This window comes from Danaus plexippus, chromosome 31 (assembly GCF_018135715.1).
Source record: "Danaus plexippus chromosome 31, MEX_DaPlex, whole genome shotgun sequence".
Lineage (NCBI taxonomy): Eukaryota > Metazoa > Arthropoda > Insecta > Lepidoptera > Nymphalidae > Danaus > Danaus plexippus.
This window is the reverse complement of record NC_083558.1, coordinates 376,484-502,605: the sequence shown is the minus strand read 5'-3', so window position 1 is coordinate 502,605 and position 126,122 is coordinate 376,484. Positions and strand designations below refer to the sequence as shown.

At 36.0% G+C, this 126,122-nt stretch overlaps 12 protein-coding genes across 20 annotated transcripts; 6 read left to right on the top strand and 6 right to left on the bottom strand.

Moving 5' to 3' along the window:
- Nucleotides 1-6,046: 6,046 nt before the first annotated feature.
- LOC116778557 (M-phase inducer phosphatase-like) lies at nt 6,047-22,170 on the top strand. 2 transcript variants are annotated; one of them, XM_032672592.2, is made up of 6 exons: nt 6,047-6,138; nt 18,475-18,928; nt 19,234-20,128; nt 20,278-20,429; nt 20,512-20,687; nt 21,039-22,170. In XM_032672592.2, exons 1-6 carry the CDS (start codon nt 6,101-6,103, stop codon nt 21,277-21,279), a joined length of 1,956 nt encoding a protein of 651 aa, XP_032528483.2. In that variant the 5' UTR covers nt 6,047-6,100; the 3' UTR covers nt 21,280-22,170. The 2 variants fall into 2 exon arrangements, with proteins under 2 accessions (XP_032528483.2, XP_032528484.2); XM_032672593.2 differs by lacking the exon at nt 6,047-6,138 and adding an exon at nt 17,906-18,043.
- Nucleotides 22,171-22,609: 439 nt separating this feature from the next.
- LOC116778558 (dentin sialophosphoprotein-like) lies at nt 22,610-33,893 on the bottom strand. Its single transcript, XM_061525759.1, has 7 exons — nt 33,760-33,893; nt 33,189-33,405; nt 32,771-32,921; nt 30,823-31,025; nt 29,140-29,265; nt 23,500-23,651; nt 22,610-23,323 (listed from the first exon to the last, which is right to left on the bottom strand). The coding sequence occupies exons 2-7, from the start codon at nt 33,398-33,400 to the stop codon at nt 22,839-22,841; spliced, it is 1,329 nt and encodes a 442-aa protein (XP_061381743.1). The 5' UTR covers nt 33,401-33,405; nt 33,760-33,893; the 3' UTR covers nt 22,610-22,838.
- LOC116778559 (SAP30-binding protein) lies at nt 31,274-32,533 on the bottom strand. Its single transcript, XM_032672596.2, has one exon. It carries the CDS (start codon nt 32,376-32,378, stop codon nt 31,515-31,517), a length of 864 nt encoding a protein of 287 aa, XP_032528487.1. The 5' UTR covers nt 32,379-32,533; the 3' UTR covers nt 31,274-31,514.
- A 7,030-nt stretch (nt 33,894-40,923) lies between the features above and the next one.
- LOC116778530 (atrophin-1-like) lies at nt 40,924-55,926 on the top strand. The gene is made up of 5 exons (XM_032672558.2): nt 40,924-41,268; nt 47,374-47,391; nt 51,510-51,609; nt 51,913-52,011; nt 52,560-55,926. Exons 1-5 carry the CDS (start codon nt 41,266-41,268, stop codon nt 55,538-55,540), a joined length of 3,201 nt encoding a protein of 1,066 aa, XP_032528449.2. The 5' UTR covers nt 40,924-41,265; the 3' UTR covers nt 55,541-55,926.
- Nucleotides 55,927-56,815: 889 nt separating this feature from the next.
- LOC116778295 (zinc finger protein 782-like) lies at nt 56,816-68,941 on the top strand. Its single transcript, XM_032672241.2, has 16 exons — nt 56,816-57,020; nt 57,163-57,270; nt 57,587-57,724; nt 57,958-58,078; nt 58,154-58,269; nt 58,641-58,769; nt 58,980-59,068; nt 59,170-59,292; nt 59,360-59,467; nt 59,666-59,786; nt 60,063-60,145; nt 60,360-60,477; nt 61,121-61,225; nt 61,454-61,588; nt 62,347-62,529; nt 68,806-68,941. Exons 1-15 carry the CDS (start codon nt 56,913-56,915, stop codon nt 62,404-62,406), a joined length of 1,662 nt encoding a protein of 553 aa, XP_032528132.2. The 5' UTR covers nt 56,816-56,912; the 3' UTR covers nt 62,407-62,529; nt 68,806-68,941.
- Nucleotides 62,874-69,429, bottom strand: LOC116778296 (zinc finger protein 57-like). Its single transcript, XM_032672243.2, has 11 exons — nt 69,194-69,429; nt 68,788-68,916; nt 66,448-66,654; nt 65,939-66,124; nt 65,756-65,859; nt 65,060-65,156; nt 64,688-64,803; nt 64,034-64,145; nt 63,712-63,813; nt 63,157-63,288; nt 62,874-63,076 (listed from the first exon to the last, which is right to left on the bottom strand). Exons 1-11 carry the CDS (start codon nt 69,296-69,298, stop codon nt 62,987-62,989), a joined length of 1,380 nt encoding a protein of 459 aa, XP_032528134.2. The 5' UTR covers nt 69,299-69,429; the 3' UTR covers nt 62,874-62,986.
- Nucleotides 69,430-69,851: 422 nt separating this feature from the next.
- LOC116778298 (U1 small nuclear ribonucleoprotein 70 kDa) lies at nt 69,852-75,609 on the top strand. Of its 2 annotated transcripts, XM_061525801.1 has the most exons (10): nt 69,852-70,006; nt 70,076-70,240; nt 70,797-70,979; nt 71,394-71,456; nt 72,098-72,179; nt 73,505-73,606; nt 73,919-74,059; nt 74,403-74,505; nt 74,786-74,964; nt 75,043-75,609. In XM_061525801.1, exons 2-10 carry the CDS (start codon nt 70,097-70,099, stop codon nt 75,150-75,152), a joined length of 1,107 nt encoding a protein of 368 aa, XP_061381785.1. In that variant the 5' UTR covers nt 69,852-70,006; nt 70,076-70,096; the 3' UTR covers nt 75,153-75,609. The 2 variants fall into 2 exon arrangements, with proteins under 2 accessions (XP_061381785.1, XP_032528135.1); XM_032672244.2 differs by having other exon boundaries at nt 69,862-70,240.
- Nucleotides 75,610-76,197: 588 nt separating this feature from the next.
- LOC116778396 (motile sperm domain-containing protein 2-like) lies at nt 76,198-79,079 on the top strand. Its single transcript, XM_032672389.2, has one exon. It carries the CDS (start codon nt 76,324-76,326, stop codon nt 77,689-77,691), a length of 1,368 nt encoding a protein of 455 aa, XP_032528280.2. The 5' UTR covers nt 76,198-76,323; the 3' UTR covers nt 77,692-79,079.
- Nucleotides 79,080-79,234: 155 nt separating this feature from the next.
- LOC116778516 (EEF1A lysine methyltransferase 2) lies at nt 79,235-81,454 on the bottom strand. Its single transcript, XM_032672541.2, has 4 exons — nt 81,075-81,454; nt 80,184-80,320; nt 79,776-79,932; nt 79,235-79,456 (listed from the first exon to the last, which is right to left on the bottom strand). The coding sequence occupies exons 1-4, from the start codon at nt 81,268-81,270 to the stop codon at nt 79,299-79,301; spliced, it is 648 nt and encodes a 215-aa protein (XP_032528432.1). The 5' UTR covers nt 81,271-81,454; the 3' UTR covers nt 79,235-79,298.
- A 193-nt stretch (nt 81,455-81,647) lies between these two features.
- LOC116778359 (alpha-1,6-mannosyl-glycoprotein 2-beta-N-acetylglucosaminyltransferase) lies at nt 81,648-109,171 on the top strand. 6 transcript variants are annotated; one of them, XM_032672346.2, is made up of 13 exons: nt 81,648-81,898; nt 93,383-93,563; nt 94,063-94,119; nt 95,925-96,023; nt 96,263-96,402; nt 103,237-103,380; nt 103,813-103,910; nt 104,098-104,243; nt 105,420-105,580; nt 105,841-105,963; nt 107,250-107,467; nt 107,705-107,884; nt 108,039-109,171. In XM_032672346.2, exons 2-13 carry the CDS (start codon nt 93,449-93,451, stop codon nt 108,103-108,105), a joined length of 1,548 nt encoding a protein of 515 aa, XP_032528237.2. In that variant the 5' UTR covers nt 81,648-81,898; nt 93,383-93,448; the 3' UTR covers nt 108,106-109,171. The 6 variants fall into 6 exon arrangements, with proteins under 6 accessions (XP_032528237.2, XP_061381912.1, XP_032528238.2 ...); XM_061525926.1 differs by lacking the exon at nt 81,648-81,898 and adding an exon at nt 84,773-84,793; XM_061525927.1 differs by lacking the exon at nt 81,648-81,898 and adding an exon at nt 88,541-88,558.
- On the bottom strand, nt 96,545-102,063 carry LOC116778360 (uncharacterized). 2 transcript variants are annotated; one of them, XM_032672348.2, is made up of 8 exons: nt 101,938-102,063; nt 101,328-101,503; nt 100,432-100,582; nt 99,480-99,581; nt 99,071-99,222; nt 98,409-98,480; nt 97,145-97,256; nt 96,545-96,783 (listed from the first exon to the last, which is right to left on the bottom strand). In XM_032672348.2, exons 1-8 carry the CDS (start codon nt 101,962-101,964, stop codon nt 96,568-96,570), a joined length of 1,008 nt encoding a protein of 335 aa, XP_032528239.2. In that variant the 5' UTR covers nt 101,965-102,063; the 3' UTR covers nt 96,545-96,567. The 2 variants fall into 2 exon arrangements, with proteins under 2 accessions (XP_032528239.2, XP_061381914.1); XM_061525930.1 differs by lacking the exon at nt 97,145-97,256 and having other exon boundaries at nt 96,554-96,783.
- A 1,362-nt stretch (nt 109,172-110,533) lies between the features above and the next one.
- On the bottom strand, nt 110,534-124,846 carry LOC116778472 (mucin-2-like). Its single transcript, XM_061525731.1, has 26 exons — nt 124,744-124,846; nt 124,282-124,315; nt 124,168-124,212; nt 123,848-124,060; nt 123,259-123,309; nt 122,840-122,887; nt 121,553-121,600; nt 121,058-121,153; nt 120,793-120,840; nt 120,083-120,178; nt 119,713-119,763; nt 119,231-119,326; nt 119,109-119,156; nt 118,387-118,482; nt 117,377-117,424; nt 117,202-117,297; nt 116,483-116,626; nt 115,986-116,084; nt 115,713-115,760; nt 115,459-115,599; nt 114,899-114,943; nt 113,960-114,007; nt 113,435-113,486; nt 113,285-113,346; nt 110,931-113,189; nt 110,534-110,810 (listed from the first exon to the last, which is right to left on the bottom strand). Exons 1-26 carry the CDS (start codon nt 124,780-124,782, stop codon nt 110,656-110,658), a joined length of 4,206 nt encoding a protein of 1,401 aa, XP_061381715.1. The 5' UTR covers nt 124,783-124,846; the 3' UTR covers nt 110,534-110,655.
- Between the last annotated feature and the right edge of the window lie 1,276 nt (nt 124,847-126,122).

Here is a 126,122-nt window from a genome sequence, read left to right as displayed (position 1 = left end):
GCTAGAATCAATGGAAATGACAGAAGCGAGCCTAACCATTAATGAAATATAGAACCTTATATGTCGATGAATACAACTCTTTTAAGAAAATCATTTTAATTGTAATAATAGTCTCAGAAAGTTCAATTTTATTAATTATAACGTTTTATTCGTCGAATGTTACTTACTTTTGATCTTATATGCTTGCCGCGTAAAATCGTCCGCCATTTTCAGATGTGTTCAAAATTATTTTGCGACAAAACACTTGTGCATGTCCTGTGCTGGATTCTCTAAGAAACCATGGTTTCATTTAAACTAAACTTCCCACGACATTTTCATTAAACCGTAAACATAACTTTAATTTTAATTCTCCTATAAACGAGATATATATTTTTTTTCATTATAAGTACTTCTTGTTGTATAGAAATTTTATAGAATTCAATCCATTAATCAGATAATTTCAGAATGTATCTTAAAACGTTTATTATAAATCATACATAAAAAAAAATATTAATAAACCTTTTTTTACACTTCAGATATGACGTAAAAAAATCTTTGCTCTTATAACAACGACCAAAAAAAAAAATACAGCAAAATGGAGGGAAAAATGACACAAAAAAAAAATATCTTTCATAATTACTTCTAATTTGTTCTCGTTATTACATATTACATAATATTCACTTGTCGTTCAACATACATATAATATTAAGACTTATTAACATAGAATAAAGTACAATTTCCTTTGCATTATATCAAGGTGTAGTTACGAAGAGGTCGTTGACGGTCAACAAACAAGTATTCCATATTCAAATTGTTCTAAAATAAACTTAATATCATAGAAATAAGGTTTATTTTACAAAATCATTATAATAATTCTCACGATCTATATTGTCAAACAAAATGTATAAGGAATTATATTAAAGTCAACCTTAAGCATAGTATTTAAGAGTTATTTCAGCTTGTATACATTTTCGCGCGCTCGCCAACACGTGGTGTATTGATTTATTTTTTTAATTCTGTAACAGCAACGGTAAAAATTATGACAGTATTTTAAAAGAAAGTTATTTTATTTAGCGGTTAGCGTTTCGTTTATGCACAGGCAGTATATATTACGACTTTTTTTTAAATTAAATAACATATATTTATATAAATTAGTTGTCTTAAAAAAAAATACGTTTTACCGTATTTGTAGGTAATTATTATGTATATCTTAATAGTTTTGTAGAAAACTAATAATAAAATCGTAAATTGAAAATATTTTGAGTATTTTTTTCTTTTCATTTTCTCTTAAGTTATTTATTTAATGTTTTATATTATTTATTTATATACAATATCAATTAAGGTACATTACAAAGTAACATCTACATGTACAGGTTGATCAAGTGCACCTGTATCCCCATATACGTTTTATTTCTTATATGACAACCCTTTGACAGGACTCGCCCAATAAATGTTTAATACGAAAACATTATTTTTGATACATAAATGTTTGTTTTCAAAACATATATGAACTTAGTAAATTTTATTCACACTACTGTATTTAAAAAAATATTATTTCAAAACTGACAGCATATAAATAATGATTAATTAAAAAATATATATTAATTGAACAAAAAAAATTCTAAGTTATTTCATAATAATATTCTCTTTATAAAAATAATCAAATCAAACAAAATGGCGTCCAGTCAGAGCGGGCGCTATCTTAAGGCATCAAGACGGGAAATATTAAGTGCTCTTTTAGCGTTGGTATGTGAATAATAAAAAAGCAAAGCTATTTACAATAAAACCTAAATAATACAGGTAACATAAATGAATTGAAAACAACGTATTTAAAACAAGAAATAAAAAAAAAAATTCAATACGTTTGATATAATCAGCTGTGAGTGTTAAAATGTATTGAAAATTAAAAAAAACTATTATAATATAAATATATGTGATGTTTTTTTTTATATACATTACTTGAAATAGTATGATCTGGTAGCCATTACGTAAAAAGTAGACTTTTTTTTCAAATTGTACGATGAATTTTTGAATAGATCACGTTTAAAAAAATTTGTTTTCAATCACTTTGCAGATCAGATTTTACGACTGTAATTCATTGTGATTACATTTATACACGAAATAAATGTTTAAAACGGCCATACTTTATTTTATTAGCTTAAAGCTTATACCGTGATTAAATTTCTTTATTTAAATATCTGCTTCCATATGAAAGAACGAGTCCCGTGTAACCCGTGGCGAGTGTTATATTAAATACACGTAATTATATTACCGTGTCTCTCGACGGACAGACGTATATTATAATTAAATTAATACATATGAAATAACAGATGAACCTCTTAAACAAAACGAATTATCTAGAGTTCATTGAACTTTATTATAAACTTTTAATATTAAAATAAATTAAATCTCGTACCTTCCTTTCAGCTGTGTAATTCAACTCGTACTGTGATGAATGTTATTTAAATTTAAAACACGTCACATCACATTGTAAATACGTTTTAAGAGTTAAAAGTATCTCTTACTACGTATTTATATTACATTAACATAGAAAAAGCGATAGATTACTTTATAACAACGTAATGTTTGTATAATTAAAATGTACGCTAAACAATAAGTAATTTTAGTTGTTGACGTTAGTAACAAATATGGCGTCGACAGGCGGATGTATGAACTATTTTAGCGGTCAGCTTTGATTTTAACTGAGTTATTAGTAAACTTTGTACTATTTATACTACGGTTTATATAACAAAGGATTTTCTATTTTAATTTTTATAACTCAACTGCCAAAGGATCGTAAAAAAATTTACTTAGCATTTAAATTGTCATTCAGTTGCTGTTTTGGCGTTTGTTAAATAGATAAGTCCTTTCCTGTGTATTTTATTGTTTTAGATGAAAGATTGTTTAATTTTTAAGCAACACGTGAAAATAACTAAATCACCGTGTTTATAATATCGAGTTATTTCCTGCAAGTGCTTTAAATAAATCGATTTAATCCAGAAAGTGTCGTACTCTTGCTTACAATATGACCCTTATTGTAACGCAATAAGACCGCCCACTGGCGACAACCAAAACAAACGGTAAAATAAACGCCGATGAAATTAAAATTACACAAATTAGTGCTCTATTACTATGTAATAAGGGTTACGGTGGTTTTAATGAACGTAATAATAATATGGCAGAATGAGCTGTAGTCAGGAATTTCAGATTTAAAAAAGTTAACGCCCGCAACGGTACTGTAACGGACGGTTTTGTTTCGCGCGCTTTTGATGTAATAATTAACAACTAATATTATATAATGTAAATATATATAGATATGTGTGTTTATACACATATATGTACATATATATATATTTTAAATGTTTTATTAATTTCATTAATAATTTTTATATTGGATTTACGACAAAAACATTTGCATTTTCTGTCATTTTGACGTAAAACAATTTGAAAATTATCTTATTGATTATTCTAATGTTCGTGTGTATAATTTAATGTATTTTATGTAGTTTGTTGATGAATTTCCTGTACTATGTTCCTATCTCCCGAATTCTACGTGTTGTAAGAGGTGAACCACACTTAGAGATAAGACTATCCATACATGATATAAGGCGCCGCGGGCTTGAAGCGGCGCGGCGGTATTACACTTAAAAACATTATTACGCCAATAAACTTGAATTTTAATGCATAACATATAAATGAATTAAAAAAAAAACAACCTTATGCATTCAGTTCGACAAATCTTACAGTCACTTATTTGAATTATATAAAAAAGACACTCATTTGACTCGACGGCGTTTCTAAAATTTTAAACTTTTTCTTCGTTAACATTGTTTATTGTTAAATTTATCCTTAAAATCATATAGCTATCAAGGCGCAGTTAAAAATATTTAATTTTGAAAATAAACTCACTAAAATTATAATTAACTAACATTTCCTATTAAATTATTTAAAATATTTAATAGAGAAATTGGAATTATATATATAGATACTATATTATTTAAAAAACATAGATAAATAACTCTAGAGTGATATATTAAGTTTTACATACGTTTTAAAATCAGATATATTAATGTCCTTAGTATAATTGACCAGTTATGACCTAAGGGGTTATGAATCTCTTACTCCTCAGGATATTTGAATTTATTACAAAAATTTATCAATATGATAAAAATAAATAAATACATAACTTTAAACTTTTAACCATACTATGCGAGAAGTTAGGAATGACAAACTGTTAACGCTGCGTATGTAGTGACGATAACACTTGGAGTAAGCGGACAGAATGACAGTTTATATATATATATATTTGATTTTAAAACCTTTTTTCGTAGTTTCATACTCGACACCTATAGTTAACTGTTACGTTTGTCTGTCGCGACATACAACGGGAACTATTCTCAGCTTTAAATTAACATTACTTTTTTAATTAATCAAACGTTACTGTAACTGGAATAAGGAAGCGGAAGTGTGAGGAAGTGACGTCATGTCAATGTTTTTAACAAGAGGTTCACTTGTGTTAGAATTCATAGCGTTAGTCTGTGTGAGGTCCGAAATTGAGATAACACATCTGTAATATTTTATTGGCAGTAAATTATAATCGTGATGTACCCGAGTTGAATTATTTGCTATAAATCGTAGGCTCGATACTTCATGCTTGTAGTTCAATACGATACTAACATTGTTAGAGTGTACACTTTTAACTGACGGTTTGTAGTCTTAAAATTCGAACCCGTAGTTATTTTTAAAATCAATACGTAATTACTAACCGTTTTACTATAAGTAACCGACACTTCGGGATTATGTCGTTCAAAATAAGAAAAAACGCGTAGTGTATTCGAAAATATGAGTTTTCTTTAAATATATTTTATTTTTTTAGAAAACTTCCGATCAATAGCAATCTTGTATTTATTTGAACTTTTCATTTACTCTCTTAACAGCATTGTGACTTTTTTACAAACAAAGTAATGTTTATGTTTGTGTTCTACTGCGGTAATTATTTCGAGGTCTGATCGACTTTGAATTGGACTTTTTAACTATACATGCGCAAAAGTTTGGTCCGAACACATTTAGACTTATATCAAAAACTAAATACAAAAAATGTTTATAATAATTTTAAAACAATTCCGATAAAATCCGTACACCAAAACATCTACGCCTTTTTATTTTCAATCAAAATTAAAAAAAAAAAAGCTACAACTAACAAAACATTTGAATATGGAATCGTTTCTGAAATGTCTGACAAAAATGCAGCGGTGTCCTTCACTTGGATCCTTGGACATATGGTTCTTGTTATCATCAATAAATAAATATAAACTTTATTCCATACAAATAAAGTCTATTTTTAAATGTACGGCTAATGAATGACCATATGATTTAACTTGAATTACATTTATGTGTGCGTGTGTGTTACTATATTATTAATGACGTCATAGTGAAATGGTTCTTATCTGATAGTAGATAAGGAAGAATTTTGTTTGTATGTATGTATGTGTGCGTTGAAACAGGATTCGTTTCCCATATGATTTTTGTATGGCATTCCTTCTTATATTAATACATATGATTTTAGATTTTATTCTGCAATTCATAAAGTTGAATTCTGTCTGATAAGCCTGTTATCGATCTAGTTAGGTCCTTTGTAGGGTCAGACGGGTTGGGCCTGCATGTTTACAGACTTATTATTTAAAAAAATACTATTTAAAAATTTAAAAACAAAATAGGTTTTATATTTTATTGTATATAACTAAATTGATTAACGGTTCACGATTTAATTCGTATTTTTATAATTAACGCTATTTACGGGATATTTATTAAAATATGCAATATTAAAGACGAAATGAAGAGAGAACAAATATATATATATATATTTTATACGAAATAGTTAAAAAAAAAATCGTTGTAAATGAACCATAAAATTACTACCAAAATGGTAGAAAATTTAATAGCGGCCACACCAGCTAGGGGTGGCGGGAGAATTCGTTACAGGAAACGGGATTGGGAGGGGCAAGGGGAGGGGAGAGTGGGGGGGGACGAGGGGGACACCGGCGAGGAGACCGCTGGGGAGGCAGTGGCTCGTCGACCGCGGCACTGGATAGACGTGATGTATGGTGTTGTGTTGTGAACCATGTGGGAACATTGTGAAGACGACTGCCAATGCTCCGGGTAGGTCCATTTATTATAGATAACACAACAGATTTAATGTTAGACATTGTTGTTAGTTTGCTATGAGTATTATAGATCGGAAATCGGTCGAGTTGAGGCTTTTAAGGCTCTGTAGGCTGTTTAAATACCAGCTGAACTTCCATAACAAATGAAATGCGAGATGTATGGCCTTAGGTCGATCGGTAATTAAGTAGATAAAGTTAATTTATAATAAGGATAATATTTTGGATACTGACGTCATACAACCTTGGGGTGTGGAGGTTTGATAACCTCCTTGTTTAGATCATCTGTATAACATGGGCTGAATGATGTGGACTTACACTTTTTATAACAGAACGCAAATAAAAAAAGTTATCCGCGAAAGTTTCAATTTCGTCTCGTTGAAAGTGAATGCTTGTGATATTTTGGGAAATATATCGCTCATTAGCAGTAAACAGATAAAATACAATGGCGGAATATAAAAAAAAACTTGTAAAATAGTCACGAAAGTTATCTTAAAAGCGTTGGCAATGTTATCGGATGATGGCTGATTTATGTTTATATTGCTGTCCTCATCTAACGTATACGACAGAAAGAGACGGAAGACACATTGGCGGGAAGTGATGTCACGGAATTCGTACACGTTTTAAGTTTTTTATGATTAAAATATTCATGTCTTGTAATTGATAGAAGTTAAGTCTCTATTCATATTTAGAAATTCAACAAGTTAATACAAAAGAATCATGTTCAAGTCAAGGGAATTGTTGTTAATGATTGTTTAGTATAAGAGCAACCTCAGGTCAATTCGAGTAACCTGTAACTGGTAACATAAACGATGTTGTTTATGTATATATATAATTTTCGATTTTCTTGTTTTTAAATTTTATTATTCATCTGTGTTAATATGATTTATATTTATATTATAGTAATTTAATTTAAGTATTGTGTATCCGCCATGACGTTGAATAACGTACTGTCAATTAAAACTGACGTATAACAAAATAGAATAAAAGAAGTATTTATATTATATGTACATATATATATGTTTATTTATACCTGGCTGTCTTGCGACTCCATTTTGTTTGACTTAAAAAATCTATTCAGGTTAAAAAAAATATTTACTAATATATACAAAGTTTTTAAGCACTTAAATTAATTGTAAATGCAGAATAGTTTGGGACGCAATATTTTTTTTGTTAAGTTTCGTTACAACAACTATCGTATCATTATAAATTGAAAAAAAAAATAGGTACTTATACAAAATCTTGTAAATTCTAATTTATCTTTTTCGATTACTTTATTTTCTTCTTTCCATAAAAGATATATGTATTTATCATTAAAGATAACTATGTTCAAATACTCCACCTTCCTATCTTATATTTTCATGTAATAGGTTATTCACCTCCAAAAACCTGTACGACCTTGAACCAAAAGCTAAACTGGTTCCACCAAGTTGAGCTCAGCGCTGAGATGAGATCTAATCTTGGTACCGCTGGCACTATTTGAATACACTAGCTTATCCCGCGACTTTCTCCACATTATGTTCATCTATTATAAATTTATATGAGAAAATAATAAAATAAAAAATCGTTTGTTACTTATCATCACGTCATCTGTCGACGGTTCGCCTGTGAGAGTCTCATGAAAATCTGTCCAGCCGTTTCGGAGTTTAGGCGGAACAAACAGATCAAGTAATATGTTTTAAATACCCTGTTTTGTATGTGAACACTATATATATATATATATATATATATATATATATACACACACACAGGAGGGTACACATATACAACACTCTTTACTCACAGCGGTAAAAAGCCTTGCTGTTAGAAATACGAATAAATAATGACGATAATGAAAGACAACGCTACGCTTCTGGCGGATGTATATATGTGTATGTTCGTTTGTTCGACCTGACCTCAGTAACTGCTGGTCCTATTTGAGTGATACTCTCAGTGTCGTGTAGCTCGCGTCAAGGAGGTATATGTCGTGTAACAGTAGAGGAGATAAAGCCGGATCAATAGCAGAATGTTGATATAAAACGCTTGGCAATACAAATATAGTATTAACGAGGCGATCACACGAGCTCCGGTGACGCCAAGAGACGAGCTGGCCTTCCGCTCTCACTTATAGTACAGTGATGAGTGACACGGCCGCAGCGGTCACAGAGCGCTGATATACAACGTGCACGGACGGAGCCGCGGGGATAGGGTAGTACGAATTAATTTGAATTATATCCCGCTAAATACAGACTGGAGAAATGAACTGAGTTCAACCTAATTGAGATGGGCTGATAACAAATCTTGAATTACTTATTATTTATAAGTTAAATAAATATCAGCTTAAAATACCAAAATCGTAATAGATTTGATATCAAGATAAAAATAACTTTCTAAAATCTCATAAGATTTCATCACTTCTATTACAATTCTGCCATAAGTAGCATCCGTACTCACTCACACGCGAAGATATCGTTTTTCATTAAATCTACGTTAAAACCATACAAAAGTTATGAATGAAAATTACACTAATATATATATATATATATATATATTAGTGTAATTTTCATTCAATTCAATATATATATATATATATATATATATATATATATATATGTCTAACCGACTTCGCCGATCGTTAGTAATGTTTCCGTTGCCACGTGACATGTGTTAGTACGTTAACGGCGCGTCACGCTCCGGCCGCTATGATCATACAGATGTATGTATGTCTCAGTACGGCGTTACTCCGTAACATATACGAGATCGTTTACGGATGGTTGGTACACTTTCGCTATAAAAATACTTGACCGATTTCTATGAAACTCTGCAGTGGTGTAGGTTATATAACAGAATAGGATTGAGCTATAATACATTGTAGTTATAACAGTTGTATTGTGTAAAGTCAGGTTAAGCACATTATATATATATATATATAAAGTAAAAAGTGTATGTCTTGTCAGATTTGATCATCACACTCCCGATTTGAATATAAATTCTACACATCAGTCTGCGTATTGTAAATGTTTGAAGTGAGACCAGATAAAGAAACTAGTTAAAAAAAAATTATATATATATATATAAAATTTCTCACATCATATATAGGAACTAGTGTTCCTCCTATTAAAATACATTTCAAACCACCAATAAAAAAGTTAATTGTAATTTTAATAAAAAAATATGTGTAAAAAAACGTTTTAATGAAGTAAAAAAGCTCTTCGTGTTGCTGCGACCGTTGAATCACCGACCGAGACGACATTTACAACTGGTTACTTCTACAGATATAAACTGTAGTATAGAATACTCAATATATATATTTAAAAAATATATATACAAACATTACACTTACTCCAAGTTTCAGTCGTAACTACACACGTAGCGTCAACAGTTTGCCATTCATAGTTCACAATATTAAAGCAGATTGAATGGGAGACGGGAGACGCTTCGTGTGTAGTGTGTTGCGAACTCGTGCTAAGCATAATGAACCCTCGTAATTCCGTCTACCCTCAACACTCACCCCTATAAAACTTGGATCAATGAACTCACCAGATGTCACGATATTATCTAAATATATATATATATATATACAAGAAAAACCTATCGAAAAATGCTTAAATAGTAACAAAAATTTTTTTTTATTAATTAATAGTTTTTCAACAAAAACTATTTTCGTGATAACTTTCCAATTAGCTTCGACATGCACGTCGTAAATTTCTGGTCACCAACAATAAAACTGTCAGACCCGAGGGTATGAAGGTGGCACCTGTCCCGGCCTGATAAGTGTATTGCAAATAAACAATAATTGAATTGTTTCTCTGTATACTTACTAATTAAGTCTGGACCGATTTTGATGAGACTGTCACTCCCGGATAGACGATGTCAAAACAAATAAGATTTTAGTAATTCAGACAATGTTGCTGTTCTTTATTATTTTGTCATTCATACTTATTACACCGTAAGTTTTTTAAAACAAAAAAAATATGAATTAATAACGTTTTAAATAACTTCGGCTCGCATGCTCTTCATCGTTTTTAATGCAGAGCGCTTAGAAGGCGTTTTTTTCATCGAACTCAATACTGACAGTCTGCAGTCTCATATAACCGTGATAAAATATGATATATTATATGAATGTTTAACGAGTAAACTGTCCGTGTGTAGTGTGATACACATAGTAAGGCATCAATGAATAATTATTATCACTCTCAACAAGCGTCCTCTGCTTCTCAAAACCACCGGAAGCGAGTCGTCTCGTTATCGTCACGTCCGAGTAAACAAACTTACGTTCAGTTTAACCGTTACAGTTTGTTAACCCGACGCCCGCGAAATAGACGATGCCGAACTGTCCATATTGCAACAGCTTCATCAGTGAAAGTCTCATCGAAATAGGTACAGGCAAAGTTTACCAGCAATATACAGATAGACAAACATAGTGAAAAAACATATTTTCATATGTGCTATATACATTAAACAACGTTATATTATTCGTCAAAGTTGTGGAGTGTACAAGTCATTTGAATTTAATTGATATTGTTTACTTCTAAAGACGGACAAACTGGCGTCTGTCGGCTGGTGTATATAAAGTTACGACATCGTCACTCACAGCACACGAGTATGCAGGCGAGTCCCGGGCGCACAATTAGTATAGTTTCAAATCTTCTTCATTCATAGACTCGAATATTAAGATTTCATAATATTTACGTTTTGTTAGCGTCCCTCAACTTCGAGCTTTCTATTTACCTTGTAGAATCCCGTTCCAAATTTGAATCCCAACTGACTCGGGTTGTATAATAAATAGATTCCAGCGCTTCGATTGCTTTCGTACATTTATTTTTTAAAGCGCTTTTTATTCAAAGTAAACGCTTAATTGAATTCCTAGATTTTTAAAGAAGTCGTAAGTGGAGTGCTAAGTTGCATAATAAATAGATCCCAGCGCTTGATTTTTATCGCAACGTAATTCGATTCGCAACGTATATTATTTTTAAAGCGCTTTTTAATTTCCAATGGGAATGTGATCCAGCGCTTTATAATTCCTAGGTTATTTTCAAGGCTTGATCAAGTTACGTCATACATAGACTAAAGCGCTTCCCATATTGTTTTTGGCGGTTCTTATAACATTACACAATAAATAGTTTCAAGCGCTCCAATTCAGCAAGTGGCCTCATTATAAGGAATGTGACAAGCGCTTTATTTCTGTGATATGAATATTTTCTAATCGGTATAATTACGTCATAAATGTCCGCTGGCGTCTTTTTATCAAATAATAGTTTGTATAAATGAGATTTCTATGCTCCGTGGAATCTAGATCTGTTAAGCCCTATAAGTAGAGGCGAGCCTTTTTACTTGTATCAATCATAGTGCGTGGGAGAACTTAGAAACGGCGGTTGGAGCCTGTTCTCTATGGTTTTAAACTTGTTTCTTTTTTTTTCCGTGTCTATGATAGGTATTCAAAGAGGTTTATTATTTTTTGTTACACCTCCACTGGACGCCGGCGGGATATCTTTAGAATGTATTTTTATACGACATAAGCATGTTTAGTGAGCGGAAGTTATTTGCTTGTGTAATCATAAGGAACTTATACTTTGACAATAAAATAAAATTATAACATATTGTACATAGATTGAATTTCTCTATACATCTGCTTGCAAAATTATTTATTGTCACTAAAATATTATATATATAATATGTGTATGTCCATCTGTCCATCGAACCCTTATCCTGGGAACTGTAACACCAACCTCCTTGGTACGGCATTATAAGATCACCCTCGATCTTGCGGAAGTTGGAGATAAAAAAAAAAATATAACAATAGACAATTAGATGATACAGATTCGCACGGGAATTGGCGCCGATTTGGAGTTAGGGAACTTTGACGTGAATTTAATATACAGGCTTGTTACGGCGGTTTTGTCCGCGTCGACGTTATTTGTGACGGCAAGAAATTCGTGATGTATGCCCAATATATTGTTGGTGAACACAATACAACTGTTATGCTTATCATAAAAAGTAATCATAGTTTCGGTGAACATTCCAATCAATGTCCTATCCTCATGTCTGACTTGCATCATCGCATAGTTTTACCAAAATCTGTGTAGTTTTTTTTTACATATTTTGAAATGTTTTGACATCACTGTTATTGTGTCGCTTTGATCTTCGTCCTTGAGCGATAACGCGACTGCAGTTTATCAGAACAAGAGTTCAGGAACGGAGATAAACTAACGGAAAACGGATATCGAATATGGCCGTTAAACAATAACATGATTAGGATTAATTAATAATTATGTTGTTTTTCCTGATTATATATATATATATGTATACGCAAAGATACACTCTCGAGACAACTTAGATCCGTGGGAAGAGGCTTCCTAATCAAAACAACCCTCGCGGAATAGTTGCACCAAAAAAATACAGGGGTATTCCTTTTTACAATTGCATCACTTTCTTTTAATAGCACGAGGTTTTTTTTTTTTTAATTTACATGTTGTTTTTTACATACCAAAGAAGTTTAAAACCATTAACTGACTTTCTTATTTACTAAAGTTTATACGGTGAAGGTGTTATGAATTTGTCTATTTATTTAATATGGAACTATTATGTAATAATCATATATTATAATATATAATCCTATATAACGTACAGCACACAGTTCGTATATATAACTCCGACCTCCTTGCTGTATTATTTCAGAGCGTTCCAATTTCAAAACAGGCGCGTATTGTCCGCGTGACGTCACCTTAACGGTTTTCTTGACGCGCCGCCCCTGTACACTCCACCACAACTTCAACCTTACGCGTATGGCAATAAAAAACAAATTCGTCTGTAATCAAAACGACTCGAAATGTCATAGGAAACGCCATTGTGCTAATTACATTTTCGTCAAATTAGCGCCAATTATTCATTGTTCTAAATCATAATCGGTGAAGTCCAGACGCTTTGTGCGATGAAAATAAAGAATGTTTCGCACAAATGAATTAAAATAAAGAAAAATTCGAAGCCGTATTGCTAAATAAAACCAATTTTAAAGTCCGTGAACAATAAACAACGCCTGTATCTAACTGGGTCATAGTAATCATTTTATGTGTCCCAATTTAAATATGGCCGCCTATATTGTTGTGATCTTTTATCTTATATGTGAGTTAAAACAGTATTCTCATTATTTAAAGAGTTTTTTTATAGGATTATTATGCAATTATTAGTTAAGCGATTCATTCTTCAACTGCCATTTGCTTCAGCGGTTATTTTCGACACTTTGAAGAAGTTAGTTTTTACGTAAAATTTTGTGATTTATGAGTTTTCACAAAAAAATGTTCTCTTAAACCTGAGCAGTTTATTTGAGACATGTGTTTTTTGAACTTATTTGCTTAGAAATACTACTAACTTATGATCGCGACTCCGTCTGCTGTTTGTCGTGTTTGATGTAAAAATTTCGTATGACAAATGAAAATAATTCTTAACACTATATATAGTTATATGTATATAAAGCGCGGGAAGTAATTTTATCAATAGTAACCTTCTCTCGTCCTCAAACTCCGTAACACGAGAGTGCTCTATACTGTAACGGCGCGGTGTCATATTCACAGTAGTAAGTCTAGAGGTGGGCGTTTATGAGATATCCGCATAATCGATTATGGAATTAGTAACTAATGTTTTCACAATCGAATGATATTAGTAACAAGAACTAATAATCGTGTTTTATGTGGTCTGTGATCTCAAAATTAGTTTTGTTAACTGCTATGCTATATTAATAATTTAAATTACGACCCATACAAGGTTCAAATATATATATATATATATATTATTACATAAATAATAAGTAAATATTGTTTCATTAAAAGAGTACATTGATTTGCTTATATTAAAAATATAAAATAGTTAGATTGACTTTCGACTTGTGACTAACTACTAACTGTTATAATCGAGACATTCGAGACATTTTCATAATCGAATGATTTCGTTAGTATCTCATAACCGCCCACCCCTAGTTAAGTCCGATATTCGTCGTGTTAGATTATTAATGATTTTACATTCGCATACTATACTATTCCACGCCATTTTAATTGATTTCTAAATAGATACTTACTATGTTATAATTAAATTATTGTGCAATATGTTTATATATTGTTGTGAGACCTCCCCGAATCCCTCCCGCGCGGACACATGTCGTCCGCCATATTGTCGCATGTGTTCAAAATATCTTGTAACACGTTTACCGATAGAACTATTGTTGATTTTATATAAATTTGGACATTTTTATTCAATGCTTTGTCTTATTTATTTGATACCTTATTTATTATATAGTCTTTGTATGACGTTTCGTTGACGTTGTTTTTTTTTTTTTTTTTAAAAACAGCCAATGTTTATTATCATACAGCCAATCCGTCATACGGCCAATGTCAATAAGAACATGTATAAAAAACGCAATATATAGTAAATAAAATTCAATATACTTATTGTTTCACAACCTTCATTCACCGGAAGCGGCCACCGGCGGATTTGAGGTCCACTTGAGTCCCTATCGTCTTACTGAGGCACTTGTGATTTAAAAAATAAAAGACAGGTCCCAAGGAGGTTTTCATTCTACAGAGGTCATATTGACGACAGAGTCATTCATAAAATATTATAGAAAGTTATTAATAACTAATTACATATATATCGAAATTAAGTTTCAACGAGAAAATTTATGTTTGTAAAAAAATTTGAGTTATGAATATTGCTTGGGTTTGTTGTGGTGTAAACGATCTTATCTATCGCTGCACGAGATTCCGATCAACAAAAGTTAAGTATTCGTGATACTTGTTGAGTATCAAGGAGGTTTTAAATTCCTTCGACGACTCTCATTATCCCATAACTATTACTTTATCCGCTGTACCACTGGGATGATGGTACCGCACGTGCTTCCTTATCCGGTTCAAACAAATCAAACATGTGTTCTTATATTATCAATTAGAAAGAGAAAAAAAACTCTTTAATTCGTAATGTTATCATCTTAAAAAAAATTAATGGATATTATCCGAAAAAAATTATAAATTGTTGAAATTATTTTAATCAATAATAATACATACAAACAAAAATATATCGATTAACACAGCCAAGCAAAGCATCTGCCTCAATACTTCCGTATTCAATTCTTGCAAAAAAAAAAAAGCTAACGCCTTCACCTCAAGCCATACAGCTGTTACATCTGGGATTTGATTCACTTGCAAGGAGTATTTATATATACTTTAATAAGCTGTATATCGTTGATATAAGTGTCAAAATCAAACAGAAATTTAAAAAAAAACTTGGCCAAAATATTCTATTGTTATTAAATACCTTATCCGTTTTGGAATAAGATCGTTTTTGGTTTGCATCTAAAACAGCTGCGTCCGCACGCGCCGAGACGTAATCCTTAACTTTGACCTGCCCTATAAGATGTTGCATTCATTGTTAGCGAGTAACGGTTTTAAAGATGAATTACAGCTGATACTTTAAAAGATTCCGCGCTATCAGTGGTCGTTGAAAATATTTTGCAGATAGCAACACTTATCAAATGTATTATGTTCTAGGAAAAGGTTTATTTAAATTATATTACACGTTGAAGATATTGAACAATACTTTTTAAGTGTTAAGTGTAATAGGCTCTAGGAAAACGTTTTAATGAAACAAATTTACATGTATTTATATATATAAATATTTTAAACAATTATTAAATTAAAAAAAGTCACGCTTTTTTTTTGTATGTATATATATGGGATATTTTTTTGTAACATAATATAGTTCAACAGATAATCAAAATCCAACAATAAATCACTAACGGAAGGGCACGTGCTATTAAACCGAGCATTGTACTCACCCACGTACAGCTGGCGCGTGCGCAAAGTGCAATTAAAAAAACCGAATATCGAATAATGGCTGTATGATACGGAACCTTTGACATTGTTAGAAAAAAAAACAATTCATGAATAAGATGACTTTGGCATAAGAAGTTGTCAAATAAATTGGAGCGAAATCATTTGACATTGACTTTTATATACAAATGTTTTTTTTTTTTTAAATATAACGACGAAAACCTAAATCAGAGTGATTCGTTAATGTTATTGTTTAATCAGCAGACAGGCCGGGGGACGACACCCTCTGTAACGGTTGCTCCATCGATTTTTAATTTCATGGAGGGTTGGTGCGATACCGTTCGGAAATGTGCGGTCAATGTCAACGCGGTATGCGTTATACATGAGGATATATAATTTCCTTTATAATTATTAATTGTATTAATAAAATGTCCCGATTATTCTTATTGTGTTGTCCTTATTTACAAACATATATACATGTGTAAACGTTATGTTTATTAATAGATCGATACTAACGGTTAAAATCGCGCCATGTGTCACCAATATCCTGTGGTTATTTTCGGTACGCCACATGCGACAACTAAACATCCCCGTTTCGATTTCGTTTTAACGCGATCGTTGCAAAATAACTTACACACGAAATTATTTATATCGACTTACAAACACATAAAAAAAAGATTAAACGTAACGTCTTTTAAACTCCACTCTCATGTATATCAACTTCTATAGATAAACGAACGAGTTGCATACAGAGGTTATCAACATGAACTGTCAAGTCACAAAATGGCGGGATTCGTTTAAAAACGGGAACAGGACAGGTAAAAAAAAAACCGTTGCATAAAGAATGAAAAAAAAAACCCGTTCTGCAACGAATATGCACTTGATTGATAACACAAAGGAATAAATAAAAACAAATAACCCCATTCACGGGTTAAACGATTTTCTTTTAACCCCTGTTACATACAAAAGTCGTGTCTTACAAAATTCAGGTTGAAATCTATTGTGGAAAATGTGATTATGTCTTTTATAATTTCGATTATTATAAATATTTAATTTAAGTTATAAATATTCGTGTTTAGATTACCAATTGCATATATTACGAAATAATTCATTCATATTTTGACTAGAAAGATCATTAATCGAATACATCTGAAGAAAATAAAATATATATTTATTATATTCTCGTCTACCCGTGATCACGGCTGTGACAAAGTAACCGAAACGTCGGAAGCGTGTAGTAAAAAATATTATAAACGCGTAGTGAATCTGAAAAATATTTTTATTTCTAGATATATATAATTAGACTGTTATATACAGAAATAAGACCTAATATATTATATACCTATATATATACAAAAATAATTTGCAAACGCCAAGCAAATGCGAGGTCGCAAGCTAGTTTTGATGTGTCGTCAAGGAATATCGGGGAGACCCTTCGAGTCGTAAAAACTCTCCCTCCTGATAAGAAACGGTAATGCAACTGCATTGTTAAGATGAAAGAAAGTCCCGAAATACGTTTGTAACGGTTAAAATTATTTTTAGCTAACTTAAATATATGTCTATATACTTTTTATGATAAAATTTTAATTTTGTTATATTATAGAGTGTAAATATTCGACGTTTAATATGTTTTTTTTTTTAGATTTGTCGTTGTTTTTGTTATAAACCAATAGATATTCCCACAATATAATAAATATTAATACGTCCGTCCTAACGGTCTTTACGGCCCCGACTTTAAATCTGTTGCATATTGATCGCTTAACCGATTTATGCATCTTTATCGAGCATTCATATGCTAATTAATGATATACGAAGTAAATTTTTCAATGAATTAACTATAAAAAAAAAATATTTTATTAAAATTTGCTTGCAATGAAAACTTTTTGGTCGAAAAACTCGTTTCCCATTTCCAGACGGAACATGTGAGTGACATAAGTCAAAACAAAAGCGCGCGCACCGGCGAATGCGAATTGTCATTTATCGCGATCCGACTCCGTAGTGTTAGTATAAAACAATCATGTGTTAAATGTAATCACAACAAATTGTGAGAATAGCGCCGCCATAATTTCACATAACCTTTAACGATGTGTGGCAAAGGGCAAGAAGGTAAACCGGTCTCGATGTTCCGATAGTTTGGTGATAAAAAAAATGTATTGTCACCCTTTCAGGGGATCGGTCATTGTTCACTCGGCTAAAGACGGCCGTGGGATTACTGGGCCTATCATTGAACTTAAACATATTGGTTTATAGTAAACATGTTGGCTATTGATTCCGTTGATATTGATTTATTATTAATAATAACAGCAAATATATAAATGTTCTGTGACGTACACGTAATGCCTGTCAGTACAAACAAGTGTAGAACCCCAGCTAGTAAGATGTAAAATATTAAACGAAAATTATTTAATATTTACTCTTTGATGAAATGCCGTAGATTAATAAGAAAACTACTTTCATATTATTAGAATTTCTGAAGTATGGTTCATTATGAACTCGCAAAATTTATTGTTTATGTAAATTTATAAATTTGATTACAGACTCATCACTGAGAGCTTCAAGATAAATTCCGGCAACAACGCCACAAAACGTAAACAGGACGAGGCTGTAACGAAAAACTACAGATTAAAAATGAATCCCCATTCCCTGGACTTCAAGAAGTCACCGTTGTCACCGATCAATACTCCGAAGAGACGGATCCTTGGACAGATTCAGAGTTCACCGCTTCTTAAACCCAAAGACTCTCCTACGATTGAGAGGCTGAAGAAAACGCCGATACAATCACCCAGACCGGATAGATCACCGCTGACGAGTAGATTCAATAGATCCAATAAAATAACTAGGATATTTGAGGAAAGGTCTAAGTTCAAGATGTCCAATAAAGAAAATTTTAGCGAGACCTTCATCAAAATTGATGTGGAGGAAGAAACGAGGTGTTCCTTTGAGAACTTCCCGTCCTGCTCGACGACCATGTCACATTGGTCGATGGCCAAGGTAAATATTGAGTAGCATTAACATACTTATTAGTTTGTGGGGATGTATGTATGGATTTTTGTTTAAAACAAGAACTACTGAGCAGAATTTGATTACGCTATCCAATTTTGTTAGCTTAGAAATTAGGATAATTTGCTGTAGGCTATGTCTTTCCATTCCAGTTGTGGTTACTATAACTTATTTAAGTGTACATTATTAATTTCTCCCTTAACTTAAATCCTAAGTCCATACTGACAATGTCACGGGCATGAGCTAGTTGGACATAAAATATCCCAGAAGCTAAAAACAATTAATTGAATTCACAGCTGGATTTCACGGATGCTCTGCAAAACGAGTTTGATACACCACAAAAAGAGAGTATATATGTGCCAGAGAAAGAAGTTGATTTGGACACCGATTTAGACACCTTACATGACCTGGAGGAGGAATTTGATTCCCAGAACTTCGACACCTGCACGAAATATGAGATAATATCTACAGAGAGCCCAGATATCATATCAAACGGACGGAGGAATACTAGGAAGATCACATCAAGAAACTTCTGCTTCGGTGCACCTCTCTCAGACAACGAGCAATCCACATCATTCAACAGACCAAACGAGAAAGCAACGAGAATGCTCAACTTTGAGGACGAGAGCTTCGAATTTACGTCACCAGCGGCCAAGAGGTCCAACATGTCCGTCAAGAAATCGTTGAAATTCAACGAAACACCAACAAAAAATTTATTAAGACATGAGAAAAGTGATTCGAGCATCGGGTCTATGTCATCTCCTGTATCCACTAAGTTGAGGATATACCCATCAGAATCCACTACATCCATGGAGAGTGGATTCATATCGGAGTTAGAGGAACCTTTCCTGGATATGGATGAGATATCAAACTCACCCAAGATGGCAAATTTCAACGAGCTATTATCCGGAACGATCAAAGAGAGCTTCCAAGTCGAAGAATTCAGTTTACGGAGACCGCTACAGAGAAGTTTGAGTTTCAATCCATCTAACAAAGCCAAGGTTTCCCTCTTTTCCATCGCTGAGAGTCCCAAGAAGAATAACAAGAGGTGCGAGAGGAGAGAAGAAGAGAATGTGTGTAACAAGAGGAGAAAATCTAATTGTGCTGATCCAGAAGAGAAGATTCAACGGCCCGTGTTACAGAGAGCTTTCTCGGAGAACAATGCATCCATCATGTCAGCGTTGGCCCGATGTAAGTTGTACTTAGTATTATTGTAAATAATATAGAATTCGCTGAAGATATTTCATGGATGGTGAAAAGTAAGATATTAAAAATAAATATATATATAACTCCTTTCTATAATATATTATAGGCATAACATATATTTATTTTCCTTCCAGCTGTGGTTGATCCAGATTTAATCGGAGACTTCTCCCAGCCCTTTGCGTTGCCACTCACAAGCGGCGACCACACTGACCTCAAATCCGTTTCCTGTGAAACACTGGCAGCTCTGCTGAGAGGAGAATATGATGACAGCATCGGAGAATTCAAGGTTAGCAACACCTTGAGCTATAATAGCAAAGCTAAGAGGTAGCTTTGATGAAAATATATTTATTTATATAATTTTTTTCTAGGTAATAGACTGCCGTTACCCATATGAGTACGAAGGAGGTCACATCCTTGGAGCCCTGAACCTATACACCCAGGAACAGATCCTGTCACTCATCAACGAGCCGTTGAAAGCCAAAGGCACCAAACGGAACATACTGGTGTTCCACTGTGAATTCTCCTTGGAGAGAGGACCCAAGTTGTGAGTATTATCACCTATTAACATAGATCAGCGTTTCTCAAAGTTGGTTAAAGCCTATGGGCCTTGCAGGCCTGGAGCGGGGGTAAAGAGACCCAGAATTTAATGGGGGTGATATCCTGGGGGTAATCTCATTCGGATAATATATGTCATAGTTGTTTTTCTGTAGCAAAAAAAAAATTTATTCTCAAAGTTTGGGAATCTCTGAGATAAAGCAGATGTAGCGTATATACTTGTTACCCACCTATTAATCAGTGAAAGTTCTATTGGAATGGTTCCAGCCGTATCGGTTATGTGATGAGGTAAGAAATATATCATTTTAGTTGTAATATAAATTTCTTTATGTTTTTTCAGATCCAGGTTTCTGCGTTCATCAGACAGAGCTAAGAACAAGGAACACTACCCCTCGCTGGACTATCCCGAGGTATATTTACTTCATGAGGGCTACAGAGCCTTCTACCAACGTTTCCCGGACATGTGCTCGCCGGCCGGATACACCGCCATGTTGGATCCGCAGCACAGGCATCTGTTGAGGAAGCACAGATCCATACAACCATCCACATCGGGCCACAGGCGGAATCGTCTGCTACTATAATGTGCAATGACGTCACGGTCTACTTAGACGGCCATGGTCTACTCTACCATGGCTTATTTGAGAGAGCGTCTATTAAAAGACGCTGGTCTATTGGAAAGACCGTGGTCTACTCGAAAGACCGACGCTTAATCTATATAAATATGTCCATATACCCTTCTCTAAACGGTCCACTGGACTAATTTATGAATAATGAAGAGAAAAACACCTGAATTACTGAAAAAAATATTAATATAAGGATGTAAATAATGATGCCATATTAAATAATAATAAAAATCTAGGTACAAAATATTATAAGATGAATCCCACCTGTAGGTTAATGTAGGTTAGACCTCGAGACCTGGAAATACAGACGTTCCAGGTCAACGGAAACCATGTGCCGTAAGAATTAACAAAGATACTATGTAAATACTAATATTATGACGGCGGAAGTAAAAACGTGACTTGTGCTGAGGACGAAAAAGAAAATACAAAAAAAAAATAACTTAACACGCGCCCGAAATAGATGATAGGAAGTATTTCTTTTTTAAGGTTTTATTGAAAAAAAAATTTTTTTTTTTAACAAAAATATAAGGCAATATCGATACGCTTAAGAGGATTTATTTTTATTATTATTATTATTATTATTTAATTAAAATTATGACTTAGTATTCTATTTCCCTGTACAGTGTAAATACCCCGACGCCGCTCGTATTTGTTTTCCACTGTCCCACTTCGGAGACGTACGCTTATTAGGTGATTGTTAAGGTAAAGATGGACTTGATAAAATTCCCCGGAGTTGAGAAATTTATTTGTCAGTTTTTTTTTGTTCCCCGGAAAAATCTCTATAATATATAATTACGTTAACAGATAGATTAGGAGTAAGTTGGAAATTAATAAATTATCTGAAAATAATGAGTGTTTTTTTTTGTGTCAACGAATGCGAGGCGAAGGTCAGCAAGAAACGGCCTCGACTACAAAAAGGTTGTATATGAATAATTATATGTTAAAAATAAATGTTTATTAATGAAAGATTATTTTTTATAAAATAAAAAATATATATGTTTTTCTCTTAAACGAGCTCGAAATACCAACCAAATCCTCGGGAATAGTTTTTCATCAGCTAACTACTTTTATGCTTAGCACAAGTTTGTCACTACACAATAGAGTAAGGTTACTCAAATCTTATTCGAGAAATTCCAATCATGTAAATCATAACATAAAATATCACTTCAACAGAATTAAATTAAAATCTGATTAAAGAATTTAATCTAGAGAGTATTCAATTTGAAAATTTCTTGCTTTTATACATTGTTTTAAATTATTATCTTTTTTTTTTGTGTGAAAACGCTAAAAATGACAATATTTTAAAGTTATACCTGGATCGAATTATAAAATTAAATAACACAACCAAATCAGAACATTAAGATTTATTAATTAAAATACATTAACTAGAGACAATGAACGTGCGGGACTTGGGTATACAACACCGAGACTGGATTTTAAAGTAAAGGAAGGAAGTTGATTTGACTCGACAAAGACTTATAATTGAAAAGTTTGTGCTACCTCACATCACTGTATCTCTATTTCGTCTCCTTACTCTCATTCTCCTCTGTCTTCTCTTCTTGGCATTCTATTATCGTCTTTTCGGCTTCGTCTATTGAACTCCTTGATAATTGTCTTAAAATGCTTTCAAATATTTTCGGCGCGCTTTTCGTATTCGGCAGCGAGATGTCAGTTTGTGTCGGGACGCTCTCCCATCTCTTTTCCTCTTTAACCTCCAGAGGTAAGACTGTCTCTTTCAGATCTAATGTCAGATTCTTTTTTTTTATCTCAGTTTCAGGCATCGGTTTTTCAACGTACAGCTCTTGTATTTTCTCTTGGCTGTATTCATACTCTTTTGATTGTCTTTCGATCGCTTTAGTGAGGACATTCCCAAGGATGTGGGCGCATTTAATGATGTTCTGTGTTTCTCTCGGTGTTAGGTGTAATCCTTCGTTTCTTATGATATTGTTGATTGTTTTAATGTTTTCTGGTGAACGTTTCCTTGAACCCTCTGTTGAGAATTCTAATAAAAATGATATTATTTTTTAAAAATCTAAAACAACTAAAAGAACTGTGAATAATAAGAAATAAGATAGATAAGAATTAAATAAGTTTTTTTAGCTCATTATTACGTATAATTTTTTTTAGTCTATGTAATGTGTGATAGTATATTTTCATTGTTTATAAATAATAATGTACCTAAATCCGCAAGGTCGATGTCCTCAGTCCTGTACGGCGTTGGACATTGGTCGTAGTATCTGCTGGGCACGCTCGCCAGCGAGTTGTTGTAGTTCGCCCAGAACTGACCCCACTCACCGGAGTTGTCCTCGCGGAAAGTACTGATACCCGTGCTGGGTGATAAGAAAATGTTTTACTTGGCTGTATGGTGTGTTGCAAGTGGCGCCATCTCTGCCCTACTTATTATAATATAGAATCATTTCTATGACTGATTATATTTAATCATAATACTGAACCAGTGTGTTTTTGTAATGGCGACATTTAAGTATCAACTTGTATTTGAAAACTATGAATACTGGCTTCAGAGATTTTGTAAGACATACTGGACGTAACGCTGAACATTATGAGTCAAGTCTGAAACTGTACCTCGAACATAATACCTTTGCCGTTTTCAGACGGAAGAGAGAAAAAAGAGAAATAAATTAGCCAATAAATGCAAAAATATATGCAAATATTTTGGACTATAATGATGGATACGTGTGAACAACAATACAAAATCCCCGAGGATATTTGTGCGTCGGCCTCCAGACCAGACATATTTATGTATTCGCGAATCTTAAAGCGCGTTGTGATGATAGAGCTTACGGTTCCTTGGGAAACCAACATCCTCTGAGTCCATACCATCAAGGTCAACAAATATTACGAGCTCACAAACGAACTCACTCGAAATAGGTTCGTCGTGGATTTATACGCGGTAGAAGTGGGTGTAAAGTATCTATAGGCATCTGTCCTAAGCCATAAACCAAATAAAAATGTTAGTCTATAGTCTATGTAATCAGCTTGACAGAATAGACAATTTTGATATGTCATCTAAACCTTTCATTGTTTCATTTGCTTTCCTATTTTAATTAAATACTACGTTACATGGTGTCAGAACTATTTAAAAACGTGTTAAAAAAAGGAAACGAAGAAATTCGTGAGAAAGTTGTAAAATGGCTACGAACGACGCAGTATCTGGAATAAAGCCGCCGGCTAACCTACAAATTGACTCGGACAAATCAACGTGTTGGAAAAACTGGTTACAACAGTTTGAGTGGTATGCAATCGCTGTTCAGCTAGATAAAAAGCCAGCCGATGTCCAGGCAGCAACATTTATGGCAGTAATAGGCCCAGAAGCGATCGAAATATACAATAGTTTCAATCTGAGCGATACAGAAAAAAAAAACCTGGCCGCCATCAAAAACAGGTTCAAAGAGTATTTTGCACCAAAAACAAATATATCATTCGAAAGATATATATTTTTTAAGATTGAACAAAATGAAGATGAATATTTTAACGAATTTTTAACCCGAATAAAAACTCAGGCAATCAAATGCGAATTTGACAATTTACTGGACGAAATGTTAAAGGACAAAATAGTTTTTGGTATCCGATCCAATCAAGTCAGAGAGAAATTGTTGACAGAGGATAAATTAGACTTAACCAAAGCTATTAATATCTGTAAAACTAGTGAACAAGCGTCCAAACAATTAGATGAGTTTGAAAGCAAAAATAAAACAGATAAAGTACTAGTAGTCAAAAACAAAAGTGTCAAAAACAAAGAAAATGAAAATTTTGACTGCAAAAGGTGTGGTTCAAATCACAAACGCAGAGAATGTCCAGCATTTAACAAACCCTGTACCAAGTGCAACAAAAATGGTCACTTTGCCAAAATGTGCCGCACAAAGAACTATAATCCTAAATTAAAAAATAAAGTGAACACTGTAGAAGAAATGTCAGATTGTTCAGAAGACGAGATATATATATCAGCTGTAAGTGGTGGAGATAAGAAAGACTGGACAGAAACAATACAAGTTGGTAAAATAAAATTTGCTGCCAAATTAGACACAGGAGCACAATGCAATGTGTTACCGAGACACTTGATGAACAAACTAAAGGCAAGTCTGAAACCAAGCCGAACAAAAAATTTAATAAGTTATACAGAAGATAAAATGGCAGTTCTAGGTGAAGCAGAGTTACTATGTAAAATAAAAAATGAAAAAAGAAACATAATATTCAAGATAGTTAAAGAAAAAGTTACACCAATTCTAGGACTTGATACATGTGAAAAATTAGAACTTATTGCACGAGTGAAAACACTGAAGGAAAGTGAATGTAAAAACGATATCTTCGAAGGCTTAGGATGTTATAAAAACTTTGAATATGATATTGACCTTATTGAGAACCCGAGACTGGAAATTAGACCGTCAAGAAGAATTCCACATGCTATAAGAGACGAGGTAAGGCAAGAACTTGATAGAATGGTTAAGTTAGATGTTATTAAACCAGAAACAGAGCCTACCCCTGCCGTGAGTCCTATGGTAATTGTGAGACAAAAAGGTAAAATAAGAATCTGTATTGATCCGTCAGATGTAAATAAAAACATTCTTAGACGTCATTTTCCACTTACTACTATAGAAGAAATTTCAGCAGACATTAAAGGTTCTAAATTCTTTGCATTGTTAGATTGTACAAAAGGATTTTGGCAGATTAGACTTTCTGAAAGAACACAAAAGATATTAACTTTTGCTACGCCATGGGGAAGATATTCTTTCAAGAGACTTCCTTTCGGAGTATCATCGGCTCCTGAAATATTCCAAGAAATTTTAACAAATTTGCTCAGTAAATTTAAAAACGCAAGAGTGTCAATCGATGACATCTTTATCTATGCAAAAAGTAGAGAAGAACTTAAGAAAACTGTTAGCAAAGTTATAGAAACACTGAAGAATTCAGGGTTCAAACTAAATAAAAATAAGTGCATTTTTGAATCAGAAAGAATTAAATTCCTGGGGCACATTGTTTCAGCTAATGGACTAGAAGCAGACCCAGAAAAAGTTGAAGCCATACAAGCAATGAAGACGCCAACAAATAAAACGGAGCTACAGAGACTACTAGGAATGATCACATACCTAAATAAATTCATCCCGAATATGTCAGACCTAACAAATCCACTAAGAGACTTGCTACACAAAAATACAAACTTTATATGGGAAGTTCATCACGAAGAAACATGGAACAAAATAAAACAAGTTCTCCAGAGGCCTCCAGTATTAAGACTATATGATGTAAATAAACCTGTAACATTAAGTGTAGACGCAAGTTCAAAAAATCTTGGTGCTGCACTCCTCCAAGAAGGACAACCAATAGCATTCGGAGCAAGGGCGTTGACCAAATGTGAACAGAACTATCCACAGATCGAAAAGGAAGCACTCGCTATACTGTTTGGATGTAAGAAATTTCACGAATATGTTTACGGCAAAGAACTGACAGTAGAATCAGACCATAAGCCACTTGAGTCTATCTTCAAGAAAAACATACAATCTGCTCCAGCAAGATTGCAACGGATATTATTTAATCTTACACCATACTCACCAAAAGTTATATTTAAAAAAGGTACAGAGATACCACTGGCAGACTTCCTTAGTCGAGACTGTGATGCCTCTAATCTAAAATATGAACAAGAAGAAAATCTGAAAGTTGCAGTTATACTACCTATGTCAGTAAATGCTAAACAAGAGTTAATTACAGCCACAAAAGAAGACCAACACTCACAGTTACTACTTAAGACAATAATACAAGGATTTCCAGACAAAGTCAGGGACCTTCCTACAGAACTACAACACTATTTTAATTTTAAAGAAGAACTAAGCTATCTGAACGGTATAATTTTTAAAGGAAATAAAATTGTGGTACCTAAATTACAGATCCCCAAAATGCTAAAGAATATTCATCAAGGACATCTAGGTATAAACAGCTGTTTAAGAAGAGCACGACAACTTTTCTATTGGAAAGGACAGTACCACGACATTATAAAACTAGTCAAAACCTGCTCCATCTGTGAACAAACACAAAGAGATAACATAAAAGATATAGTGCTAGTTAAAAAATTTCCTACACTTCCATGGCAAATAGTTGCATCTGATCTGTTTGAACTAAAAGGTAAAACTTACATAGTAATCTGTGACAGCTACTCCGGATATGTGGATTTTCGACAGCTAAAAGGTCAGTCATCGTATGAAGTTATAGAACAATTGAAACAATGGTTTGCCGTGCATGGAGTACCAGAAGAGCTACAAACTGACAATGGACCACAATACATGTCCAGAGAATTCAAGGCCTTTCAAAAAGAGTGGAAATTTAACCATGTCACCTCCAGTCCACATCACCCTCAGGGCAATGGGCTTGCTGAAAAAGCAGTTCAAGTAGTCAAGAACATATTGAAAAAATGCAGTATGGACAAGTCTGATGTCCAACTTGCTTTATTAAACTGGAGAAATACTCCAAGAAATGATATTTTAGGCTCACCCAATCAACGTCTATACAGCAGAATTACCAGATCTCCATTACCTATAAACGACAACAACTTAAAACCAAAAATAATAACAGGAGTGACCACTGAGCTTAAACGACTAAGAGAAGTACAAGCCAAATATGGTAATAGGCACACTAAAAAACCAGATTCTTTTGAAATTAATGAGAAGGTCAGACACAAAGTTGCCCACCGTCAATGGGAGGGGGCAAGGGTGTTAGAAAGGCCTGAAGGTTTACCAAGATCCGTTATCATCCAAACTGATCAAGGACAAATACTACGCAGAAACTTCAGTCATTTGCACAAGACTCAAGCAGACATAACCAGAAACAGAGTGGTAGTTCCTGATATTAAATATACAGAAGAACCAACAACACAACAGGTTCCATCACCACAATCACCTGCTGCCCTGGAGTCTCAACCGACATCAACAAGTTCATCACCAAGTAGTTCTAATCACATGCTGGAGTCAACACTCACTCAACCATCAACAGCACCTAGATCATCAAGATATGGTAGAATAATAAAACCAGTAAATAGACTTGATCTTTAATAACACTTAAATCAGTACTTATTAAAGCTGTGCTCAGTAAATTTACAATCATTTTATATTTTCTTGTGCAACATTAATTATTAGATGAATAATGTTAGTTTACTATTCACATAATAGTAAGTCATTGTTTTGTCATATAAAATTTATTATGTTCATTCATGTTAATTAAAGAATAATAAGTTAGTTTTAAAATGTAAGAAAACGTTTTTAAGTTTGTTTAGTTTATAAAGAAAGGGAGATGTAAAGTATCTATAGGCATCTGTCCTAAGCCATAAACCAAATAAAAATGTTAGTCTATAGTCTATGTAATCAGCTTGACAGAATAGACAATTTTGATATGTCATCTAAACCGCTCATTGTTTCATTTGCTTTCCTATTTTAATTAAATACTACGTTACAGTGGGAGCGAGAGGTATAACGGCTAAATCTCTCTACAACCTACTAAAAGACTTGGGCCTGTCCAGAACTCGCATCAATTCATTCTTGCAACGTACTTAGAAGGCAGCCCTAGCAGGTTCTTTTCAAATTTGGTTAGGTAGGAAGAGGAGCTTGGTCAGTTATATACATATTTAAAAACATTCACCATACCTTAAACATGAATATCGACAAATAAATTTTTCAACGGAACAGCAAAATCCATTGGATATAAAAATGACAAAAAAGACCGTAAATAATTAATTATATTTAGGTGTAGATTCAGGTGACGGACTCGATCGTGGTCCTGGGCTTTGTTTAGTTTGTATACTGTTCTTATAATTACCTGGAGTCTTGAAGATCGTGGGTATGTGGAGACACCAACGTGCCCTGGACGGCGCCCGCGCTGTCCGATGATGCCGCGGAGTTCGGAGACATTGAAGAGTAATCGAGCTCTGTGCTCACGGCCTGTCTGCAACACGAGGTGTGATGCTCAAAAGACTTCCATATTAAATTATATAGCATCTTAAATATTTCCTTACTACAATATATAGTCCAACCAAAATAGACTTTTTTTACGATTCAACATTATGATTCGTTACCCCCGTCTTCGTCTGCGTAAAAAAACATAATGAACAAAACGTTTCCAGGGTCCCATCTATTTCTATACCAAAATTTCATCCAAATCGGTTCAGCGATACAGGCGTGAAAACGTAATAAGACAGAGTTACTATCGCACTTATAATATTAGTAGGGATTGAACCAGGAGTAGTGCGGTTCCTATGCTGGGAACATCGCCATTATCAGCGTGTTGCTGGGAGCCAACACCTCGAAACTCTGGAAATAACCTTAGAAGGAATACAAACTATTGTCAGTAATCAAATTCATTTGTTGGAAGTTCATTAGGAGACGTTGGACAAGTAACAGAATACACAGCTTATTTAAATCATTTATGTTTTACGTTCGAGGACTTGCAGGTTGTGTGTGGGAGCGGTTGTGGATTCCGAATTATATTTAAAATATATATATTATTTTTGAACTTTAAGTGAGTTTGTAATACTTCGTGCTACCCTCTTCTGTACATTATTAAAAATCACCTGACACTGTCTTTAAAAGCTCGAATATTGTTAGTGAGGTTTCATTCTTGGTGGCACCAAGCGAGAAAACATTGGAAGCCGAACTCTTGTTTGAATACAAATCTGTTACTGTGAAGTCTGCGGTATTATTTCTAAAGCTATCTATAAACAAAATGGATCCTAATAATAGTCCGGAGCGCGCTGCTCCGACATGTGAGTACGTTTTTGTCAAAAGCGAGAACCTCAAAAACGGTGAGTCGTAACAGAACAAGTGTCTGGACCGTTTTTGCAGAGAACTGTATGCTCTTTAATTTTTGAGAGAACTATTATCAAGTTTAAATTTTTCGAGAAAAATGGAAAAAACCCTTTCTTTTCTTTGATCTTGGATGAAAAATTTGCAGAAATATCGAAGGACTCTCTTCACATTATATTTATAATGATTTAATGCCCTTTTCAGCTTTTCAGTTCTGTCTAGACTATTGGTGCTTTTGAATAAATGATAACTATAGGAAGTTAACCGAATGTGACTTTTTTAATTAATTTAAAACCTGCGATTCTGCCTGCTTACAAAAAAAAAAAAAAAATATAAGCGTAGCGCCCCCCCCCCCCACTCACGCGTGTTAACGCTTAATTTAGGGATCGGGATAGAAAGTAGTCTAAGTCACTTCTTATTACACTACCTACCTGCCAATACGAGTCCCGTCAAAATCGGTCCAGCTATTCCAGAGATTAGACGTAACGAACAGACAGATAGCCAACAATTAAAAAAAATGCTAATATGTCCCGTATATTCACATGCATGTAGTCAAACACAATCGTTACAATGTGACAAACAGACGGTGTAATTTTATTTATATGTATCTGTCTCTTTCTACATCCCCTCCCCCCACGTTAAACGTTAACGCAACCTTGTTGGAGGTCGCATAAGAAGTTTCACGTCACAATCAGCTTACCTGTAGGAGCTTGTAGAGTCTGTTTTGACGAAGCTGTCACAGGTGACCGTGCTGTCACTTTTATTAGAGAGTTTCTGTTTTTCTTTCTTCTGTATGCTGCTGTGTAAAGAATGACTCTTGACTGGTTTCTTTGGAGTCGACGTAGCGACCGGGAGCACCTTCTTGATGCCATACTTCGATAATGAATCTTCAAAGTCTGATACCTATGATTGAGGATTTAAAAAGTCGTACAGGACAGATTTCAAGGACAACGTTATGTGAATGAAGCGGTTATATCTGCAATTTTGAAGTTTGTTTAAATTTCTACTAGATGGCGCCATCTCGAAAAAGTTGACAACCTCAATAAGTTTCTCCAAATTTCCACTAGATGGCGCTATTCTTAACATTTATTTACCTTTCAAATACATAGAAAGATATTAAATTTAGTTATATCTAAAATCAAACGGAATAGTGTCGTGCAAATAATTTATTTTACAAGAATTATTTAACGGTTTTAATATATACATAAGTGTGGGAGAGTTGGAGAGGAGCACACGTTGATAATGATATGGATGATTTAGTCTAACTTTGTCATACACTATCTACCAGTCTTAACAACTTCTAAAACTGTATTAAAATGTCTGCAACTAATATTGTACACTTTATATTGTTGTCGTTCTTTGCATCACTAACATGTCCGTCTGTGTTGTAACTCATAGTTTTGGCTTCTTGGCAATGGAACCGAACGCTGATATCACAGTGCCCTTGGTGCCGGTGACGTTGCTCGTCAGCGGTTGCTGGAGGAGCCCCGGTTGTTTGATGCTGGGTTTGTTGGCTACGTTGGGCGCCGCTTGGTCCCACTTGGACTTCCGTTTCTTGTCATCGTCGCTGTCCGACTTCTTTGCCACTCCGGTGATGAAATCTATTTTGGACTTCTCTTTGCGATCCTTTTCCCGTTTCTCCATCTCTAGCTTTTGGACTTTAGCGAGCTCATCGTAGTAGGATTCCTTGCCCCATTTTAGAGGATCATATATTTCTGGTGGGTAGTTCGTGTCGAGCTCGTTGATGTCGCAGAATTGTATCAACTTCTCGTATATGCTTGGATTTCGGAAATTCTTTTTATCCTGAATTATTTTGTTCATGTCGTAACCTTCGTTGACCATTCTTGTGTAAAATTTTGTTATTTTGTCTTGTAATTCCTTGGGACATTTGGCTGTTGGTTCCGGAGGTATGAGGACACTATCCTCTGAATCGTCGGGATCTGATCGTGGGACAGCTTCATCTGTATCGGTTTCCATCGATAATCTTCTCATATCGTCCTGAGTTTCCGCGTTAGGAGACAATTGTTCGTCATCGGATACGATAGTGTCGTCTACGTACGAGACCAAACTTCGTTTTGGAGAAACTGGTGCGGAAGCAGATTGTTTGGTGTCGTCGATGTTCTTGGGACTGGTTGGAGCTGACTGTGTGTGATGAGTGACCGATTTCTCAGGTGTAGGATCTCCATCTTCCATTTCCTCCTCACCTTCGGAGTCTGTGTACGTCGCGGTCAATGTGGCTAACGCTTGCGAAGTCATGTTGCTTATTTTACGCACTATAAGAATAAATTACACTTTTCTAGCACTTTTTTTGTAATGTTTCACTCACAAGAATACTTTATTTAAGGTTATTCTTGTTTAAAGTTTTTGGTGTAAATACAACAACTGTCAAACTATGTATCGTTGCACTACCGACTGTCAACTGTCAAAATTAAAAGAGATTTAGTTTATTGAAAAACCGAAACTTATTAAAAACCGTAAGAAATTACTTTGAATTAAATAAAAATTATAATGAAATAATAAAATTATGTTAGGAAGTAACAACAGTAATATCAGGTGCATTTATTACCTAATATAATTTATTTCCGAAATTAATGTTAGGATTTATTTGTTTTTCATATATTTACTATGAATTTTAATATTGTCGTCACCTGCGATAGATCCAAAGACATGTCATCGTCTATAGAAGTTCCTCTACTCTGGGAGAGAGACGTTTTAAAGCTCTTCGGTACAAGTCTCCGTTTTAGTGAGTCTGTTGATTGCCGCCTGTTGGTTATGGGAAGAGAGTTGGCTCTGTCGCTTCTGGATAAGATTAAAAAATTGTTTAGATAAAAAAAAATCAATAATAAATTCAACATCACTTTTTATTCTATTTTTTTTTTTTTGTTTCAAATATTAAGATTTAGAGGAAGGTTAGAATATATAATTAAATGTTTATTTATCTGTTAATTCACGTTCCGACAGGGAGATGATATAAGTTATTGTAAGATAAAATTCTTTTAATAAGTAAAGATTATACAGCATGAAAATAAATTAATATTAATGTTCCGAACTTATGAAACAACTCACTTCTTCAACAACTGTTTTCCTGTGACCAGTAACTCAAGGTTTTGTGTTCCTGAGAGCTTCGCTGTCTTTTTAGGGGTCGACGTCCTCGACCCTGGAGCTGAAATCTTTCCTTCTGTCTCCTTCTTAATGCTGCCTCTCCGCGAGAACGGCCCGGAGTTCCTTCTAGAAGACGATCTTCTTGGTTCTTCGTCGTCCGTATCGTTCTGATGCATGTCTTCTGTTGTAAACACAAGCCATCATTATTAACTTATATAAATTAACAACGTTTCTTTATTCCCAAAAATCTACTGGAATAAGTGTTTATGACATTAAAACGCAATTTATTTTTGATAACAGGATGTTACATTTGATTAAAACAAAAGATTAAAAAGATATTTAAAAATAATGTATATGAAGATTCATTAACTTCTATTCAAGACTACATACAAACTTTAATTATATCACAAATCATACTTTTAAACAAATTACTGTTTAAATCCTTAGAATAGTGTGTACATTTTTTATTTTAAACGACCTCAGTACATTTTCTAAGCCTGTAAGTTTAATATGTGATGTTATTTAAGTCACTCACCGTTGTTTCAGGCTGGTTTCTCCATACGGTCTGTTTACACTGATCGTATAAGGGCTAATACTGGCTACGGTTCATTGACGCGTTCATTGTGACAAGCGGAGCGGGAGCGGATCGCGGGGATGTGACCTACTAACCTTATGAGCCAAATATGTATTTGTTTTGTTGGTTATTAATGATAGATATATTATAGAAGGTTATAAGTAGATATCTTTGAGTGTATAATAAAAGAAAAATACTATGAAAATTTTTACTTTCTCTAAATTTGTTTAAAAATAAAATTATTAATAAAAACTCATTAACATATATGTACTTAGAAAAAATACTACTCTTTTTTTTAAAGATTTAAATCTTAATGATGTACTCAAAAGATGTCAATGAGATATTATTCGTAATGAAAACGCTTTCCCCTATGTTAAGTGACGCCACTGTTAATTAAGGGTTGGTGATCAGTGGTGCATGATACAGAGCGGGAGAGTGGACACTTTATATTTAATATAATAATATATGAAAAAAATATATCTTTAACTCATAAATACAACATTGCCTTTTAAATTTATAAGGCGTCTTACTACTGCAAAATATTACGTGGTATTGGTTCACTTTTATAAATAGTCCTTAGATTATAAATCAACAACTGGGCGTCTAGAAATTACATAAAAGCAGTTAATAACTCAATTTATCGGAAGTTCTTATATGAATATTCGGTAAAAGTTGTAACAAAGCACTCAAAGTTTCCTCATAGTAAGTATTTTTTATTATATGTTTTAAGTCACACAAAATCCAATTCTCGTATCCCAAATCTACTTTTTTCTCGTATAATCTTATGGATTTGTTGTAAAAATCAGTTTTTTTTTATAATCAACCCCGTCTCCACTCAATTCATTGTCTTTCGTCTTTACTGAAGTAGCATTATTGCTCACTGAGGCACGCATTTAGACCTAATGGGCCCTTATTATGTTTGCTCTCGAATTAGGAATACAAGAAACCTCATTAAAAATATAAAAAACAAAAAAAACTTGACTATTTATAAAGACAAGTAGCTAGTCATTTAATTAATACAAACAGTACATGGACTATTAACGGAATTATAATACTAATGTCTCCTTCCGTAGGAACAATACAAATCTTTGTACATATATTTCATAGCAGGGTACATAAATGTAAATAAAATTTTCTTTATATATTATTCACTCGTGTTGATACATAACATATTATTATTATTATTATTATTATTTATAAAAAAAAAGAAACGAAATATTAATGTTTTCATAAAGAATACTATTTGTATGGCAAGTTTTGCACCTTTAGACTTATACGGAACGAGTCACATATTTAATAAACTACGTTAATACTAGTTAGTATGTGTGTTACGAATGACAAACTGTTAACGCTACGTGTGTAGTGACGGTGAAAACTAGGAGTAAAGTTTATGAGTATTGAAGAGTTAATTATTTCAATAGATAAAGTGTAAACATTTTTAAAATGTTTAAATGAAACTAGTATTATTCGGATTTACTACGCCTACTACTCACACCTCGTCTGCCCGTGATCACGGTTGCTGCAAAGTAACCGAAACGTCGGGATTATGTAGTTTTGAAATAATAAAATCCGCGTAGTAAATCCGAAAAATACTAGTTTCATTTAAATGAATACTCGCGAAAATCTTAGATCTCATTATTTTTAAAATGTCTTTTCATTTAAAGCGCCATCTGTTATTTTATTACCGAACTACCATATGAAATGCGTGTACTGAAAATAATTCTCAAAAATATCATTGCCTATAAAAAATTAAGACATGAATTATAAAGAAGCTAGTGATTACATAATAGAAATGTTTTTTAATAACATTCGATACACTTACACTACATCAAAAATATATCATAAGCCATATAATTTGTATTCAATATAAAGGGGATCGTATTAAGTTTGAAATAGCGTTTTTAACTTTAATCAATGTTGTCAAAGTATTACTTACTTACATATTATTCACGTAAATATTGATTAAATTAAGATTGGTTTAAAGTTTTGCCAATAGATGGCGTTATTAGCGTCCTCCTCGATTCTTAATTGCAAGCGGCGACATTTTTCTTCATTAAATAGGTCAAGCACATGTTTAATAAAATGGGTCTTAGTATCGGTAACCATAGTAATTATTTATTTATACGCTGTTAATTAATACCCTTTTTAATTAACATCCTCTTCAAGTAACCTCTTCCACATATAAATATATATATATATATAATTAAAAAAAGTATTTAAACGTACACATATAAGGGTAACGTCAATTAATATTGTGACAGGAGATAAGACGTTTGAGAATAATATAATATGTGTTTAGAAGAAGTAGAATTGACGAAATAAACGTGTTATATATTAATATATATATTCACAAATTAATCGATCTAACGTGAATTTTTATAAGTAAAAGTTGAGCCAAATTAATATTTATATCATATTAAGTAATTACCCATTTATATAGCTTTCACGAATATTTTAATCTTTTTTGTTTAATCAAATAGAATAAATTTATATAATAATGTAAATAAAATATATCAATGAGTATCTTATTATAAGTTTCAATCGTAACTACACACGTAGCGTTAACGGTTTGTCATTCGCGAGGGACGGGAGACGCTTCGTGTGAAGTGACACAAGCTTGGAGTAAAATACGAGCTTAAAGGTCACAAACAATAATATAATTACTTCTTTCATGTTAAAAATACTCACAAGTTATAATATGTCTCTAGCAAATACATCAAAGATATTACTATAGCGAAGAAGTTACGTAAATTCTACTCATAGGAACAAACAAAATAGTGTTAATTCTAAACTCTATGTCAATAGCAATAAAGTACATTTTATTTGAACATTATGATTTGGTTTGCTTTATTTTAAACCTTATGTCGTACACATTAAGGCTGCGGATGTTTCGTTGACCGTTGACACGGATGTCGTTACAAAATGGCGACCATGTTGTCAATACGTTTAGTATATTGGACGTATGTATAATAATATTTATTTAATTATTAAATTAATTAAGTTTCTTTTTTTTTTTAATTATTGGTTATTTATAATCTATTTCCTATATATATATATATATATATTTTGTTAAAAACGATAGAAAATTATTAGTTTAAATGCAAATTATCGAAATATTGAATATTTTTTTATAAATAATAACGTAGTAATTCTAATACGTTTATTTTTTTTTATTACTTTATATTTAGTATTAATATTATTATTTAGGATTATTAATATTTATATATATTATCCTAAGTAATACTCAATGATTGTTACCTTCCGTGTTAGGCGAGATCGCGAGGCCTTGAGAAAGCGTTCCTTACAACACGTTAGTCAAATAAGCTTTTCCGTTTTGTAACCTTGAAATTAATTTCTAATTAATATAGATTTTATTAATTATTATATATAACAGTAATATGTTTGTTTTTTATTATTTTATATTAACACAATTTATATTTGTAAGATTTGCAAGTTAAATGTTAAAAAGACAGTCAATTGATAATCAAAATTTACTAAAATAACTTCAAACTTAAACCTATTTATTTGTTTATTAAAACAGAAGTTTATTTGTTTATTAAAACAGAACGAATGAAAGAAATTTTCATTTTTTATGAAGCAATATATCGTTTTCGTAATTTTAATTATATATATGTGTTCTTATCATTCAATGATTATTATAAAATATTCATTATTATGATACTATTTATTTCATTAAGCCCACAATGATACATTTAATTTTAACTTGAATATTTTTTAAAACATTTAAACAGATCCTTAGGTTTTTGGTTTTGAAGTGAAATAAGATGTATTTTTAATCTTTACTTAAAGCGGAACCTCTTAAAGTTCTCAGGAACCATGTAGTATCGACCAAGAAATGAATTAAAATATTAGAAAAATATATATAAATCGAATAAAAAAAAAAATAAAAAAAAATTCTAAGTATTTTAAATTTGTTTAAGGTTTATTGAGGAAATAATTTTATGATATTTTTACATACGATATTTAAAAAAATAACAACAATTAATTACAAAAAATAATAACAAACAATTATTTTATATATCTTTTGTTTGTTTAGCGATATTTTTTATCTGTGTTCAGCTGGTGTCAGGTGCGAGGCGCGCGTTGAACATATGCTATAATGTACAAACGGCCGCTTTCACTTATTCCAATAATATTGACATTTAAGATAGATGTAAGTTGTGGAATTTTCTTAATACATATGCGTTAAGTTAAACAATCCGTCTGTGTGTTTAAAATTTTACTTTTTTTTAAAATTATTCATGAGTTTGACCCCACTTTCGTCAGGATTGTATTTTTGTTAAAAACACTGTGTTGATTAAATCTGTGACATCTATTGTAAGTTTCTACGAAGGTAAAACTTTTTAATTATCGTTATTTGTATGAAGTTGGGACTCGTCCAGACCGCACTGACACAACAGACGCGGGCGGAGTCGCGGGGAAGAGACAGTTATATAGTTTGAGGTCGTTAGCTAATGACATGATCGTTTCCTAGACGCAGCCCGAGGTCTAGATACCTTAATACAACGCACGACACCCAGCGCTTACAATTAACCCATACATTTAATTAAAATAGAAAGCCATTGATTAAATCAACATTTAAAATTTTAAATAATACGCCATTTAAATGATTATTAGAAAGCGACTTTTCGAATGTTTTTTTATTTTAATGTGATTTATGTATACGCGAATAAAATTTTTTTTTGGCAATTAATTGATAGCGTCGGTTTTAATTTTCACGACCAAATGTAAATAAGTTATAACGAAATAAACATAACACTCTTCATATATAAATTTAATTAATATATATATATATATATATATATATATATTATACATGTGTGGTACCGTGTCTGTACCCATTTTATTCATCAATCGATTCCTTACAATATTCATTAATTTAATTTAGATACTTTTAAATCAATTTTAATTTTAAAATCACGTAGTTATTATTGTTTGAAGGGAGTTTTAATAAACGTAAAGTTGATTTTATTAAAAGTATATTTAGTTACTGATAAAAATTGCTTAAAAAATCTTTCTTTATATAAAACTAATATTTTCGTGTGCTCTTCGTTTTTTTATTATTATTTTAACTAAACACTCACGACGCGACGTTTCTGTTGCTGAAAAGTAATCATTAAGACGAGATGAAAAAAAAACTAATTTTAATGAAAACTAGCGCAAGTTTTAAATCTCATTAGGTCTATTTTGACATTGTATAATTTTTGTCATTACTGTCTTATTTTACTATTTGTCCTTACTATAAGTTGCAAGTACAAAGTCGTACTGTAAGTTAAAAAGTTTGTTGTCGCTCATTCGTTACCTATTTTTATACTATGAGGGGATCTGCGTGTGGAAACTGTGATACTGTCCGTGCGTGCGTTGATACGAATTAGGCAACGTTACCGTTTTGTTGTAAGCGATTAATCTTGCTTATTTATGAAAGTGAAATTAAAAATATTCTAAACGTAATTTCATCAAGACATAAGACTGGCGTGACGGATGAGAGGACATTTCGTACGAAGTGAAGACAGAGACAAAAGTAATATATATATATATAAGTAATGAAGATTATTCTTTCGTATTGTTGATAGCTGACGTATCTTTTTATTTAATATCATACACGCCGCCATTTTATTTTTTTTTTATTTTTACCGCGAAATAGTGTAAATTTAATTTTAATTACGCTTAATGTGTGTATCGTTTTAAAATACTTTACGAAGAAAAACCACGACAACGACTCTAGTTTGTTACGCTCTAATAACCTGTGATGCTCTTTGTTAAGGTGATGTAATTCTTATTTGAGGCTGTTTTTGACAATGTTTTTTGAAACTTTCTTAATATAACTATCTATATTACTGAGAGGAATAATTTTGTATGTATGTATGTTTTTTATGAATAAACTTCAAAACTAATCTGCCGATGACGAAAATTCTTTGACCATTTCAAAGTTACATACACAGAGTGACATAGGCACTATCGCTGAAAGAGAATACGGCACTGTGTATAAGATATACATAAAAAAATCATATCTAACAAATGATTGAAAGAACTTAAAGAAAAATTTTTACAAAATCAAATTTTTTTTGTCTGCCGCGTTCGCGTAAACAACACAAAATTTAAATTTTAAATATGTCATGACGACATTTTTTAAGAATTTGTCTTTCTAGAGAGAAATCTCGAGCGAAAAAACATTAATTTAGACACTCCTTAAATAACATATCCGTCGAACGTTTGCGTTGAGACAACAAATAATGGAGAGTCAGAATTTGCTTTATTACGTATTTATAAAATTTCTATCAATTAATGAAAAAAATAAGATAAAATTTCAAAACGTAACCACCGAAAACCTGAATCGGTAAAAATTTTCAGACACAAGCAAACGCGTTAAAGATATCATCAAGAAAATATTCTATTTGCAGTATCTAATTATATATATAGTTGTATATTTTTTTATAAATGTCGTAATTAAAGGTTCACTAAAAAAATTCACAAAAATTACTACATTAAATCTAGAAACGTCTTTTGGTTCCAAAACCTTCGTTAGTACACCTACTACAAGTTTTCACCCTCACACGATATACTTTTCCGTATTTTGTTATAGTATTCGTACGTTACTGGACGGAAAACGGAAAACGTTATGTGTGGAGTGACACGATTATAGTTTACTGGGCCCAGTCAGGCCGAGTGTAGAACTGGTAGAGATAAATTGACGAGTCCTAGACGTTTACGGTCATTGCTAAAACACAAGATTCGGTCTAAACATTGTCTGTAAGTAACTTAAAACCGGTAATATAGATCAAACATGGCGCCACCCTAATACCCTAAAACCGGTAATATAGATCAAACATGAAACTCGCAAACAATTAAAACACATCGTTTTCAGCGTGCCTTTAACCTGAATGACGTAAGTGAAACTTTGACACTGACTAAGAAATATCGAAGGAGCTATAACAAGAATCACTCTCAGCTTTCCCTATTACGTAAAATATTCGCCAAATTCCGAACCGCACCCAAAATGGCTTCTTGTACACAAAGAAGAGAAAAGCTCCGACGCAATCCTGTTTCTGAATAAAAAAAAATAATAAAATTCGATTTTAATCTGTGCTGAATAAAGCTGATATTGAATTGCCGCGCTATGGAAACGTCAATGGAAATAAAGTTTGAGGCTTCACATTGTATATTCAACCGTATTATATACATATACGGTTTATTACAGCCTGTCATTAAGGAGAGAACGTCTTACAGGTTTGTAGCGGAAGCGTATGGGAAATAGAACCCCACTTTCTTCAGGCGACGACTTGCATCAACAGTCTTGGTACATCACTCGCTGGACTTACACGATGACCTTAGACGGCGGGTGACAGGAACAGAAAAAAAAAAATAGAAAATAACCGCGAAGTGAAGTGACATTTGTGTTTTTTTTTTTTTTTTGGTGTTGTGCTTGCACTGGATACTAGGAACAAAATGGTGAGGATTTTGGATTCGGCTTAAAAATATGTATTTTACTTATAAGTTAAAGAAAATATTTATTGTCTATGTCGTTATAGTTTGAAGTGTTTTTTAATTAATATTTTTTATATAATTAAATCTTAATTGAAATTAATGAACTAGATAGAAAGATCTAAACAATACTAAATAAATTTATCGATTACTTGTTGTTTTTAATGCTCTTCATTATTCTTTCAACATGTTTTAATATAAAAGATTTTAATACACATAATCAAATTAGGCAAGTTAATTTAGTTAATTTAATTTAGTTAATTTAATTTAATTAATTTAATTTAATTTAGTTCTAAAAACAAAGAACAAAAACTGCTTTAAATCGTTTTAATTTCAAATCAAATCTATAATTTATCCCATTCGCTTGGCTTGACCCATTAATCATTTAGACAGACATTCACATACAACTAAAAATCATAACTCTCTTTTATATCGCGGTCGGTCAAAAACGAAACTCAACGTTTTTAGCACGAACATATTTTTCACATAAAACCGTAAAATTCAATGTTAATTTATTCATACGTGAAAGCGAAATACACAAAAGACGTTTTTAAGTAACAATAGGTATAACACACTATGTATAAGTTGAAAAATATTTAAATAATCTCGCAATGTTTGTTGAAATTTTAAACATATGCCATTTGACTTACAAGTGAAAGTTCAATCGTCATTTATGTTGCCATTTAATAACATAAAGTTAAAAAAAAATTAACGTATTTAAAAATATAATCAGACATTTGTTAGTAAATAATTATTTCTAAAAACTTTATTGCTATATCAAATAATATTATATTTGATTTAATATCATATATATATATATATATTTTATAACATGGCCTTCATCCGTGCAATGACGTGCACACTATATTCAGCCAGTGTCGATTCGATTGCTTTAATTACTCGAATTACACACTGACACTAATGTCACCTGACACGACTTCTACTTTCCGTATCCGGCATCAAATTAATTTACATCTATTATGTTAATGTGAGCCATTAATTCGTTTTAATCGGATATTTTATCTGTTATCATATTTTTGGATTTTTATTCTATATCGGTTAAAGAAATACATAACGTGGAGCCATGTCTTTGAAGGCTTTTATCGTGCTTGCCTCAAAAATTAACTTCGTAGCTAAATACGTTTTAATATTTCTTGGCTTGTTAAAACGAGTGAAATTTTGTATATTCATATCTTCAACCGACTTTAAAAATGTGGTATTTTATTTCACTAGGTATAGGTTCTGTTTTTCGGCAATTTATTTTTACATTTTTATAGTATCTCTTTTCTAATATAGCTATTAAAGTATATTGTTTGCCTCTTACGGTTGACACGATGGCTCATTTAGCAAAGTTACCGGTTTGCACTATCCTGTTGGTCGCGGGATCGAATCGAGAACTTATCTTTTTATTTTTATCTTAATACAGATCACTACGTATTAATTTCATACAACGTTGAGTTGTTTTTATAACTAATTTTTCTATTACAGTTATACCAAACGTGGCTTAAATAACCGATGCGAGTGATCGTTTAATTTTAACTGGTTTTTGCTAATTAACACCTTGAACCAAACATGTCTGACGAACACGTGAAAACTACTAAACGGATTTAGACGTATTTCGTATATTGGGATATATATATTTTATTTTCGTCTACCGTCCATTACAAATCGCACCCATTGACCGATTGGCGCCGATTTCGTTGTTCTCATCAATGTCATCGCGTGTCGGCAGCAATAAATATTATAAACGCTCCTCAATGAAGCTTTCTTTTATAAATAATCATATTTTTTTTCGATTAAAATTATTATAGTGAACCTAGTTGTGTTATTGTTATCTACGGAGATGAATCTGTTTTTATCCGGCATGTGATGAGAGGCAGCATCCACTTTCATTCAATAATGTTCCTGTTCGCCAACCACGGGTTCGTAACGGTAAACTGGACACCGACAGCTTTAAAGTTTTCGTTTAATAACCTACGTTAATATGTAATTTGTGCGTGAAAAACTTCTGACGTAAGCGTATTTTATATAAATTCAGTACATATGTGTTTATATGGAAATACAAAAACATACGCATTTAATAAAATTCCTGTCGCTCTTTTTGTGTTAAGCCTAATCTCTGAAACGGCTTGACCGATTCTGATTGAACTTTCGCTGGCAGATAGTCGATGTAATGGAAAGTAGCATAGGCTGTATTTATAATAGTATGTTCTAAGCGGACGAAGCCATTGCCGACATGTCGGATGATTCTTGCGATAGAGAGAGCAAACATTTTTACGTTATACTTTGCTATATGTCGCATGTATGTCTGTCTGTAAGAAAATGCTTCTGTGCCTGCTTTCAGGCGATATCTTAACTGTTTATCCCATCTATTAACTATGAAAGTGTAAGGGGAATTTAATATTGACTTCGCTGATTGATAGATTATCGATAGAGCCTACTTACTTACATACTTACAGCAACACGACGCAGGCTATGTATAAAGGTTTGATTATAGTTTGTTCAGGATCAAGGCAATGGCGTGTACACCAAGCTGGCAACGTCATTACTAACAAAGAGTTTATCGTTTAACTCAATAGCTACGTTAATTGAGTTGGGATTGGAAAACTGTTAACTCTCCGTGTGTCGTGTGGCGACACGTGTGGTAAACAATATCGATCCCATCTAAATATAAGGCTGAGAGTTAGTAATTTAATGTATATTTATATCAGCGGTAACTTCCGGTCGCACTGATCATGACAAATAAGTTATATATCTTACGGAGGCTTACGTACAATCAACTTTCTACTGTGATTCATTACGATATCATATATATATATATATATATATATATATAAGTCCACTGTGAGTGTGTATGTCACTGTGACGCCCCAGATGGCTTAGATTCACAAATTATCCCGGCAGATGGAGCTGTCTGTATGTAGGTTATTTAAATCGAAAAGCCCGCGACGTAGGTTACTATATGTAATATTTTAACACACTGCACATCTCTCTGAGTGCGACTGAGTACACGCGGACGGAACCGCGGGCATAAACTGGTATATTTTCATTATTGAATTCCTACAGTCACATTTGTATGTATCAATCATGGTAACTTTGTGCGATTTTATATAGATAGGTTAGTTTTCTGTGCTAGAGAATTCGTTGGAGGGAAATTTAAAAAAAGAATTAATAAAATTAAAGCCGCCTTATTTTCCAATACATCGGCTATCCGCCGGTGGATGTGCATCGGTATCGGTCCAGCCCTTTCAGAGTTGCCGGAAGTTGCTGACAAAATTTGTAAAGAAGACCTTTTTGCCTTCAACTGTAGCCACAGTTACGTTTTCCCTTAAGGGGATCATTGTAGCTGACCTTCCTTAGCCCATGTTTCTTAAATTCCGTCTCATCTTTCCAGCTGTAAGCGTTCTTCCTGTTACATTTTACGCCATTTTCTTCTATCCTACCTCTCAAGCTGACTCATCCTCTATCTCCCTCTATTTTAAGCCATCTCTTCTTTCCATTAACTTTTCTTTGAACCGCACCACTTCGTTATAACCGTACAGGCACCGCATTACGTAACACGTGCCTCGTCTGTTGACCTTTGACACGAGGTCAGAAAGAAAGTAAGATTCATCTCAAACCTTACGAATTTCGCTTTACAAAACATACGTATCAAGTGAATCTGACTGTTAGCTATTTATTTGAACTAAAAATATTAATTTATAACGCAAATTAATTCGTTTTTGTAATTGAGATCATCATCAGCCTGTTGAAGCCCACAGCTGAGCGAGGCCTCTTCTCACATGGAGAAGGTCAGAGCATTAACCGCGCTCGCTCAAGACGGCTCGGCGATTTTAAATTTATAATTTAAATTATAAGACCAGGTTTCCTCGCGATGTCTTCCTTCGCCGTCTGTCACTGGTGTCTAAATATTCTTAGAAAGTGCATATGACTCGGAAAGATCATTGGTACTTGCCAGGTTTCGAACCCGCGACATAATAGAGATACTTTGTGACACAGTTGTTAGTATATATGTATGTATGTATGTATGTGTCTTTTCTAATGACCACATAACCGATCAAGCTTTCACGTCCCAGTAACTCAGTATACATGTACAGTCGACGGTCTTAGAGCTGAGTGTACACAGGAAGTGTCCGATTACTAAGTACTCACGAAATATTGCTCTTGCTTGTGAAATTAATCAAGAACAGTAGGCCTACAATTAGTCTGTGTTTGTGTCACTCCACACGAAGCGTTTCCCGTCTCTCATTCGTTACGTTGATACTATGTGAGTTATGAGTGAACTGTCACCGCTACGTGTGTAGTTACGATAACACTTGGAGTAAGCGTAGATACTGGAAGAATTTTTATCTGAATGATTTTAAAAAATATATGTATAAGAAAAACAGTTATCGTTTTCTTTGTAAAATTATCATTAATTCGTAAATCTTATTTAAATGAAACTAATACATTTCGGATCTCCGTGATCACGGTTGCTGAAAAGTAACCGAAACGTCGGGATTATGTAGTTTTAAAACAATAAAATCCGCGTAGCATATCCGAAAATATATTAGGTTCATTTAAATGAATCAAACTCGCGAGTCTTAGATCTCATTCGTAAATCCTAAGTAATCTCCGTTATCAATGCTAGAAAGAGTGCTTTTGTAGCGATTCGTGTTGTAATTATTTTAGTACGTGGAGTAATAAGCAAAATAAATATTGTTTTGATGCGTTTAAAGTAATTTTAACATATTAACCTTGGAGCGGAATCATTAACACAAACTAATTTTAGTTATATACATACGAAAGCTCGCCTCGGTCTCTACAAACATTATATCCACGGCGGACTTTCACTGTGAGAATGTCGGAGAACAGGTTTCCTGATCGCCTTGACGCTTACCACGATGAGTCGTGACTACACACGCTGCGTTAACAGTTTTGTCATTCACAACTCGATTACTAACGTGTTTTAAGACAGGAAACGTTTCTTTGTTGTTGTGATGGTGACTTAGATTAGGCGTAGTATTGTGTCTGAAAAATTCTTTAAGGAGTTCGGACTTGCTTCAAAGTATAGCGGACGTCGTTTGTTTGAGCGGGACGGTTGAAATGAAAAAACTCGTGCGTGCAATTTATATACAAGACAATATGTATTATTTATTATATATTCAATATAAATACAATTTTATATAAATAATATCGTATAAATTAATATTATTGACGGAAACTCGAGATATAACTTAACATATAATGTCCATTTGAATGGAATTTTAATTTAAAATATATTAAAACGAACGACGTGCATTTGGTTTCAGTCGTAAATATTGAGTTATACTAAATTATATTGAAGTAAAAGTGAAAATATGTGTAGAAAGTGGCCGCGCGAGTTCACTCGAGTTATTTCGTAACAGAAATGAGAATGTCAGGAGGTAAGACCTCTCGTAAGATAAACCTCACGCGTCCACCGACTCCCAAACGAAAGGTTATATATTTTATTATAAAATTGACTTAATTCATTCGCTTTCGTTATTCATAGTGATTGATATATTCCGATTTTTATTTATTTATGATACATACAGAGATTATATATATTTTTTTATATGTTAAAATTTTAAAACGTTTCGTAAGTTGTTTTCAACGCGAACAGGTCGTGAGAGTTTTATTACGTGACTGTTAATGTATATATATATATATGATTTTTTAAGTAATTTATAAGAAAAAAAATTTAATTCTTTCTTGATATAATTATCTTTAATTTGTAAATCACTCGCATATTATATAACAATGCTAGTAATAGTGTTTCTGTAATCTAAAACTTTCGGGAGTACTCGTTTAAATGGAACTAATATTTTTTCGTTGTGATGACACGTAACCGGACACACTGACAGACGTCCTGACCTCGTGTTAGTGATCGCGGTTGCTGAAGAGTAACCGAAATCGGGAACATTCAGTTAAAATAATATAATACGCGTAGTGAATAAAAAATATTAGTTTTATTTATATATTATTGTTGTGATGTGTGTTCGTTTTTCACTGTCATAGGAATGCCAAATAAATTATTTTTAATTATTAATAAATGTCATTCGTTTGTTTCAGATACCGAGATCGATTTGGGTAAGACGACCAGACACAGCTAACCAAACTATGATGTGAAAGATCTTAATTATGATCTTTTTAATAGAAAATTATGTTAAGGACTTTATTTCAATATATCTGTTTGTCTTCTACTTATGGTCTATGGAGACTTGTATAAAACAGACAATACAATGTATATATATGTATATATATATATATACATTGTATTGTCTGTTTGTACCTTCAAAGTCACAGATATCCGTTAAACGTATAAGATAGTATCATAATTGAAATTGTTGAAACGTTCGTCTCTCCGTCTGTTTGTTCCGGCTAACCTCTGGAACGGCGCTACCAATTTTGATTGGAATTTTGTTAACAGGTAGACTGTTTCATAAGGAATGACTCACGCTTGTTTTTAAGTTACAAAGATAATATGAAAGTTCCGCCGGTATATCAGTTTTTTAATAAAATTTACGTATTTTTTTAAATAGATTTCGTACTTCTGAGCTAGTTCAATTATCAAACCGTGACCTGATAGAGGTTTTAGGCTATCCAAGGACACGTTATAGTGACAAACCTTATCTCAAACGGAGTATAATACGCGGACAAAACCGCAGGCGAGAACTAGTCGACGATTAAAGTTAATTTTATAAAGATATATATTAATAATTCTCTAGCAACTGAGTCCTCAGTTTGTACCGTGTGTGATAAATAACTCTGAATCGTCCGTTTATAGTCTATCTAAAACTCGTGCTAGGGATATTATTGGTCACTTTCATAACTATATATATATATATATATATATATATATATATAGTTATGAAAGTGATTATATATTAAATAGAAGTTGAGATGAATGTGTTAAGAAATTTTAATGTTGCGGTTATAATGAAAGTTACTCACACAAGTGAAAACGTTGTTATAAAAATCTTTGGAGATTTCAATCATTAAACTCAAATTTATTTAAAATCTGTATAGATTTGATAAATCTAATGCTTGTCCGCTGTATACTAGCTAATATTCGCGACGCCGTCTGTGTTTTTCGTATTTGATGTAATAGATTTAGTGTGACAAATAAAATGTACTATTAAACAAGTACTGCTTAGAAACATTGTATTGAAATTTGATATTAAGCCTTATCTTCTTGGATCCTCGGATAAGAGCCTTGAGCATCACTACTTTGTGTCTAGTCAACTAAACGCAACCTTCACGCACTAATGTCTTCACGAGGTTTGTCGCGAGCCGCTGGTGAATGAAGGCCAGAGACGTGTCCTGGCGGAGGAAACACAGATACACTCGCCCGTCCCCGCGACTCTCCTCGCATTATTTGATACACTAACAGAGCCTCCGTGCGTGTAATAAACATTGTCTCTTTATCTTCGATGATTTTATTTAAAACAAAGTCGATGTAATTCTTCGTTCAATAACTACTGGAACTCAGTAACTGTATAAGAAGTTAAACTAAGTAAAAATATTTGTTATTTATTAATGTTTATAACTATTTTTATATAGACTATGTGACTGTAAATCATCAATACATATTATAAAGCAAAGTCCCTCGACGCGTCTGTCTGTCTGTGTGTTCGCGATAAACGGGAAAACTACTGCATCGATTATCAAACAGTTATCACCACTCGATATCTTGATTCTCGAGGAAGGTTTTAGTATATAATTTGTTAAGTTTTTGTATTTACTTGTACACAACATTAAAGATATTTGTTGAAGATGCCGGGAAAACATGAGTCGTCTGAGAGCTTTTAACGCAAAACGCTTCCTAAAGTCTTTGAGATATAACAAAATAATATATAATGGAATTGTGTCTCTTATAATTAAATAGTAATTATAGCTTTGTAAACTCTAGTCATAGATAATTTCCACGATCCACTCTGGATGTATATCAGTAGACCGTCGCCTCATTACAAATCGATGTCATTATGTCAATATGTCTATTGTCTATTGTCTATTGTCTATTGCATCATATCCTAAGTTTTTTTTTTATATAATTCCCAGGTTTTTTATGGTATCGGAAATGTGTGTATGTATGTGTGTTTTCCGCCAGCTATGCACTCGACTTTAAAAATAAAATTATGCTATGTTACTTTTTATTATACCGGCTGTGAAGGTCACGTCGTAATCGATTCAGAGGTTTCAGAGATTAACCGAAACAAACAGAAACACAGAGAATCTAGGTATATTTCGTCAGCCTATCAGAGCCCAGTGCTGAGTAAAGGTCTCTTCTCACATGGAGGAGGTTAGAGCATTAATCACCATGCTTGCTCATGGCGGGTTGGCGATTTCAAACTTATAATTTGATTATAAGTCCAGGTTTCCTCACGATGTTTTCCTTCACCGTCCGTCAGTGGTGTCTAAATACTCTTACAAAGTACATATGACTCGGAAAGGATCACATTGGTACTTGCCAGGTTTTGAACCCGCGCCCTCGATTATATTATACATATATGTATTTCTATTGTTTTTCATGTTTGTTTAGGCTAAGTACATTCGAAGTATGCTCTGTTTCTTTGAAGTTTAAAACTTTAAAACTGTCAGTATGTAGGTAACAGCGAACACGTATTAAAGCTGTTAGGAATCACAAAATGCTTACTCCAAGTTTTCATAGTAAGTACACACGTAGCGTTAATAGTTTGTCATTTATGACTCGCATAGTGTTAAATGTAAATTGAATGAGAGACGGGAAATGAATGAAGTGTGTTATCCTAAAATCTAAATTATTTCTTAACACACACACGCACACACACACACTCACACACACACATATATAAAAGTGTGTTTGTCTCAATGTTGACACACACACGTGTCCAATCAACAGTATTATTGCTCATAACTAAGTTAATATTTTCCCCGCGTGATATCTTCAGCTTACTACGCGTTTTTTCATTATTTTAAGCTCCACACACACACGTTTCGATATAAAATTTTTCATCTCGTCTGCCCGAGAAAGAAAAAGAGTTTAACATTTCCAACAAACGGTGATGAATAGATAAGATTACACACAATAGGTCAGCGGCGCGGAGGCTGTGAGAGAAAGATCAGTAGATAGCTCTATCACCGCTTTTCAATTTCTCAGGACCACAATACTCATGACGACCTTAAATAGACGCTTGTGCTAACTGTGCCTTGACTTAACATTATAATTAAAAATAACATTAATATTCCTTCGTTTCTAATATATTACTCAAATACAAATCACAAAACATACAGACATACAAGCGTCGTGAGCCACGCTGTTATAAATTTACATTAAAATAATTTTAACCATACGTAAAGCGTTAATTAATATGATTTATATGAGTAAGGAGAGTTCAGACATCACTCACACCTCAACAGCTTTGGCTACAATTATATAAACACTTTTTTGAGGTTATGTTTCGTGAGAGGTGAAAACTTATACACGTGGGAATAGTTTTTTGTGATGGCTGGTGCGAGCTGTTATTATTGTAGTAAAACGATATGTATAACAAGATGTTAAAAATAAATGTATATTTATCCTAAATTCAAATTTCTTTCTCGTCGTATCGTAAATGAATGAAATTAGTTTTCAAGTCAACGTCAATATTACTCTCGCACAGATCGGTTTTAAATGACAATTTATTGTTTGAGCGTCGCATTACTTTTATAATGCTGTGGTTATTTCTACTTTTCGGTCTATAAATTATTAAATAAAATAGCTTTTCATAAATTATTATTATTTATATTATATCATATATAGTAGTCGTTTAAACGAAGCTAATATTTTTCGGATCCTACTACGCGTTATTTATTGTTTTTAAAAGAACTACGTACTTTTTTTTTTGTCAATTTCTCAAAAACGAAATGTAGTTTCTAAAAAATTATAAAGCACGCGTAGTAATCCCAAAAATATTAGTTTCGTTTGAATATTATTTTTCAGTATGTTTTTGGTTTTGGGAGATTTTTAAGTTTAGAAATAGAAATGCTGTTGAGATTTCTTTGTAAATATTTTTTAGGGTTTTTCCAATAAAAGGGGGGGGGAGGGGTCGTGTAAATTTAACGTTTTTTTGTGGGACAAGTACAACTAGTGGGAAATAATCATAACATATTATGCGTTACATACTTCTTCCTGTTCTCTACTGCCACAAACTATCATATTTTAGATATTTGATAATAATATTTTCCAGTGGTCCTTGCTGTTTGTGGCAGTTGTGGCAGACGACAGTCCACCGGGGCTCATCTCCACAGACAACCACCAAGACCTGGTGGCAGAGGCGACGCAGAATGGTAGGCATGATGGTTTGTTACAAACACTAAAATAGGATAATGAAATATTTAAAAACAAATGCTCTGATTACACAAGATATGGCATAAGTATACGATATGTGTGTGTCTTTTGAAGACAGGGATGAATTGGCTATTGAGACTTCATTTCAACCTTCCACAAGTGCAGTGACAGTCAAGCACTATCTAGTCGAGATATATATAAATATATATATATATATATATCTGAAACTAAACTATCATAAACTATCTTAAATCCCCAGTACTCTTCCACTATCTTAATATTTAATACAATATTTCTAACAGGTGCCCAAAATCAGAAACGTGAAGCCGGCTTGTCAAATTCCTACGGGGAACCGATCCCGTCAGACTCCTACGGCCCGCCCCTGAATATACCTAACCTTGGTGGGTAAAAAATATTGTGCAGATGATGTCCTCCTGTTTTTTTTTTTGTGATCAATCCTTAAGGAATATATTTTATTAATATTAATTAAACGTATATAAATTAAATTAGGAAAATTTATTAGGCTTTCTGTTACAAATGACGGTGAACGGCATTGACAAGAAGATAGAAAACTATTTCAGTATTTTTCAATAAACTAACAAATTTTCATTGTTTAGTAAACTTATAATATTGTCTGTCCTTTAAAAATAGTTTTGGGGAAAAGTTTGTAACAAAATATAGGGCATCTAAAGTCATAGTATTCACGACACGGTCTGCTTTGACTGGCAACCAAGGAATCCTTCAATGGCCTCATTCTACTTAACAGCATCAACTTTTTTTTGGTGTTTTACTGATGTCACAACGTTGTATTTCTTTTGGTTATGTAGTTAAGTCATGATTACTGATCGGATCAGAGTCCAGCATCTTGGATTCTTCAGTTAAAGAACCAGTGACGCAGACTTATATGAAAAATCATCACGGACACATAATTCGACTTAACCTTTCTCAGTTGCAGAGTTGCCAATACCGGTTTATGGACCACCAGAGACGAATGTGTTCGTGGAGACTCCGCCCGGGGCGTATGGCCCCCCAGCTCCCGTGGTGTTCCCCGACCAGAACTACGAAGGGCCGCCGCCACCGGTCGGGAAACCAAAACCAATCTATGGACCTCCAAAGTTTCATGGTCCGAAACAAACCTATGGACCACCCAAACCAATTTACGGACCCCCCAAAAAGACCTACGGTCCACCAAAACAAGGCCCACCGAAAATTAGTTACGGACCCCCATTCAAGCCACCGAAAATCTCCTTCCCGAAACCGTCTTATGGCATTCCGAAACCAGTTTATGGAGCTCCCAAACCCGTGTATGGACCACCGAAACTCGGCTTCGCACCTCCTCCTTTGAGTGTCCAGAACATTCCAGTGCCCAACTTACCAATTTCTCCGCCACAGAATCTGGGAATAGTTGGAGCGAGCATCGGGAATGTTGGCAGCTTCAATACTATCGAAACTAACTTTGGTAGTCTCGAAGCAAACGTTGGAACAAGTCTAGGTGCCAACTTTGACTTGGGTCTAAACTTACCGGCGCCAATATATGGCACGCCGATAACAAGTTTGCCTGGTAACCTGAAACCTAAGTTCCCCATACCTTCCGACACTTATGGGCCTCCCGGTCTCCCGTTAGGCCCTGTTGGTCCCAATGATCAGATCGTGGTACACGATCTAGGGAGTATCGGACATTACGGCCCGCCTCAACCGGACCCGAACCCACGCCCGCCTCATCCGGGTATTCCGGCGCCTCCAACACCACCGCATGTCTTATACGATGGATGGAAACCAATCCCTGGTGTATCAAAACCTTTCCAAACTGTAGAAAACGTCCACTTCGAAACAAATCACAATATAGGGCAGGCTCACATTGAAACCTTAGATCAATACGGCCCACCTCCACCGATAGTCCAAGAAGTGCAAATCAACCTAGACGGTCATTCCCTCCCGAGTCTGAATCAACAATCCCATTTCTCGGGAGCGCAGATTTCATCAGGATACTCTAACGTACACCAGGACGCGCTGTCAAACATTGACCTGAACGCGATCGTCGGCGGCGACTCGAACCACATCGATCAGTCGAAAACCGTCTTCGAAGCTCATTATACAGAAAATAGTAATGCCGCTGATTTAGCGCTCCTCCAGGGCTCCATCCCCGGGAAGTTCGATAGCTACAGTGCACCTCCTCTGGACTCACTTTCGAATGGACCTTACCCCCCATCCCTGAGACAGCAGGGAGCGAAAGGACTTATCCCACCGTCGGGAGTATACGGGGTGCCTCCTGGAAACCAGTACGGTGCACCGCCGAAGCCACTACCCGCCAACCTGCCAATACCTTATGGCTCATTCTCAGGTGGCGGCCATTCCATACACACTGGCGGCCACACTCCAAGACATCCTATTAAATTCAGGGAATCTGTACCCGAGGGTCTCATACAGCAGATCAGCCACGTCACCCATCACAAGGACGCTCACAGCATAGATCACGTTAAACAAGGACCTGCATATTTGCCGCCGCCGATCAAAGACGTCAAGGAAATAAATCAGCATTCCAGCCAAGCGCTCAACGGCGTGTCCTTATCCATCGAGCCTTCAAACCTATACAGTCTGCCTCACTCCGGAGCACCGCTGACATTCCAGGTTCAGCACCAGTCCAACAACCTGTACGGATCAGCCATTGATTCGTATTCAGTTCCGCTCTTAACCGTATCCGACCACGTGACATCCGACTCCAGTGACAACGCGGTAGCGGCGACCATTGATGGAAAAGTTTTAGCGAACCTCTCCAACTTAGAGGCCGCGGCGATCCTGAAACACTGTCCTTATCACGAGGCCATACTCAAAGCTGCTAAGCTGGGCGAGAAAATTCCAGCAGAATTGGCTTCAAGCTACGTTGCCAGTTTGAGCTCTTTGGGCTCAGCCTTCCACAATCATCACGCTCTGATGTCAACCCAAAACGGTTTCAACATACCCATTCCGTCCAGCGACTCAGTTCCTTACGACAATAAAGACCTTTCCGCATCCTCCCACACTTTGGTGCAAACAGTTTTACCAAATCAGATAGAAAACGAAAAGACGGTAAAAGGTAGTGTACAAAAGGGCAAATCTATCAGAGACGAGAAGGATTCTCAGAAGCAGAACTCCCTGCAGTTCGTGTCGGATCAAATTTATCACACCTCAGAGAAAATTAAAAATCTCAGCGAGGAAACAAAACAACTCCAACAGAAAATAGTTTCAAACAGTCAGAACTTCAATCAAGTGAGCGCGCAGTACTCGCACTTCGCTTCCCAAATACCGGGCAAGGAGCAGACTTACTCAGTCCAGATACAATCCTCTGATGACGGTAAAGGGAAATCGAGCGGGCCAACCATACCACACGAACAGCTCCTCTCTGAAGGTCTCCTGCAAAGCATCCTCCAGGCCATAGAACAGCCGTCTCAGAACAACCCGCCCGCCAACGATATACAAAATTTCAAAGAAGTCAAAACAAATGTTTTCTCGAATAACCAGAACCAACAGAACGCTAATTACCAAAGCGGTGTTTCGGGATACGACAATTTAGACGAAGGAGGCCTAGTGCTCCCGGTTGGATACGAACCGGTGGATAGAACGAAGACCCGAAAAGACCAGGAGTTCCAGGGAACCCAGGACATCAAACACGTCTTGCAACGAGAGGTCATCCGCCACGATCACGACTGCGACTTGAGGGCGGACAACTCCATCACTCATACGATAGTTGTGCCCCCGCCGAGCCTAGAGCACGTGGAGCCAGTGGAGGAAGTGGAGATCAACGACGTAGCGATATACTTCGGCAACGACTCCAAGGAGGACAGTTCGGAGAAACAGGATCCGGTCACCGAGACATCAGTGGCGACGAGCGTCAGCGAGAACTTCGAGTACAAAAAACCGGAGTACGGTGAAAAAATCAAAAAGGATGCTTAACTTATCGTTCATTTCGTCTTCTAGTCGTAAAATCGTCTCCTGATCGCGAAAAATAGTTTTGATTCCAAACTCCGGACTATCTATTAGATTTTTTTTGGAATGTCAATGCAGCCATCTCTGCTGGTGTTGCCATGTGCGAGCTGTTTATTTAATGTTAGCTTTAAGTAAGTTATTTTCCACGCCATCTTTCTTCCATTTAAGGCCCGTCAGGAGTCTGATCGCGAGCCGACCGACTCCGCGAAGCGTCTTAAATATTATTTAAAGTATTTATTCAACAATCCTAGATTATAACAACAAGTATTTTGATGTTAAAACTACATTTGTATTTTGTAATACATTTTTTTTATATTTCTAAGCATTTAAATATATGGAATAAAAAATTTAAAATAAAACGTGTTTATTTATTTAGTGAATAGCTTACGATTCGATTTCCTCGCATTGATTTACTCTGTAATGTAACTATCTAAAAATAGCTGTAATTTCTAATATCATATATAAGAATTTTGAGACTATTCTCAAATCCTGTTAAAAGTGCATAACTTATTATAGTTTTGTTCAAAGAATATAGTCTTATAAATTCTCATGACCTTCTTTAAACTTCCGTGGTCAAGAAGAACATTGTTCAAATATAACAACTACATATTTTTAATTTCATTTTCTTTTGTAACGACTTACGTTCTTGAATCGAAATCCAAATAAACAATGTATTAAAGTGAATTTAAAAACAACGGTATCTAACACTGACAAGCAATTTGATAGGTAAACTACTAAGACTGATACTTACTGATCGCCCTGCTAGCTTCGGTCTAAAACAATCAACATATCGCCCTTTGTAAGCCCAATAAGAATGGCGATGTGTTAAAAAATTTAGAAAGGAAAAGAAGGATTTCTTGCAAGAATATCAGCTAGTATTCAAAATGATGAAGCGTAAATAATTTTCATAACTGTAGAATAAACAAATACAGAAAATTTTACTAGTTTATGTTAGTCTGGGTAAAATCAGAGGATATATTTGATTAGGGTGCAAAATAATCAACAAAGCCTTATCCTGTGCTAGCTACTTCTATTCATGAGGATATCCTCGTTATATACTCTATACAACTACAAAAACTTACTATTCAACATTATATTCTAGAAAAGCCAAAGCCAAACATAAATGAATTATGTATATTTTATCATTGAAATTAATTAGCAAAATATATTATTTAACTAAATATTTTTGTTACCAAGTTTACGAACTGTCGCGAGTCGTCCATTCAAACTCGAGATGTGACATTTGCTAGATCAACGTGACATCTGTTTGTATTTAAGCTGTTAAGAAATTTAAGTTTAATTTTTGCTTTTAAAAGTTTTTTTTTATATAAAACAAACAATGAATTTAAGTGAATTAAATATATGCGGAGGATGTCTCTCCGTTGACCGCGACTTGGTAAACTTCAGCGAAGATATGTTCATGTTGTTCTGTTATTTATTGGGAACGGTAAATATCACGGAGTGATGTGAAAAATAATTTAATTTGTTATACAATATAGTTGATCTTATACAGATTTATTAAAATACCTAAAATACTATGTAATTGCCATTACAAACTTATAATAAATACATTTAAACTCTCGTCAAAGGATTACAGCGAAGTTAAGCTGTGCTGGGAATGTGCGGCTTATATGAAGAGGTTCCTGAGATTTAAACAACAGCTAAAACGAGCGCATCACGTGCTGTCTCAATTAATTGTAAGTTAGAATTAATTTAATTATTCATAGTATTATAAAGTTATTAAACAAAAGTCATAACTTTTAAGATTCGTAGTGAGTTCGTCCTTAAGTTTCTGTACCGGTCTACAGCAGTCGGAAGGTGACTCAGTAACATTGATTACCAGCTAGTATGAATCCCGTGTTGCAATATATATATAAACTAAAAGTGGCTTAGTGACTTTTAAGTGAGTCTGTGAATTTTAAATGAGGAAGACAATTTTTGTGCTTAGAATAAAAAAAAATACGTCAAACAAATTTAAAATACATACTAATTCATAATAAAATATTGTTTCAGTCGAACGACATAAAACCTCTTTCGAGCTTAAAAATAACGAAATGTGATAACGTAAGGGAATATTCACACAATTATGAAATAGCGTTCGTCAGAATGGAAGATCATAATTCTGAAGGTGTCAACGAATATGACATCGATGTGAGTATTATAACTTCCTCATATATATATATATATATGAGGAAATTATAGTTGAAATGTCTGTTTGTACATCTCTTAAATACATATACTTATTGCATCATCTATCTACCAGTCCGAGTCCCATGAAAATCTGTCCAGACATTTCAGAGATAGGCTGTTACAAACAGACAGACGTAAATTATTACTCAATACTATAATAAGAAATAGACAGTACAATTGTTTGTGTATAAAAGTTACAGCTGCCCAAACCGGAACCAATTGAATCTTTGATAACGGCTGACGAAGAGTTCGACGATTCAGACGATGAACCGTTGATGATGAAACAAAAGGCGAGCAAGAAAAAGAAAGGTCAAGGTGAAGAGAACATGTGCTAACTAGAATATGTTGTTTACTAAATTTATATTGTCTCGTTGGACGGTTATTTTTCAGTCAAGAGGAAAAAAGAGAAAGTAGTGATTGTGAACAACGCCAGGGTCGATAAGAAATTGAAACAGTTGAACATCGGAGACGAGCATATAGAGATGGTTGTACTTACATGGGATGAGGTAACCTAAAGTTATATAAGGATAAGTCTTGAGATATATCTTAAGGTGTGACTCTCTGATATATGAAGTTAGCGGAGAGTAAAGAGTAGAAATTTTTCCAATGACAATTGCTTGGGTGACGGTAAAGTAGGCAATGAATGTCTGTGCTGATAGTGAATAGTAATGATGAGAGTGGATTTCTGTTTGTTTTGTGAAAAATATTGTTGGATAGAAATGACTTAATTTAAATAAGGATAACCTATGTGTTGAATACGACTTCTACACATAAATACTATGATTGTAGTAGTGTGTGTGTCCTTATATGGTGACTATGTGTGTGTGTATGTCTTTATATGGTGTCTACATCTGTGTGTGTGTGTTTGTGTGTCCAGGTACGTCGCCAACGCGCCCGAGCCCTGTCCAGCGAGTCGTTCACGAGACACGAGTACAAGTGTCACGACTGTGTGCTCGGGTTCAACCACCGGTGTAAGCTGGAGCAGCACATGGTGAAACATTACGAGGTGGGGGGGGGGGGGGGTGAAGTGGAGGGGGTATAACCATATAAAATACGGACACAGGCTTAAAAACTATTATCGGTTAACTTATGTAAAGAATCAAAGACCAAGTTTTATTGAATCTCATTTGTTCCGCCTATGAGTTTATCAGATTATCATCAATGTCGGCTCATCAGTGTTTAACGTTTATATCCAAGAAGTATTTTTTACTAACAGGCGTCCGGGTCGTGTGTGTGCAGTCTGTGCAGGGTGAGGTGCAAAGACGAGCGAGCCCTCGCCGCGCACGAGAGGCGACACAGAGTACGGTGAGATGAACACACACATATATATATACACTATTAAAATGACCTTATTAACTTACTTACAATACTTTTTCTCTATGTAATTGTATATGTTCTGTCGGTAGATGGCGCTGTCGCTGGTGCGGCGGCACCTGGTCCCGCGCCGCCGTGTGCGCGGACCACGCGGCCAGGGAACACTGCGCGCCCACACCCACCCACACGTGCGGGAGATGCGGACACACGGAGACGTGGGTACACATGCGCATAGACGCACACACGCGCGCACACGTGTATTAAATATGTGTGTGTTTTCAGATCGCTCGGCAGGTTGCGCAACCATATCAAGAACCACTCAGAGAGACAGAAGTGTGATCTGTGCGGCAAGACCTTCAGGGACCGGACCTCGCTCAAGACGCATCTCTTGTTAGTATACGATATGCGGGCACAGCGCCGCACTGAGTGTGTGCACACGTGACGGTCAGTCTGTCCCGGTTAATCTCTGAAACGGCCTCACCTATTTTACCTGGTGTTATAATTGGTGTATATATATATATATGTATATGATTATTTGAAGCGAGCGAAGTCGCGGGCACAGCCTGTCCATAATATAAATACTTACAGCATCCATAAAGGCGAGAAGGAATACTCCTGTCCGCGCTGCGACAAGAAGTTCCTGTTCAAGAAGGCCATGGAGATCCACCTGGTCACGCACGAGGCGCCCGCGCACCTCTACTGCTACCAGGTGAGTGTGGCGAGCTACCCTCACCTGGACAGCGGCACTACCCGTCACATACACAAAAGAGCCGACAAGACTTAAATACATGTTTAAAAAAATACATTTTTTAATACAATTCCCATATTTTACGTCCTCGGGCTCATTTCATCGTCCTGTGTGTGTATGTATGCACCTCCGCTATAAATATTCACTTGAGTGATTCGTTTTGTGAGCATAACGCGTAAATTACGCTGGCGCCACCTATTTTTCGTTAATACAAACGTGTTTCCGTATATGTTTCAGTGCGACATGAACTTCAAGAACAGGATGTCGTACAACCAGCACCTGAAGTACAGCCTGAAGCACGTGGACCCGGCCGACATCAAGTTATTATCGTTCTTTACGTACGGAGCCGCACCGGTGGCAGTTCCGCCGGTGCGGCGACAGATGGCGCTAGTGCTGCAAACTAGTAACTCCCCGTTTCCGGTTGCGTTTAGACGTATCGTTTCACGTTTCCGTCCATCCCGCCTGTCTTTACCGCGTCCAAGAAACCATTGATTTGTCCGATAACAGTAAGTAGCCTGGAGCCGTTGGTTGCAGACACGCGTGCAAGCTCTGCGACAAGAGGTTCGTGAAGGCCGCCCGCCTCCAGGAGCACAACCTGGCCGTGCACTTGAAGATGACGCCCGTCAAGTGCACGGTGGCCGGATGTGGCTTCGTGAGTATCGCTCGCTGTCCCTAACACGTGTTCGCGGGAAACGAAATACTAACAGTATCATCGCCTGCTTAATTTGTAGGATGTTGTCGACATTGAACGGCGCCATCTCGTGACGAGTGGGCGGAACTATTTCATACGTTTACTAGAACATTCCTATTGTTAATGTGAACAAGTAGAAATGTTAACGAGAACGTTTTAGAATGTTCTAGTAATCATATCCTTGCATATAAAAAGCCGCTAGCTCTGTTTTGAGTCTTTTGAGGAGTGACTCACAAACATTACCTGTTTTCTATTGAATAAAACACGAACTCGTAACCATATTGTTTTTTCTTCCACAAATCTTATTTGCTCGTATCAAAGCGAGCTCGTGGTGCTGTCCCCGGAGCCCTACAGGCGTCGGCCACAGCTGAGCACCCTGTATAGCTCAGGATCGGCTTTCATAATTTAATACAGATCCCTAACCACATCTCAATAAATTATACGTATATAAAATTGTGAATATTTCTTAGTTAGAAGTCGCTAATCAAAAATGTTTCGTTTAATTTAAATTTGTTTAAGTTATTTATCTCGTCTCGCTGTAATGTATATATTAATGTGTCTAATGTCTGTTTACACTGTTTATCTCGTCTCGCTGGCTGTGCAGGCGTGCTCGTCTAAGCCGGTTCTCCGTAGTCACATCCGTTCCTGTCACCGTCTCGCTGGACGTGTCAGGAATCACGTGTGTCACGTCTGTGGGAACGCTTATACGGTAATATATATATATATGTCTAGATTTAACTTTAAACTGTTATTAACATTTTAGTAATAAAGTAATATTATATATACACTAGCGCCTCCTACCGAACGAAATGTGGAACTGAGGCTCGTCAAGAGAAATGTTGTGTTATAATCTGTGCAATGATATCAGTCTTAACGTAAGCGTTGTGTCATTACTCCATTAAGACACTCGACAGTGACGTCACTTCCTCTCCCCCAGAGCAACAAGTCCCTGGAGGGTCACCTGCGCAGTCACGCCGGCTCCCGTCCGCTGCACTGCGCTCGGTGCCCGGCGACGTTCGCTTACGACGCGGCGCTCTACAACCACACCAAGCTCGTGCACAGAGACACACAGGTAGGGAGCGGGTGATATCAGACCGCGTGCTGGTGGGAGGGGAACTTGGGTTGAGAGACGTTGCTTTAATTTGATTGTTGGCCATGTTAAGTGTGATCTTTGGTTCTGGTCTGCGAGCTCTGAGGGTTGAGTGGAATGAGGAGAAAAGATTATCTCGACCACTATGGTCATACCTTCCTTTCCTCGGTAGAGCCTTCGACCGGCCACAATCCGCAAAAAAACTCAAACCTATAAGCTATAAGGTGTATTCCTATTAGCTAGTACATCTGCTTATTTGACCCTTAAACCCAAAACACCGCAAACCCACAGCAACCCAGATTTCCGACGAAGCTGTGAACTTAACTACAAAAACCCATCTCCGTCCAAGCTCGCGCCATTTAGTTGATACGCCATCACTCATCACGAACGAGCTGCTCGCCAACAGCCTGGATTAATTGCACCGGATACTCGTGTATAGTCAAAACCCATCTCTTCCGGTATCATCATCATCATCATCAGCCTATCGGGGCCCACTGCTGAGCGAAGGCCTCTCCTCACATGGAGATATGGAGATTATAAGTCCAGGTTTCCTCGCGATGTTTTCCTTCACCGTCCGTCAGTGGTGTGTACTCTTACAAAGTACATATGACTCGGTAAAGATCACATTGGTACTTGACAGGCTTCGAACCCGCGCCCTCACGTACGAAAGGCGGCCTTTTAACCTCCAGGCCGCACGACTTCCGGTGACCCAGCTATTTATCAAACATTTTTGTCCACAGCCCACCCAAGCCGCTGACACAGCACGCCCAGCCTCCCAGCAGCCGGAGACGCAGCGATAAGGATAACTAAGGAAACGTTCATGTCCCTAAGACTGACAAAATCACTCTCATACAAATCCCGCGACTACCCTCGCTTTGTTTATAACCAGGATGCCTCGCAGCGATCTGAGTGAGGGGATGTAGGTAATAAATCACCTTCAAGCTGACTTAAGAGTGTTATTATTCTTATACGAACAGTCCTGGACGCCTGGACTATGACTATCTTGGTATAGTCCAAAAACTTTTATATATATACATATATACCCAACAGCCGCGTCTGTGTGTACCCTGAGACCCGTTCCTCTACACACAATACACACGGGACGCGCGCTGATACAGCGATTGTTGATTGTCTGTCTGTTCGTCACGTCTGGTCTCCGGAACGGCTGGACAGATCTCGGCGGGACTTTTATTGGCGGGCAGCTGGTGTTATAAGGAGTGACTTGGGCTAGTTTTCATCCTGGATAACAGCTAGCGAATAATAAAAATATAATGTTATCATTTATTCAGAAATTAATGCTATCCTTAAACATATCAGTCGTTCATAAAAATATGTGATGTGTCAGAGGCGAGACAGAGTTAACATTAAATTATTGAATATCTAAGCGGGTCCGGCCTGATGCGCGTGTGAGGATGACACCAGCTCGCTGGATTTCTTCAACTTCTTAGATTTCTTCGGCTGAACTTTCATCTGAAACACACAGACATATATATATCCTTTAGATGTCTGTGTCACGAGTGCTATAAGGCCCGGCCCCGGCGCCGCCTCACCTTGTGGTGCACCTCGCGCATGTGTCGGTACAGCGAGGAGTACCAGCCGAAGGCCGCGCCGCACTGGCCGCAGCTGTAGGGCGTCTCGCTCGTGTGCATGGCCACGATGTGGTAGCGCAGCTTGGCGGCGTTCTGCGGACACGACACACTATGACCGACCGACAGGTGGCGCTGATCGTCGACATAGATAGATATATATTTAGGAAACACATTTAATTTGAACCGATCCTTAAAGTTCCCGAACGCACCCGGAGTGACGTCAAGCGATGACATCTGGTTTGCTGACTTTTACGCGGGAAAGTATTTTGTCGACGTGACTCGTGTCTTTGTAAATTGAATTTAACTTATGTAAGGTGGTTTGATTTAAGATAATGACGAGTTTGTTCTAGTTAAAAGTACTGGCTTTATAAGACAACTTTATTTTTTTAATAATTTTGTTAGAAACCTAAATATATATATACATATATATGTATATAAAGATTGACTGCGGTCAAGATAAATTCCATCACTATGTGTGTGTGTGTGTGTGTGTGCGTGTGTGTGCGTGTGCGTCACCTGGTATGACTTCCCGCAGACGTGACACAGGTTGTCTTTCTTCTCCTTGTTCCTGTGCACGTTCTGCATGTGGACGTACAAGGACGTGTGGCACTTGAACGGCTGAAACATTAACACACACGATAAGGCGCCGGCCGCACGGGGAGCGAGGAACGGTTATATTTGAAGAACAGAACACAACAAAATGATGTAATCGCTATCCTTGTGCACGTGTCTGTTGGAAGCGATCTCTCAGCGGCTGGACCGGTTTTGATGACACTTTCGTATATAACAAGGAGTGACTTGGACTTTTTTGAGTTGTTTGATACATATATTCGCTCACCTTATTGCAGAGGCTGCATTTGAACTTAATTTTATTGAGGTGCTCCCAGTCGATGTGGTCTCTCAGCCTGGTTTTGTTGACGAATTTCTTGCCGCACTCGTTGCACATGAATCTGTAACGGGGAGTCGGTTAAGGGAGTGTCATCAGCTCGGTCAATACGCTGGTGGGGAGGCTACCGGTGAGGAGACTCACTCATCCGCGGAGATGAGCTCGGCGACCGAATGTCTGGTAGAGTCGCCTTCTCGTTCGTTTTCTTTAAGATGCGTATGTTCTATCAGTGACATATTAATCCCTGCCGGACACGGAACCCGTGTCTGGAGACATGACCCGGTGCAGACACGCCGAGGTCGCTTCGCTCAGCGTGAGAGGGACATGGCAAGGTGAATCTCGTAAGACGTGACATGATTTTTTTTAAATTTGTGTTGTTTGTCTCCGTGTGTCTCTCTATCTCTCTGTGTGTCTGTATGTATCTCTATCTCTCTGAGTGCCTCTGTGTGTGTGTGCGTCTGTGTGTCTCTCTATCTCTCTGTGTGCCTCTCTATCTCTCTGTGCATTTGTGTTTGTATGTCTCTGTATCTCTCTGAGTGTCTCTGTGTATCTCTCTATCTCTCCGAGTGTCTCTGTGTGTGTGTGTGTGTCTGTCATTCTACTCACGTGAAGTCAGTCTCCGAGACGTGTGAGCGGGAGACGCGCAGGTGCTGCCTGTAGGTGGCCACGGACGCGAACCTCTTGTCGCAGGTGTGACAATGTAACTCGCCGCTGTCCCGGGCCTGTGTGTACGGAACCGTCAGGAGTCAGACTTCACAGACACATGCATCTAAAGTCCTCTATGACAAACCAGGGGGCGCCACTGTATGCTGTGGAGGGCGGATCGTTTGACCGCTAACAAGAACCTCACCTTACATAGCTTTAATGTTTTTATTTTAATAAGACCGGACACCACAGAGACAACTTAATTCTACATTGTACGCGTGTGAGTGACAGATGTGCTGTAGATGTCGCCGCTGTGCCGCAGCCTACGCTCACCTTGTGACTCCTCAAATGCCTGCCCAGGTTAGACTTCCACTGGTACACCTTGCCGCATCTGGGACACGGATACCTGTTCTGGCCCTTGTGGAGAACGCTGCAAATATCACGAACAGGTTAGGATTATAGAGATGGTGCGGCGATAGATGGCGCTGGGCTATATGAACTACGCCCAGCGCCATCTGTCGCCTGTCTGTAGCTACTTGATCTACTCTACATAGACTCAGCTGTCGTCTCAAACTATGTTACGTTTGAATTAATATATAGCATCAACAAGCTCTTTATTCCACGTTGCTGGTGGTTCCAGAGATATTGTGATGAGGCGACGTGCCGGTGAAGATCTCTTATTAAGCAACCTCCCCAAAGACCGTGCCATCAGAAAAATAAGTATTACGAGCTCACTAACCAACTCGCTTAGTAGGTTATAGTTTGTACGCGGTAGAAGTGGGGGAGAGAGGTATAACAGCTATCTCTCTACAACCTGCTAAGACTTGGGCCTGTCCAGAACTAACATCAGTTCATTCTTGGAACGTGCCTCGAAGGCAGCTCTAATAGGTACGTTTAAAATTTAGTTAGGAGAGAGGAGCTTGGTCAGTGGGGGTGAGCGTTTAACGTGTTAGATGGGGCCCCTTAAACCTACACCTGGGTCGCAGGTCCCAGCACTGTTGGGACCCGCGCGTGAAGCCATATACTCACTTCAGATGATATCTATACGTTTTCCGGGAACTGAAAACCTTTCCACACTCAACGCACTGCGGTCTCTCCGGCAGGGTTTCCTTCACACCGTTATTCTTCACCTCCTGGGATGACAGTGAGCCAAATATAAAGATTTTAAGAGAAAATATATATATATATATATAATTTTAATATAGACATCACCTTCTTCAGCGTATGGTCCGCTATGATATGCTTCTCCAAGTCCAACTTCTCATCAAAGTTCCTCCCACAGTCCTGGCAGGTGAAGAGGTCCGCCCTCGTCTTTACATCCGCGTCGACTCCGCTCTCACCCGCCTGCATGTTCTTCGTTTTCAATTTAATCTTCTGTTTTGTTTTCTTTTTCGTCATCTAGAAGATTTAGGTTTGGAGAATATAATATTAGTAAAGGTTTAGGACAAGTGCTGTTTTTGCTACTTCCTGCCCGCGACTTTGTCTGATTGAAGTTGTGAAAAATACTTTAATTTAAATAACATACACTATATGTTAATCAATTATGGGAGCCTTGTATGTTTAGTGACCTGTAGCACATACAAATACAGCTTGTATGATAGGAATAATATATATTCTGTACATCACTGGAGAGTTTTATCAAAATCCGTTCAGTATTTTCATCTACAAGATCAAGGCTTTTATCTTTGTGTAACAAGTTCGGCATTCGTATTATACACAACCTTTTTGTCCTTGGCCTCTTTCTTGGCCAACTGCAGGTCCTTAACAAACGTCTCCGGCTCATAGTGGAGCTCTTCCCTGTCGGAGACCTCATTCTTCACGTCCACATCCTCGAACTCCACCTTCACGATGTCATCGGGATAGCTCAAGTTGTGTATCGGCTCAGATTTCAAATGGGGCACGTTTGTTATTTTCTCCGAGGGGGTATCCTGGAATTATACAAATTCAGCTACTGCTAGTGCTGTACCATCGACGTCTATAATTTATTTATCTATATAAAATAAGAAAAAAATCTGCCAAAATAATAGTCTGTACACACATTACACCAACTATCCGCTAATGTCGGTCGCGTCGAAAACAGTAGAGACGGTTTAGGGATCACGCTGAACGTATAGACGGACAGACGTCGTTTGTTACACAAAACACAACGACCTTCTCAGTGACCGACAATATGGGTTTCGACAAAATCTGCCAACGAGGGATCTTCTGGTGCAAGTCACATTTATAGGGAAGAGCTGTGGAAGGAATGGAGAAATAACGACAAAGCTTTGGCCAGGGTCTGCCATGATAGCCTTCTTGGTAAGCTTCCAGGCTATGGCATACCCCTGTCCTGCCTGGATTCTTGATTTTCTGAGGGCCTTGAAATACGTAGTTGTTCGTCTGAGCCAATGTCAGTCAACGCTGGGTTAAGGGTCTGTGCTCTCCTCAACTCTATTGCTGAATATTAACCAGGTGCTATTTGAGAGCGTTTTTGGTTATTGAGATCAGAGCTCTCCAAACCAAGGCTTGAATCACTGCGGCCTCCGAAAATTTATATTTTCTTTGTAATCTAACCTAACCTTTATAGAGAGCATATACAAATTTAATTCCAAATTAATTGATGGGCAAATTGATTTTTTTCTTATGGCAACACGTTATTTAATCTCTATTTGATGGTCTATGCGATCGTCACTATAATAGCGCAAAATAGGTACACAGTTCATTAAGAGACATCTCTCTAGCGAGCACTGCGAGTATCGCCAACATTGAGGTTAATGTTGACAGAATTGTAAAAGATGAATTAACGAAAGAGCAAAAATATTATGCGGCCCTCTGAGGTATTTAATAATATTTAATGGATCTAGAAGCTATCAAGTCTGGACAGACCCAGATTTAGATGACGGAACAGATGTGGAATGGTGCGAACCCAGTCCCAGGCCGGTCGGGACCTGTCAGGTTTAGAAGGAGAAAACATGACAGTCTCCGAATGGTGACGAAAGCCTAGAGAAATTTAACGCCACGCCACGCAAGCGTCTTTTCACCGCCAAGAGTATGGTCAACCACGACTCCAATTCCTCTGAACGTATCCTCGGAATAATCTGGCCATTTTCAGAGACGAGACGAAAGCTCTCATCATTCTACGGATTAACCGTGCGGGTGCCGGGTCCGTCAGGTGTCAGAATTTTTTACCTTGGGCGCTTCATTGAGTCCAAAGCTAACACAGGTACAAGGAAACTAGAAATCCTTACAAGAGTGGAGCAGGACTCCGCGCCGGTACAGTTTCCTGGTTTACGCAAACCACAGTTCTAGTCGCGTTTAATTACTGCTGTCACATCTTGGCAGAGCTGCCACATGTCAGCTCACCGGCTTGCAATCTCTAGAGATACATGCAGAAAGGCTTATTCCAATAAATCCAATCTCGCCAGCCGGGAGTGCAAGCGAAGAGTAGCCTTTGTAGTAACCTTTGGTCTTCTAATGATACACTCTTTAGAGACTGCACGGGAATTACGCGATTTAATTTCCGCATCCTCTTTCTATCACTAGCCAACCAGAGGCACGGTAGACCTTCCTCTCATATATGTAAATGAAACAATCCGCTTTCACCTTCCTCGGGTGCATAGCGAGGGTGTGGAACGGTTTACCTGCCTGTTCCCTTCAAGTTATTTTTAAGCATCTTCAAGAAAAGGTTAATACTGAGGTAGTGCGTTCACCACCTACGACTTCATCTCCACCTCCCAAGTGCAATGACAGTGAAACACTATCAACAAATTATAATAAAAACCTTCAAGCTCTGGAAGTTATCGTTCCAGTCGCTATCCTAACTGAACTATTGTGTCCTGACTGCAGTCAATTAGTAATTTATTATACATATATGTACAACCGTCATATCAGGACAGAGGTGACATCTATTGATTATCTTACGATTATCAAATAAATGTAAGGTTGAACTCACCAACTTGAATCAGGACACAACAGCGTAATTGGTAAAGCTGTATCCTGATTGTTTTAATGAATTTCCCACTCCCACATGTTTTAATTGTCCCTCAATTATTTCACTATGCCACTATGGCTGTGATGCATACCTGTTTTATTTGCTTCAGTAACGACGTGTAGCAACATTGTACTTGTTTCTTAAACTTGTGATAACGCCGCAACAGCGCGCGGCACTCGAAACACACGCGTAAGCAGACCTCTAACAGCGTGTCCGAAATCTTTAATAAAAATGCCTTTTAGTCATTCACGAAACTCTGTTTTTGTTATGAAATGCATGATTATAATCATAAAAGTTTACTTTTAATGGACAAAAATGTCCAATATTATGCAATTGTTTTAGAAACTTGGATCAAACTATCGTGGTAGGTCTCCAAGTTTAATGCTTCAAGCCAATTGATTTGGTACAGTATTCCGATATTCTGTGCAGTTTATGGTAATATAATGATATTTTATTAGTTAGTAATGTTATTTAAAGCGATATATTACTTTACTTACAGAGATTTCATTCAAAATTTGAGAATAAACTACTTGTAATTCTGTCCCGTTTATGTTAAACAAATTTCGGCCCGAGCACAAACAGGCCGTGCATAAATCTTCCATATTATAATAATATACTTTTTTGCACGAATTTCCTTAATAATTTCATTAAATTAAACTTAAAAGCATTGATTTTCTGTATTGTTTTTTTTTAGTTTGCGTCCTTTCTCTTTGTCATTTTGATTTTTGACATGTACGGGACGGTAATGCCTAAAACAGAAATGTTTAAAATATTCTTTTACAAAAGTATCTCAATAATTGTTATTTTATTTAAATTTTTGAGTAAGAGATTTTTAAGATATAACTGTTAATATAATTTGCTGGACAAATACTATACGATAATGTTCTGTATTATTGTTGTGTTATCTGCTTTTTAAAAATTAAATTTTTTTCCTAAGTATTCATTCAAAACAAACTTGTTAGCTATAATTCAATATATTTAAAACAAAATTCTTAGACATTACAAAAACCTTTGAAATTTCAATAAAAATATAAAATAAAGTCCTTCAGAAGTTCGTAGTCTTAATATTAACAATTCATTTACCTATTTTGTATTTGAATAATAATAGTGGCCTGTTTACTGAATTTAGTATTATTGCACTGGCAATAACATCGCTATTTTTGAATGGCGTCATTGGCGTTCAGAATTTTATACGTCTCGGTTATGAATCCCGAAAATGGCGTCTAAAAAATTATTTTAATGAGAGTGCTAGCGAAGTAGAATTATAATTATTAATACTGTGAATTTCATTAATAGAATATAGTAAATAGGTGTGTTAGTAATATAAGTTTATTAGAATAGTTGTGGTAGTAATAAGGTTAGGCAATTTAAATGTTTAGGTTGTCGTATGTGGCGTGACTATGACGCAGTTTTTACCTCCAAATCTCCTCGCGTTATTCGCGGCGAGGGATCCTATACCATATTTGCCGCCGGCAGCGAAACTCCCACACGAGAAAAAGCAGAAAGGCTACGATGGTGTCGGCGCCTTTCTAAACGTCTTTGAGGTTAGTATGGACCGAGTACAAAATTTTCTTCATCGTACAATATTACGTATAAAATAATAATAGCCCAATTAACTATTATTATTATATTTTAATTATTTAAGCACATAAATAATTATATTTAAATATGTCTTGTGTATATCATGCTGTTTTAATCGCCACATCAGGTCAGGACATGATTTAACAGTGAATAAATAATAAACAGTGATAATTGTATTATTTGGTTATTTTTAAGATCATGGTGGATTCACAAAAATATTGGTTAATCTAATACATTTTTTGTTTTTCTTCTCGATACCATCAGAGCTTAAAATCTTAATATTATATCATTCAAAAACCAAAATAATTTACCGTAACAGGTACATAAAATAATTTTTTAATGATATTTTTTGATATTTTACTATTAATTTTAACCTTCGTTTCGATGACTACACCAACACAAAGTTTGGTCATGGGAAGACGAGTTGAGAGTGTATTGAAGTAAAAAAAACCTTATTGAAAATTAGTTTTGGGATTCCGTTGAGCTGCTAAATTTACCTTCTCGACCATTACTATTCAGCATCCGTCAGAGACTCCGCCCCCCACTCGTGTGGAGACGCGCGAGGAGCGCCTGGAGCGCCGGCGACGAGAACGAGCTGAACAGACCGCATACAAGTTAGAACAGGAGATAGCTTTGTGGGATCCAACCACCAATGCCAAGGCTACAGGGGATCCATTCAAAACTCTATTTGTTGCCCGTGTTGTAAGTATTCCATGGATACAATGTGGGAGTGCCGAGTCCACCGTTGTAGGGAGAGGAGCTTCAACAGTGCCTGGGACTTGCAACCCAGGTGTAGGTCTAAGGGCCCATATCTGACGCATTAAACGCTCACCTCCACCGTCCAAGCTCCTCTCTCTACCTAACCAAATTTGAAATTTTTCATACATACATGAGTTTGTTGGAAATTTCTGATATTTTTTCATCTCACACTCATTATATCTCCCACTGTGATGTCTATTTGATAACGTAAATTATCATCTTTTTATTTCATTGCAAAAAAACTGTATAATTACGGCGAGGAATGCTCGAAATCATTACCCTACAGGAAAAAAATTATATATGTATTTTTTACTCTGTATGTATGTCATTTATTAATGTCTGTCTGTTTGTTTACAGAATTACGATACCTCTGAATCCAAGCTACGTAGAGAGTTTGAGGGCTATGGACCAATTAAAAAAGTTAGTATTTTATATATATATGAATACATAAACGGATTTGAACCCGCAACTATCAGCATATAGCATGATAGTATGTCTGTCCACTGAGCTATTGTGTCTGGACTTAGCGGACCAATAGTACTATATATTTACCTGTCTTTAATAAGCAATAGTTTTGCCATCTTTTGGTAAATAAATGCATTATTCAATCATATAAAAATATGATAAATACACCATCATCTTTGCGATGCACGGTTGAGTAAGATTTTAAAAATTTTTTTTTATTGTAACTTTTGAATATTTTTATCAAACAGCTCTCAAGTAATAGTACATTTGGATATTTGAAGTTATTTTTTTATTTTATATATGTGAATAATATAAAAAAAGATATCGTTCTGTAGTTACGGAACTTCTAACTTATCAAAATATTTCTATATAATTTGAGAACCGGAAGCTATTCTTAGGTGAAAACGACGAAATAACGATTTTTCAATGAGGACCTTAAATAAAAAAATCCCTAAATACTATCCTCACTAAAAATTAGTAGATCAATATTCAAAACACATAGTTTTCAGTAAATTAAACTATATATATATATATATATATATTACTGCTAACTATGCGTAACTAGTTTTAACGTTGAACCTCCCTGTCATCCTCAGATCCACATGGTTTACAGTAAGGAGAACGGTAAGCCACGCGGGTATGCCTTCATTGAGTACGAACATGAGAGGGACATGCACTGTGAGTAACGCCCGTACATACATACATACAGACATCGTGACGTGGACCCGGCGTCATGCCTCACAAGACCACATATATATGGAGAAAGTTTCTTCAAATTAAATTACACTTGATCAGAATCTATATTTCCTGCGACGCCATTAATAAAGAGATTTTGTTTAAGATCTTTTTTTCCGTATTTAATTAGTTTAAAATACATTAGACTATTGAGAGCATTACACGTCAGTTACGTCTCAACTATCGTTACTGAGTCTGTGCACATAACGACGGGTTCATGGCACTGTGATTACTCTTATTAAGTTCCGTGTATTGGATATGTTGTACCTTTTTGGAGGGCGGCTGTGTGTATATATATATATATTATTTTTTTAACGAATCTATGCTCACCTGTCACTGTCACATTGTAAACGGTCGCGTGTCATTGTATCAGCTGTCAGTGTCACGGATGTCACTCGTGGTTTTTTTTTTCCGCGTCAGCCGCCCAGGCGGCCAGTGCGAGTGCGCTCCTCCAAGAAGGTCGTAGCCAGAGACCGCGTTCGGCCATCGTTAGTGATGTATGATTAATAAGTGGTTTTTTCTATTCACACCACAGACCCAGCCGTAAAGACAGTACCTCACCAGAATACGGGCCATATTTAATAGGTTTGTATGTGGTGGTAAGATTACCAGCATACAAGTTCAGAAATATTAATTTAAAAAAATATAATATAATATAAATAAAGATAAATTAAAAAAAAAAAGTAAAAGTAGTTCCCCCCCCCGTTTGTTTATTACAATGAATTATAATTTAATGTCAAGCGACATGTTTCTGGACGTTTTTGATTTTGTTGTCGAAACTAGAGTTGTCACATGTATTTTTTTTTCTCTTTTCTGTTTTTGCCATCTCTGTTTTCATTTTGTTTTCAACTGATCTTAATCTTGTCTGCCATTGCGCTGTGATGGACGATCGTAAGTAGAGCGCACCAGGTAAATGGTTGTAGCGTCGGTATAAATAATCGTGACTAAAACCTTTCGGACCCCACGAGATTTGTTATTGTAAGCGAAGTAAGTAACTACATGGTAGGTATTCAATAGTTGTGTATACTTTCGTCTGTCGGCTCGGTCGGTAGGTATCAGAGTAGGTATGTGTACAGGATGTGTTTTTTTTTTGCCCAAAAAAAAAAATACATTCGATTTTTTTTTATATAAATACAGGGTGTTTTTTTTCGTAATTAAATGAAAACTACCCTATTTTTTTGCATATGAATGTTGTAATGGAATGATGTATCCGAGTGGATGTTTGCCAGTTGGATACAATCCGTGCTGACGTGTCGTTAATGTTGCAGCGGCTTACAAACACGCCGACGGCAAGAAGATCGACGGGAAGCGGGTGTTGGTGGACGTGGAGAGGGCTAGGACGGTGAAGGGTTGGCTGCCGAGGAGACTGGGTGAGTGGTGACCGGGAGCTTAGTGCGAGGCGCCCCGACCCACACGGGACACTTGGCGTCCGTCGTTCATGTAACATAGCACGCATCTGGTCTTAGTGATCAGTCGGGAGTGTCCAGTTAATATAATAATAAACGTTTAGGATACGAATATATGAGTACTATTTCCGTATCCGCTCCGCGTATCTAAAGATGAGGTGATAATCAATCTTTATAATTTGGACAGATTCTGTATGAAATAGTTTGAATTAACACTACCGTGGAGCGTCTCGTGACCTACAACAACAACATCATTCATATCCTATTATCTTTCAGGCGGGGGTCTAGGAGGGACGCGCCGAGGCGGAGCTGACGTGAACATCAAGCACTCGGGGCGAGAAGACAACGAGCGGGAGAGGGAGAGATACAGGCTGGAGCAGAGAGACAGAGACAGAGACGAGAGGAGGGACAGGGAGCGTGAGTAGAGAGACACCCGTAACTCCATCACCAAAAATGCATAAACAAAGACAGTCCTAGTATAATAATAGTGTGTCTTAAAAAAAATCTATTTAAATTTAATCTACTTAACTATGTATTAAAGTAAAGGTTGGTTAACTAACATTGTTAGAAAACTAACATTATCTGTTAGTCCGAAATGTTTAAGAACTCGTCTCCGTTGAGGGTTACCCGCACTGTCTGATGTCACGGTACTTCAAGTAGACTCTATATACGAGCTATACATTTCCTCGTATATCCTTATAAATTTATTTAACAACGACCAGTCTAAATATATAATAATATCTGTACATCCATTACCCAGGTGTCCGTCGCGGTCGCAGCCGTTCCAGGTCCCGCCGCCGATCAGGCTCCAGACCGAGGAGGAGAGAGAGGGAGAGAGAAAAGAGAGAGGAAGATGTGGACAGGTTAGACTTTACAGATATAGGCATATGTGTGACTCGTTGGACTTGTGATGCTTGAGAGGGTAGTTGGATGTTTGTAGCTCTATCAAGCGGAAACTGCTTGACCGGTTCCGATGTAACTCTGCAGTTATGTAGATCAGATAGCAGGATGCGACATAGGTTATGATTTGTCAAGCTATTAGAAGCGAACGTAGATGGCGCCACATATGTTATTCTAATACAGTTATTGTGGCCTACTAAATATAATATTATCACAACTTCTAACAAAATCTCATCTTTACAGGACAAGGCGCAGGAGGTCCCGGTCACGTTCGGAGCGGCGGCGGGAACGACGGGACAGGGATAAGGATAGAGAAAAGGACAGGGACAAGGATAGGGATAAGAGGCGGAGGAGGGATCGGGACAGGAAGGAGACGAAGATCAAGCCCGAGGATATCAAGATTAAGGAGGAGCCTCAGGACGGTGGGGATAAATGTATATATATATATGTCATATTTTGTTCAGAATACCAGTATCACATTATTAATATTCCTCTATCAGACTATCCCGAGTTCAGCCTGCCGCCCCTGGATGTCCAGATCAAGCAGGAGCCGGAAGACGAGAACAAGTATAACCCAGAAGATGCCAACGGTGATGATTATAACTATTGAGAGACGAACATACAACACAAACAAGTCACTAGGCAGACTAGAATATAACATTACTAGCATAATTTGGACTAAATTGAAGATTATTCACTTATAATATATGCATGTACTTATGCGTTCATGAGCATATGACAGTTTTGCATGTGCATACTTCTTGCATATGCCCATAAACACCAAGAGCTTGTAATGAGTCATTAATATGCAGCCCCGGCTTGTGGGACCTATAGTTGCATTCGAATTACATCGAAATCTATCCAGCCATTATTTTAACCGACCATGTCATACCCCGTAGCAACTTATATTATTATGAATGAAAAATCTTCTTAAACAAAACGAGTTGTTCTTGAACGATGAAGTCCACCCGAGGACTTGACCGAGCATTACAAGCAGCAATAAGTTGATTCTTCACGTAACAGACTGTGTCATGCAATATTTTAATATTAATAAATTTTTAAGGGATGTTTTTGTTTTATTTGATATGATTTTCTTCCAAAAACGAAGATTATTTAAGTTGATGGGGTTTAAATTCTGTAACTGACCGAAGATTTGGAATTTAAGTCAAGGCGTTTTACTATTTAAAAAAAACTAATAGACGAGACGAAGCCTCTCGGCATTCCATGGATTCACCGTGCGGGTGGCGGGTCCCTCGTAGGGAGAGGAGCTTCAACAGTGCCTGGGACCTGCGACCCAGGTGTAGGTTTAAGGGGCCCTTATCTTACGCGCGTTAAGAGCTCTCCTCCACCGTCCAAGCTCCGCTCTCTAGCTAACCAAAATTGAATTGAATATAATAAATGTAGTAATAGGAAAATATTTACAAATAATACCTAATCGACTTGCTTAGAAATTACTTTATCGATTTATTAGCATTTTTTAAATCGATATTAACTTATTTTTTTATTTATTCGAGTTAAATATGAGAGTAATGAACTGCAGGTTTTTAAAATATATTATTAAAATTACTTTTGAAGTAAATTAAAATTTAACAATTTTTTTAAACTGAACGCAGCGTTAACAGAGTTCAAAAGTCGACTACACTACACAAATGTCACTTATCAATAGATTTCAGAATGTATCTCAATATACGTGCGGTGTAGGTTTGTGTTAAATTGTTTATCGCTAGCTTCTGAATTGGTAACTTCCTGCAGTGATTGAGTGTGGTGTATAAACTATAGACATGACAACAGCGGACGTGAGGTCGCTGTTCCAGGCGAAGTTGAACGAAAACCCGGACCACGGCTTTCATCCTTCGGACTTGGAACGGATAAAAGATGAAAATTATATGAAGAGAGTGATGAAACACAATGATAACGATCCTAAGTTGGCTAGTGATATGCTGTGGGATATATTCACTTGGAGGAAGACGGTCGGTGCGAACGATATCAACGAAAGCAACATCCGGTCAGATTATATCTCTGAGGGGGCATTTTTTCCCCACGGCAGAGACGTCGACGGCTGTCTACTACTGATCATAAAGTCCAAAAAACACGTCAAAGGCGTCAAAGACTTCGAGGAAATAAAGAAAATTATAATTTATTGGTTTGATCGCATCGAACGAGAGGAAAACGGGAACCGAGTTACTCTGTTCTTTGACTTGGACGGCTGTGGTTTGAGTAATGTGGATATGGAGTTGACTAATTACTTGATCGGTCTCTTCAAGAGCTACTATCCGAGCTTCTTAAATTATATTATTATTTACCAAATGCCGTGGGTTATGTCCGCGGCCTTTAAGATAATTAAGTCACTACTGCCAGCGAAAGGCGTAGAGAAGATGAAATTCGTTAATAAAGATACTCTTAAAGAGTTTGTAGAGCCAGAGCAAGCTTTGGCCTGCTGGGGTGGTAAAGATAATTACGTCTATGAGTTCATACCAGAGAATAGGACCCAAGAGAGCCACACACCAAAAAAAGTTACGTTCGCGGAACAAGGAGATAATCACTCACCAGGCGAGATGCTTAGAATTAATCCGAGCAATTTGATCATATTTAAAACTGACAATGACGAAGTCACCGGCCAGTTCACCATCACCAACATGGATGAAAGCGCTGTATCCTTCAAAATAAGGACAACATCCCCTGAGAAGTTCCGCGTTCGACCGAGTTCTGGTACCCTAACTCCTAACGCCAGTCAGACAATACTCATAGTCGTGCAATCCGGCTTCCAACTACGGAGTATGGTGAAAGACATGTTCCTTGTCATGTCTGTACAAATACCAAAGACAGAATTAACAGCGAAAGAACTCAGCGAGATTTGGCAGAACTCGTCCGGCAGTAAGGTTGACGAGTACCGTCTCAAGTGCCAATTTCCCATCAAGGATTTACCCAAAAATGGCAACACAGTCGAAGTGAAGAGCCAACAGAAGCCAGATTCTGTTGTGAGCGCTCTAAACAACTTGCAAAGCAACTATGAAGTCCTACATCTTCAGATACACAAGTTGAAGGTGTATCAGATGATGACATTGATATTAACGGTAGCGGTGGTCGTTTTGGGTGTATTAATCTACCAGAGTTCGAACGGCAGTGACAGATACTGTGAGCGCATCTAGCCCATGGCCCTAGTGGTTCTAGGAACCACTATTACTATGGACGTAATTTTTAACAGTTTAACTGTGCTGATAATGCTTTTAAATATGTATCTCTGCATCAATTATTGGATTCTGATCCACTCGGTGGAGAAAGTTCAGGTCGGAACATAGTACTGTTTGAAGAAAATTAATAGATATCTGAAAATAAATTTACTATCACCAAGATTTGGTATCCTTACCATGAGACTGCATTACAAACTACAAACAGATAGTTTTGCAGGTCACTCATAGAACTTTACACATACTAGTACCAATAGTTCGAGTACTAAGTTCCATGAAACAAATTTGTAAGGGTAAAGACAATGTCATATATGTGACTAGAGTTAGCGCGATTAACCTAAATAGATTTTGATAAAATTTGGTGTAAATATAGACAAATATAAAGAGAAAATCCTAATAAATCTAAGATCATTGATTAATTTTGAGTCGGGCAAATTAAATTATATCTTTTGGTACACTAGACCGAATATTCCGATGTGACGTCATTTTATTGAGACTATTTCAGAAATGAGCAATGTTTAATCAACACTTAGCATGTGCTTGTAATATTGTCACACAACGGCCATGATTTGAAGTAATTGAAATTATATTTTCGTTATTCAAAAACCAAGGTCCTATTGAGTTAAATAGTATGTTTGTGGGTAAAACCTTAAACGAAATATATTTTTTTTCAAGTCTTCATACAAAATGTACATATGACAACAATATCGAAGAAAAAAGTTTTTTTTTTTATTATATCAAAACATAAATCTAAACTCCAACATCCAAAGAGGATGTAATGTATGTATTATACATATGTGCTTGTATATAAACCTTTTTGAATATCTGTTAAATGCCTTCGGTATTTAACTCCTATTTTATAATTAAAAAAAGTAAAATACTTTGTATTTAGATTATGAGTGTTAGAAGTAAAAGGATTTGAATTACAGAAATGTTGTTAAGTAAGTATTTTATAATGGAATTGCTTTTTAGATACAGCCAATGTTAAGAGGAGTGTCTGTTTTGCAACTTTGGCCTACATTTTGTACTGTTTTAGACTTTGTAAGCTTTTATATGGAAATTGAGGTGTTTATTAACATTGTAATTCTTAGGTATTGTAATTATAATCTGCACAAACATTCCTATATTCAGTTATGAAATAAAAATATTGGTTTATTTTAAGGGATTCTTGTTACATCAGGTTTATTTTATGTTAAAACTAATATATATATATATCTTTGAAAGCGATTTTTTGAATGTTTTATTTAGGTAACTAGTTGTATGTAGCTGTAGATTTATGCCAAGTTTGTGGTTACGTTGTCATAGTAAGTTATTAAAATTATTAAAGGTTAAATATATTGGGAATATTATATTTTTGTTTTATTTACGAAAAAAACTGGGTTTGTAAAAATTAAGACAAAAAATTCTCGTACTACCATAAATCGTTCGGATAAAATGTTTTCCCGCGTAAAGAAATGTCAAATTAGTTGTATTAAAATTAGCATTGGAACAGAAACACAATTAATATCCAAAATTATGAAGTAAAATGTAGTATATTATAAATAAAACAATATATATATTTTAATATATCATATCTTTTCAAAGACCACAGATGATACAACGCTGCCGACTTTCCCGCCAAATTTGAACTGTGGCGTCGGTATCAAACATTTGAATTTCATTTTGTCAGAAAAGTGTTTTATTAGTTCCGACTCGGTCCAGTTACATGAAGTTATTACGAACATACCTGGAAAGTTAAATGGATGGAAGATTTAGGAATTACTCAGTTTAAAATGCACAAAAATCTCACGTGAGTACGAGACATTTATAAATTTAGTATAATATAATAAAGTCATAAAATAAAACACACTATACTTAAATTATAAACAAACAGATTCTCATCTTTTGCTAATAGTTAAAATCAATAACTGAAGATAATTTTGTATCTTGAAACTATCGTGTGAGGAGTTTTATGATGGAAAAACCTTTTACGTTTAGTTTTACGACACAAACTTGTTCTGAGGGTCAAAACTTTAAAACTAATAATATTGATAAACACATTATACCGTTATCTTGTATAAGTTGTGCCGCTTTTTCTATATATTTCACTCTGTTTTCTCTCTGATTCTCCGGGTTCAGACTGATGGCGTCGTATGTTCCCTTATCATGGACTAACCCGAATTTACCGAGTACTTTGACGTCATCGTTAATAATGTCGAATACCTGTTAGCACATATTGTTTTAAGTATATCATTTATTATAATAACTTAAATTATATATAAATCTGTCGAAATCAATATTAACACTATCGTCTATAACGATTAATTGATTGAAAATTTAATACTGTCCGTATTCCGTTGGCTAATACAAACATAGTAAGTATTACTTAATAACCAAAGGACTTAGGATTTTACACAAAAAGCTAGTTTTTGAATTTTAGTAATACAGACATACACTCGGTATATTTTACCGACCTTATATTTTATCACCGGAAACTCTTCCTTGGTAATTTTCTCAGCCAGAGTCAAAGCTTCCGGGCAGTAGTCTATGCCGAGTAGATTCGTAAAACCCTCTTTCGCGAGCTCCGACAGTGTGTAACCATTTCCACATCCTGGTGATGAGACATGAGCTATTCACCAAGTACAAACCTACCTTATTTACTCCTACATTGTCTATACTTAAAAGTTAGTGTATAGTGTTACAAGGCCATCAATGCTATACAAGTTATAATACACTATAATCCTCAGAATCATTTATGACTGATTATAATTAATCATAATACTGAACCAGTGTATTTTTGTAATGGCGACATTTAAGTATCAACTTGTATTTGAAAACTATGAATACTGGCTTCAGCGGATTTGTAGGACATTACTGGGAGTAACAATGAACATTGAAAATCAAGTCTGAAACTGTATCTTGAACAATAGTCTGTATAAATTTCCACAAAAAACATCACCAAGTCTAGGATACCTACACTAAGCGTGTAATTTTAAGTATTTTTAATCTGTCCGTTTTGCTTCGGCTAATCTCTTGACTGTATGAACAGATTATAACAAAAATTAATGACATATAAGTATTTGTTGTATAATTAGAACATTTCTCATATCATAACTCAGTTATTTACAATCAGCTGCAAAAAGTTTTATAGTTTACGGGTTAGTTATTATATATTGAGGATTTTTAACAATAATACTATCAAAGGAAATGTATTTGGGTATTTGTTGGACGAGTTACACTTAACATTGAGCTCCGGGAGGACAAAACACTAAGAAGTTTGTCAAGTGGAATAATCTAAAGGGTTTGTAGACAGTACTATATACTCTCACACTGTCTGTATCACGTTTGTCAACTTTATAACTCACCTAAATCTATAATAGCCGTGTCTCTGGCTAAACCGCATGCTGCTATCCATGTAACAACCCTCAAGGCGCTGTCTTCACCGAACCACACATCCCCCGTATCGCCGTGGTCTTCGTAATTGCTTATTTCTTTACTGTAAGCTTCCTGCCAGTATTTATATGTACCCAACTCGGAGGAATCCAGCTCAGAGTCCTCCATCTAAAAAAGCTGACTTAATGCGAATATAAGTCCGAGTAACGAATAAAATGGCTTTATGACTTATGCAGGCGAGTTTTATTTCCGTAATTTCACATAATTTCAGTGAAAATTCCCAAAATTATTCGTAATAATCGCCGCCGACACTTAGAAGTTGCATTCGATCATGCACGTCAAGTGTCACAACACTGACATTAAAAATACGATTAAAAAAATCAATTTAAAATACATGATATATTAATATAAAAAATGATATTGAAAATAAAGCTTTCTTATTAATATATATTACTTTTATTTAATAATTATATTCCTAAATATATAAAACAGAACATATAGCAACACCGACATAACTGTCTATAATACGTCAAAAAAATATATTATTTAGCGATCTAGCATAGTTCAAAAAGCACGTAATATATAATTTTCATATAAGTAATCAATTTAAATCATGTGATTACGAACAGACAAATATTAATCCAAGTTTCGTATTGTTAAATTTTAAGCGTACGTTAGAATAAATGAGAGTTTTATCCTATAATTTTATGGTGCTGTATGATGTGATATTTATATTGTTAATATATTCTGTTCTGCAAGCTGCTTGTATGTGTACGCTGGACGAGTTTGTGTTATGGTGAGTACGTAATTATTCACGCATAATACTAATAATATGAAATAACCGTAAAACATAATATAGGTACTTTTTACAATACCTCGTTTTACGGTTAATTATATCGATGCAATTTAATTAATTTTTACAGATACATTAACGATAAATGAGTTATTTTTAATAGAAATAACGATGTTCAAATAATTTTAATTATATGATTAAGTTGATATTTTTTTAATTATTTGTTTAATTATATAACATATTATTTCGTCCGCGGAGATCGGTTGATGTAAAACAACCGAGATTTAAGAAAAATGTTAAATAAAATTAAAATATTTTAGGCCATAAGAATAACAGTCAGTTTAATATTAAAGTATATCTTTGTAATAATTGTTATTTAGTCAGAATATAATATAATCTTTCCGCAACCAAACATAAAAGATAGGCTGAAGCATGCACTCAAGATTAATGTGTTGAGATTAGAATGTTGACACTGGCATACATGTTGCTGGAGATTTTTTTCTTCACAAATACATCACGATATTGAAATAAAATAAACAATTAAATATTAAAAAAATTCTTTTGTAGGTTAAAATTATCAGAAAATAAACCGTGTCATATATCTTAATGTGTCTGTGCCTTTTTCTGTCGAATCTATTTTTAAATACTTTTATAGCTTAGTGAATGTGTTAATTATATAAAAAAAGTAATTTAATTATATATATATATATATGTGTGTGTCTGTGTGCGAATGTGTGTATTGAGAATTTAACCGAGGGCCCTCAATCTATAGATAGAAGTATCTTTTTTTCCAACAAATAAATTAGTTTCATACTTACATTGTTACAAACAAATAAACTTACATAATATAGTACTAACATTTTTGTTATCGGTTAAACACATTATAAATAAATGTGGAGGAAAAATCTTGTTGCATAACATTGTCGGATAAGCATGCACGCATACATATTTGTTAAGAGACATATATAAATTTATATAAAGTTTGTGTGAAACAAGTCAGGGTATTTAATTAGTTTAATTTATTATAACAATCGATATTCGAGCTTATCTTTTAAGATAAGCAACCGATTGTTACCGGACAATGAGTGTGTCCGGTTACATATAAATTTAATCATACTACATATATATATATATATAATATATTTTTTTTAATGAAAACAAGTGAGGTTTAAATTATTATTCATAGAAGCACTGAAAACAGCATTTAGGTACATGTGAAATATTGTGAGGAGCTATTTATGTTTGTTGCAATGTGAAACGAAAAAATTACTAGACGAATTTTAGTGAAACATTACAGTGATGTAGATTGTACATCGGAATACGGCGTGGTTATGACGGTTGTATTGTGTGTGAAGTCACGCGACATATACTATAGCCGGTATTGATATAACATTTCATGCATATCTGTATGAACTTCATTACGAAACGATGTGGCGATCAAAAGCTTAGTTAAATATAAATAAATTTCAGACCAATACGAAGGTTGTATGTTAAGATAATAATAACATAGATAGCGTATCAGTTTCCAGATGATGAGCTGATGCTGAAATCTTGGGATGTTGATTTAAGTATTTGTCCGAGAAAAGATTTATCAACTTTATATTTTACATAACACTGTGTAGTGTTAATCGATTATATTCGTATGCATTTCACGTTTTTAATTGTTTACGGTCGTATTATTTTGAAGGAAAAATGTTTTGTTATGCAAATACGAAATACCAGAAATTAATTTATTCCAGGATTCCGTTGGCATATGATTACAAATGTTATTAATTACTGTTTTAATTCGATATTAAAAATTATTACGAAATGTCAATATTTTTGACAGCCCGCCATAATGTGTTCCAAATGATGTCAACGGACCACACGTTGACAGCCAGTCGATGTTGTTTAAATAAAGTCACATTGCTGGCATTTTTGTTGCAATACAAGAATCCTACTAATGAAAAATGCAAATAAAAAGTCACTTAAGAGTCTTGCCAAATAGCTCGCGTTCAGATCTTAATGTTTACCTGTATTTGTGTGTAGTCCAGGTTTTAACTTTATCTGTCTCAAGAGACCTTTATAAGTAATCTATATATATTTTTTTGTAATTATGAGAAATATTAAATTTTGTTTGATTAACTTGATATTTTTTATCGAATATTTGACCCAAATTTATATTCATATAAAATATGGTGACGGATTTGTCATGAATTGTTTTTTTCTGAAGAACCGAAGATATTTTAAATAATTTATTAATTAAATTATATATTTTATTTGATACTATTCTAGTCGTAGAGAATGAAAAATGACTAATTTTTTTTATACTCACGATTGATACTCTCATAACATTTCATCATACCAACTGTGCCTTCGACTTCGAATGATATTTTATAAAAAAAAAAAAAATTCTTAATAAACTCTACTCTCTATAAACTATCCGAACTCCTTAATCAACTGTCTGCCAGTAAGAGTCCCATCAAAATCTGTACCGCGGTTACAGAGTTTTTTTTTATATTCAATATCATTAACATTCTTTTATTACTTCCATCTTCGAAGAATTTAATATTGACACTTACTGATGTGTTTTAAACACGAACCCTTGAGATGTAAACATTTCAAGCATTTCTGCTTGACTCTTGGTGGTTTTATGCGCTCGAAGCAATCCAGCTCACTATCATGAAGATAAGACGTCGCGACGATTCACATAAATTTATATATATATATATATATATATATATTAATAGTTGCATTATATACATATAATCTAATCGATATGTTATCAAATTATTGCTATCAGATTGTACGGTCGATTACTCGATTAAAGTAAAATATTTGGTCTAAATACAGAGGTTGTGATTTTATATTTAATTTAACACAACATATAAGTGTATATTTTATACGGTTCGAAACCTGGTAAGTACCAATGTGATCTTTTCCGAGTCATATGTACTTTCTAAGAGTATCTAGACACCACTGACGGACGGTGAAGGAGAACATCGCGAGGAAACCTGGTCTTATAATTTCAAATTATAAGATTGTAATCGCCAACCCGTCTTGAGCAAGCGTGGTGATTAGTGCTCTAACCTTCTCCATACGAGAAGAGGCCTTTGCTCAGCAGTGGGCTCTAATAGGCTGATGATGATGATGATGATCATATAAGTATATAATATACAATATATATATAATGGAGAGATCTAAGACTTTCGCGAGTATTCATTTAAATGAAACTAATATTTATCGGTTATACTACGCGTATTTTATTATTTTGAAAACTATATAGTGCCGACGTTTCGGTTACTTTTCAGCAACCGTGATCACGGGCAGACGAGATGTGAATGTCTGTCAGTTGGTCCTGTTATTACTTGTATATCAACTACCGCCAAAGATTTCTTAATTTTCTTCATTATCAGAATACAGTTTAACACGTGTTCGCGTAAACACGCTACATACTCGGCGTTTTTAGTTTTTACTTCGAAAACTACGTTAATACTTTGTGATATATAAGAAAGTAATGTTTAAAAATAACAAATATTTTTTCTGAGTATAACTTCTTATACAGTTACTTAGTTCCAGTAGTTATTGAACGAAGAATTACATCGACTTTGTTTTAAATAAAATCATCGAAGATAAAGAGACAATGTTTATTACACGCACGGAGGCTCTGTTAGTGTATCAAATAATGCGAGGAGAGTCGCGGGGACGGGCGAGTGTATCTGTGTTTCCTCCGCCAGGACACGTCTCTGGCCTTCATTCATCAGCGGCTCGCGACAAACCTCGTGAAGACATTAGTGCGTGAAGGTTGCGTTTAGTTGACTAGACACAAAGTAGTGACGCTCAAGGCTCTAAGATCCGGATCATTAAGCGTTAACATTGTTGATTTAAAAAAATATATACAAAGAATAGATCAGAGTAGAAATTTTATTTCTAAATTAGTAGTCTTTGGGCTTAAAATATAATTTAGTACGCTTAGCATAGTTTGCATGGTCACTACACACGAAGCGTCTCCCGTCTCTCATTCAATCTACGTTAATAGTGTTAAGCGAGTCATAGATGACAAACTGTAAACGCTACGTATTTACTTACGATGGAAACTAGGAGTAAGTATATTGATATAAAAGCTAATACATTATTTCTGCTCTTGAATATAGATTGCTATAAAAAAACGAAATTTATATTTTCATGTCAATTTATACACACATTTAACCTTTGCAATGTTAAAAGTTTAGTGAGCGGTGACGTCACAACCGGTCCATCGGTGAAAGACATTAAATGACGTCATATTGTTACGTCATAAAAGGTATTGATTGGGAGAGCACGTTGAAACTTGAAATTATGTTGCTTTGAGTAAATTTTATAAACATACAGACTCCAACGAAACAAGATAATAAATGTAAACAATTTAGTCGAGTATTGTTCCTGGCAATATTTATTATACTATCTGTGCCCGCGGCTTCGTCCGCGAGATAGTTAATTATTGTATTAATTGGTAAAAATAAATGAATTTTCTATGATAGAATAAGTCTAATGGAATGTCCCGATGAAAATCTTATCGAAATCTGTTCAGACCCTTCAGAGAACATTCGAAACACGGACAAACAAAGAAATAAAAAAAATATATTTTGTTATATATATATAAATTAGAAAAGGCTGTAATTATAATATTACAAATATACATAATTACACATACACGTGTACACTGTATTTATTTACATAAATTATCTTGTATCGTTGGACGCGTCACGTGTCTCGCTGGCCGACCTAATTAATACTTTCTAGTGTTATATAATCTGCCATAACTGTACAACATTCTGTGCTGTTAATTCAATGGAATCTCGTTGAGACAGGTTTTCATTCAATTATATATATACTAGCTCCGACCGTGACTTCGCCCGGCAACTTAACTAGGCTCAGATAAAAATGTATTAAGTGGTAATACAATAGCTGTTACTCGCCACCCAGCGCCATCTATCGTCGTCATGTCACTATATATGAAGCAACTTTAATGCCTTGATGCTTAAGTTACTCGGAATTTCGGCATAAGTTACAGTCTATGTCCTATTCTGACGTCCAAACTACATTACTGTGAAGTATCGTTATAGTATGTTCAGCAGTTTTTGCGTTATTAAGCAACAAACATAAACGATACGTCCTCACGAAACGTGTATCTCTAATGTCACTGTCAATAGTTAGTAACGTGCCATTTGGTGAAAAGCCGCGCACGAGAAAAGAGGTGTTACTGTACTTGAAAAGAATACAGACAGACAGACAAATAAAATGCTACAATCAGAGCATAGATAATTAATATATATGTATATTTTAAATTTGGGATAAATTCAGTGTCTTGAAAAAATAGCAAGCGGAGTAGGGAGGCGCTGTTGTTCATTATTCAATTGGGTTGAAACTTGAGACTGGAATTAAGTATCAGTCAGAGAGAGCATCCGCGTCGGAGAACTCTTCATCATGAGGTCGGTTAATGGACATAGTATTTTTTTTATTTTCTCTTAAAAATAAAACTAGTATTTTCGTATTTACCACGCGTTTTTGATTGATTCAACTACATACTACACACGTTTCGGTTACTTTGTGTGAATGACAGCGAAGACGAGATGAGTTTTCGCCTATTATAAAAAGATACTTTCTTTATCTCGTCTAACACAAAACGAGTGCGCTTATCCTAAGTTCGCAACACCACACACGAAGCGTCTCCCGTCTCGATCATTAATACTGTGCGAGTTGCGAATGACAAACTGTCAACGCTGCGTATGTAGTTACGATAACACTTGCAGTAAGTTTACTGATTACGTTGTGTTTTATTATCAACAAACGAGTTTTGTTTTTGTATTTTTTATATTAATTTATGAGATATTCAATCCGTACCTATGTGTCAGAGGTTAAAATCGCCGAAAACTGTGGTGGGGTGACCTCTGGAGGGTGACCTTTGTAGGTCGTCCAAATATACGCAGCTTGGTAAAGTGCTTACAACAGGAGTGGACTATTTTTGATGCTAACCATCGAAAGTTCATAAGTTGATTGAAAATGTAAAATAAGTCAGGAATCGATTCTGATAATCGATTTATTACGAGAATTAAGTTAATGAAGATATTGCTTTGATTCGCTATTTATTATTATAATATAATTGTGAGTGTCCGTTTGTCTGTTTAGTCTGATCTACGAGGAGGCTGGACCTTTTTCGATACGGTTATCTTATGTATTTGATGCTACACTGAACGCACCTATTCTGTTTGTATATTCCGTGTGGTGTGTAACTGCGGTGTAATGTCGGGTGCTTTAAGTACACCACTTATCTCGGTTTACTTGAAAACGGGACAGCACAATTTAGATTATTACAGCTCGTACGATCAAACGGTAAGTTGGACAGTTACAGCTTTCCCCCGCGGCTCCGTCCGTGCACGTTGTATATCAGCGCTCTGTGACCGCTGCGGCCGTGTCACTCATCACTGTACTATAAGTGAGAGCGGAAGGCCAGCTCGTCTCTTGGCGTCACCGGAGCTCGTGTGATTGTCTCGTTAATACTATATTTGTATTGCCGAGCGTTTTATATCAACACTCTGCTATTGATCCGGCTTTATCTCCTCTACTGTAACACAAAGTATACCTCCTTGACGCGAGCTACACGACACTGAGAGTATCACTCAAATAGGACCAGCAGTTACTGAGGTCAGGTCGAACAAACGAACATACACATATATACATCCGCCAGAAGCGTAGCGTTGTCTTTCATTCTCGTCATTATTTATTCGTATTTCAAACAGCAAGGCTTTTTACCGCTGTGAGTAAAGAATGTTGTATATGTGTGCCCTCCTGTGTGTGTGTATATATATAGTGTTCACATACATTTTAGTGTATGTACTCGCACGTGTAAAGTTACAGTTTGCTGTTCGCTTCGTCAACATAATATCGTTATAACGGCGTCGCGTGACAGGTTTGTTTAGCTGTAAATTAATGATATGGAAATTACGTCACTATTATGAATAGACTATAAATTCAAGGTCTCATAAGGGCGGGCACACATGTGTGGGGGAAATGGAATGGGAAAGATGGAAGCGGTTCCGGGTTATAGAACTAGTTGAGCGTTTATTTTGTAGCTCATGTATTAGGATTTACCTTAAAATTAATATATATATATTTATACCAGTTTATGCCCGCGGTTCCGTCCGCGTGTTGATCTAAGTCGCACTCGGAGAGATGTATAAACTGTGTTGAAACATATAGTAACCTACGTCGTGGGCTTTTCGATTTAAATAACCTACATACAGACAGCGCCATCTACCGGGATTGTAGGTGAATCTAAACCATATGGGAAGACGGAAGTCACTCGAATGGATACAAGAAAATTCATTAAATGCAGTCGTTTATATATTTATTTATGTTATACATCTGTCTTGTTAGTCTCGTTGTCCCGTTGTCATAGTTACACACAAGTAAACCCCGATGAGACACATAGTATGTACGCCGACAGCGTCTCCCATTCGTCATGAAAATGTCATCAAACATATGCCAACCGAGTTAATAATACAATTGGTACGGCCTATTAGTGTAATTTAACATTGATATGGCCTCGCCTTGGAAATTTCACAATGAGAGACATTTATAATAATTACGTGTGTGTGTATGTCTGTGTGTCGCGTACATAGCGTTTGAGCGTTATATGCAAAACTAAGATGTGTAAAACTAAGATGTGTAAAAATTGTTTCGTGAGTGGAGTCCCTCCGCGCGGAAGTGAAACTTAGTAATGTTGAAACGAAAACGGGAGGGGGTAGAAGTTGATTTTAAAGGAATTTTAAGTGTTTCTTTAAGACAGACTTCATTAACATTACTTACAAGTCACAATTGTTTGCCCGCATGCGTTCGCACGCCACGCATTCCCTCTCGCTCTCTCTCTTTATTACCCCCTCCCCACCCCAGGAGCGTTGGACGTTTAACGCAACCTTGTCGGAAGTCGCGTAAGAAATTACACTCCAAAAAATAATTTTGTCTGTCTGTGTCTGTATCGTAACCTGTTGCGATGACAAGTTAGAATAATTACTGAATTTCATTCAATGTAATTCAGCAAAAAATAAACGAGCACAGTCAGGGTATGTTTTAGTATATTAATGATTGTCTTAATACTTATAGAGAATAATATTTAATTTTCATCTTAGATATAGATATAATTTTCGAGTGTTTCATGAGAATTTGATAATTTTATTAGTAAAAGTTATTTGATAATTTAGTAAATTACAGTCGTAATAAAGTATACGTTATTACAAAGAAACATTGTCGTATTGTATGCAGGTGAATATACGCTTAGTATAAGTTCGCACGAACATACTACACACGAAGCGTTTCCCGTCTCTCATTCAATATTAATACTATATGTTTTATAAATGAAAAACTGTTAACGCTACGTACGTAGTGACGATTCAAACTAGGAGTAAGCAAACAATTGATGGCTTGTTTTTAATAGAATTTCTTCCTCGGAGAAGATCTCGAATGCTCGTCCGATGGTGTCTAGTAGGTCTCTAAGTTAGAGTGAGCACCGTGAACTTTTATACGTACAGTTTGAAGTTAAGTTTGACAGATATCAAGAGTTGTGAATTAAAAACGTTGATACTGACAGTTAATAGTTACAGTCAAATAGTGTGTTGTGTTATAAATAACTTTATATATAGTTATCTTGAGGCCGTGTAACTTCATCTCGTCCTCGTTTGGATCTGTGTGGACTTAATTTGTACTCTAGCTTTCATTCTATTATAAGTTCGCCTTAATTATTTCACTAGCGTCCGCTCGCGGCTTCTCTCGACTTTGTGTTTTGTATGTAAAATGCGTTTCGTTATTTTTTAAATGAAAACTTCATTGCTTTTAAAATTCGACTGAACATGTTGAAGTATAATTTTCGCCCGCGGCTTCGTCTGCATTATTTATGTTATTATGTTTATTTACAAGTTATTCGTTTTGTTTCTACAAAACTATGGCTTAAGGAAAACCTTGAAGGCTCGAGGGCACTGAATAGCTTTTGTTCTGCACATCGTGATACACACACACACACACTCTATATATATATATATATAATATAACTATTTTCTTTGTGTGCTTGTTCGTATTTACACGATAAAACTACTGAATTGATTTTGATGTAACTTCTACAATATATACATACATCATATATGGATACAGTATACATCGTGTCTCTCTCCGTGTAGTGAAGTCACACGGACGATAGATGGCGCTGCCGGTTGACTAATATATGCATATGTTATCTGAACCCCGACAGTCATCATTCGCAGATGGTATTTCCATGATAGTACAGACAAAACGATATCATCATCATCAGCCTATCGGAGCCCACAGCTGAGCGAAGTCCTCTTCTCACATGGAGAAGGTCAGAGCATTAACCACGCTCGCTGAAGGCGGATTTGCGATTTCAAACTTATAATTTGAAGGTTTCCTCGCGATGTTTTCCCTTCACCGTCCGTCAGTGGTGTCTAAATACTCTTAGATTTAAGTCTAACTGTAAGGCTTAGAATGACATAATACACACACAAGATTATAGACACTACACAGCAATAAAACATTTATAACGCAATGTAGCGGTGCGCCATTAAAACGTTGAAGCCTTATATTGACGGTATCTTTAGCACAGGTTATCACGGAACAATGTTTGCGAACATACAGACGTGCAGATAAAAACGTAACTATCATTTATTGAAGTCGGTTTATAAAATACAGGGATTATATGACATCAGAACCAAGAATAGAATGAACAACTGGTTTGCTTTAGGTTGAAATAAAGTTATATATTATGATCTATTACGGGGTTTTTATTGTTTTAACTACGTACTCAGTTAAGATGAGGATGTCTGACATTCATCCTAAAATTTCAGCTTTATTTCAATGGATAGTTGCGAAATTCTTAGTATCCTTTAGGCTTTTTAAATGTTATACAAAGACCATTCGAGAGCAAGGTTTTTTTTTTAAACTATTTGTAATACGAGGATTTCAACCCGCTGTCCCCGGGGTACGTCCAATCTCAGCCGTTACGAGTACTAAGCTGTCGTGTCATAAGTTAAGATAGGTAATATTTTTTTTATACTTACTGGGATATGTCAAAATATTATAGTTATACAAGATTTTCCCCGTGATTTTTCTCATGTTATCAGTTATTTTTAATATTCTCAATTTGGGAGATTTTAAAAATAATAATTATCACAAAATTTTCCGAAGGTATACCTACGTAAAGTAGTTCGTCGAAATCCGTACAATTTTTTTTGTAACAGACTCACTCAAAACTTTCGAACCTACTGTATTAGTAATTTCCTGAAACTATTTTAAACTTTCGTAATGTTTTAATACCAACGTGGTAAAAAATCCAAATTTTACTCAAAATTCTTGCTATAAATATATAGTTCTCTTGAAACTACAAATAGTTTCATCAAATTCGATTCAGACGCTTCACACACCAGAGACTATACAATCAACATACATAGGAATGTTAAAATATTTTTGTTTTGCTGCTTGTGACGTGACGCATATTTATAAAATTTTCCAAACATCGCCGCGTTAAATCGTTGTATGTATAAAATGTCCTACACCGCGCTACCACCACCTCACCTTGGGAACCAGAAGATTCACGATAAGCATTTGTCATTGCTAACAACCATGCAGACTAACCTTCCCCCCGCGACTTCGTTCGTGCTTTGAATTGGCTTCAAAGAGAAACAATTAGTGTGCTTACTATATGTTAATCAACCGTCAGAGCCATCTATCGTCCGCGTGACTTTACTACACGGAGAGACACGTTGCATTCTATATCCTATACGATGTTTGTACACATTGTAGAGGTTATATTAAAATCAATTCAGTAGTGTCATCGCGAATAACAAACATACTCATTGTTAATATCTTCACAGGTTATAATCATATTATATGATGGTTAACTCTGAACTCACGTCTTACTGAAACGAGCCCACGAAGAAAAATGTTGCTCTGTAGCCACAGACGGACCTTTCTTATGGCATATATATTGAAGGTCCTGTGCACTCAGCACTTAATATAAACAATGAACAGTTAAATGGTGTATTTCTTACACGTCGGTTTGTTTTAAACTCTCAAAGCGGTGACGTCACGCGGCTTATGAGTTTAAATGAGAGTGGAAACTGAACTATTTTTTATAACAAAACCACAGCAGATGCATTGGAATTATCAAAACTAACATTACACTACTTATAGCGTCTGACGATTTTTTGATAAGAATTACATTGATGGCATCAATGAGCAATTTAAAATGTTGTGCACTTCGTGGTACTACTAGGAAAACTAATCTGAACATGTTATATTATAGCTCCCTCCTCAACTCCTCTTCGCAGGTGCCATTTATACAAGATTTTTTTGTTACGCAAAGGGATGTACTAAAAGATAAAAATATTTTTTCCACACAATTCCTTCTCCCCAGAACAGGGTCATCTTTTGAAAGAATAATCCAACAACAGATTATCCTTTCAGATCCAAAAATGTGGAAGCTTTTTTGGGCCGATGAGAGCCTTTGAGCGATGACCTCGACCCTGAGCCATGCCTCGGATACGGTACGCTTCCTTCCTGCGTGTAGTCGTGATAGCTGGACTCTTCTGTGTGTGGTTTCATATCATGTTGGCGGCGACCAACGGGGCCATGGACAAAGACGCTGGTGAGTAGCCGATGTTGGAAAGAAATTGTTGTTCGTCTCGTTGGTAAGGGAATTGGGAGATTTGTTAGGAGACGGCCCTGGTCTTCTTGAGGAGACCGGTTGATAAGAAAAATAAATGAAAGGAAAAAGACTTTATATTGTAATAGTATCTATTGAAGAGTAGAACTTGTTTGGGTACTGAAATTATCTAAAAAATGAACATTTTTTGCGAGTTTTTTTGTCTTGTCAATTTTGTCAAAATTTATAAAATTCTGGACCATCTTTATAGGACGCTTGTAATTTTTTTTATTTTTAACCTATTAATTAGGATTCAATAAAGAAAATATTAATTTAATACTGCTGTATCTTTTTTAACGATGACGTGATCCTCAAAATTACGAAACACTTTAAAAGCTTTGGGCACATTTAAATATCGTGTTTTCATAAATCCTAAAACCGAATACATGTGGATACTTCATAATCTGAATATCTATAATCCTAGAATTCTATAATTTTCCAGAATATATCACAGCGATAAACACAGGGAACCTCACTGTAATGGACCCGCCGTTATCAGGTTTTTTTATGTTATGGCATAATTTCTGTTTCCCCCCATTTGCGTTTTTTGTGTGTTTATTTTTTTGTCGAGTCCAGGTGGGAGTTTTGTGTTAATCTTGTTGTGCTGTTATTTTTTAGTAATCGCGTGATTCAGGCCGAGCAAATTGGGTTACAAAAAATATATTAACGAAAAAGATGGCAGTGACACACTTAAATATTGATCGTGAATATTGTTTACGATTCTTTCTTGTCGCCTTTGGTAATATTTTATTATTGATGGAACAAAAATTCACTAGTTAGTAAAGGAATGAAGGTTGATAAAAATATTTTGTATTTGTCATTTTAGCAATAAGATTTAACATTAGCTGCGTCTCACAGCCATGCTGCTGTAGCTGGAGCTGTCTCCAAGAATACATGTGATAATTCTATTTAGTGAACAAATCTCAGAGTCTCGTGCAATTTATATTAGATGTGTGTTCGCCAGAAAATGTATGAAATTAACCTCAAAACATTTCAACAGTTAAAGGTCGAAGGTCAGGCCTTGGGAGCCGAATAGCTAGGCTATCGAGCGAGCTTCATAAACCACTAATGTCAGGTGATTACGGCTCGGGAAATGTCAAAAAAAAAACAACTGTCAAAACGATGACGTCATCCGATAATTATTTCACCGCTCGAGCAATTCCTTAATATCAGAACAAATACTTTCACATTCATGTTTCGTTATCAGAGTTTTAAAATTAACTCGTCAACGGATGTATGTACGTGTGTTATCTGCCGCTTGTTTTCACTATCTCCGGAACGCGAACGTATCTCCACGAATTCCACGCATCCGATTGTCGTTGAATATAACCAAAATAGAAATAAAAAATTTTGAAATCACACACGAGATGAGGTTTACCTGAAATAATGGACCCACGTGAGACCTGTTTGTGTAAAAGACGAGACGAAACCTCTCATCATTCCATGGATTCACCGTGCGGGTGCTGGGTCCATTGCTGCAGGGAGGAGCTTCAACAGTGCCTGGGACCTGCGACCCAGCTGTAGGTTTAAGAGGCTCCTATCTAACTTCAGAATAACTTTGAAAGAAATGTTTGTTTTTTTACGTTTCTAGACGGGAAGCGTTTAAAATTTAAAAAAATTTCCGACTTCTCCAAACACTTCTATTTCTTAGTCACGTTCTTATGGCTAGTTAGTTGTTATCTTAATGGATAACCGGTGTTCATTTGTATGCTTGTTAAATATTTAACTTGTCCTCACTTATACGTTTTTTTTGTTCGTAACGTCCCCTTCCAATCTCCTGTCGCAGTATTTGTTGTCCGAGGGATAAAAGCTTTGACCCTGTAATCTATGTTTCAAATGTACGCTTGTTTTAAACAAATATGAAAATACTCGAGAGACTTGTTACGTGTGTTCTTAAAAAGTTCAGCTGCATATAAAAAACCTTTGATAAATATAATATAATAGTTTCATTATTTAAAAAAAAAATAGTTAATGATATATTTTTAAAGGACAATAATAAAATCTTATAAATAGAAACATTATTAAATCATCGAAGTAAACATGTAGTGGTTATTGTTTATTGATCAAAACCTTTGTCTGCCTCTAGAATTGTGTGATACTTACGTGTATTTGTATCAGCTGATTCAAATTTGTTATGGAGGTAAAGTACCCTAAATTTTGTACTTCCACTAGATAGAGTACCCCAAATCTTTAAGGTATTACCTCTCCGTGGGTTGATCGTTAATTACCTGTACATAGATCCCAATATAAGTGTAATCCAAAATATATGGGACATCCTTGAATATAGGGAACATCTTTTTCCAGAGGAGTTGATGAATTCCAACGACACCTCCGAGCAGGTCCTCGCGTTGGTGCCCCCGGAGCTACACAAGTATCTCACCGTCCATTCAAAAAATACTACTGGTATGAGATGTTTCATTTATTTGCCGTTGTTGTGATCTATTATATGTATAAGGCGGCACGAGTGTTGTGACCAAACACATCATTAAAAGGGTTTTTACATGATAAAATTTACATTAGTTACAGTTTCGACCAAACAAATTATTGTTTGAGCCACTTTGGCGTTGTGGGTGATCTGGTGCACCGGACAGTTTGATCGGATTTGACAGGAAGTAATTTGGTGTCATCCGTAAATTTTCCAGGTAACTCAACAGAGCGCTACGGCCCAAAGAACATAACGGAGATGCGGAGAGCCATAGACAGGATGAACGACGCGCAGACGATATACAACGAAGATATATTTGGACCGGTACAAAACGACACCATCATCATAGCGATACAGGTCAGTGCGGCGGCAGAGTGACAGCGGATGAAACGATCTGTCTTCGTAATGAAAATTTTTACAGGAAAATTCACTGAACGCCATTATAAAATACTTTAGAAATTTTAATGTGTTCATTGTTATTTTTTGTAAAAATCATGGCGATACGGTAAATATTTTCAGTGTTTAGTCCAAAAACTTAGGTTTGGGCATCTTTCGCTTCGCCAATATGAATTCTGTCCCGGTGAGGCCGGTCAAACTGATCTTCTTCGGCATGAGCCTCGACTCCTTCTTTTGGGTCTTCTTGGTCTTCTTCGGTTTCTTCGGCTCCGGCCTGTGCTCCATCCAGATGTATTGCTGGGACTCTGGTATACCTTTTTGGATTCTGAATTTTCTTGGTGCCTGATGATGAATAGCATAAGATTAGCTTTTTGTGTTTGTTGCGAGACATTCTTACAGGAGTCTTGGATAATCAACATTGAAGGTTGCATGAGAAAACGTTTACGAGAGGCTTTTATTAACACGACGATACTCATCGCTGGGCTTAAGCGGATAACTCGGCCCCTGGGACTAATGAATTTGACTAGATGGTAGAATTGCTACGTTTGTATTCTGTAAGCTTTTCAGGTGATCCAAAAACAAATAAAGTTACTCAAAAACACTGTCATGTCAATTAGTCCAGTCACTTTATATTAAATAAATCAAAGAACTGTGGGCGGAAGATAGATTAGAAAAGTATTGCATTTAAACGCGAAATGCTCACCAAATATTCCCTGCAGACGTCATCCGTGGGCTTATAGCGCGGGATCTGAAGAAAGCTCTGTCTGCGATCAACACGACCGAACAGCGTTTTTGGGAATTCAGGCTTTTGGTACCTTTAATAGATATTACTTATATAGTCCTGCATTTTTAACATTTTCCTTGTAACGGTTTGCAATGGGCCAAAGTTGTTGAAAATATTTATATATGTACGCATTTAAATTCTGATAGCAATATTTCGAATAAAGAGTAATGGTCAAAATCCATAAGGCGCCCGGTTTAAAGACTTTCCTAGTCGATTATCACGAGGCACTTAGTAACAAACCTGATCCCATAAAAAATTGTATGTACAATTGCTAGTCACACACTAAAACAAGCGGAATAACGAGTTTGTCACCGGCCATTACGACGGTTACAAGATAAAGTAGTTTATAGCGCACATGATATAATTATCCCGAGATACGTCGGACGATACCACAATGTGTATGATTTGATCGGATGAAAACGCTTCAGGAACAGTATAAAATACATACAAGAAAAAACAAAAGTTGGGCCTGTCAAGAACTGACATCAGTTAATTCTTGGAACGTACGTCGAAGGCAGCCCTAGCAGGCTCGTTTCATATTTGGTTAGGTAAAGAGAGGAGCTTGGACAGTGGAGGTGAGCGTTTAACGCGCGTTAGATAGGGGCCTTAAACCTACACCTGGGTAGCAAGTCCGAGGCACTGTTGAAGCTCCTCTCCCTGCAACGATGGACCCGGCACCCGCACGGTGAATCCATTGAATGCTGAGAGATTTCGTCTCAAGTCAAATAGATAATTCTGTTTTTAACACCAAACAAAATAAATATGGAATGAAAAATTTATCGGCACGGGTGAGAATCGAAGTAACAACCTCCGGAAGTCGCTTTACTGGTTAACGGTTACTACGGTGAAGTATATGAAGTACACAATACTCATTACTTAGAGTCGACGCACATAGCTTGAGTGAAAAAACAATTAGGACTGAATACTCTGGAGGGTAGTTGCAAATTTCTAAATGGATATTTAATAAGCCCTAATATTTGAAAAGGCTTTATCATAATTTATCTATTACAATAATTAGGACAGCTGCGGATTCATGATCTTAAGATAAATTCCTCTCAAACATCACGTGTGAGTCAAGTCATTGTCAGGTCATTCTATTTCTAACACCGCTCATACCTCGGGACGTAATTAACTTTAGTTTATCGCGGGCTGTACAAATATTTGGTTAATAGTTACTAAATACCAAACCAGATCCCAGTGGTCCATATAAACTGGTGCAGGTCCGACGATCTTCATCCAACGGAGCACGTCGCTTCTACAAACAGACAGACGTGACATTTTAACGTGATTTATACGTCATTTCAAACAAATTAAACGCGCGGACTATTCAGACCCAGAATATCCCGGGACCATCGTGTCACGGATACGTAAAAAATTCACATCAACCCGTAGATTTGATAATAAAATTCCATTAAATCACCCAATAATTCAGGCATTAGCAGGAAAAGGCTATATTTTGTTGAATCCTCATCATTCAGGCTGTACTGATAAATAAAGAAGGGTATACGTAACCCTGAATGATGATGTCTTGTCATACACGATTGATTATGACATCTTTTTCATTAAGAGATATGATGGAAAAACAATTGGGAGTGTAGAGTACATTTGGTTCAAAAGAAAATCTAAGACTTTCGCGAGTTTGATTCATTTTAATAAAACTAATATCTTTAGGATATACTACGCGTGATTTATTTTTGTAGAAAACTACATACCCCCGAAGTTTTCGTTACTTATCAGCAGCCGTGGTCACGGGCAGAGATGATGATGATTTTACAAAACTAAGCACGCGTAGTATATCCGAAATATATTAGTTTCATTTAAACATTTCAAGGTCACATCACTCACCTGGTCCAATTCTGCCTGATCCCCCAACTCGGCCCCGTCCTTGACCTGAACCAGGTGCAGTGTGTGAGTGGTCTCCTCGGCACCAGGCCCACGCTGCGACAGAATCTTACGAACTCCATTTTGTAGAGTTCTCTTACTTTTGATGTTATCACCTGATCAGAGAGTTCTTAATTAATGATCCGAGCACTCCAGTGCCTCTTTTAATGTTCAAATAAATTTGACTGAAGTAATTACTCCTTTGTACTTAATTTATGACTTATTAGTTCAATAAAATTCCTGACCAATGACATGAGCTAGCGAAGACTATCTTTATGGCAATGTGTCAGTAATATTCTGTGAGCTGCTGGCTCAGAATGCGCCAGCTTTCTCCACATCCACCAGTTTGTTCAGCAGTTGCGGGCAACATTACCTTTATGTGGTCGAAGTTCTTTACATTGATTTCTGTCAGCGCAAACGAATCTTCGAGCATTATCAGGCGACTCCCGTTTATGTGGTTGTCCAAGATGCAATCCTAAAAGACGAAACGAATAGGATAGTTCATAATAAAATATCAATAGAGATCTAATCTTTATATGATGTTCCACAAGTGGAATTCTAGTGGTTTATCTGGTCTAAGGACACTTCATCATTCAGGCTGAGACCTTCCTTACTTGGATTAACTCCAAGAAATGATGTACTTTCACGGTTACCGAGTGAAGCGAGCGAAGCGAGAGGAGCGCTATACTGGCGACTCAGGCCGTTGATCCACGGAGGAAATCTCGCCCAGCGATTGTCTGACGAGTCGAGGTTTTTTTTTGTTCGATAGCCTAGTCATCTGGGGTGGTTTATATCAAAAAACAATAAAATAGATAGGACCATGAATCACAATTTTAGGGCCGCTGAGGTCGCTTCACTCAACACGCAGCGAGAGCTCTTTTTCAAGCGTTGCCAGATACATGCGAAGGTGCACCTCCTAGCTTTTATAATCAAGTTCTTTATCAAGATCAGAATGTTTTTTCATCACCTCGTGTTGTTTCCCAAAATCATTTGTATTATAATAATTACATTAAAAAAAAAAAACATATTTTACCCTCGACTTAATCGTCTCATACTTAATTCTTCCAACGCCAAGCATTATTTGTTTACGCGCCAAAAACCAGACAGAAAATATTGTATACCATAAAGCATTGGAATGAGCATCAACAAGTTTCTAAAGTATTCTAGTATATAAAAAAAATTAACTTATTTTTGTCTATTGTTGGATTATGCATGAGCTGGTCCATGGGGAACGATGCATTTATTTAATATTAACTTTAGTCTTCTGTCAGCACATGTCTGCGCGGGCGGCTAGTTATATATAAGAATAGCTTAAACAATCTAACCTTGTATTCCGGGAATCCCACTTCGGTCGCCAGCCAATCGGCCACCTCGTTTTCCGACCAATCCAAAGCCGGCGGGAATCCCAAGCGGTCAACGACCTCCGCTGATAATTCGTACAACGTCCTCGGTGACTTTTGACACGGATTCAATTTCCTGTAACGTGTTCCCTAGATATGAATTCCTTGGAAATCCTTGAAAGTTTTTTCGTGTTACACAAAACGTAGCTGGCGTATGGGTGGGAGGTGATGACCAGAGCTAGCACAATATCAGATTTAGGTTATAAATTATATATTTTGGAATAATTTTGCAATTATTTTACCTCAATTCCTACTTTATTTTCCCCTGACCTGTTTGATATATGAATAAAACATTTTATAATTTTCATTGATTTACAAACAGACACAATAGCTCGATCGTTAAGACGACTGGGACGTTATTTCCTTGTGGTAGTGGGATCGAATGTCGCAAACAAGATTCAGTTAAAAAAAATATACCTACAGTGTAAAGTCTCTAAAATGAAAACCCGTCTTTGACATAAAAATTATACCAATTTGTTTGGTTAAAATACGAATCAATCTATATCGGCTAAGTTTTTTTGTCACGAAAAACAAGGACACATTTAGATGCAGAATATTGTTAGCAAAATATTCGCGGAGTTTCCCAAACATTCTGATTATTATTTTTTTTAATATAGTACCTATTATAATATCAGATATATATTTTTCGTCTTTCCACGTAACAAAGGCTCTTTATAACAGAGAAGTGCTCGTATCCTTAAAATTTATCATCATAAAATTACACTGCAGTTTAAACGCGTGAGCTCTACTAGCAACTGAAGGGATACTTGATTTGTATTTGGGATGGTGGGTCATCCCAGACCGGATATAATGCTCCATACTTATTCTTAGCGTATGGATCCTCGGGCGGGAAGCACGGGCATTCCACGCAGACGGTCTTGTCCGGGGTGATGTACACGGGGACGCGGGGCGGCACCACTGTCGAAGGTTCACGTCGCGGTATGACGATCTTCTTGGGCTTCCGCCGGGGTGGTGGGGCTTCGGATTTCTTTTTGGCCTGGAAGTATAGTGAGCGTGATCTGGCTGTTTGGATGTGACCTTTGACTGTGAAAATACATAGAAAGTTCATTATGATTAATTTTTTTGTACTCCGTGTCACTGTCATTCTAAACCTCACATATAACAATAAAAATAAAAGTTTAATACAATTTTACCAAAAAAAAAAATAAGAAATATCGCGTTTAGAGTCTTAACATGAACAAAACAATTCTATGTCGTTTCCAATATGAATGATTAACGGCTTTTCTGAACGGTTACAAGTGTGAGGAAATATTTTTGTTTCTCATACTTTGAAACACATGAGTCGTCGTTTTGTCGCGGTATCTAAAACTCATCTCGTTTCTGTACACCGGCTAAGGCTTGTATTTTCTTTGGAGCCGGATGGGATTGCTGTTGAAAATGTCCCGTCTAAAAATCAAATAGTTTCCTCACCAAAGTTATTAATTCGTCATCGGACATTTTCCAACGTGTTTTCTAAATCGTTTTAAATAAATATTTTCCCATCTAAATTGACCTAAATGTCATTTTACATTTGACACTCCCGTTTTTGACGAACAATGTCTATCGGACGAACAAAACTTTTTGGACAATAGAGTATATTTTTTACACATAAGATCTCTTTGATTCACATGTTATAAACAATCTATTTTGGGGCGAAAAGAACTTCCTTTATCCTACACTAGCAAGAGTTGTTTCGAAAAGTACGAAATTTTAAACACCACTCATCTTTTTATTGATTTCTGACATTTTTTAGTTAGCGGTCATCACTTAAACCTGGTTGTTTTATGACGTAAATTTTATTATTTTTTTAGATGAGCTATTTTTGGTCTCCCAAGATGATAGTCGGTGGAAGTTTATGGGCTAGCGTGAAGTCTTAAAAAAAATCTTAATAGGAATTGTAATACGTGACCTTTTTTCTGATTTTTGTTTCTTCGGATTTCTTGCACAAGAGATGGGTGTCGGAAAAAAGTTAATGGCATCAATCATTATGTAAATATTGCTCGTCGCGAAGAGCTCAAAAATCTGTAGTTTATTTTATCTCGAACCAAAGTTGTTAGCACTTGTTACTCTGGTCTAGACTCTAGGTTATACATATTTCCAAATCAGTCCCCGAATCATGACACTCGTTACAAAAAATATTCCGAGTCTCGCTGGATGACATATTTATTTAAGGGAAAATTACAACAATCGGCGACCTTAAACGATAGGTCAGGACGGAGTGAGTGTAGCCTCACTCTCACTTACCGAATATAACTTGCGCTGGGCTCGACGCAACTAATCACATCTAAACACTTTAAACATCAAGTCATATAAATGAAACTAGTATTATTCGGATTTACTACGCGGATTTTATTATTTAAAAACTATATAATCCCGACGTTTCGGTTACTTGGCAGCAACCGTGATCACGGGCAGACGAGGTGTGATTCACCCGTCGGGATTATGTAGTTTTTAAATAATAAAATCCGCGTAGTAAATCCGAATAATACTAGTTTCATTTAAATGAATACTCGCGAAAATCTTAGATCTCATTATCAAGTCATATATCCAAATCTAAGACTTCAGCGAGTATTCATTTAAATGAAACTAATTACTACGCGTTTTTTTTTCTCATTCTCACCTCGTCTGCGAAGTAACCGACACGTCAAGAGTGTGTGCTTTTTGAAATAATAAAACCACGCATAGTTATCCGAAAATATTAGTTTTATTTAATTCCCGTATCATTTCCAGGTTCACACCAGACTAACTTACCTCAGACATCTCATCGTATCGTTGGCCCAGGCCCGTGATATCGACAAGGCGCTCCTTATCTTCTCCCACGACTATTACGACGAGGAGATCAACAGTCTAGTGAGAAGTATCGACTTCACTAAGGTGGGTTCAATGACCTTTAGTCACCTTAGAGTTTTAGGGTCAATGAACTAGTTACATGAAAATTTTTGGATCGTTTTGTAATTTTTTATACTGGTTTAAATTAATTAATGATAGATACTTTAGGTTTTTGTTTCTTTTCAACGCGCTAATCTCAGACGCCTGGACCGATTGCAATAAAATTCTGTTTTAAATGAAATCATTTTAAGTTTTTTACGGCGGCGCTGAGAGACGACTGTCAATGATAAATAAAAAGTCTCAAATTAACTGATTATCATGTGATGTACCCAAAAAAGGTGTTAATATTCTTAGAATACAAATTTATGTGTCGAATGCGAGCAAAGTCGCGGCCGAGCTCTAGTTTCATCATATAGCATAACGAAACACTCACAATTTATTATAACCGAAGGCATTAACATGTAATGATTGTGACAGGTGATGCAGATATTTTATCCGCACTCAATACAGACACATCCCAACGAGTTCCCCGGGATAGACCCCAACGACTGTCCCCGGGACGCGAAGCTGCAACAGTTGAGTATCGTATTTTAGTGACGACCCAGGACCAGCAAAATACGTTATATATCTTGACATTTTATTGGTGATTTTCTTTTCGCCTGCATGTATTCCAAAGATTCATGCTAAACATAGATCATTCTCAGTATGACGTCACGTCCGAGCGTTTCCGACATAATAATAATAATACACACCTCACGCCAGAGCAATAAAGCTGAGATGCAACAACGCGCTGCACCCGGACCTCCACGGACATTACCGCGAGGCGAAGTACACGCAGACGAAACACCACTGGTGGTGGAAGGCGAACAGGATATTCAATCAGCTGCAATGTACGGCTGGTCACACAGGTAACCCATATAGGAATAGTCTATTGCACAGATACCCCATATTATAGGAATAGGCTATTGCACAGATACCCCACATTATAGGAATAGTCTATTGCACAGATACCCCATATTATAGGAATAGGCTATTGCACAGATACCCCATATTATAGGAATAGTCTATTGCACAGATACCCCATATTATAGGAATAGTCTATTGCACAGATACCCCACATTATAGGAATAGTCTATTGCACAGATACCCCATATTATAGGAATAGTCTATTGCACAGATACCCCACATTATAGGAATAGTCTATTGCACAGATACCCCATATTATAGGAATAGGCTATTGCACAGATACCCCACATTATAGGAATAGTCTATTGCACAGATACCCCATATTATAGGAATAGGCTATTGCACAGATACCCCATATTATAGGAATAGTCTATTGCACAGATACCCCATATTATAGGAATAGTCTATTGCACAGATACCCCATATTATAGGAATAGTCTATTGCACAGATACCCCACATTATAGGAATAGTCTATTGCACAGATACCCCATATTATAGGAATAGGCTATTGCACAGATACCCCACATTATAGGAATAGTCTATTGCACAGATACCCCATATTATAAGAATAGTCTATTGCACAGATACCCCATATTATAGGAATAGGCTATTGCACAGATACCCCATTTAATTGCACAGATGTTGAAATGTGCAGATGAAATAATTATTGTATTTTTGATAAACTTGTGTTTTATTAATAAAAGGACTTGCTACGACATATTGAACAAGAAAGAGAAAGAGAGTTATAATATAGAAAGTACAGATTATGATAGATACATTTACGATTAGCAGATGAATTTTATTTAAAAAAAACGATAGAGACACACAAATTACAATTATTACTTGCTACGTTACGAATTAAACTTTGATATTAAGGACAAATAATAGTGCTAGGTCAGTATTCGTTGTTAACAAACAGACATTGGTCACAGAAATTAATAAATCTAATGCGGATGCGAAGGAGCCGTTCCGTACGAAAGCCAGCCAAGGAATGCCTTACCCAGCGAACTACTAGGACTTTTGTACTATGCGGTGTCGTTTCTGAATGCAGAAAATAAACCGCAGTTATCCAAGCAGTACACATATCGAAGTGCTCTAAGGTCGTGTCTTCCGTCAGGTATGGTGGTGTTCCTCGAGGAGGACCATTACGTGGCGGAAGACTTCATCCACATGATACATCTCCTGATAGCCACCAGGGATAAGGCCTGTCCGCATTGTGAGATACTCTGCCTGGGGACGTACCTCAAAACCTACCAGTACCACAGTACCGCGGATAAGGTAAGCTCGGGACTCGAATCTGAAAGTGCTCAAATACGACCAAATCTACACAAACATGACCAAATACGACCAAACAAATAAAATAAAGAAATAATCATAATCTATATGTACACGTACATCGTTTCATTCAGACAAGTATTAACGCTTCCACATGCACACACTAATATATATGCCGAACGCACGGCCGGCGATGTTTTTTTGTTGTTAGCGTCTACGTAACGTACATACACACAAACGCATTATATGAAATGTGCGCACAGAGAAAGAAGCAAATAGCGCTGAGTTACATACAGCAGGTGAGGGCCGTCAGTGAGGAGAGGAGAAGGCGCCAGGAGAACTGGAACTACCAGGTGTATCCCAACCTTTACGGGAGCACCCAGAAGGTATTTGACCGTGGAACGCCTCGCCGGGGACTTATAGGGATTAGCGCTTTTGTATTTGCTCATGGATTAACGTTTCATTATTTTTATTTGATTTTTTTGGAATTAGAGTTCTCTTATTAAGTGATGTTGGACTAGTGGATTATTATTTACGATTGACCAATTAGCTTTTTATTATTTGGTGTAGACGGATCAGCGCTTTCCTATCTCATGGCTCGCGTGACGTTACAGCCACACTATCTATATATAAGACACCAGCAGAATATTTTGCTAATGAATATTGTTTAACTTCAAAGCTGTTCCACATCAAGTTATTTCAGCTTCACTTCTTAGAGCCTATATTTTTGCTTGTGCATGAGCTCAATATAACTAGTTAGTTTTGCATGTCTCGATAACATAATTATAGTTAACATTAATAACCTTTGTATGAGAAATCAAATAGAAGACAGCTGGGTCTGAACCTGCAACACCTGGAGTGGTCCGTTCCAGCCGCTCTGTGTATAGCTGTAGTGTCCTATGTAATGATTATTATGGTGATTTTATGTGCATTGAAAGTATTTCCTTAGCTAACGTAACAGTTTCTAGGGAAGATCTCTGAGTTTGTTTCGTATTGGGCCTAAGTTGTATGAAGATCGCTGAAATCGATAGCAGTCTATTTTTTTCAGCTAAAAAAACAGTTTTTCTGAGACTCCCAAATGTAAACAGGAGGGATATCGAATTGCAGAAAAAAAAATGCATACTAAAGTATGTTTTTTCTGTATCTTTAAGAGCGATTTGATTCACGATACTCATCTACGAGATCGATACTTTTTGGACAAACATAATTTATAATTTTTACTGACTTTAGATGTTTTTTAACACACAAGTTCCCTTACAACGAGTCTGTGTCAAATACAGATAGTTTGCAGTATTATTCATATAACTACACCGATACTAGATATACGAAGTTTTGTGAGAGAAACTATTGACTGTTTAGTGAGACTCGTGGTAAGGGACAGACACATATGAAGGTTACTGGTGATTAAGACTAGGCTATATAAAGATAAAGAATAAATATGCATGTGTCACCATCAGTGCATGCATGCATGCGTCATCACTCATGCATGCGAGACCATTTTTTTAACTTTAGCGCAATCTATAATAAACATAAATAAATTAAGTTAAATTAATTTTAGCTCATAGTAGACCCTTCAAATAAGCAAAGAACACAGTGTCTTATTATCCCCATAGAGATATCAAACGACTGAATACTTCAACGGATATAATATCCACGGAAAACGATTTTCCAGGTGGAAATAACGCCCTGGCATTCCAGCATGCACAACATGGGGTTCGCGTTCAACAGGAGCGTGTTCCAGGACATCGTGTCCCTCCACGAGCAGTTCTGTGACTACGACGACTACAACTGGGACTACTCGCTGCTGCACCTCTCCCAGAACCGGCCGGGGAGGGACAAGTTCAAGGTCATACTGTGCAAGGGCCCGCGGGTCTTCCATATAGGGGAGTGGTGGGTGGACTCGACCGCCGATAGGTGGCGCTTATTTTAAAGTTGTTTTGTGTGAGCGATAAAAGTCGCTAGATGGCGCAGGCGGCAAGTTTTTTCCGCTTTCCTATATTCGGACAACTCGAGTTACGCAACGGACGGTATTTTAGATATCCCGCGCGTATCAAACAACCGCCGGTCTAAAATAATTGCAAAAGCGATCCGCTAGATGGCGTTTCATGACTGCGTTATGACTTCCAGCGGCATCCACCACAAGAAGTCCAACTGCAACGCGTCCGTGGTGATCGGGAAAGTGCAGAAGCTGCTGCTGGAGGCCAGGCCGCACCTGTTCCCCGCCAGGGTCACCGCCACCATCAGCTCGGGCGGGGCCAAGCACAACAAGAAACTCACCAAGGGGAATGGCGGCTGGGGGGACCTCAGGTGAGGGGGAGGAGGGGATAGATGATAAAGAAAATATATTAATTAAGAGGAGTAGGTCAGGGACAGGAGGAGGGGGGGGGGTAGTCAACCATGTGGCGCTGGGACTGGGGGGGGGTGACAAGATATGTGCTAAAAACATGAATTATGATTTCAGAGACCGCGAGCTCTGCTCCAACATGACGAGGGTCGGCAGACAGATGAAGAAGTACTTTTATGCGTAACCAAATATATATAAGCCGTCCCTCTCGCACACTGGGCGTCAGAGCGAGACGGGTGTATCGTACTTAACACACGCGCGCACACTTACACTATATCGCTGTCCCTTTCACACATCCGTTGTTCCTCTCACTCACTCAGATGTTTCTAAGCGGCCTTCGTTTTGATCTTTACAGTTTTTTTTTCTCTTAAATCCACGCTGCATTTATTCTATAACATCTTGTTTGCTCATCATCGTACCAGCCTTCGTTACAGTTCAGTTTCCTATATATTCTATATATATATGATTATTTTGTTAAACAAATTGCCAAAGACGGAACATTTATGAATATTAACTTAAACCAAGGGTGCTGACATTGACAGAATAATATACAGAGGAATACAAAGAGGTTTTACGTCAAGTGATAGGTTAAGGCAGGTTGTTAATATTATTCAAACTCAGATTATTGTTTACACAGATATAATAACTAGAAGTTAGTAACGTTAACACACACAAACACAAACACACACACACACACACACACACACACACACACACACACACACACACACACACACACACACACACACACACTCACAAACACAGACACAAACACACACACAAACACACAACATACTCACACACAAACACACACATTTATATATATATATAATTAATTTCTGACAAAAGAATAAAATTTAAGTTGAGATCTAAGATTTTCGCGAGTATTCATTAAACATGTAAGTTTCTTTGTCCGTGTCTTTGTATTCTCTCCATCAGTTCAGTCTTAAGTCATTGAAGGCCTTGTTTATATATTACTTATTTATTTTTAAATCATTTCTGTATTTTCCTCGTTCGACTGCAGTCCCGTACAGTATTATCGTGAAATAAAAAATTATAAAAAACAAAAAAATTGCACAAATTTCTCTCCGCGGAGAGCTAAGGTTAAGTGATCGTCTGTAAGTCCTGGTCTCGCTGCCGCGCGGCGCCCGGCCGGTCCGCGCCCGGGCAGGTTCCTAGTCAGTGCAGAGTGTTGTAACAAACGCGACCTGTTTTGTTTTTATTTGAAATAAATATTACGATTTTATGAACACTGATACATTTTAATTAAATATCTTTTAAAAAACTACCCTCGATTACTTTCCCATGGAATAAAAAAAAACTATTTTTATGCTATATATTAAAATATTAATAGAATTGCCAAACAAACTGAGCCGATGTCGCTGATTCAAACGTCAGCTATTCGCCTGAGAGTTTCTCCAAAATCGGTTCAGCCGTTTATGAAAAATATGTTTCGGTTATGAAAACTATATATCTATATAGATTTAGTTACAATCTGTTATTATAATATTACATGCAGACACATATATATATTAGTTAATGTGGTAAGTCACAGGAATCTTAATGTACCCACCAGAATATAAAACAGTTTAAATATGGATTCTTATAGCAGAATTACTTTTAAGATTTGTATTGGGGATTGAAAAATAGTTATATATATATAATTGAGGGTAGTTGAAATCATCAGCTGTCACTCGCATAACCACTTGTGGAGCCACCTGTGCGAGTGTAGTCACTACAATGGCGTCAGTTGGTATAAAAAGAGGCGAGACTACAGATCACGGGGAGTCCCGCTCGAGCCGTTGCAGGGTACGGACCTCTTCGAAGTAAGGGGTTCGTCGAACCGTCTACGAGGCTACCTTCAAGAGTCTGAGGTCCTGACGACATTCAAGAATAAAGGCATCGGTGACGTCAGTTATGCTGACGTCACTCTTTCCAAAAGCCACCGCTTGGGCCCTACTTCGACATATATAATTTTTCGTGTCAATCCTCACTTCCGGGATTAGCATTATACATTGCTTAAGACAAACGCTAAACACAAAGAGCAATGAACTCTGCATTATTTTGTTCGTAGATTCTGTTATTAACCGACTTCAAAATAGTGAGTTATGATCAACCCAAACCCACTTTACTAATATACTCGGTTCAAAGTGAGCTTGTTTTAAAATTTCATATAAGGGTGATAATTTTTTTTTTCATTTTTGCTCATCAAATTAGTGTTTGAAAATTTTTCTCAAACTGGAATTGAAGAGCGGCAAAAACTTTAACTTAAAAGAAAAAGTAAAAAAACTATTAAACTATGAAAATATATTTTTGTTAAATAAAATATTTGGTGTGTCGTGCAGCCTGGAGGTGAAAGGCCTCTCACACGTGAGGGCGCGGGTTCGAAACCTGGCAAGTACCAATGTGATCTTTTCTGAGTCATATGCACTTTCTAAGAGTATTTAGACACCACTGACGGACGGTGAAGGAGAACGTCGTGGGGAAAGCTGGAGTTATAATCTCCATATCTCATATCTTTGCTCAGCAGTGAGCTCCGATAAGCTGATGATGATGATGTTGACGATGAGGACGATGATGATGATGATGAAAATATTTGGCACAACGAAATATTTAGACGCCATCACAAAGTTTATTTAATTAATAAATACACTTGTTACAACACAAAGAGCATTACTTGTAGGATATATGAAATTAATCTAGAGAAGGTTTGTGGATCGTGTACGGACTACTGTTAATTTTTATCTACACTAGTTATCCCGACCGGAAGTTGTCGCATCGGGACCAGTTTGGGCGGTTCCTGGCCCTCGCAGGCGCAGTAGCAATTCTTTGTGTTTTTTGGTCCCTTGGGTAGGATGAGGAGTTTCAGATTCATCGACACTTGGAGAGCTGGTGGTGTTAAATAAAATAATTTAAATTATGTAACTTTAGGGCTGCTTCAGTATAAACATGCATCTTGAAGAGTTGATGATGATCGTGCTAGAATTAAAATAAGAAATAAACACTAACCTTGCGGGTCTGTTGAAAGATCCTGGGGTCCAGAAGTACTTGGGTCCTGGTTAGGTTTTAGGCTGGGTGGCGCAGGTGTAGACTGAGACTCGGTAGATTGTACTTCGTCTTTTGGTCCAGAGGCTTCAGGTTTGTCTTTTGGGTCTAAAGAATCGATTTTGGGACTAGAGCTCTCATCATTCGGTGTTTTGTCTGTTGTGGTGCTCGATGGAGTCTCGGAGGTATCGTCTGCGCTATTTTGGGTGGTACTGGTCACTGATTCCTTATCGCTTGGTGATTCTTCTTCATTTTTCGGGCTCTCAGTTGTGTTTTGGGCTTCATCTGTCGTGGCTGGTGTCGTCGGTTCGTTTTCGTTTCCAGGTTTGTCAAGACTCCCCGTGCTAACACTAGTGGGTGTTATTCCTGTAGGTTTGTCGCTTGTTATTTCAGAAACAGGTTTCTGGTCTGGAGTAACATCTGATGAGGTTGATGTGCCAGGTGAGGAATCTTCAGGACTTTTAGCGGACGTATCACCGCTTGGTGAACTGGTTATGTTTGCATCTTGGGGTTTATCGGTAGATAAAATTTGATTTTCGTTGCTTGGTGATTTCTCACTATTATTATTAGCTGCTTCAGGAGTTCCGCCGGAGTTTTCCGGAACACTAGTCACAGTAGTTGCTTCTGTTGTTGTACTGGATCCGCCAGTGGGTGAGGGTTGTGAGGTCGTTTCATTGGCAACATTTTTATTTGGATCCTCAGTCGTTCCCGCATCTGTGATTTGTGATTCCGGAGGAGAGGCTGTTGTTTGTTCTTGATCAAGCGGTTTGGGTGTTTGAGAGTCTGAACTAGGCGCGTTCGGGCTATCATTCAAAACCTTTTGGTCATTGCCTGCCGGAGTTTTATCTGCAGGAACCGGTTCATCAGCAGGTTCTGGTTCGTTCCTAGCGTCACCTTTATCGGCTGTAGATGTACTCTCCTTTTGCTCTTCAGTCGTTGTCGGTTTGTTACTCTCAATTGGTTTTTCCGAACTTGGGATTGTGCCTTGATTAGCAGGAGCCTCTGTTGTGGGTTCGGTTTGATTGTTTAAAACATTTTCTTGTTTGTCTGATTGTTTAGTGTCACTAGCTTCACCAGAGGGCGTCGCTGGTTCGTTTGTTGATGGGTGGATATCTCCATCCTTGGATGTGTCTAAAGGCGTTGTTTTATTGTCCCCTTCTGGTGCCTTAAGTCCATCATCTTTCGTTTCTATGGTTTGTGTATCATTTTGAATTGGTATCTTATTTTCTTGTTCAGAAGTATTTGGTTTTCCCTCATTGTCATTCGCTGGTTGTGGATTGTTTTCGGGATTATTTGACTGCTCAGTAGTATTGGTAGTCGTAGTACTGATCGTAGTAATCGTAGTTTCAGATGAATCTTTTCCAGAACTACTTTCAGTTTTTTGTTCCGTTACCGTTTCTGTTTTGGTCCCGCTTTCTGTGGCCGGTTCTGTTGGTTCGGGAGTTGCTGTTGTTGTCTCTAAGTCAATTTTAGATTCTGTTGTAGTTTCGGTAGTAGGCTCTGCAGTTCCCTCGGTAGTCAGTGCTATATTTGACTCTGTGGTAGGGCCTAAAGTTAATTCTGTAGTTGACTGTACAGTTGGTTCTGCTGTTGGTTCCGGAGTTGCTTCTGAAGTTGCCTCTGGGGTTGATTCTGAAGTTGCCTCTGTGGTTGATTCTGAAGTTGCCTCTGTGGTTGATTCTGAAGTTGCCTCTGTGGTTGATTCTGAAGTTGCCTCTGGGGTTGATTCTGAAGTTGCCTCTGTGGTTGCTTCTGAAGTTGCCTCTGGGGTTGATTCTGAAGTTGCCTCTGTGGTTGCTTCTGAAGTTGCCTCTGGGGTTGATTCTGAAGTTGCCTCTGGGGTTGATTCTGAAGTTGCCTCTGGGGTTGATTCTGAAGTTGCCTCTGGGGTTGATTCCGAAGTTGCCTCTGAAGTGGTTTCTGAAGCCGCTTCTGTGGTTGGTGCTGTAGTTGTCTCTAAAGATGCTACAGTCGTTAATTCTGCTTGTTTAGTTGTGGTTTCCGCGCTGTGTTCTGTTTCTTCTGGCTTTTGTTCATTCGTGGTCTGTTCTTTAGAGTGATCCAAGTGTTCCGATGTGTCGGAAGCATTTTCGTGTTCCGTAATTTGCTTCTCTGTTGTTTCAGCGCTTGTTTCTTGGTTTGTCGTTATTTGCGCTTGTTTTGTTGTTGTTACGGTCAACTTAGGTTTCTTCGCCTTTATGTAGTTTATAGCTTTAATTATATCTAAAAAAACAAGTGTTTATATTAAGACATTTTTCTTAGCAATACTTTATTTAATAGTTCTTTGAACATTTTCATTGTGTGTTTAACGTTCTTACCGTCTTGTTGGGTAACCGCTTTTAAATCTTCGATAGCCTGTATTGGTACTGAAAAATTATAACTTCATTATTATTTTAAATTTAAGTTAAAATAATATTCAGATATATTGAATCCTATCTTTAAAATAGTTGTTATATATATATATTAGCTTACCGTATACATCGGTATAATGCATAGTTGTTTCAATGGCTTCTTCCAGTACTGAAAAAGCAGTAAATAAATTATGTTATTTTAGGGCATGATGAAAAAAAATACGAAAAAACCTTAAGTATTAAATAATAAGTCCCGAAAACACGAGAATGACATAAAAGCATATTCTATCTAAACGGCCAGTTACGATATGGTAATCTTTTTGGTTCTTAGCTTCAATTTGTTTAGTTAGTTAACTTGAGGACAATCTAAATATTATATAAAAAATTATAAGGCCACTGCTACAGCAACGGGAGAGTCCACAGAATTCTCTTCTAGGGATGGGACGTTTGGCGAAAATTGTATTTGAGAGATGAGAGGATATTGAGTATGGGATAAATTGTGGGAAACCGGAAACTGTATTACTGAACCTTATCCGCGAGATGAACAAGTACATACAGACAGGTCTCGAGATGTGATCCCTCGTCGGTTCTGCGAGTGTTATATATATAGATTAAAATTAATTTTCTCATCCAAACACTTACATGACCGCGGACTTAAGCTAGTGAAGGCTTGCAAGAACTCGAACACGTCTGTAATAAAAGATGTACATATATATATATATACTTAATTAAATTACTCCGCTGTTAGTTTGAAGTTATCTGGCATGTTATCAATTATATATATATAAAAAGGATAGTCGGTTTGTGTAGATTTCAGGCGAGGAATAATCCTCGTGCCATTAAGATGGGTTCAGTCTTGACATCTATACCTTTGTTGTCATCTCAAAAGTAACTAATTTCAAAACAGACTTTAAGTTGAAAGTGATTTCGTTATTTTTTAAATACTATTTTGCGTATTTGAGTTGTATTTTGATGTTTTTTCAAATTTAAATAATGGCGTTATAACGAGGAAGCCTCGATTCGTTACCTCGACGAATGTGAGGCAGAACGTTGTAATTTTACCATGAATATGCTTACGTACTGTACAAAGTAACCACAGAACCTTTCCAACATCTCTTTGTATGAGCAGCTATACATTTTAAAATCTATGCAGATTTTTATTTTAATAAACGAATATTTTCATAGTAATCTATTTATCACTTAACAAATTTTAACTAATCATCATCATCAGCCTATTGAAGCACACTGCTGAGCGAGGCCTCTTCTCACATGGAGAAGGTCAGAGCATTAACCGCGCTCGCTCAAGACGGCTCGGCGATTTTAAATTTATAATTTAAATTATAAGACCAGGTTTCCTCGCGATGTCTTCCTTCCCCGTCTGTCAGTGATGTCTAAATACTCTTAGAAAGTGCATATGACTCGGAAAAGATCACATTGGTGCTTGCCAGGCTTGAACCCGTTCACGCGAGCAGGAGAGGCGGGCCTTTAACCTCCAGGCCGCACGACTCAATATTTTTTTTAAACTAATAATTAAGTTGAATTGAAAGTTAGGCCGTTCTCGTAACTATAAACGATCCTCACCGGCGTCAGCGGCGTGATGAAGTGTCTCGATCCATTCAAAGAAACCTGAAGCAGAGGACAGAATTTAATTAATTCAATAAAAAAAAATACGGAAATATACCCTGGTATAATATATTATATCAGGAATTTTTTTTTTGGCAATTGTTTTTCTTAATAATATTAATTCAAACGAGAATGTTATCTAAGATTTTCGGGGGTAATCGTTTAAATTAAGCTAAGTCTTTCGGATGCCGCTCGTTTTTTCTGTCACAGCTCCATGATCCCGACATCTCGGTTACTTGATCATCATTGGCAGACCAGTAAAAGTGTCCGCTGTCTTCGTTATAATATTATAGATACAAACGCGTTGTATAAGACAAGTCAGTTTCATTGAAAAGACATTTTTTAACGACAAATAAATACTGCAAAGAGAGCGTTTTTACTGAATACTATAAGGACACTGTGTGACACCGACGTGACAAAGTCACGGGTTCGGAAGATTTTCATAGAAATACATATACGTATATCATTTCTATATTAAATGACAGGATAATGATATGATAATGATAGTTCTGTTACACCTTTGACTTCCAGCAAATCATTGATCTTGTCGACGGCTTGAACGATATTGATGGTGTTTGTAATCCGTTGTAGAAAACGAAACACGGTGACCAGGTCCGCTGATGTGTACTGCTTCAGTGTACTTATCAAAACAAATATATCTGTAAAAATATAATCATATTTTTGATTGATTAGTTGATCTGGACTATTGTTCTCGTAATCAATGGAAAAATCATCAGAGATTTAATTTAAGAGCAAGCCAAATAGTACCTACCGTTCTTTTCTGTCACGGTCACGATCACCTGCCAGGATTTCAGGAGACCTGTAATCATATTACAGAATATATATAAACAAAAAGTAATGAGTTCCGCAGCTGAAGTCACTCCTTGTTAGGTTGGCTGTGTTCTAGCGGAAGTCCCATCAAAATCGGTTCAGACGTTTCAGGGATAAACCGTAACGTACAGACGGACAAAATGTTACTGTATTTTATGTCCCGTGTCTACATGTACTGACTATGGAGCTGTTACTATTATACATGCCACGATACCTCTGCTTCCTGTGACGGAGAGCATTCCCTTCAGGAAGTCCACGAGGTCGGTGCATCCTGTCTCCAGTTGAATCTTTTCGATCACCTCCAGCGCCGTCACTGGAATATGAAGGGAAACGCCGATTGTCATTCCGACTCTCCCTGAACGGCTTCGCTCCGGAGATGAGTTACAACAGTTATCCCATCAGATCAAATCATAATTTAAATTAAACTAATATTTTTCGGTTAATACTACGCGTATTTTATTATTTTTGAACAACATACTCTCGACATTTCGGTTACGTCAGCAACCGTGATCACGGACGGGCGACGCCTCGTAGTGATCCGAAAATATTAGTTTCATATAAAGGAACATTGAGGTTTTAGAAATGTTAATTTAATTGATAACTGACGGGATCAAATAATAATAACTAAATTAAGAAGTACATCCATTTTTCGTCCCAATTTTTTTGTGTTATCCAAATTTTAAGGGAGTCGTCATCTCTCCTGCCACTCACTCTGTTTGAAGGTGAGTCCCGTGAAGACGGAGCTGCAGTCGCTCAGGTTGGCCGCGGACGTGATGTCAACCAGGTTGTTCAGCACAACCAGCGGATCTCTCTTCTTGGAAATGCGATTCACTGTCTGAAATACCTTTATTATATCTGAAACAACGAATTCATTATTTAAACTGTGGCCTTTGAGGTTTTTCGTGGAAATATGGAATAAAGAAATATAAATAGGCCACACATAATGTAGTTCTACTGCAGAAATGAGTAAAACCGTTAAAAATATTAAAAAAAAAAAATGCTCACAATAATACATTACTGTAACCGAACAAATATACTAAATATATGAAAATTTCATATCTGGATTTGAACCTGCGTTTTGTAGGATATAAATATTGTGAGGCATATTAACTACTGAGCTATTGAGTCCTGACTCGAATAGGTGAAAAAAATATGCATATTTTAATAGATATATCAGTCGGTAAGAACGATGAAATAATAGAGCGTGTACAGACTCACTCAGAGAGATGTACAGGGTGCTACAACAATATATATAGCGACCTGCGTCGCGGGCTCTCGACTTAAATAACCTACATACAGACAGCTCCATCTGCCGGGATAATTAGTGAATCTAAACCATATGGGACGTCACAGTGACATACACACTCACAGTGGACTTATATATATATATATAGATATCTGATTTTAATTTAATGCACAATATTACTCACTATTAATTTTGTACAATCTCTGTAGCTCTCGGAGAACAGATAGCAGATCCGTTTTTCCTGTCAGCTGATACAGAGTCGTAATGATGACTTTCAGATCTGTGGACAAACACACGCGTCTTATATGTATATATTCTTTAAACAATGAATTAAATAAACAATTGCTTATACAACTTACTAACTCTTCCAGTTTCCTCCAGGAATGATTCCAGCGCGTATCTGAAATCTGAAGCATTAATTTGCTCACTTAATAACAAGGTATAACACAGGCCAAAGATTTGTTATAAATTATTAATTTGTAAATAAAATTAACTTTAACAGAATCTTCAATAGATTCTTGGTTCTATTTAGGTTAAGAGTGTCATTTGTAAGGTAGGACTCTATCACAAACACTAACAGTCCTCTGGTAAGTTATATAATGTTAATAACTTTAACAATTACGTAAGACATTGCGATGATTTACTTAATTTTAGTCGCAAAACATTTAATAACTGTTAATATTAAATAGTGAATTGACTCGCCGTTGCAAATGTTAATAGAAACTATTTGAGGGTAGTTTTCAAAACGACTGTCAAGTGTTATAATGTGCGTAACGCAACAGACGATCCCCATCGCTGGGTCGAAGACTTCATCGAGTGTGCACTAAATAGTGTATATATAGTGTCTCAACGAGGGCTGATACTCTGTAAGTAATATTTTGTCTTTCATAATGTTCTAGCTGTTAGTGTTTCACTAACTGAAGTAATGACTGTTAATTAGTAACTGTGACATAGCGGAGCGACCTTAAAACTTAATCCACATATGTTATTGTCGTAAAGAAATATAATCGTTTTATTAAAATACCTGAAGGCTTAACATTAAAACGTTAATCGTAACGATAAAGATTGTGACGTAAGTATGGAATCGTTTTGTTAAGACGATCGAAAGTCTTGCAAATAAAAGTAAAACTCTAAGGCTGTTTGAACCAATACTTTACAATCGTTTGTTAGATAAGGAGATGTCGCCTAGCCGTCAGCGGGACTGTCGCCTGTGTCACGTGACGTGCTAGTCCTGACGCGCTCCGAGCAACCACACGTAATGCTGATATTAATAACAGCCTTATATTCCTTTAATTTTTATTCAAAGCATCGCGTTTTAAGCCTCCGTAACCTCGTCGTCGTAATCTTTCTCACAACAGTCGTCACTCACGGATCTGTTCCGTCGCCAGCTTCATGGCGTCGATCGCCTCCGGGAAGGTCTGCACGCCGAGCAGCTTCTTCAGATCACCGATGGACTCGCTGATGTCTGTCAAACACACGTCAAAGTCGGAGATAATACAATATAAATAATAATCTCGTAACTGCTATTTTTGTAAATATAAACAAAAGTCACAACTGTTTTCTTAAGATTTTAAAGATTATAACAGCGTGATGTCAGCTACTCTCCTGTTGAGAGGATCGAAACTGAGTTACGAGACGCTTGTTAAGGCGACATCATCTTAAGATGTTATTGTATAGTAAGTTTTTGTTCATACATACAAGATATATTTATATAACTTTTCTGTCTTTTAAAATTTTTTGTTATTTCAATATATATTTTGTCCTATATTTTATATAATAGTTATTTTAAAGAAACATTATTGAGATTTTTGTTATTGAAGTGTTTCACTTATTTGACTTGCAACAAGGTTGCGTTAAACTTTTAACGCTTCTTTAACAGGAGACAGAGCGAGAGAGAATGCGTAGCGCGCTAACGCATGCGGGCAATCAATTGTGACGTGTTAGTAATGTTAATAGTCTGTCTAAGAGGAACACTAAATATTCCTTGAAAATCCTTTTGCACTCCTTCCTGTTTTTATTCCAGCATTACTAGCTTCCTCGCGGACGGACTCCACACATTACTTACTTATTTATAGTTAATATAATTCTCACCGTTGCATCTCATCACAGTCACAAGCACGTTGAAGGTAGCTGTCCAGTCTGTTATGAATAAAACAGAATTTACATTAAATATTCCCAAACATCTCAATCATTCCGTTTACGTCAGGCCTCACCAACTTCTGACTTCAAGGCCTCAAAGACCCCCGGGAACTCCTTGGGCCCGGCGTCTCCCGTCAGCTTGTAAATTTGGTGACTGATACCCTCCAGACCTGAGACGAGAATATATAATTAAAAATCAATAATCAATAGATATGAATATATAAGTTGAATTAAATAGTGCTGCTTTTGACTGCTGTGTCGATTTTAATGAAATTTGGTATAATTACAGGCAGGAGTTTAGGAATTCGTGCTCTAATACAGGCGGAGTCGCGAGGTAGAGACAGTTTATATCTCAAAGTTATAAATCAATAAGTATAGTCAAAAGGTTTCTACCCGTGTGAGTGTTCATTAATATTTTGTATAAGTTTTCACGGTAACATCAACGTTAAAAATGATCTTAAACTATCAATGTTTAGTTCACAATGCACTCGTTCTAAGGATAATAGTATAATTTTAATCTTTATTAGTATATAATATAAATTTTATTTCAACGAACCCGTCGTGTGATCTCCGTTGTGTTCATAGAATTCAATGAGGTCCGACATGCCTGGAACAGGGAACGAGGTGTGATTGATACAGAAGAAAAAGTTTTATCAGAAATAGTACAGTATAGAGAATAAGTATATTAATAAATCACAAAAAAAAATGTTTGTTTCGCGAATATCAGTTAATTATGTTTTAAAGTGATTTTTAGTTAAATTTGATATCAAAAGGAAATGTAAAATTTAAAAATTTATATTTTTTCAAACATTTGTATCGTTTCTCGATAGTTTACAAACTATATTTGCTTAAGAATAATTAAAATACAGAAACGAAACTATATGACGTAACAAACAGACACACATATACACAAACAGATCGCTTACTTATTCTGCCGGATATCCGCTGAAGAATCTCAATAATTCCGTCAATGTCATAATGTCCTGTCAGTTTCTGTATCACCCTTAGACCCTGTACGGCATCTGTAAGAGTTGTTAAAGATATGATAATGATACGATAATGATAAGTACGGAATTATATAAAAATTTTTCCTCAAACCACATGATTTTATTTAAGTAATTAATAGTAGTTATTAAAATTATCTGCTTTTTTTTAATGGAATACAAAAAAACAGGATGCTTACTACAAGTCGTCACTACACACGACGCGTCTCCCGTCTCATTCAGTCTACGTTAATACTACGCGAGTTAGTATGGTATAGATAGCTTACATGTGCTGCATACATTTTAGATTACTGAACTGATTTTGATAATATCCTTGCATATAAATCTAAAATGTTTTTTTGAAGTGAAAGTTGTAATACGAGTTCCAACAAGGGTGCTTTAAGCGTTTAAAGCTCGTGGGGGGGGGGGGAGAGAGAGACAGCGAGAGTAAGGTCAGTTGTGACTTGTGAGCGATGTTTAGAAAGTTTGTCTTAAAGAAACACTAAAAATTTCTTATAAAATCAACTTCCGCCCGTTCCTGGAGGGACCCCGCGAACTATTTTTTTTTCATATTCAATAAATGTCTTGAAAATCGCTTAACAGGAGTAGGTCTGAAAATAGTTCTATGTGTCAGCTATAACGGATATGCTCACCGTCTTCCCCGGTTATTATCTTGATGAGATGAACGTAAACCTTCAGATCTGAAACATTTGGATAGCTTCAATAAATGTTGTCAAGACGAGTGGCACAATAGTTTAGTCGTTACAGCGGCGAGCCCAGGCCCACAGGACTCCATACAAGATATATATATATATATACATATGTTTTCAAATAAAGGCTGGTAGATTTGGGACCCCCGAGGCGGCCATTTTGTTTATATACATGTGAATTTTAAAGTAATAACTATAATATACTAACCCGCAGTGCCCGTTAGTTTCTTGAGCAGTTTCACTGTGAACCTCATACCCCTGGCTCCTCTGCATGTCTTCAGAAACTCGTACGCTTCTTCGTCAGCTGAAAAAAGTAAGGTCAACAAATAAAACTCTATGTTATCTGTTATTGGTAGGTTATTAATGTTTACGTGTTGAGGTAATGTTTATTTTCAAAGCATCAATGAATTTTCAGCGTATTTTCTCGTTGAATGTAATTTTTTTTTTTAATATTTACCTCTCTGTCTCTTTATTTTCTGTCTCTTCATTCTTTTTATTGAATTTAAACTAACGTGTTCAGTGATGTTTGTGATAGCAATGTAAATATTTTGAATTTATAAACAGACATTAGCTAATATTTTTTTTTAAATTGTTTAACATAAACAACTAACGATAAAGAAGGAAGGTCAGTATTTCCTGTTTCTGTTTTGAGACGCCATTATTAATAATCCTCATCACATAGAATGCTCATTAAAACGCTTACTTTTCAAGCCGGCCGTTGTCTTGAAGTAAGCTACAACCATCGTCTCATCTGGAAAGAATAACCTTTATTGTAACACTAGTTCGTGACTGCGGTTTTGTTCGCAAAGAAATCTGAATCAGGCTTCGAGGGAAAGGTGCGTTAGTCAACATTGAAGTCTTATTTTATGTTACTCTCTGATCCATCTATTATGTTATGCCTTGATCTCGCAAGAACTACGAGTCGAGGTAAATTATAATCTATATCTCATCGTAATGACTATATTGTGCTAAAGTTCCATTAAAATACGTTCAGTAATTTTTGTAAAGAGCAAAAACAACACTGAGTACGTAGTCACAAACATTCGCATAATTTTCTTTGTGTAAACTAACCGAGACCGTCACATAGTTATTGGTACAGCTGTATTTCATTATATTCGCTGCTCATTTATTTTCCAATATATATATATATATAAATTCTCGCACAACACACGGTTGCTGCAATGTAACCGAAACTTCAGAGTATTTTGTTTAAATATAATAAATAACGCGTAGTAATCCAAACATATTAGTTTCATTTAAATGAATGCTCGCTAAAGTCTTTGATCTCATGAAACATGTAGAGATCACTTTTGTATACAACTAGTGTTTTTGAATTTAAATAACGTTGTCCCGCTGCCATTAGTATGCAGCGTCTCTGTTCTAAACCCCGACTTTGCTCGTTATTAACAATTATTACCAAATTAAAGGTATTTTCTAAGTCAACTGATTTTGTGACCTATCAACCGTCAAGAGCGAGTCTTTCGGTTGTTCTGGGCTGTCTGGCTAGCCGATTGCATAGCATCCATACCTACCCGCCCAGATAATGAACCTAATATTTTTTAAAACCATTTTAATAGGACTAATTTTAATGTTTTGCGTATTAATAAGTCTTAATGGGACAGCTTTAAAGACAGACATTTTTGATGAAGCTGACTATGTGCAAAACGATTTTTTTAATCTATTTATTCGTTCTTGCGACGGTGGCGACATCTGGTAGGATTTTTTATGAAAATAATATAATATAATCTTCTGGTTATTGATTAAATCTCATTGTTTTCAGAGCTATGAATATAAGACTAACCTGGTGGTACGGAATTAGTTAGTGTCTCATCCGTATTTGTGTATCGAAGGACAAATAGTAATATTATTTAAAACCACTATTCTTCATATGTACCTACCTTTTTTTCTTAAAGAAATTCTAAAATAAAAACCTAATGTATTGTAAATATTCTCTGTATTGTATATAAATGTAATTTATTTAACAGCTTACCTTTAAATCCGGTTAGTTCGTGTAAAACCTCGGTTATGTCTCTCGAATCTGCAAATGTTGAGCGTTATAGCGGATCACGTAGAAGTTTATTTGTGGGAAAACGTTCCCGACACACTTAGTGAGGGACACGCTTGGATAACTTTTAATCTATCTCATATAATATAAAATTTAACTTATTATGTTTTATCGTTAGTTGTAACTCGTAAAATTTCATTCTTAAAAATTTTATTAACTTTCGACCGTTATAAACATTGAGAAGTACTAAGTACATGAAGTATTTATGATAACTTTTCTAACTATGGCTTCATTCGCACTGGGACGGTAGAATATTTCGTTAGTATCAACGTTTAGAACGTGTCTGAATACGCGACGCCCTGTCTGCTTCAGATCTTATCATGTGACAAATGTCTTCCACCAACCTGTCAGGTCCGCCGCCGCCTCCATGGGTTTTGTATAACGGTATATTTTATCTGTAAGTAAATTATAATAAAATGTATACACTAAATTTTAACCGTCCTTACCACGAGTTCACACCGTCAAAACTAAACAGATCGTTTCACGTTTATCGTTCACATAATATATTTGTTTGTATGATCAGTGAACGGCGAACTTTCTGTAGTTAGTCTAACGTTTAAATGAAACTAATATTTTCGGATTTGCTGTTCATTTTTAATTATTTTAGCTTCATAACCGAAGTTTCGGTTACTTTGCAGCAAACGTGGTCACTGAGACGAGATGAACTACCTAAATGTCGGTAGTACAAAACACGCAGTACACCCGAAAATGTTAGTTTCATTTAAATGACTCGCGGAAGTATTACACGTCATTAGTTCAACGTTGCAAACTTTATGCTTACTATAAGTGTCCATCGTCACTACATACGTAACGTACAATTTCCGTCCACAACACCCACAGTTTTAACGTGGATCGTGAGACGTGAAACGCTGCGTGTGTAGTGCGATGGAGGCTCGTGTTAAGCGTATCCCCAGCCTACATCCGTGTACCTACCTACAGAATCGTTAATCATGCCAGGCAAGTTATCGACAAGGTTACTATCGCGGTTAGTCTCGTTATGATATGACCCTAATGATTTAGCCTCGACGATTTCGTCGGAGGCGTTCTCAAAAGAATATTTCTGTTCTTTCGATTCCCATTCTTCTTCGTCTTCTTTGCTGTGGTATTCTTCTGTGTTATATTCCTCTGACGCTATCTGTTCCGAACCTACGGATTATTTAACTCTAAATACTAATCCTTCGTTCTTTTACAATTGCTGTTTGAAATTTAAAGTTTTAAATTCCTCAAAATATGTATATAATTGCTATCTTTACCTTGATATCTTCTGCGTTGTAAGACAGTGACGGTGTGGGCCGGGCCTGAAACGTGTTGGAAAATTAATGAAGTAAAGTCGGGGGCTATTTGATGTACATCCTCGATTCACTTACGGTTGGCTACAGGCTCCGCGGCCGACGTGCAAACCTTAAAGATGATACAATTTTAGTTATTAATACTACAAGAATAATCGTAGGTTTAATGTCTTATTTATATAAAAAATTTGAAAGATTTTGTATGCTTTGTCAAGTAAGAAAGTAATTTAAATAGGAAGATCCTATAAATATAACTCAATATTTTAGAAATCAGCCTTTAGAATTTCACTATCAACTGTTTACAGTGAAGTAACTGTCGCCTGTGATATAATCTTAACTTTTAAGTTAAAAGAGTAGTTTTAGGATTTAAATTATTCTGTAAAATAACTTAAACACACATACACAACTTGTTTCAATGGCGCTTATTTTAAACCTACAGTTTCGCGTATTCGCTAACGAACTGCAAACTATCTGTACGTCGTTTATTCGCGCGTACTTGTGTACACGAGTACACTAATAGTGTCACGTGTCGTTACTTACATGAAGCGTCGCAGCTAGCACTAAATACGTTATAAACATGTTCGCCTCGTGGCTAGACTTCTGTTTTCGTCCACAACCAGTCTCGTAATAAGCAGGCTTTATATGACATAGTGTGTAAATTGTAACATTTGTGCAAATAACTACCTGTTTATTAATTAGTGTTTGCGATGGTTCGAGATTGTCATAGAAATTAGATACATTTTAGTTACGTCGTGTAATGAGCTAAAAATCGTATACACGTATATGTATTTAAAATAATTCAAACCTTTCCATGTTAAGTAAAATATAAGCGAACTCGTAATTAATTTTGATGCAATAAAATTGTTTGTCTCTTTCTAAGTATAATATTTTAGTATTTAATGAAGTAATAGTTTTCTTAAAAACTATTAAAGAATCGTGAAAAATTTTATATACAAATTAATCTTCAGCATTTTGTTTTTCTCATTTTAATCTCTTTCTCTTATTCTGTATATAAATTATCTTCGGATAAAAGACTTTGTATTGACAAAATCAATTGACGGACTGTTTATTATGATTTTTAATGTTTCCAAATTAATTCGACTTTACAAGTCACTGTTATGAAATAGTTAAATTTTAACTGGCTGTCACAATAACCGTACGTTTATTGTTTGCTTAGTTTTAATGGAAAAAACAATATAATATAATATAAAGAGTACACGTCAAAGCTTTTTTCGCGGCTAGTTGGTGGTGTGTACATAATGCCTTCAGCTGTGTAAACAATGACAACTATAGTATTAGAATATTTATATGAAAATAATGTCCTGATTATAATTATATTCATGTATATCTTAATGTATAATAATATTATACTTGCTGTTAATAAGCTCTGGGATTATTTATACTATATCATAAGGCCGCAGTTTGTTCGTTTGTTTGAACGCACAAATCTCAAGAACTTCATGTATGATTTGAAAAGTTCTTTCGCTCTTGGATGGTCCATTTGGTGAGGAAGGCTATAAGTCCTAAAATTTTTCAAAAACAAATTGAGGTCCGTAAGAAAATTTTTCACTTTGTAACCGAAGGGTGTAAGATCGGAAATCTATTTAAAATTTCGTGCGCCGCAAAAACTATTCATCACCACCACTAAACCACTGAACCGATTTTGATGAAGTTTTGTATAGAGATAGGCGGAACCCTGGAGAAGGACACGGGCATATCTTATTAAGATCCCGAATCCCGAATTCAGACGGCAGAGAACAACTGTCCTGTTCACTCGGACAGTGTCCAGAGCAAAAGCTAGTCTTAAATAAATGTCTTATTAGATTGAAGGTTGTAATAACGTTCAGAGGCCTCCATCTTTCCCCCCTTTTATTGTAAGAGGAGCCATTACCGAGTTTCCATAAATAATTTTCATTAAA

Bases quoted from the DNA above. Each gene is read 5' to 3' on its own strand.
- LOC116778557 (XM_032672592.2), top strand. From the start codon at position 6,101: ATGTGGGAACATTGTGAAGACGACTGCCAATGCTCCGG. The intron at 20,430-20,511 runs GTTAGCAACACC...ATTTTTTTCTAG, and splicing joins ACAGCATCGGAGAATTCAAG to GTAATAGACTGCCGTTACCC. The intron at 20,688-21,038 runs GTGAGTATTATC...ATGTTTTTTCAG, and splicing joins TTGGAGAGAGGACCCAAGTT to ATCCAGGTTTCTGCGTTCAT.
- LOC116778559 (XM_032672596.2), bottom strand. From the start codon at position 32,378: ATGACTTCGCAAGCGTTAGCCACATTGACCGCGACGTACACAGACTCC.
- LOC116778558 (XM_061525759.1), bottom strand. From the start codon at position 33,400: ATGCATCAGAACGATACGGACGACGAAGAACCAAGAAGATCGTCTTCT. The intron at 32,922-33,188 runs GTGAGTTGTTTC...AATCTTATCCAG, and splicing joins GGAAAACAGTTGTTGAAGAA to AAGCGACAGAGCCAACTCTC. The intron at 31,026-32,770 runs GTGACGACAATA...CCTCAATCATAG, and splicing joins TGTCTTTGGATCTATCGCAG to GTATCAGACTTTGAAGATTC.
- LOC116778530 (XM_032672558.2), top strand. The intron at 51,610-51,912 runs GTAGGCATGATG...TATTTCTAACAG, and splicing joins GGCAGAGGCGACGCAGAATG to GTGCCCAAAATCAGAAACGT. The intron at 52,012-52,559 runs GTGGGTAAAAAA...AACCTTTCTCAG, and splicing joins CCTGAATATACCTAACCTTG to TTGCAGAGTTGCCAATACCG.
- LOC116778295 (XM_032672241.2), top strand. From the start codon at position 56,913: ATGAATTTAAGTGAATTAAATATATGCGGAGGATGTCTCTCCGTTGAC. The intron at 59,069-59,169 runs GTGAGATGAACA...TTCTGTCGGTAG, and splicing joins GAGAGGCGACACAGAGTACG to ATGGCGCTGTCGCTGGTGCG. The intron at 59,787-60,062 runs GTGAGTGTGGCG...TATATGTTTCAG, and splicing joins CGCACCTCTACTGCTACCAG to TGCGACATGAACTTCAAGAA.
- LOC116778296 (XM_032672243.2), bottom strand. From the start codon at position 69,298: ATGGAAGATTTATGCACGGCCTGTTTGTGCTCGGGCCGAAATTTGTTT. The intron at 68,917-69,193 runs GTAAGTAAAGTA...TTTTTATTAAAG, and splicing joins AAATTTTGAATGAAATCTCT to ATTTCGGACACGCTGTTAGA. The intron at 66,125-66,447 runs GTTGTGTATAAT...TAAATCTTCTAG, and splicing joins AAGAGGCCAAGGACAAAAAG to ATGACGAAAAAGAAAACAAA.
- LOC116778298 (XM_061525801.1), top strand. From the start codon at position 70,097: ATGACGCAGTTTTTACCTCCAAATCTCCTCGCGTTATTCGCGGCGAGG. The intron at 70,241-70,796 runs GTTAGTATGGAC...ATTACTATTCAG, and splicing joins CCTTTCTAAACGTCTTTGAG to CATCCGTCAGAGACTCCGCC. The intron at 74,965-75,042 runs GTGGGGATAAAT...TTCCTCTATCAG, and splicing joins TAAGGAGGAGCCTCAGGACG to ACTATCCCGAGTTCAGCCTG.
- LOC116778396 (XM_032672389.2), top strand. From the start codon at position 76,324: ATGACAACAGCGGACGTGAGGTCGCTGTTCCAGGCGAAGTTGAACGAA.
- LOC116778516 (XM_032672541.2), bottom strand. From the start codon at position 81,270: ATGGAGGACTCTGAGCTGGATTCCTCCGAGTTGGGTACATATAAATAC. The intron at 80,321-81,074 runs GTGAGTTATAAA...TCTCATCACCAG, and splicing joins CACGGCTATTATAGATTTAG to GATGTGGAAATGGTTACACA. The intron at 79,457-79,775 runs GTATAATGTGTT...TTAACTTTCCAG, and splicing joins ACAACTTATACAAGATAACG to GTATGTTCGTAATAACTTCA.
- LOC116778359 (XM_032672346.2), top strand. From the start codon at position 93,449: ATGCCTCGGATACGGTACGCTTCCTTCCTGCGTGTAGTCGTGATAGCT. The intron at 103,911-104,097 runs GTTGAGTATCGT...ACCTCACGCCAG, and splicing joins CGGGACGCGAAGCTGCAACA to AGCAATAAAGCTGAGATGCA. The intron at 107,885-108,038 runs GTGAGGGGGAGG...TTATGATTTCAG, and splicing joins GGCGGCTGGGGGGACCTCAG to AGACCGCGAGCTCTGCTCCA.
- LOC116778360 (XM_032672348.2), bottom strand. From the start codon at position 101,964: ATGTCCGATGACGAATTAATAACTTTG. The intron at 100,583-101,327 runs GTATGGAGCATT...AACACGTTACAG, and splicing joins GATCCATACGCTAAGAATAA to GAAATTGAATCCGTGTCAAA. The intron at 99,223-99,479 runs GTAATGTTGCCC...CTCTCTGATCAG, and splicing joins AGAACTTCGACCACATAAAG to GTGATAACATCAAAAGTAAG.
- LOC116778472 (XM_061525731.1), bottom strand. From the start codon at position 124,782: ATGTTTATAACGTATTTAGTGCTAGCTGCGACGCTTCAT. The intron at 124,316-124,743 runs GTAAGTAACGAC...ATCATCTTTAAG, and splicing joins TGCTAGCTGCGACGCTTCAT to GTTTGCACGTCGGCCGCGGA. The intron at 121,601-122,839 runs GTAAGCTGTTAA...TATTCTTTCCAG, and splicing joins CGAACTAACCGGATTTAAAG to ATGAGACGATGGTTGTAGCT.